The 144,179-nt window shown below is 43.9% G+C and overlaps 1 protein-coding gene across 1 annotated transcript; it reads left to right on the top strand.

Moving 5' to 3' along the window:
- The first annotated feature begins 48,366 nt into the window (after window positions 1-48,366).
- lars2 (leucyl-tRNA synthetase 2, mitochondrial) lies at window positions 48,367-143,780 on the top strand. The gene is made up of 21 exons (XM_041183705.1): window positions 48,367-48,433; window positions 50,431-50,677; window positions 52,141-52,269; window positions 60,523-60,614; window positions 75,389-75,449; window positions 81,881-81,970; window positions 82,964-83,107; window positions 88,218-88,325; window positions 89,561-89,720; window positions 96,374-96,478; window positions 97,645-97,760; window positions 99,736-100,019; window positions 102,155-102,253; window positions 103,556-103,693; window positions 106,217-106,320; window positions 107,852-108,034; window positions 109,826-109,995; window positions 114,443-114,520; window positions 128,439-128,550; window positions 136,918-137,045; window positions 143,105-143,780. Exons 2-21 carry the CDS (start codon window positions 50,444-50,446, stop codon window positions 143,282-143,284), a joined length of 2,715 nt encoding a protein of 904 aa, XP_041039639.1. The 5' UTR covers window positions 48,367-48,433; window positions 50,431-50,443; the 3' UTR covers window positions 143,285-143,780.
- The last annotated feature ends 399 nt before the right edge of the window (window positions 143,781-144,179 follow it).

The raw sequence follows: 144,179 nt of genomic DNA, 5'->3' as shown, positions 1-144,179 counted from the left end.
GGAATGAGCTGAAGTCCTGGGGTTGTGGGGCGGGGGGTGGGGGGTGGGGCAGACGGAGGGGTACATCAGAGGCCAGGTAATAGGGTGCTGGGTGGGAAACAGAGATCTTGGTGGGGGGAGATTGAGGGTGGAAGATCAGGGGCCTAAGAAGGTGACCTGAGGCCTGAGTGGGACTTGGGTTGGGCTGGTGCTTGTGACCAGATGCCTATGGGGTTGGCAGGAGGGGTAGATTGGAGGCCAGCAGTGGGGTGGAGGCTGAACACCTCATGGGGAAAGTCAGGGTGGGGCATGCCAGACCCAGCAGGCAGGTGTAAAAGCCCTGACCTCCAGAACCCGTCACACCCTCGATCATTTGGGTGTAGCTGCCGGTTCCCGAGGTCCAGGTAACTTAGTCAACCATAGTTAAACTTGAAAAGTTGAATAACAATGAGGCTCGCAGCCTTATTATCATATTTAAAGAGGGTAAATCATCCACTCACTTTTCCCCCTTAGTTACTGACTAGAGGAGGGTTCAGGTGAGTATTCTGATTTTTAAGACTTTAACCCTCCCCACCCAACCCAAATCTACCCTTTTTTGTGGTTAGAATTTCCCACCGATTAATGTAAAAAGGCAGTCCAAATGCAAATTTACTTTCTCCACAAGATATTTTCTGTTCCTTCCATCATGTTCCATAATAAAATATTATTATTATGATCTGTTACACATGTTGTGACACATAGCAGCTTGGGGAAAACATAATTTGAACCTCACAATTAAAGAAAGTTTAGGATTAAATTCTTAAAGTGTTTATCTAAGCTTGCTAGTACAGTAAACACCAACCTCCCATCTCCTGGTAGTACAGTTTCATATGTCGATTAACTTTGTTTTCATTCATTCTGTCTAGGCCAATGCTTAATTCCCGTCCCTAATTGCCCTTGAGAAGGTGGCGGTGAGTTGCCTTCTTGAGCCGCTGCAGTCCACGTGGTGTAGGTACACCCGCAGTGCTGTTAGGAAGGGAGTTGCAGGGTTTTGACCCAGCGACAGTGAAGGAACGGCGATACATTTTCAAGTCAGGATGGTGAGTAACCTGGAGGGGAGCTTCCAGGTGGTGGTGTTCCCATTCATCTGCTGGCTTTGGCCAATTGGTAGAATTTGCGGGTTTGAAAGGTGCTGTTCAAGGAGCCTTGGCGAGTTGCTACAGCTAATCTTGTAGCTGCTGCCTCTGTGTGCCAGTGGTGGAGGGAGTGAAGGCTTAATGTGTTGGATGAGATGCCAACCAAGTGGGCTGCTTTGTCCTGGATGATGTTGAAACTTGAAGCCAGGCAACATTTCTGTCCTTAATAATCAATGGAACCACAGCTGATTCGGATTTTAATGTGGTGACTATTTTGTGATTGCTAGGCTCTGAAGGAACTGTAAAAACCCATTGATTCCTGCATACATGTTGATTCAAATGCTCATAAATCCCTTCAAAAGTTCTTGGGATTTAAAACATTAAAGAGCAGTCAACTTTCATAGATCATTTCACCTTAGAGATCAATTTACACCATCCCTTAGAGCTCTCCTGTTCTGCTGCCGATCCACTGAATCATGATTTCATTCACCAGGTATCTCTAAGGATTTAATAGCCAGGCCCCAGAGCCTCGCAAATGCTGAGAGAAATCTATGGCTATGACCTCACAAAGTTGGGTGGGAATTTGGAGGAAACTGAGACAATGAAATAAACTCCAAAAGGAAAAAAAAACTTCTCACTGCTAGCTCTGCTTCTGTCAATGGATAAAAGATTTGACCTTATCATTTGACTTTGTAATGTTTCAGAAAGTTGCTAAATTCTTTCAGGCAATGAGGATGGAATTTTCTGATGGGGACTTAGTTCAGAAAACTGTATTCATTATGATAGTTGAACACCACTCAAAATAACCCTGGAGCATTCCACAAGGTCTATTGATAATAGCTGGCAAGTCGCGCACCAGGTTTACAGTTGATGTTGCTGCATTCTGTGATTAATATTTAATCAGCAGGCATTCTTTTCTTTTAAATCGTGATGGTTGAAGTGGGGCTTAGCCTGCACAGCTGACAGAATTATTGAAGTATTACTAAGCGGATCACTATTATCTGCACTCAGGAAACGACTGCATGACTAAGGCAGGATAAAATCAAATTACTGACAGCGCTTAGTGGAGTAAGCCACAGAAACAATAATGAAGTAATATTGACCAAGGGGTGTTTTATTAATTTGTTCTTGGGATGTGAACATTGCTGGCAAGATCGCCATGCTTTACCCATCCCTACTTGCCCTTGAACATGTGGTAATGAGCCACCTACAACTGAGTGGCTTGCTAGGCATGTCAGCGGGCAGTTATGAGTCAACTACATTCTTTTTGTATTTGTTCACCGGATGGGGGGTGTCACTAGCTAGGCCAGCATTTAATGCCCATCCCTAATTGCCCTTGAACTGAGTGGCTTGCTGTCGGTCAGGAGTCACATGTAGGACAGACCAGGTAAAGCTGTCAGATTTCCTCCCAGGAAGGATATTAATGAACCAAAAGGGTTTTCATGACATTTCTGTAGTTTCACGATCGTTAATAATGAGACGAGCATTTTATTCCAGATTTGTCCATTAATTGAATTTAAATGAATTTCTGGATGAAATTATTGCCTTTCAGTCGGATAAATCTGTCGAAGTCCGTAAGTTTGTGATTGGATTCATGGAGGAGGCGAGTAAGCGGGATAATGAGCTGCTGCCGAAGTTAATCGCCGACCTCAACATGCTGCTAAAGAATGAGAATGTCAACGTTGTGAAGACTAGCATGGTGGGATTTGAACTCAGGTTTCCAGAGCAAATGTCATAGGTTTGGCAAAATATTTTGTAGCAGTCCTCTAAGCTGTGGTGTAACAGTAACATTCGCTCCTATTTTAACTCGGAGGGCAGAATTTTCCCAGATTTGCCCTAAGTGGGTGTGAAAAAAGACGTCTTACCTTCCGGACGCAATGGCGGGTTTTTGCCCTCCCCGCCTCATAAATTATGCAGTCACGGGAAACACATTGTATCGCTGGTGGGCGGCCTCCTGATGTCCTGCCATTGCCACCACCTCACCGCTTCCTCACACCGGGCACCGTATTTAAAATGCAGTCGCATGCACACTTCTCAATGCTTGCAGCCCAGGACAGCTCTGGCAAAGACCCCGCCCCAAAAGCCTGGAAGGTTGCAGCACCACCCCCCCCCTCCCAACTCCTCCGAATCTGTGACCCATTCATGGGACACCTTTTGGACACCGTGGAGGCCCACTGCGCAGGCCTCTACCCCCGCTCTGGCTGCAGGAAGCCCATTAATCTTACCACCCGGCCTTGGCAGGTGGTGGCAGTGGTGGTCAGTGCCAACGCTGCACACAAGAGGTCGGCCATCCAGTGCAGAAAACAGAAGAATGATCTCATCTGTGCCACCAGGGTAATTTCAACCATCTCATCACTCTCAACTCCAAACCCTGCCAGAATTAAAGCCCTGTTAGTATTTCTGTATTTTCTTTCTACGAGCCTTCTTCTTTCTAGCACAGACTTTAATCTTGGTCTCATTTTTGACTTCACTGTTGGCCAGACTTTTCTCAGATGCAAACTCAACTTGTCTGAGTTCAGTGGCTGAGCCTCCCAAAATTTCATTATCCGTCTGCTTCTTGGAAAATTCTGTGGTTTTGCCTCCAAAGCCTCTTTGGCTTCATTTAGTTGATTCTTCAGCTCTTCTGTCTCTTTGTTGAATTTGTTTGTTGCCTCCTGGAAAATTGAACATTGTTGTGTCTTCTCTGCCAACTCATTCTTCAGTTTGTTCAGAGAGTTGCTGAATTCTTTCTGTTTCTTTTCATACTTTTCCAGAGATACAAACTTTGATCTGAGAGAATCTTATAGCGTGTGAAGGTCTTTCAACAGGTTTTCTTTTTCCCTTCGAAGGTTGCTCACCTCATCTCGAATTCTGTCATCAAGCAGGGTCTCTTTGAGTTCCTTCTGCTATTCTACCAGGTTTTGGCTTAAGACAGTCTGCATTTCTTCAGGTTGTTGAGTCCTTACACACCCCTTTTTCATGACAGGAACGCTTCCAGCTTCCTTTTGGAATCTCAGTGGCCAATCAAGGTTGATTTTCCTTAGCCAATTTCATCCTAGAAGGTTTGGTCCTCTGCCTCTCAACACAAACACTGGTAGCTTTGCTGATTGGCTTCCATAATGGACAGTTACTCTGCTTATACCTTTTCTTGAATGTCTTCACTTGTATATGTTTTTAGTTTGGCTGCTGTTTCTTCTAAACTTAATTGATGTTCACCATTATTCAGATATCTGGAGGTATGTTCCCCAATTACTGTAGTGGAAACTTCTGTGTCCACTTCCATTCTAACAGGTTTGCCACTTACTTTCACTGTGACAAATATTGGTTCTGTCTTTCCAAATTTCAGATTAAACGAGTAAATATCTGAATTTGTTGTTTCAGGCTCTTCTACATTGTAGATTTCATTGGGCTTCTTCTTTTGTTTACAAGCCTGCTTGAATCTTTCCTTGCACTGCATCATTATATGTCCTTTTCTATGACAATAGTAGCATTTGATTTTTTAAAACTGCCAATCGCTAAAAGACTGATTGTTTCCACCTCTATTAAAATTATTCTTTGATTTTGCTGCTAAGTTATTTTTCTTTATTCTTCAGCTAGTGGGGGATGTTTCCAGCTTCTCAGCAAAGTCTCGCTTTCTCACACCTCTTTCGGCTGAGGTTTCCTGCCTGATGTGGGTGACGGAGCCATTTTGTGTACCCTGTATGACTTTTGAATCTCTCGCTGTGCTTTCCATGGCCAGCGCTATCTTTAGTGCCTTCTTGAAATCCAGATTCACTTCGGATAATAATCTTTTCTGATTAGAGTCCTCTTTCACGCCAAATACTGAATGATCTCTGAGCATGTCATTCAGAGTTGTACCGAGCTCACAATGTTTTGTTAGCTGCTTCAAATTTGTCATGTAGCATTCAATTGTCTCACCTGGGGCCCTTTTTCATGAATTGAACCTGAACCTCTGCATCATGACTGAAGGCTTGAGTTGAAATTGATCCTTCGTGAAGTCCACCAATTCATCGAAATTCTTCGAATCTGGGGCCATCAAACTTCGAATCAGGATTAGGTTTTGCTCCCACAAGTACTTAAGATGATCGCTCGCCTCTTTTCCTGCACAATCTCGCTTGCTTGAAAAAAGAACATGAGGTGTTCTACGTATTAAGAACAATCATCTGTGACAGGTTCAAAAGGATCAATTCTCCCAAATTGTGGCATTTTGAGAGGGGATAACTTCTTCAATTCTAACAGAGCTTGCTACTTACAATCACTGGGCAAAGTACAGTACTGATTTCTTTTTAACTTGATTTCTTCTGTCCAATCCTGTTTTATCCTCATCACCAGTTTGTTGTAGGGTGGCCAAGTTGTACTACTAAAGATAGAGATGATCTGCAGACATTTCATGGGTGGAAACTTTTAAGTTTATTCACAATATACTCAGCAGCAACTACACATGTGCTTTCAACTCCAACTCTATTTCTACACTGACTGCTGAGGTAGCTCGCACTACTCTCCTATTGGTTACTACAGATCATATGACCTTTCCTAACAAGTATTATTCTTAAAGGTACAGTACACACTAAATAAAACCATAATTTCTACACTAGGAATAGACAATAAATATTGCCAGCAACGCCTATCTCCTGTGAATAAATAAATTTAGAAAGCTGACAATGTTGTCCATTAGAAATGCAGAATGGTGACTTGACATAGTTGGTAACACTGCACCTCTGAGGCAGAAAGTTCTGGGCTCTGGTCTCACTTCAAGAGTTGAGTGTGTAATCGAGATTGACACTGCACGACTGCATGAAGGACATGGTGCTCGAACTAACATAATTACCGTCCCCCCCCAACAAAACCTCAAGCACAATACAGGGCTGTTTATGTAAAGCAGAGAAATTCTGGACCTGGGGAATGCCCATGTGATCTGAAGTTTGGCAATGCTGTGTGCAGGAGGGTATGTGTCACTTGATTTTTTTCTACAAACTAATAATGGTGTGCACCATGAATTCCCTGTTCTCTCTCCAGCAATTTCAGAGCCAGTGCTCCCCACTTACAACAAGTGAATGGGGCACCAAGGAGAGTGCATACTTCCACCATGCTGTGTTAACTCAACACTATGACAGTTACACAGCTTTTCTTTGAGGCTTCTCCCTGCCTGGTTGATGCTCTGCAACTACAAAACTGAAAAAAAGAAATTGTTTTCTTTGGAGATTCCATCTCACTTAGGCAGCTTTAGGCCAATCCACATCCAATAACCTGCTCTGAAAACTCGGCTCATATTTTGACAACTGTGACAAATTTACAGCAGCAGCTGTGACAATCCACAACATTCTAAAATGAACAACAACATTCTGAAAAAAAAAGTCAATTCACCCTATCTCCCAGTGCTAATGGATCCTTTAAAAAAACTTTTAAAGGATCTGGATCCGCATCTTCGACAAAAACTAATTGGTTCTTACTTGGGCCATACCCTATCTGTGTACCACAGTTTGTTGAAGTCCGTCTATTATTTTCTGAGATATCTTGTTTACAGACAACAGACCAACAAACTGGGGTGAAAAGGCTACCTCTGCCAACCTTCAGTGGCAAAGGTAATTAACATTCAGTTTCTTCCTGACTATGATATAACTCCCAGTCTCGGTCATTTTTAGCAAATGGCCATAGGATTGTGAGTGCCAATGAGAATCAGCTCTTTTCCTTATTATTGGGGTTTTGATATATATTTGGTTATAGTTGTGGCTCAGTTGGTAGCCCCCTTCCCCCTGAGTCACAAGGTTCTGAGTTCAAGTCCCACTCGAGGGCTCGAGCACAAAAATCAATGCTGACAATTTGGTGTGGTACTGAGGGAGCACTGCCCTGCCTGAGATGCCATCTCTTGGGTAAGATGTTAAACTCAGGCCCCATCTGTTTGCTCAGGTGGATGTAAAAGAATCCCATGGCACTATATTGAAGACGAGCAGGGGAATTCTCCTTAGTGTCCGAGTCAATGTTTATCTCTCAATCAGCATCACAAAAACAGATTGCCTGGTCGTTACCACACTGATTTTTGTGGGAGCTTGCTGTGCGCAAGCTGATTGCTGCAGTTCCTACATTACAGCAGTGACTACACTTCAAAAAGTACTTCATTGGCTGTAAAATGCTTTGAGATGTTCGGTGGCATATATAAGTGCAAGTCTATCTTTCTAACTCCACCCCGAGACTTCATAATATTGTAGATTTAAAATCATTACCAAGCTGATAATGGACTGGATCTTCTGATTGTCATCGGATTGCTGCACAACTTGAACTTTCTCCCGCTTTGACGATGCTCTGCATTTCTTGACGGGTCCTCTGAGCTTGGCTTTACCAGAAATGTGGGGCACAGTGTTCCTCCGAGATCTCTGTCACATCGCTATAAAGTCGGGGTGGGGAGGGGGGAGACAGGTCATGCCCCCTTTTATGGCACTAGCTGCTGTATGATAAGTTTAAAGGTACAGTGTGAATGTTAGTGAGTGGCTGAATGGATAGGGTAGTAAGGTGGTTAGATGGGTGAGGTAATTGGGCAAGTGAGTGGGGTGAGTGAGGTAAGCAGGTAGGTGGATAAGGTGGTAGGTTGGTAGGCAGGTAGGGTGAGTAGAGAATAGTACTCTCACCTCTGAATCACAAGGTTCTAGGTTCACTTCCCACCCATGGGAATGAGCACTAAAATCAAGGATGCCACTGATGGAGTGCTGCACTGTTGGCGGCGCTGTCTTTCAGACACGACATTGAAACGAGGCCCCATCTGTCTGCTTGGGTGGATGTGAAAGATTCCAAGGCACTATTTTGAAGGAGAGCAGAGGAGTTATCCCTGGTGTCCTGGCCAATATTATCCCTCAATCAACATCACAAAACCAGATTATCCAGTCATTACTCTATTGTTGTCTGTGGGAGCTTGCTGTGTGCAAATTGGTTACTGCATTTCCTCCATTACAACAGTGACTGCACTTCATAAGTACAGAACTTCATTGTTAAATTGTTCCTTTCGAGATTTGTTATTCTTGCAAATCTGTCCTGATCAGTGCACAATGAAAAGTTTTGACAGCAAGTTTCTTTTTCAGATCAATACTTGAAAAGTGCTACATAAATGCAAGTTTTTCTTTTTCACAAATGCAACATTATTTTGGGAATGGGTGCTAGTGAGAGGACTAATCTTAAAAAATAAGTTTAGTGCTGAATTCCTTCCCTCTTTGTGCCTGATGGGCTTTTATGAAGGGTCATTTGGTACAGGCAACTGCTGCTTCAGCTGAAAATAGACAGGAGCCTTGTGAATATATTTGACTCAGGGAACCCTATGATGTATGTTTAGGACTCTGATTCAATCTGTGGTCTTCCCCACAGTGGAGTTTTCAAATGCTTTTATTATGGGGTGTCAGGAGAGAAGCAAATTAAGAGAAAGAACTTACATTTCTATAACACCTTCAGCGCCCTCAGGATGTCCTAAAGGTGGACTCCGGCCAATACATGCTCCACAGCGAAAGGAGTGATGCTCCTCTGGTGCCCTCACAAAGATCGTTTAGCCCACTGCTAGCCCCGCCCCCTGCTATCACCTGTCTCCCCTGCTTCTTAAGGGATCTCTGCCGGCTTGATTGCACAATAGTGACAGTGGAGCTTCAATGGCTCCACGTGCCATCCAGCATCCTGCTCAAGTAGCCTCGACAATGTGTGGCAGCGGGCAATTCAACTACTGTGGGCATCACATCCTGAAATATGCCCATAGGCCCTCCCAGCAGTTATTATTAGGTAGTAATATTAAGCAGAAGCCTGGTTGAGTGCTGGGAGCTTGCAGGTATTATTGTCAGGGGACTAAGACCTCACACCCTATATTTTATAAAAAATATATATATAGATAGCCTCATGGCTAATTTCTAAAATTTTAAAAACTAGACAAGGACCTTTTAAAGTGGCTGAAGCTATGTCTGTCTGCGACCCTTGAACAAAAAGGGAGCTATAGTGGGAGTATCACAGAAGCATGCACCTCATTATCTCTGAAGAGACACTAACAATGCCACGTGGGTTGCACAGACCAAATTCAAGGAGAGCTATACAAAGGCCATCTGTATTTCCTAACCCAGGTTGGCCAACTGAAGTCTATTCGTCTGCTAGGACAAAGGGCCCTGCAATCTTATTTGCAATTATTAATTGTTGGGACATTTAAAAATCTCAGGGGCCCAGACAAAGGGATATGCACCCTTTGTCAAAGACACTGTGAAGAGGTGGGAGTCATGTGACATGGAATCCTCTAGCTTGTGTAACCAGAAATATTGCCTTGCTGTACTGAAAAAACATTGGTCTACCATTTTAATATCTACAAGCAGCAGCACAGAAAAGAAGCTCTGCCCACATTGAATACCTGTCCCCATCTACACTGTTTCTACCGGAACTTCTGTTCCACCGTCTACAAGACTGATTCATTTCTGCATGCCTATCTCCTCGTGTAAATTCAACTCTACAGGAAAAGTGAATTATATAGCATCGGGTTTCAGCCTGCGGGCCTCCATGAACGGATACCTCATTGGACTTTGATTCTGGACTCTGGACTCACGTGAAGCAATAATTCTTTTCTCTGTGGCCTTTGCCCTGTAAACCTTTCTTTTTCTATCCCTCTATCCCTCCTTTTACTGTGTAAGTGAAAAGGAGGCAACATTGCTACCCTCTACCCGTGTGCAAATAGACTAACCCTTTGAGTTCGTCCTATCTCGAGTTTGCTAGGGGTTATCACTAAATATTGGTTCACACCAAAACTGGGGGGTTGGGAAATACGCCACCACTTATAAAGGGGGAAGCAAATCAAACACCTCTCTGTTTGTGGACAGGTGCTGAGAGGAGAAATCAGGGCTGTTTAATTTAACCCTCCTCCTGTCCATGACAGTAATGAGGACTAGTTGACACAATCATTTGTACCTCCAATGCAAATTGCCCTGCCCACTTCCCATCCAATGACCTCCACATCAAAAGTAACCCCCATCCTATATTAACCCCCATCCTATATTAACCCCTGCTGCTTCAAAATGGTTTCCCATTGTATTTTTAGTTAATTTTACAGCTCTGAATGCTTCCAGTAAATCTGGAGCAATATAATGCAAAGCCTGACAATTGCAGCATAATTAGCTAGCTGTTGCTTAGTAACATTTAAGAAGGAATATAAAACAATATATTTATTAAAAAAAACACTTTGATATTTTATGAGGAGAGGAAGCGAATTAATTCCAATAAATCCAAATGATCAGGGGAAAGTACAGGTTTCCTTAATATTGTTAAGGTGATGAGACCAGTAAGACTACTTGCAATAACGATACTGTTATTAAATTATCAGACTGCTTATCTGACATCCAGTACTGGAGGGGAAGAAATTTCCTCCTCTTAAATATTGGGAAGACTGAAGCCATTGCTTTCAGTCCCCCTCCAAATTCCATTCCCTAGCCATCGACTCCATCCCTCTCCCTGGCAACAGTATGAGATTAAGCCAGTCTGTTTGCAACCTTGATGTCACCCTTAACCCCAAGGTGAGCTTCCAACTTCATGTTCATGCCATCACTATTTCCACCTCCGTAACATCTCATGACCTTGCCCCCGCATCAGCTCATCTGCTGCTGAAACCCTCAATCATTCCTTCGTTATCCCTAGGCTTGACTATTCCAACACAGTCCTGGCTGGTGTCCCACACTCTACCCTCCGTAAACTTGAGGTCATCCAAAACCCTGCTGCCCCTGCCTTAACTCATACCGAGTCCCATTCCCCTATCATCCCTGCGCTCGCTGACTTAAATTGGTTCTGGTCAAGAAACGCCTTGATTTTAAAATTTGCATCTTTGTTTTTAAATCCCTTCGTGACCTTGCCCATCATTATCACGGTAATCTTCATCAGCCCTACAACCCTCTGAGATATCTGCATTCCTCTGGATTCTTGAGCACCCTTGATTTTAATTGCTCCACCATTGGTGGCCTTGCCTTCAGTTGCCTAGCGCTAAATTCTAGAACTTTGTCCCTAACCCTCTCTGCCTCTCCACCTCACTTTCCTCTTTTAAGCCAATCCTTAAAACCTACCTCTTTGACCAGGCTTTTGACCATCTGATCTAACATCTCCTTATGCAGCTCAGTGTCGTATTTTGTTTTATAACGCTCCAATGATGCGCCTTGGGATGTCTTATTATGTTAAAGGCGCTATATAAGTATAGTTGTTGTCAATGACATTTAGACTTACAGGCGTGAATACAATATGTTGGGCAATAATGTACAGTGAACACCTAACATTAAATGAGGATTCAATCCTGAAGAACAGGGAAATGGACACTTAGGACATTTATATCAGTTATAAAGAGAGAATGAAGAACCTCATTTGGTGAAATTTATCATCCCTGATTTGAAAGGTAATAGCTTAACTCTGTTTCACTTTCTTCAGCTATTGAAATATATTCGGTAGGTTCAAGATCCTCTGATCATTCTGTTTAGGAACAAGTAACAACAAGTAAATGAGCCGGTTTTTATTCAGTCCAGTGGGAGTTACAGTGAATTATCGCCAACAAAATTGAATTGTGCTGCCATGCCAACTGTTTGACAAATTAAGAACCTGTTTCTTGCTACTTTTCCTTTCTCCTGAACAGGCTGATTCCTCCATGGGCTCCCATTCCATGTGCTTTCCAGCATCTTGCTCAAGCAGCCATTCACATGTGGCAATTGAACTGCATGGGGCATCACAGCCTGAAATACACCCACACATGTTTCCAGCAGTGACAACTTGATAGCGATCAGGAGTGGAAGCCCAGCATGGGCACCAGGCCAAATGACCTCCTTCTGTTCCATACTGACTCTATGGGCTGAATTTGACGGGGTGCCATGACCATGAAACCATTGCCGGTTGTTGTAAAAACCCACCTGGTTCACTAATGTCTTTCAGGGAAGGAAATCTGCCATCCTTACCTGGTCTGGCCTACATGTGACTCCAGCCAGACAGCAACGTGGTTGACTCTTAAATGCCCTCTGAACAAAGGCAATTAGGGATGGGCAATAAATGCTAATCTAGCTAGCATGACTGAATAAAAAGTCCTTAAGGGCCTCAATAGGCCCAAGGGCAAGCAGGCCGTCCAGCGCCTCAGCTGCCAACCATAAAATGGGACACAGGTTGGGGGCGGACGGATAGACGGCGGGCAGGCCATGCCTTGCGTTTTACAAGCACCCCTGCCTTCAAACACGCTGGCAGGGGGTAGGTAAAATCCAGCCCCATGACTTTCCCTCTCAAACTCAGGGCAGAGAGTGGCTAATTCTGCCCCTACAGCCACCTGTCCGAGGCTGGCCACCATACTGCAGACTGAGGATTAAACTTGAGACATTCCTGCTTTGTGTTACTTGGCCACTCACTGCTTAGATTCATTCACTTATCAGAAAACCAAATCAGACATTATTACCTTCCAATTATGTAATTAACAGCAGTAAGTACGAGTCATCGCTTAGATTCAAGGCAATCAGCTAAATGCTATTTTAAAATTCTCACCCCTCCCCACCCACTCTTGTTAGTTGTTTATTTTTTGCTACTGGTTTTGCAATGGATTAATATGCAACGCGGGTCACTTTTAAAGCTCGCGTTATTATTAGGGAGTCTCTCCTCACAGCCTAAGGTATCAGGAGGCAGCAGACACACTCAGAAATGATCTGTGTCCATTCCAATTAATGGATGAATGATGCTGGGTAAACTTATCCACCGTGTACCAGTATGTTTGTCTATCATGTTTTCAAGGTTTCTTTGACCAGTTTTCCACAGAATCGTTTCAGGGGAGTAAAGATGCACATGGTGCATGCACATAAATATTTTTTGTATAAAACAGCCCTGAGACTTTCAGTTAAGATGCTAATGAGTTAGCTTGACGATATTTGCCCATAGACTTTAAATAATAAGCCATCCATTAGTCTGGTTTGACAGTTGAAAAACATCTCATGCCCATTATGTTGGAAAGTTTCTGATCCCTTTCTTGGAGGAAGAGAAAACACAGAAGCCCCATTTTTAACCTGGACTAGGGAGTAAGGCCCAAGTGATTCTACCTTTTACCAGTCCAGATCAGTCCATCAAATATGTTTTTGGCCTCTTTCCTTCACTGACAGGTTTCTCAGAGGCCGGTGAGTCTCTAGAGAGTTGAGCCTACAATCAATGCTGGCACTACCAGTGCAGTATCAAGGGTGGTGGTGGTGGTGGGGGCGGAGGGTGGGGGGGCTGCTGGGGGGAGAGACTGCGCTGTAAGATGTACTGTCTTTCACTTGGGGCATTAAACCGAGGCTCCGTCTTCACTCTCAGAGGAAATCTGATTGATCCCATTGCCCTCTTTCAAAGAAGTACAGGGGAGTTTCCCTTGGTGTCTTGATTAAAATTTATCCCTCAACCCACTGGTAATTATCTCATTGCTTTTCTGTAAAAGCTCACTGTACACTAATTGGCTACCAGGTTTCCTATAGTACAACAGTGACTACACTTCAACAGCATTTGATTGATTGTAAAGCGCTTTGAGACATATTGGAGTTGTGAAAGGCACTACATCGATCTCTTTCTCTTTGGGTGTCTTGTTATATGCCAATACCATGGAGAAGGGGCAGCCCACAATAGAATGAAAGGGAGTTAGGGGGTATTTAGAGAATTCAGCCCACCAGCTATACTTAGGCCCTCCAAATCGAGGACGACTTGCTTTTGCCCTGGTTCAATGGGCTCTGAAATGGTTGATGAGTCCAATGCGTGATCTGCAGACCCTGCCACTGGTGGAGGTGCTTGAAGGGTTGGGTTGATGGGTTCTTTGGAGGTTTGTGCACTCCCTCTGGTGCATCAACTTCACCTCTGCACGTTCTGACGAAACCTCTCCACCTGTTCGGTGCCTTCCTGAATGAACCTCCTCCATTTTGGTCAGTTGCAAGCCAAGGTCTCCCATGAATCGGTGGGGATGTTTGACCTCTTCAGGAATACTTTGAGGACATCCTTAAAGAGTTTCCACTGTCCCCTGGCATCTCCTGCCATGACTGAGCTCGGAGCAGAGCAGTTGTTTCCAGATTCTGGTATCAGGAATATGAATGACATGTCCCACCCAGGGGAGCTGGTTTTGTGTGAAAGTGCCTCGATGCTGGGGAAGTTGGCCTGGGAGTGGACGCTGCTGTGGGACTGCTTTTCTAGCCACCGGATTTGGACGTTCTTGTGAAGGTAGTGCTGGTGATACTTCTCCAGTGCTTAGAGGTGCCTGCTATAGGTTATCAAAGTCTCTGAAGCACATAGGAGCACAGGGATCACTGCTGCCCGGTAAACCATGACCTTAATCTCACGTTCAGATCCTGGTCCTCAGATACTCTTTTCTTCAGTCGGCTGAAGACTGAGCTGGGACATTGGAGGCGATGATGATGAATCCTGTTGTCTATGCCTACCTTCTTCAAGAGGAGGCTCCCTAGATATGGAAAATGGTCCACATTTTCCAGGATTTTGCTGATCTTAATTGACAGGGGGAGGTATTGAGCTGCAGGAACTGGTTGGAAGAGGACATTCGTTTTCTAGCTGTTCAGTGAAAAGGCCCATTTTCTCATATGCTTCAGAGAAGGAGTCGACAATGACCTGGAGCTTAGTTTCTGAGTGAGCGCACACACAAGCGTCAACAGCGTATTGAAGCTTAATGACTGAAGTGGGAGTGATTTTGGTTTCAGACCGAAGGTGGAGTAGATTCAACCGTTTCCCGTCTGTTCTTTAGATCATCTCCACACCTGTGGGGAATTTGCTGGAGCTGAGGTGCTGTAGCACAGCAAGGAAAGTGGAGTAAAGAGTTGGTGCGACGACACAGCCTTGTTTGACCCCAGTCTTCGCTGAATATCAACTGAATGTCAAACAAGCAGCGTGAAAAATCCAAGGCAGTGGAAGAGTTGAGATAGGTGGTGGTGAGGTAGAGCTGGGTCTCGTCAACTTATCCATGGAACCCAATAGTGTTCTTTCAGTAGTGTATTATTGCTTCCTCGGAATGGTATTCACTAGATATTTGCTGCTTCTGTCTGCCCTTTTACTGAAATGCACAGAGAGAAAATCTTGTCCTTTAAGCACCTTTCTTCACCATGGGTTTTACCAGGAATAGGAAGCAATCAACACTGACTATTTACAGCCCAATTCAGTTCAGCATAAACCGTGGCTGAAGTAATAGGTTATTGATGTAATATTCATGAATCTTAGTGCATCTGCTGCACAGTCAAGGACCTGAATTCAAGAGCATTACCTTGACAGAAAATATTTGAAAAAGATTAATCCAGGTATTATTTCACTCTTCAACATACATTTAAAGAGGAAGATTCTTGGCCTTATAACCAGACCGAGTAACAATATTTGAGAATGCTTGATGTCAATTTTTTGCTTTGAAGGTTTCCAATCGCCAGAAATACTTGCTGTCCATGCCTGACTCTTTGATGTCAATGTGGTGATGTACAATGTGTAGGGAGAGGATTGATTTGCATTTAAAAATCTGAAAACGTGCCAACCTTTCTCATTTTTCCTATGACACAAAATACGGCATTTTATAGTGGGGCAGGGTTGTTGGGGTTGTGGGGGTGTTGGGGTGTGGGGGTTGGGCGGGGGGGGGGGCGGTGCGGTGGCGGGTGTTAAAACCGGTGAAATTGTCAGTGTGTCCGGAAGCCTTTGCCAATCGTCTGAGTTCCAGCTTTCACTGCATTGTCGGAGAAGAAAAGAGTTGACGTTTCGAGTCCACATGACCCTTCAACAGAAGACCTGCTGAGTTTTTCCAGGTAATTTTCTGTTTTTGTTTTGGATATCCAGCATCCGCAGTTTTTTTGTTTTTATTTCACTGCATTGTGTTAGGCAGCCTTCGAGGGGTGAGTTACCAATCAACATAAGGTACTCATTCAATTAGAGTTATATGGACATCAATATCAACAAGGGGTCCATGGGTTTCGTGGGCTTCCTGGAACTCACCAGTGAAAGCAAGGTGGGTGAGTATGGGGACTTGGAAGTGAGGGTGGCTGGAAAGGTGTCAATGAATACTCAATACTCCCAGCTGCTTTCTTACCTGCTTGTGGGAAAGGGTTTGCTCACAGTACTTGTGCTGAGAGGCTACCTAACACACATTGGATGTTTTATCTACACTTTGGGGCTGGATTGGTGGTGGGGGGGGGGTGGTGGTTGTTGGGGATGGAGATGACCAGGATGGGTGCCCCTTATACCAACTTAGATTGGATTCAGATGCAGATCAAGATACTTGGCAGCAGCAGCAGAAGCCTGCAGGTCACAACTTGTAGTTCCACATGAAAGAGGTGCAGTTCACAGGACTGCAGTTCACATAGCCAGCTCGCAGAGGGAGCATGCCAGACGCAGAGAGGGTAAGCTTCCACAACATATCTGAACAGCAGGAGGTTCAGAACGTCACACCAGATGTTGGCAGGCGTTTTCTGCCGGCTAGAACAAGACCTGGTGCCAAGTGGGCCTGGTGGACACACTATGGTTGTCAAGGATAGCATTACCTGAAACCTTTTGGCTTCTAGCCCCTTCCACGGCTCTGCCGGAGACATGGCAAGATGTCATATTCAGCGGCACAGAAATGTTTAAGTCAGGTGACTGGTGGTTTGTTTCCCAGAGACGCCAAGCATGTCAACTTTGCCATGACGTCAGTCTGAAGGAGTGGGCACTTGGGTTTTTTTTTAATTATTCTTTCAAGGGATGTGGGCTTCGCTGGCAAGGGCAGCATTTGTTGCCCATCCCTAATTGCCCTTGCAACTAAATGGCTTGCTAGGCCATTTCAGAGCGCAGTTAAGAGTCAGCCACATTGCTGTGGGTCTGGAGTCACATGTAGGCCAGACTGGGTGTAAGGATGGCAGATTTCCTTCCCTAAAGGACATTAGTGACCCAGATGGAGTTTTTACGACAATCAACGATAGTTCCTGGTCACCATTCCTGAGACTAGCTTTTCAATTCCAGATATATTCATTGAATTTGAATTCCACCAGCTGCCAAAGCAGGATTTGAATTCGTGGCCCCAGAGCATTAGCCTGGGCTGTCTGGATTACTCGTCCAGTGATAGTGACACTACCACTGCGGTACCGCCTCCCCGTTCTGTGACTTTGGCTGGCTCCCCACAGGTGCAGGGTGTCGTCGACTGCTCGCATGTGGCAATTGGGGCACCCCTCCCAGATCACCCAGGAATGTCCGCCAACCACAAAGGAGTTCCAGTGCACCAACGTGCAGCGGCTACGCAACCACAAAACAAGACCTGCCTGCGAGCGTGCGCAAGATCTCTGGGAGAAGCTGCCACGACGCTTTTGTCCTGCACCGGTCCACCCTCCCGGTCGTCTTCGAACCTGGAAGTAGAGTTGCCTGCTGTCAGGAGCATTGCAATGAATGCCGTATCACCACCAGGTGTAGCGTTGAACAGTTCCGGTTTCTGCACCTCAGGAAGGGTGTATTGACCTTGGAGGATGTGCAGTGCAGACTCACCAAAATTACTACAGGGCTGAAAGGGTTAAATTATGAGGCCAGGTCAGAAGCATGCAGTTCGGTGAGTATAGAAGATTAAGGGGTGGGTGGGGGTGGGGGCCTAATTGAAGTGTTTAGGACTTAAGAAGGATTTCACAGGATTGATAGAAATGAGATTGTTCCCTCTGGTGGGGAAGGTTCAGAAAGGGGCATAACCTTCAGATTAGAGCTGAGCCATTCAGCAGTGCTTTCAAGAAGCATTCCTTTACACAAAGGGTTGTGGAAATCTGCAACTCTGACCCCAAAAAGTTGTGGAGGACGTGAATTGAACTGAGATTGTTAGATTTTTATAAAGGCAAAATACTGAGGATGCTGGAAATCTGAAACTAAAACAAAAAATGCTGGAAAAACTCAGCAGGTCTAACAGCGTCTGTGGAGAGAACGACAGAGTTAACGCTTCGAGTCCATATGACTCTTCTTCAGAGCAGATTAGATTTTTGTTAGGTTAGGGTTCCTGAGCCAAGGCAGGTGAATGGAGTTCAAATACTAATCAGCCCTGATCTAATTGAACAGTCTGGATTGGCTGAATGGCCTACCCCTATTCTCATAACAATGACTTCCTCCCTGTTAGTTATCTACCGAGAAGATTGTCCTTGTCAATAAATAAAATGGCTCCCAATCCCTACCATATTGGGCTGTGGGTTTAAAGAGGATTTACTAAATGCATGAGCACCGTCTTCAATGATTTCCTGAGGTTAAAAAATTGATTCTGATTGTGTCAGCTATGCTGCTCCACTGACCAGCCCATCTAATTTGCGAGTATATGTCTTCAATGCCCCCAAGCAATGGCTTTTGTTGTGACTTTATGCAAATTGACTTTGTCCCAAACACTTAAAAATGAATCAGTCACAAATTCTTTTTGGTGAAGAGAGCAATTACCAAAAGTCCTTAAAATGTAACATAGCTTTACTGCATCATATGCTATATTTTACTGGCTCCGTGGCAATTATTTAAAGTTGCCGAGGCTGCTCTGCCAGATTGCCCCCTAAGTTTGATGAGAGGCAGGCAGAGCTGCTCAGAGCAAGGCCAGACCAGACCAGACCCAACAAGCCAGGTCCTGCATCGGAATTTCCGCTTGGCTTTGTAGGGAGCGTAGCTGCTCCTTCCAAAGCCCCCTGACATAGAGGGGGCAGGAGCGAAAGCGGTGCTTCGTTGTGCCAGGAGTCCCATATGGGAGAGAGAGTGTGGTGTGAAGGATGCCCAGTCAGATGAAGAATATGAGAAGAGATTCTGGGCAATCCAAGCTCAGAGAAATGGATAGAAACAGTCACTTGGTAGTAAAGAAACTTGAATATTGCCGAAAAGAAAGATATGTTGCCGAAGCTGTTTATTTTGCACAGTAATTCAAAAAAAATGTGTGGTGGTCATACGCAGGAATCCGTTCTCTGCAAACAAAAGGAACATGTGCAAGCCTTGTGCCTTTTTTGAATTACCCAGGAGCTTGCAGAGCCTATAGTTCCCAGTTCCTTTCTCCATGGCAACGTCTCAGCCAATTAGAGTCGACTTGCCAACCAATCAGCACCTTTTATTCCAGTAGTATAAATTGTTGTGAGCGTTTGAAATTTGGCATTCTTGCATTTGTCCTGATGAGTGCAAAACAAAAATCTTCAGCAACATGTCTCTCTTTTCAGCAATATTCAAGGAGCAGATATAACTTTCAGAAGGCAGCAGTGACTAGGCATCTGGTGGGATCTTGGGAGACGCCCTTCCCGATAATTGTTGGATGTTGGAGTTTCTCACTGTCAGGCTGTGACTACCTGAGATATGTCCAGAGTGGCATAGCTAGTGCCCAGCTCCAGATAAATAAGGCACCCTCCCAGTAACCTCAGCAGATAACTGGCAGGCATAAGCCTGGATCGATGCCCGCAGGTTTCTGGCTACATTTGAACTGGCCTTTAAGAATTCCTACTGTTGATCATTGACATATATTTTTAAGCTAGATTTTCCCTTATGTACTAAGAATGGGACAAAAATCCAGCAGTAAAGTTTCAAGTTGTTTGACTGAGAGGCTGTTCCATTGCTATTCCAAGATTTAATCCCTAAATGGCAGGCAGGGGTGTTTGATCAGTCTCATAATGTTTAAACCTTCCTCTATTGTTAAATCTTTCTTTGTGATGTGAATCTGATTCCTGGACCTGAGTGACTTTTTGATGACTAGTCAACATCACACTTGTATGTTTACAAGGTAACGGGGATTGATTCAAGATAGTGACGAACACAATCAACCAAGCAGATAGGGTTCCAACCAACATGTCAAACATAGCAGCTAAAGGTCTAAGAAACCTTTTTTGAAAGGTGGTGAAGTAATTGATTATTACCAACACATCATAAGGGGAAAATGGCTGTGTGCGCTGAGGTAATATGTGGCATTTCCCAGATGTAAGATGTTATAACATTGTTGTTTTGATTTTCTATTCCTCTGTGAGATGTTGCAAATGACACTGAACAGTTGGGAGGTTCCATTAGATTGGAAACAGACTAACCTGCTGTCCATATTCCAAAACGTGACAAAACACACATTGCTAACAACAGACCCATTTTGTGTAAAATATTGAATTCGTCTCAGTCCCTTTTTGTGTAAGATAATGGAATAGATAAATAGGTGTAGACCAGAGGACGATATGACTTGCATTTATATAGCATCTTTCACGGTCTCAAAATCTCAAAGCGCTTTGCAGTCAATGAAGCACTTTTAAAGCTGGAATGTAGGAATCCACAAATGATCCAGATTCAGAAGTTACCTGAAACAAATTTATATTTAGGGGTGGAATTTCACCTGGGCCTTGAATGTGCCTGTATCATTTCAGACTTTGAAGGCTTCCTCTGTCCAGACTTGCACAAGGCAGACAGAGCACATGCTTCCTTCCCTCTGTACCCATAGCTCACATTTCCTGACAAGAGTCATTAGCCTGAAGCTACAGCTTGAGGAGTGCTACTCTGCATCAAGTATGGCTGACCAGGAATCCCTCCCACTCTTACCGCCCACCATTGGTGTGTATTGGAAGGATTTGCAGGTTGATAGTCAACCCATTTGGCTGCATTATGGACATGCCTTCCTCAGTCATCAAGCCCTGAGGTGGGACTGAAATCAGGAGCTTCTGCCTCAGAGACAGGGAAACTACCCATGAGCCACAATCAGTTAATCAACTGATCAATTAATCAAATTAATTCTAGGACTGAACTTAATGAGAAAAGAGAAATGGCATGTGCTGTTGTGTGAGGATGCTTTTTCCTAACCATCAGGCAGTTTGTTGACAGTGAGGTGCATGGGCTGTTTGGTACCAAGCATAATATTACCCTCTTCAACCTGAGGAAGGATCAGGACAGAGGCTGGGTGTGGGGTATTGTGTCTGATGTTTGCTTTGTTGCTGAAGAAAATGCATTGAAAATCTCGACCATTAGTAAGTAAGGATTCCACATGCTGGTAAAGAAATTAGAGGAAGCGAACTTCTGTGTTAAAATGGCTGTGGGGGTGTGGTGGTGGTGCGGGGTGTGGTAAATTGTGGGAGGTGGTGCTCGCTGTTTAGGCCAGCACTTGATTAAGGATGGGAGAATTGGGTCTGTATGGAAGGCTATGTATTTGAGTTGCTGCACTTGGCTAGAAGATCAAATGCACTACACTTCAAGCACACTGAATCCGTGTGAAATTGTTCAATCGACAATCCTATTGAGCGAGATTCTGCCACTTCACAATATTTACCCTTTGCAGTACGCCTGATCTAATTTTTCATAATTTCCCAGAAATTTGTGTTGTGAATAGGGAGACGGCATTGCATTTCAAATTATAAGGAAGCCTCCTTCTTGTTATAGTTATCTCTGAGGACTGCCCTTGTCCCCTTTTCAATTCTCTATACGGCAAAACACAGTCTAGCTTGATTCTTAAATTCTTATCCTCAAATCCGTCCATGGCCTCACCCCTCCATATCTCGGTCACCTCCTACAATGCTAGACACCCTCCGAGAAATCTGTATTCCTCCAACTCCGGCCTCTTGTGTATCCTTCACTCTCTTCGTTTCTTCACTATTGTCCCTGCCTTCAGCCGCTTGGGCCTAAAGCTATGGAATTCCCTCCCCTAAACCTCTCCACCTCACAGATTTAGTGCTGTCTCAGACACCAGTATCTCGAACAAAAATAAAAATAGCTGGAAAAACTCAGCAGGTCTGACAGCATCTGCAGAGAGGAACACAGTTAACGTTTCGAGTCCGTATGACTCTTCAACAGAACATTCTGATGAAGAGTCATACGAACTCGAAACATTAACTGTATTCCTCTCCGCAGATGCTGTCAGACCTGCTGAGTTTTTCCAGCTATTTTTATTTTTGTTTCAGATTTCCAGCATCCGCAGTATTTTGCTTTTATACCAGTATCTCAAACTCCAACTAAACAAGTGCCAGTTTAAAAGTGGTAAAGTTATTATGTTTTCAATCTATAGTCAATTTTTCTTTTTTATCAAAAACAAACCTTGTTGGCTTCATCTCGTCCAGAATAAAACCACATCGTCCTTATTCATTCCCTCTTGTTAGCTGACTCCAATCTCACCTGATTCAAGCATTGAAATGCTGTAAATTAACCTCTCTTCCTGTTAAGAAGCTTGAAATATTATTCAGATACTCAAACAAGTTGTGCAGGTTTGAAACCTGGTTCACTCTTAAATGCCCTCTGAACAAGGGCAAATAGGGATGGGCAATGAATGCTGGCCTAGCCAGTGATGCCCACATCCCATGAACAAATTAAAAAAAAACATGCTTCTAGATGTTTCTACACAACACATGTTGGTAACCTGATTTCACAGGTTTATCTGAGCAGAGACTTTCTTACATTTCACATCCAAATTGCAACATCACCGATATGATAAACTGAGTATAAACAGAAAAGGAAAGCATGGAATGTTGGAAATACCTGAGAAAAGACAGACTATGATAGATCAGATAAAAAGAAAGTCAAAACAAAGAGTCTACTGTTAGATGTGATTCTGTGTTTGGACAGCACTTGCTGAACAATCCTGAGTGTGCTAATAACCACTAACAACCAATTTAAGATAATCAGTCGAGCTCATAACCTGGCTTATTTACCTTCACCAGAAGTGACATACATTCATACACAGGGACCCGTTCACAGCAAACAAAAGGACTGTGTTCAAGTCTTGCGCCGTTTTGGAATTTCCCGTGAGCTTGGGGAGCCTATGGTTCCCAGTTCCTTTCCCCATGGAAACACTTCAGCCAATCAGGGTTGACCTGCCAACCAATCAGCACCCTTTTCTCCTGTAGTATAAAATGTGATCATTTGAAATTTGGCATTCTTGCATTTGTCCGAATGAGTGCAAGGCGAAAAGCTTCAGCAACATTTCTCTCTTTTCATAAATATATAAAGAAAATGTGTCCATTGACAGGTGGGTCAATAACCAAAATGAAGAATTGTCAAAATAATTGGAGAGGGGATGAGGAGAATTGGTTTTACGCAGCTAGTTATTATGATTGAGAATGTGCTGCATGAAAGGGTGGTGGGGGGAACAGATGGTAACATTCAAAAGGGAATTAGATAACTACATGAGCAAGAAAAAGAATGGAGGCCTATAGGGAAAGGGTTTGGGAGTTTGATTAACTGGATAGGTCTTTCAAAGAGCTGGCACAGGAGCTGAGCTGTATGATTCCATTTTATGATATCTTGGATAGAATGAAGCCTGCACACACACACTGCACAATCTGCATTTTTCTCATTGCGACACTGACTGATTTGTTGATAAGGAAGGATATTGCTGCACTTGTTCATTCAGGCATATGATGCAAAAACTGTGCTAACTTCAGGGGGCTGTCAAGGCAGATATTGGCAAAAGCCAGTGCCCTGATTGCTAAGGACTTTACAGTTCTGCAACCATTCATGAGTGCAAAAGTAGCCACCTTAGTGAGCGATAGACTGGAGTATAATCACACAGGCCAGGATATTGTGGTCGGCGAGCGGAGTGGGTGGGGCCCACTCGCTGAAGCGTAAAATGACGCGGGATGATGTCGGGCGGAACTCCCGCCGTCTCCTGGCTTCGTTTCAATTTTCAGGTCGGCGGGGGCGCAGCTGAATCAGCTGTGCGCCCACCGACCTGTCAACGGCCAATTGAGGCCATTTAAAAAGTAATTCAACTAGTTAATGGACCTGCTCGTCCAACCTTAAGGTTGGCGGGCAGGCCGGGAGCCTTGGCGGGATTCAGGAAAAGCATCAAACCTCATCCACGGGCGGGACGAGGTTTCATGTAGGTTTTTAGAAATTGAATGGAAGTTTAATTAAGAGTGATGGACACGTCCCAACTCATGTGACTGTGTCACATGAGGGGACACGTCAGGGAAATTTTATTTCTCTACGTTTACCATTTTTAAATGTGGCGCCGATCACCCTTAGGCAGCGCTTAGCCTCAGGGAGATGAGTGCGCTCTTACACGTGCATGCGTGAAAGAGCGCACTCTCGGCTGAGGGATTCCCTCCCCACCCGCACAGGGGGCACATAGCGCTCACTGGTGGACGTCACACTGGGTGGGCCTTAACTGGGTCGCCCATGTAAAATGGCCACATGCCCCCGATCAGGGGTATCCCTGCTCTTGAACTAACCCCCCCCTCCCCACCCCACAACGGGGGGAAAATTCTGCCCACAGCGATTACTCTCAGCCTGAGCACATTCATTCCATTTTTTCAATTCTTTCATGGGAGCTGGTTATCTCTGGCAAGGCCAGTATTTATTGCCCATCCCTAATTGCCCTTGAACTGAGTAGCTTGCTAGGCCATTTCAGAGGGCAGTTAAGAGTCAACCGCATTGCTATGAGTCTGGGATTACATGTTGGCCAGACCAGCTAAGGACAGCAGATTTCCTCCCCTAAAGGAACAGTCGCAAGCCAGATGGGTTTTCACACCAATCAACGATAGTTTCATGGTCACCATTACTGAGACTAGCTTCCAATTCCAGATTTTTATTAATTGAATTCAAATTCCACTAGCTGCCGTGGTGGGATTTGAACCTGTGCCCCCAGAGCATCAGGCCTGGGCCTCTGGATTGCTGGTCTAGTGACATTACCATCAGGCCCACCATCGCCCATTTGCCAGCGCTCAAACGACAGCAAGTCACCTGCTCACCCTCTCAGCTGGAAAATTGTATCTGGCACGGGAGAAAAAGATGGAAGAGAAAATCAAATACAGTTTGAATAAAAGAAAACGGACGGTGGGGAGAGAAAGAAGAAACAATGTTTTGTGAAAAATTGCAAAGGGAATGAATTATTTCTATAGCTTTCTTTATTCAAACGACTTCATTGGAAACCACATGGGATTCAAGATTCACAGGAAAAGACAGCAGATGAAGAGTAGGAGGATATTTGGCTCAGATCTCAGTTGGCATGTTCTTGCAAAGATAACCTTTTGCCGTTTGCATATCTCTGCATAAGTTGCTATAATTGAGCTATATTTAAAAAAGGTAAGTTCAGCATCCCAGATAGAGCAGTGGAGAAACCGCCGCATATTCCTGGGCCGATTTTCTAAGTTTGTTCTGCCAGTGGGGAAACTTATTGACAAATTATGGACTTGATATCACCATTTTCCACCTTTTTTAAAATGATTTTTTTAGGAGATGTGGGACACCATCAAGGCAGCGCTTATTGCCCACCCTTAAGTAAACTGAGTGGTGTTTGGGGCGAGAGTCACATGTAGGCCAGGGCAGGTAGCATTGGCTGTTTGCTTAACCGAAGTGAATGAGTAAACCAGCTAGGTCTGAGTGCCAGCCATGGCACAGTTGCTAACACTCTTGCCTCTGAGTCAGAAGGTTGTGGGTTTCCCACTCCAGAGACTTGACTACGTAAATCTAGGATGACACTCCAGTGCAGCACTGAGGGAGTGCTGTGCCATCAGAGGCGTTGTCTTTCAGGTGAGATGTTAAACTGAGACCACCTGTCCTCTTAGCTGGATGTAATAGTTTCCCGAGGTACTCTTTTGAAGAAGAGCAGGGAAGTTATTCCTGGTGTCCTGGCCAATAGCTACACCTCCATCAACATCATAAGTGTGTTCATTATTTTGTTGTCCTTCATGAGACCTTCCAATGCGTAAATTGGCTGCTGCATTTCCAACGTTAGCACATTGGCTACGCTTCAAAAGTACTTCATCGGCTTAAAGTGCTTTGAGGGGCCCAGGGGTCATGAAAGGTGCTATATAAATGCAAGTCTTTCTTTTATGGCCGTTTTCTCTGGTGTCAATCCAGGTTTGCAGAATTCAGTTACCCAATTTGCTATGGAGGTGGAGGGGGGAGGGGGGGGTTGGTGGTGGGATTTGAACTCAGAACTTCCAGATTGCCATAACCACTAGGCGACCATACTCATTATGGACGGACAGTTGTGAATAGCAGGTCCTCAGGCCCTGCACAATCAGTCGACCTCCCAGCATTCATCACCCATATTAAATGGTCATTGAAGATTCCCACAGGCACTTGCACAGAGATAGGCTGGAAGTTTTACTTTCACTGAGAAGTGATTGGCCCAAGTGCCTTCAAACCCGTAGCCCTCTCGGCCGAGTTCACTCCCTGAAGGTTTGGTTCATTATTATTGTTCTGCTGATGTACGGTCAACAATTAAGCATGGTTTCCACTAATGTTGTCCAGGAATACCCTTTCTAAAACACTCTGCCTCTGTACCACCCTCTCCTCCTTTAAGACATGCATTAAAAGATCATCTCTTTGACTAATATTATTCGTCAATTGTCCTAATAGCTCCAGACCTGGCTCAGTGTCATATTTTATTTGATGACATTCTTGTGAAGCATCTTGGGATGTTTTACTGCATTAAAGGTGCTATATAAATGCAAATTGCTGTTGTTACGACTATGCAGTGGAGCACGAGAACCTTGAGGAAATCTAACCCATCCCTGCCACCTCCATAGATTGAGAGGATATGCTCTTTTGCAGAACATGAAAAGGAGCTGGAGTGGGCCATTCAGCCCTTCAAGCCTGCTATACCATTCAATAAAATCAAGGCTGGCCTTCTACCTAACTCCGTCTTCGCGTACTATCTTCATATCGCCTGATTCCCTTAGTCCCCAAAATATTTATCAATCTCTGTCTCCAATATACTCAGCTGTCTGATATTGAGAATTCCAGAGACTCACAGCCATCTGATCCTCTCAGTCTGAAATAGCAGTCCTTTTATTTTGAGACTGCAGGCAGAATCGGTACAGATTTGCACCAAGTATGGTAGCAGGCGTGAAAAAAGTTGTTTTACCCGTTGGCCACAATGGCGGATTTTTGTGCTGGGTCATCCACTTCCCTGCGTGTCCCTCCTCATTAATAGTGCATTCACAGGAAACACCTTGGATCTCCCAAACCCGTCACACATCCACAGGGATCTCATACCTCAAAGGCCAACACCACTAGCCCTCACGCACACCCTCTCATCACCATCAGGCTCATACCCTCTGAAGCTTCTGTCCTCACCCCATCCATGGCTCCACTCACCACACAAGCATTCCATATAGCGTCATGTGCCCTGCTCATACTTTCTCCATCTGTTTTCATGCAGGAGAAGCTGGCTCATATCTGTAAAGTGAGGTCCCAGACCAGGGGGTGAAGTGGCCCACATTAGGCCCTTCACTCGCTTTGGGGAGTGTGCCATCGCGCTGACTGGTGAGGACATGGACTGTGCCTGTGGTAACGGTGAGATTGGTGGCGAACACCCATGTAAGGATCCTGCACCAGATCATCCCTCTCTCTGCGCAACTGTGAGTGCTCTCTCTCCTGTTTTTGACTCTGTTGCCATGCACTAATTATCTCTACTTTGGTTCACAGGCAGCTCTGCCAAGCGACCAACACCCTCAGCCAGCCAGTCGCTCAGCTCCATCCAGGACCTCACCTCCAGCCAAGAAGACACTTCCTCCATTGGAGAGCTGGAAATAAGCAGCCTGGAAGACCCATCACAGTGCTTACCCACACCCTGCACCAGCGCAGAGACGCACACCTTCATGTGTCCTAGATCTAGAGCTGGCTCGGGTTCACAAACTGGTGGTCACCACATGGACACATGTCTGCAGCAGCCAGTGGCAGGTTTAGCTGAGCTCCCCGGCACTCGGAGCACTGCTGGGTATTGGGCATCTGTTACTGGGATGCAAATCGTGTTCACGCCGGCCTCCAGCGGGATTGGCGTTCCACCATGGCGGACACCATCGGATTATCCCGCTGTGCTTTCACGCTGGTGTGAAACCGATTTCTGCCCCTTCTGCCAAATTGACACCCCAACCCTGCCCACCATTACATTCACCGCCAACAGGACCAGATGATTCCACCCTGTGACTCCGAGTTCTAGACTCCCCAAACAGAGGAAACTTCATCCCTGCATCGATCCTGTCGAGTCCCTTAAGAATTTTACATCTTACAACAAGATCACCTCTTATCCTCCTAAACTCTAGGGAATGTATTCCTAGCCTACTCAATCTCTCCTCAAAGGAGACAATCCCCTCATCCCAGGAACCTGCCTAGTGAACCTTTGCTACATTCCCTCTAAGCAAGTATGTTCTTCCTTAGGTAAGGAGACCAGAACTGTACACAGTACTCCAGGTGTGGCTGTATCAGGGCCTCGTATACCTCCTGTAATACTTTATTCTTATACACCAATCCATTTGTAATAAAGGCTTTCCTGTTTGCTTGTTGTGCCTGCATGATAAGTTTACCTGATTTGTTTACAAGGATAACCCTGTCCCTCTGAATACCAACATTTGTCACCATTTATATAAAAACAAAATGCTGCAGATACTGGCGATCTGAAATAAAAAACAGAAAGTTCTGGAAAAACTCAGCCAGTGTGGCAACACGTTTGGAGTATTGGACATTTCCATATTGGATTCGGAACATTAACCCTGTTTCCGTCTCCTGTGTTTCAGCGCAAAAGAGGACCCTGCCTCTAGGCACAAAGGGGGAGTAACATCTTAGAGGGGGGTTTCCCTGGTGCACACCGGGTACCCCACCCCGAATGATGTGTCTCCCCTTCTTCCTCACTTTTTCACCAAAGTTGTTAAAAAGCAACCTCCCCACTCTCGCTCGCCTGTTACTGCCCAGTGTACTATGGCAAAAGAGACAAATTGAGGGCCTTAAGTGGTCAATAATTGGCCACTTAAGGACCTCAATGAGCCTAAAGGCGGGTGGGCTAGTGGATGCCTTACCCACCCCCTCATATGGGGACTGGGTTGGGGGTGAGTGTGAAGGCTAGCCAACCAACATATTTTATATGACCCCCCAAACCCAATGAAAAAACGCTGGGGGGTGGGCCTTAAAACCCAGCCCTTAGATACATTACAACAGTCCCCTCTTCTAAACTGTTGATACAGTTTGTAAACAGCTGAGGCCCAAGCACTGCTCTCTCGCTCTGCCCAGTTAGCCGCAGCCTACCAGCTTGAATAAGAACCGTTTTCTGTCATTTACCCAATCCCAATCCATCCTTTGGTGGGCTGCATTGCTGAACCGGTTCAGTTCTGTAGCTTGTGATTATTTAATTTAATTTGGGCTCTGTATCTAAGTTGAATTTGGCAAACATAAAATTGGCAAAAAAGCAAAACTTAAAAAATTGTTAGTGTAAATACGCATACAAGTGAAGAATGAATGATTGTTAGAAATTTGAACAGTACAAATAGAGCAATGAATAATCACAATGCATTATATATACCATGTATAATTCAATAATGTCACACATCATCTATTGTAGTCCTGTTGAGTCACTTGTGCTGATATACTTGCTAATGAAATGTATGATAATTGTCAGTATCAGACACCATAGGAAGAAAGTGAATGTCTTAAAAACTCCTGAATATTTATAACTGGTATCCTGTGGAAATGTAGTGTTCAAGTACCACAACCAGATTCCTGTGTCACCATGGAACCAAATAATTTAGGTATGAAGCTGCTGGCTTTAAATGATTTGCTTTTAGTGAAATTGTGGGGCTTCTGTTGCAGTGCCGTGGCATTTTCAGGCATAAATTCTGAAGCAGATCCCCTTTTCTGCCTCATATTGGCAGCAATGTTATGTTTGACCATATCTGGGACTTGCCAATCATCCAACTGTCAAGCCAAGTGTACATAAGTAAGGAAATGTGGCCAAAAATCAAAGAATTTACATTTGCAATGCACCAGGAATTTTACATTCAACTTGAGGAGTGAGAAACTTGGATCTGAAACTAGTGCCCTAAACTTAATTCAAGGTAATTACAAAGGGCATGAAGAACCTGAAGTGCACTGGGAAAACAGGTTAAAGGGCAAGACAGAAATAAGCAGTGGCAGACATTTAAGGAGATATTTCATAACTCTCAATATGAATATATTCCATTGAGAATGAAGGACTCTATGAGAAGGATGGACTATCCTTGGGTAACTAAAGAAGTTAAGAATGATATCAAATTGAAAGAAAAGCCATACAATGCCGTGAAGATTAGTGGTAGGACAGGAGATTGAGGAAATTTCAGCAGCAAAGGACAACTAAACAAATAATAAAGAGGGAGAAAATAGAGAGTAAACTAGCAAGAAAACAAAAACAGACAGTAACAGTATCTTTCTACAAGTATATTTAAAGGAAGAGAGTAGCTAAAGTAAATGTTGGTTCCTTAAAGGATGAAAGTGGAGAATTAATAATGGGAAACAAGGAAATGGCAGAGACTTTGAATCATAATTTTTTTACCTGTCTTCAATCTAGCACACAAAACACACACTAATGATAAAAAATCAAGAGGCAAAAGGGAGGGATAAACTTAACAGTTATGATCACTAGACAAAAAGTACCAGGAAAGCTAATAGGATTAAATTCTTACAAACCCCTTGGGCCTAATGGCTTGCATCCTAGGATCTTAAAAAACGTGCTTCTAGAGACGGAGGATACATTAGCCATGCCTGTTGGCGTTGGGCATGTTTGGTGGTGTGAACGGACAATATGGTGAGAAGGCCAAAAATAGGTTTCACGATATCGTGAAGCCAGTTTGCGATCGTCTGCTCAGCCCGTTGATGGTGGGCCACATTCCCCGTTTAATACATCAGCGTATCATTGTAAGGCCAGCCTGCTGTACTCATCCCCTCCCACCACCCCCCCCCCCAACCCTGTGGGATCATCCGCCCACATCAGTGAGAAAACACACTGGTGCCGAACATGTCTTGACAACTATGATGTGCAGAAGTCAGGACTTACCACCAGGGCCTTACTCACATCGCGGACACCCAAGAACCAGAAAATGCTGCAGCCCGGCAGCAATGGGGGTGAGGTTGGGGGGGGTGGGGGGGTGGTGGGTGGTTCGGTGGGGAATGAAGGTATCGGGGAGGTGAAGTTGGGGGGGAAGGGGGTACAGGGGGTGGAGGGGGTAGCGGAGAGAAGATGGCAACTGGGGAGCGAGGTGTAATGCGGGGTGGAAGGTGTAAGGGAAGGAGTTTGGTGGGGGGGAAGGAGTGCGGAGAGGGGATGGAGTCCAGTGGGGGGGAAGGTGTGTGGAGAGGGGAGGGAGTAAAGGTGCAGGAAGGAGTCGGGAAGGGGGAAGGAGTAAAGCTAGGGGAAGAAATGATGGTCTCTGAGGGATTCAAGACGGGGGATGGACTGAGCAGGCGGGGAATCCGGGGGTGTGGGAGGAAGGGGCTCCAGGGGGATTTCCAGGTGAATGTGCAAGGGGTGGGGGGGGGAGGGGGGGTTGGTCTGGTGTGTCAATGACTGCTTCCTGGGGAGTGAACTGAGGGTGGGTGTGGGGTGAGGGAATGGTGAGAATGACCGAGGGCAGAGTGAGGTGGCAGGGTGGGACAGAGAGAATTCGACAGTAGTGATAGAAGCGGTGGTGAGTGAGGTCGGTGGGGTCTCGGAGGCAGACACGGACCCTGGGGGTGGGAAGGAGGAGGTTGGGGAGGTGAATGTGGATGGGATTTTTGGGAAGGAAGAGAACGTGCACGTTTGCCTGGACATCCCCAAAGGAAAAGGGTTGTGGCTGGTAGGCGTCAGAGGGGAGGCGCAAGGTGATGCTGGGGGTGTCAACTGTGATGGAGGGAAGGAAATGGGTGACTGGGGGAGGGGAGAAGATGGGGAAGATGACAAAAAAGCGAATCCAGACCATGCTGTCCAAATCGAAAGTGAAATGACAGTCGTGGTGAGCGAGATCAGGTGCTGCAGGGGAGTGAGATCATTGGGTGGGTGAAGATGCAGGTCAGCTCAGGTGGACAACTGAAAGTGAACTCCAGGAGGCAGCATTTAAAATGCTCAGCACATTGCTGTGCTAGGCTAATGGGCCTACAGTTTTCTGCTTTCTCTCTCCCTCCTTTCTTAGATAGGGGTATTACATTCCCAATTTTCCAATCCTTTGGGATCTTTCCTGAATCCAGAAAATTTTAGAAGATTGCAACCAATGGGTGCGATCGTCCCAGAATTTGCACTAATTGCGGGAGGGGACGGGTGAAACAAGGTTTTACCCACCGGCCGCAGTGGGGGCTTTTCACGCTGTATCATCCCAAAGCTGCCGCTTTAATTATGCATTCACGGGAAACACACTGTCTGCATGGTGGGCAGGCTCCCATTTTCTCCCGACGCCATCACCTCACCGCTTCATCATGCCGGGCGCCATCTTTAAGGTCCTGCCATGGGCACACCTCTCAGCACTTCCAGCCCACCACTGCTGCAAGGAAGACATGGCCCTGAAAGGCAAAAAGACTGCAGCCGCCAGGTTCAATGACGTGTGCTTCAAGTGCCTTTCGGATGCAGTGGAGGCCGCCTTGATGTCCTCTACCCCCCTCCCCCCAGCTCTGGCCGCAGCAGTGGTCAGTGCCAATGCCCTGCAAAAGAGGTCAGCTACCCAGTGCCGCTACAGGATGAATGGTCTCATCTGTTCCGCCAGGGTAACTCACTCTTCTCATCACTCTCAGCTCTCACACTCACAAACCCATCACACATCCACAGGGATCTCACACCTCAAGGGACAACACCACCGATTCTCACACACACACCCTCACATCTCCATCTGGATCATACCCTCTGGAGCTCACATACTCATCCTGTCCATTGCTCCACTCACCATGCAAACATTCCACGCAGTGTCCTGTTCACACTCTCTCCATCTGTTTTCATGCAGGAGAAGCTGACTCACAGCAGCAGGGAGAGGTCCCAGACCTGGGGGTGGAGTGGCCCACATTAGGCCCCTCACTCACTTTGAGGAGTGTGTCATCATATTGACTGGTGAGGATGTGGACCATGCCTGCAGTGACGGTGAGGTTGGTGGTGAACACTCTCGTAAGGATCTTACACCGCATCATCCCTCTCTCAACGCAAATGTGAGTGCTCTCTCTCCTGCATTTGATTCTGCTGCCATGCACTACTTATCCCTACTTTAATTCACAGGAGCTCTGCCAAGCAACCAACACCCTCAGCCAGCCAATCCCTCAGCTCTATCCAGGTCCTTACCTCCAGCCAAGTGACACCTCCTCCTTTGAAGAGCTGGAAATAAGCAGCCTGGAAGACCCATCACAGCGTTTACCCACACCCTCCACCAGCACAGAGACACATACCTTGTGGAACCTAGATCTAGAGCAGGCTTGGGTTCACAATCTGAGGATCACCGCACAGGCAAATGGCCGCAGAAGCAGGAGGCAGGTTCATGCGAGCTCCCTGGCACTCGGAGGACTGCTGGGGATCAGGTACCTGTGAGGTCCGCGTCAGATGTTGAGCCTCTAGATTTGGTCTTCCAACTCATCCTGGAGTGTCAGCAGAAGGCGGGGGAACATCATGCAGAGCTGTTGGAAGCTCTCAACAGAGTGGCACATGAGTCAGAGGAGTGTGTCCGCCTGCTCTCTGATGAAGTGGTGCCCACGTGTGCGCGTATGGAGGTCTTCATGGGGAGGATGGTGGACGCCATGGAGACTCTGGCCCTGCAGAACGCAGAGATATGTGCCGACCTGCACTGCATCATGGGAGCCAAGGGTGAGTTCCTGCAGTGGCAACGCGAGAGGGAAACGGGGCATCTCGATGTCCCTCCAGGTGCTCCTTTCCCTCAATGAGTCAGGCCGGGGCCCCTGGTCACCCAAAGGGAGGAAGAGCAGCAGCTGAACACGCCTAGGAATCTCAGAGGCTGTCCTTTCCCTCCAGGTCCCCTTTGCCTGTGAGCCCCTCAATCTCATCCTCTGTCACCACAGAGGGAGCAGTGAGTGATTCTGGAGGGAGGAGTGTGTGTGGCAGGGCCTCCCGGAGCCTCGTGTAAGCCTCTCCTACACACACGGATCCTTCACCTATCACACTCACCGCATTCTGGAATCCATTATTAAGGAAGTAGTAGCAGGGCATTTAGAAAATCAAAATGCAGTCAGGAAGAGTTAACATAAGGCAGCATTTTCCCCCCCATCAGGGGTAATGTGCGGAAGCGGGTGTGGGCAGGCGGATTCCCGATCGGCGCCCCCCCCCCCACCAATCGGGGGGGCGCCGCCATTTTACATAGGCGGGCCAATTAAGGCCTGCCCAGCATGATGTCCGCATGGAAATGTTGTGCATTCCTTGTGTGGGGGGAGGGGGAACTCCCTGAGCTTGGAGTGCGCTCTTTCACACACGCGGGTGGAAGAGCGCCCAGATCTCAAAGGGCAAAGGGCTGCCTCAGGGAGATCGGCTGAACTTTAAAAAATTTATTAAAGGTTAGGAAAGATTTTCTTGACATGTCCCCTCACGTGACAGTGTCACATGAGCTGGGACATGTCCATTACTTTTATTTTAAAATGTTCTGAACATTTTAAATCCCTCATGAAACCTCACCCTGCCCGTGGATGAGGCTTCATGCTTTGTCGGAAGGCCGCCTGGATTCCGGCCTGCCCGACAACCTTAAGGTTGGACGGGCAGGCCCATTAATCATTTTAGTTACTTTTTTAATGGCCTTAATAGGCCATTGACAGGTCAGCGGGCACGCAGCCGACTTGGCTACCCACCTGCCAAACTGGAAATCTAAGTGACGCGGGGTGACGTTGGGTCACATGCCTGACTTAACCCTGTGACATTTCACGTGTCAGCGAGCAGGCCCCATCTCCGCTCTGAACAGAAAATGCTGCCCGTGGTTTTACAAAAGGGAACCTGTGTTTAACAAATTTATTGGAGTTCTTTGAGGACGGAATGAGCAGGGTAGATGAAGAGGGACATGTAGATGTAATGTATTTGGATTTCCAAAAGACATTCGATAAGCTGCCACATAGATAAAAGCTCATGGAGTTGGGGACAATATATTAGCACGGACAGAGGTTTGGCTAACTAACAGGAAACAAACAGTTACAATAAATGATTCATTTCCAGGTTAGCACCAGGAACTTCATGTTCAACTTGAGGGGTGAGAAACTTGGGTCTGAAACTAGAGCCCTAAATTTAAATTGAGGCAATTACAAAGGCACGAAGGGTGAGTTGGCTAAGGTGCACTGAGAAAATAGATTAATAGGTATGAGTATAATGTAGGAAAATGTGAGGTAGTCCACATTGGCAGGAAGAATAGGAAAACAAAATATTACTGGGACAGAATTCTGTGGCACCGAGGGATCTGGGTGTCCTTGGACATCCATCACAAAAAGTTGACAGACAGGTACAGCAAGAAACTAGGAAGGCAAATGGAACATTAGCCTTTATTGCAAGGGGGGATAGAATATAAAAGTAGAGAACTGTTGCTACAACTGTACAGGGCATTGGTGAGACCACACCTGGAGTACTGCGTACTGTTTTGGTCTCCTTATCTAAGGAAGGATATGCTTGTGTTGGCGTCAGTTCAGATAAGATTCACTAGGTTGATTCCTGGGATGGAGGCATTGTCTTCTGAGGATAGTTTGAGCAGGTTGGGCCTATACTCATTGGGGTTTAGAAGAATGAGAGTATGATCTTATTGAAAAACATAAGATTCTGAGGGGGGCTTGACAGAGTAAATGCTGGGAGGATATTTCCCCTCTTGGGGGAATCTAGGACAGGATGCACGGTTTAAAGATAAGGGGTCCCCCATTTAAGACGGAGATGAGGAGGAAGCACTTCTCTTAGATGGTTCTCAGTGTTTGGAATTCACTTCCCCAGAGAGAAGTGAAGGCTGGGCCATTGAATATATTCAAGGCTGAGTTAGTCAGATTTTTGATTGACAAGGGAGTTTAGGGTTATGGGGACAGGCAGGAAAGTGGAGTTAAGGCCACATCAGATCAGACACGATCTTAATGAATGGTGGAGCAGGCACAAAGGGCCAAATGGCCTACTCTTGCTCCTATTTCTTACGATCTTAGCTATCAGTTTTAATGAAGAGAATTGTTGCATGGCTGTGAGGATAGTGGCATAATGGCAATATTACTGGACTAATAATCCACAGGTGGGGTTAGGCCAAATCCCACTATGGCTGCTGGGGGAATTTGCATTTAATGAATTAGTACAAATGCTAGTCTAATGAATAATGAACATGAAACTACCAAATTGTTGTAAAAATCCATCTGGCTCACTAACGTCCTTGAGGGGAGGAAATCTGCTGTCCTTATCTGGTCTGGCCCAGACATGACTCCAGATCCACAGCAATGGGGTTGCCTCTTAACTGCCCTCTGAAATGGCCTAACAAGACATTCAGTTGTTTCAAACCACTACAAAAAAATGTAATGTGCGTGTACCTACAGCACACAGACTGCAGTAGCTCAAGAAGTTGGCTCACCATCACATTCTAGAGGGTAATAGGGATGGACAATAAGTGCTGGCCTTGCGAAAGATGCCTGCATCCCATGAACAAATAAAAAATTATCACAGAGAGCTAACTATGCACAACTGACACTTTGACTATACCAATTGTTAAGGCTTTCCCAGTTTATAAATCTAGTCATCAATTATTTAACCAGAGAATTATTTTGGTAACTTTAAATGATTAATCCTGCATCCTATATAAATGTAGTCCAGCGAATGTCCAATCGAGCCTGAGGCTGGATGTCAGGTTTGTTCAATCCATTATATTTATTCTGTAAAGGATTTGCAGTGATTAGGAAGGCAGAGCGCATTACAGAATCTCAAAGCATTACCGTAGATCGCGGTGTATAAGTCAATCTTGCATATAAGGGTACTCCATTTCTTCAGCGCCAAAATCATATTTAGGCCTATACTTGGTGTGTAAGCCGACCCCCTTTTCTATTAAGAAATGTTCAACTCGCATTAGGAGTCAACCTCAATTTTTCACCTCAGAAATGCATGTTTTACTCACTGGGCAGGGCGGCGCGTGGAATCAAGCAGACGGTACTGGCTGTGTCACCTAGACAATGTGTGGGGGTTTCAGACACGTCCATACACACAGTGTATGGAAGAATGTCCAACTCAGTGGGTATAGAGGAAGATGATTTGCTGAGGAGGGATGATTCTGAAAGCGCAAGTGCCAAATCTGATCCAGAGTGGGACCCATATGATGATGTCATAGCCAAAATGACTCAGAATGAATTCGATGAACTTTTTGAGCCTAATTTTGATTGTGGTTACAGGTATGCTGGTCAAATTAATTCATACAATAAAACCTGTCACATTGACTTAATTTGAGTTACCGATGTTAAGTTCTTTGTTCACATTTCAACATGGTGAACACCTATACCTACCACCTGTTCGCAATTTATACTCAGTGTATAAGCCGACCCCTGTTTTTGGAAGGAATTTTCTAGGCTTCAAAGGCCGAATCTCTGCATCTGGAGATGCACAGAAATTTCATTTCTCTGATAACAGTCACTTAAGTGGATGGTTTATTGCTCGGGCTCATCAGTATAGAACTCACGTGATAGCGACTGTGAAAGAAAGTGAGAGTTAAGGTCAGCACAATGATCAGTAAAATGGTCAGTTGCAACTAGTCAGTACAGTCGCCAGTATAGTCAACAATACGAGTGGTCAGTAAGTAGGTTAGTACAGCGATTGGTACACTGATCAGCACAAGTTGTCAGTACAGTGTCCGGTACAGTGGTCAGTACAGTGTCCAGTACAATGGTCAGTAAACTGTCCAGTACAGTGGACAGTACAGGGGTCAGTACACCATCACTCCTTCATCCCCAACCAGCAATATCGCAGTAATTCATCATCAATTACTGTCATTGCACCAACAGCAGAAATGAGGCATCGAGAGTTTTGTTCTGTGGCAGGTGCAGCTGTTGCATCAGGGTGTAGATCTTCAAAAATACTGCAACATGTCTGCTTTCACAGGCTGCTTTGGAGGCTAAGATACTTTGGGCTATCATAAACCATTCCTTTATTCTATTTGAATCACTGCATTTTACAGCATGTGAGGCTCTTCAGCCTATTGTGCCAGTGCTAGTTCTCTGAAGAGTTATCCACTGACTTCCATTCCACTGTCCTCTTGCATACCCTTTTAATTTTTAAAATTCTTTTCATAGGATGTGGACGTCACTGGCTGGGCCAGCATTTATTGCCCATCCCTAACTGCCCTTGAGAAGGTGGTGGTGAGCTGCCTTCTTGAACCACTGCAATCCATGTGGTGTAGGTACACCCGCAGTGCTGTTAGGCAGGGAGTTCCAGGATTTTGACCCAGTGACAGTGAAGGAACAGCGATATATTTTCAAGTCAGAATGATGTGTGGCTTGGAGGGAAACTTGCAGATGTGGTGTTCCCATGCATCTGCTGCCCTTGTCCCTCCAGGTGGTAGAGGTCATGGGTTTGGAAGGTGCTGTCGAAGGAGGCTTGGTGAATTGCTGCAATGTACCTTATGGATGGTGCACACTGCTGTCACTGTGCGTCGGTGGTGGAGGGAGTGAATGTTTAAGGTGTTGGATGGGGTGGACAGGCTTTGGGGAGTTAGTCACCACAGAATTCCCAGCCGATCCAGTGGACTATTTGTCCTGGGTGGCGTTGAGCTTCTTGAGTGTTGGTGGAGCTGTACTCACCCAGGCAAGTGGAAAGTGTTCCATCACCCTCCTGACTTAAGCCATGTAGATGGTGGACAGGCTTTGGGGAGTTAGTCACCACAGAATTCCCAGCGTTTGACCTTTCTGATTTTTTATTTTTCAAATATTTGTACATACTAATTTTAAAATATCCTCTTGTTACTGACTCATCTGCCTGGTAATTTTGTTTTTCCTGATTTGCTTTATCACTTACCCTCGTAATTATCAACACCTTGATTAGATTCTTAACCTTAGACTCTTAACCTTCTCTGTTTAAATAAAATGTGACCCAGCTTCTCTGACTTCCCCTCATAGATAAAGCCTGTTATTGCAAGCATCATCTTAGTAAATTGCTCAACCTCACTTAAACACAAGGAAATGTTTGCCACTAGCAATGGGATGTATCAAAATACTGTCGTTTCATTTAAAACCAGTGTGTAATACTCAGTCGAAATGATTAACAAAGATAAAACTTGAATCTAGGGCAACAAGGAGATGGAGGAATGTTCTGGGGAAAACAATCCTTATCTGATTTGTAACATGTCATTAAAACATGCAAAGTCCTCTTTCAATTCTACACGCGCCAATTCTACATCTGTTACATCTGGCTTGCTCCTGGAAAGATGTTGCAATAAAGCTCTACAGAAGCTTGAGGAACAGGGCTCATCTTTGGATTCGGCAGTTTACAAGCTTCCAGACTTCACATCAAGTTCAACAAATTCAGACTGTAACTTCTGATTTTACAGACAGCAGTTACTGTTGATGGCTCCCTTTGCCATTTTCACCTCCTCCATAGAAACATAGAAAATAGGAGCAGGAGTAGGTCATTCAGCCCTTTGCTCTACCATTCAACGCCATACTCCTGCTCTCTCCCCATACCCCTTGACACCTTTAGGGTCTAGAAATCTATCTGTTTCCTTCTTAAATATATGCAGTGATTTGGCCTCCACAGCCTTCTGTGGTAGAGAATTCCATAGGTTCTCCACCCTCTGAGTGATGAAATCTCTCCTCACCTCAGTCCTAAATGGCCTACCCTGTATCCTGAGACTGTGACCCCTTGTTCTAGACCCTACCAGCCAGGGGAAACATCATCCCTGCATCCAGTCTGTCCAGCTCTGTCAGAATTCTACATGTTTCAATGAGATCCCCTCTCATTCTCCTAAACTCTAGTGAATATCAGATCTAGTTGACTCAAACGCTCCTCATACGACAATCCTGTCATCCCACAGATCAGTCTGGTGAACCTTCGCTGCACTCCCTCTATGGCAAGTACATCCTTTCTTAGGTGAGGAGACAAAAATTGCACACAATACTCCAGGTGTGGTCTCACCAAGGTCCTGTACAACTGCAATAAGACATTCTTGTTCCTGCACTCAAGTCCTCTCACAATGAAGGCCAACATACCATTTGCCTTCTTAACTGCTTGCTGCACCTGCGTGCTTGCTTTCAGTGATTGGTGTATAAGGACACCCAGGTCCCTTTGTACATCAACATTTCCCAATCTATCAACAATTAAATAATATTGTGCCATTCTGGTTTCCCTTCTGAGGTGGAAAATTTCACACTTATTCATGTTAAACTGCATTTGCTATGTATTTGCCCACTCACTCTACTTTTCTAAATCTACGCGAAGCTTCTTAATGTCCTCCTCACCACTCACGTTCCCATCAAATTTTGTATTGTCAGCAAACTTGGAAATATTGCATTTGGTTCCCTCATCCAAATTATTGATATATATTGTGAATAACTGGGGCCCAAGCACTGATCCTTGTGGTACCCCATTCGTTACCACTTGCCACTCTGAAAAAGATCCATTTATCCCTACTCTCTGTTTCCTGTCTGCTAACCAATTCTCAGTCCATGCTAATATATTACCACCAATCTCATGTTCTTTCATTTTGCACACTAACTTCTTATGTGGGACTTTATCAAAAGCTTCCTGGGAATCTAAATACACCACATCCGTGGTTCTCCCTTATCTATTCTGTTAGTTAATCCTCAAAAAATTCCAGTAGGTTTGCCAAACATCATTTCCCTTTCATAAACCCATGTTGACTCTCTCTAAACCCACTGATATTTTTTAAGTGTCCTGTTATCACATCCTTTATAATAGACTCCAGCATTTTCCCTACCACTGATTCCCTGTTTTCTCCTTCATCCTTTTGGAAATAGTAGGATTACATTTGCCACTTTCCAGTCTGCCTGGACTGTTCCAGAATCTTCTGAATTTTGGAAGATGAAAACCGATGCATGCACTATTTCCATGGCCACCTCCTTTAAGACCCTGGGATGTAGATTATTGGGCCCTGGGGATTTATTGGCTTTCGGTCCCATTTATTTCTCCAGCACTATTGTTTTAATAATACTAATTTCCTTCAATTCCCCCTTCTCACTGGACTCTCAGTTCCTTAGCATTCCTGAGAAGTTATTTGTGTCTTCCTCCATGAAAACAGAACTAAAGTAGTTGTTTAATTGCTCTGCCATTTCTTTGTTCTCTATTACAAATTCCCCTGCTTCCAACTATAAGGGACCTACATTTATTTTCACTAATCTTTTTCATTTACATGCTTATAGAAGCTTTTACAGTCTGCTTTTATGTTCCTTACAAGTTTACTCGCATACTCTATTTCTCCCCTTTTAATAACTCTCTTGGCCCTCCTTTGCTGAATTCTAAACTGCTCCCAATCCTCAAGCTTGCTACTTTTTCTGGTAACTTTATGCGACTCCTCCTTGGATCTAATACTATCCTTAATTTATTTTGTTAGCCATGGTTGGGCCACTTTTCATGTTGTGTCTTTGTGCTAGAAAGGAATGTATAACTGTTGCAATGCATACATTTGTTCCTTAAGTATTAGCCATTGCCTATCCACCGTCATGCCTCTAAATGAAATTTCCCAATCTACTTAGCCAACTCACGCACCATACCTTTGTAGATTCCTTTATTAAGATTTAGGACCCTAGTTTCAGATCAGACTACTTTACTTTCCATCCTAATGAAGAATTCTATCATGTTATGGTCACTGTTCCCTAAAGGACGCCACACAACAAGATTATTAATTAACCCCTTCTCTCTGCACAATACCAAATCTAGTATAACCATCTTGTACACACTCCAAGAATTCATCTGCCACAGTGTTTTGCTAATTTGGTTTGTCCAGCCTACATGTAGATTAAAGTCACCCATGATTATTGTAGCACCCTCGTTACATGCATCTCTAATTTCCTGTTTAATGCCATCCCCGACTTTACTATTACTGCTTGGAGACCTATAGACCACTCCCACTAATGTTTTCCACTGCTTCTTAGCTCCACCCAGACTGATTCTACATCTAGATTTTCTGAGCCAATGTCCTCCCTCACTATTGCACTGATTTTATCCTTAACTAACAATGCCACCCCACTTCCTTTTCCTTTTTGTCTGAGTTTCCTAAATATCAAGCTCCCTTGGATGTTCAATTCCCAGCCTTGGTCACAATGCAGCCATGTCTCCATAATCGCAATCATACCGTACCCGTTTTCACCTTTTTGCCCTGTTAATTCATCCATCTTATTGTAAATGCTCCGTACATTCAAATACAAAGCCTTTAGACTTGTCTTTTTAACAGGCCCAACATTTGTTTATTTACTTGTCCCTTGTCCACTTTTGCTTTGGACCCTTTTGAGATTTAATCCCTCTCCCTTTGACCCTATCATAAACCTTCCCTTCTGTTCTTTCCTCACCGACCCCTTCGATCTCTACATTGGCTTATAAACAACAGCCTGTGGCACAGGAACAGGCCATTTGGCCCCAGTGATCTATGCTGGCATTTATGCTCCATATGAGTTTCCTTGCACCCCTTATTCTAGGGACTCTCAGCATCGCAGAGTCATGAGTGGAACTAAAACTGTGCATATGGTTTAAGCATGGCATGCCTCCAAAACCAAAATTTAAAAAGGGGGCCTGGAAGTAGCTCTCAGGGATCAAAGCTTAGGCATAAACGGTGGCAGCCTTCTGTCTCATAAGACAGCGCGGTGGTCAACTCTGTGCGAAGTATCACCTGGTGTGACTCAGAAGCCCCACACTGGCTTGGCATTCGCCGCAGAGGAAGACAGTGGGGCTGAGAAGGTGCATGATTCGCTGGCCTCTGTTTTCACTGGCCCCTCCTCTCAGCCAGCTGAGCATACGAAATTCCTCCTGAATCCTTCATTTGATCTGTCACTGTCTATCTTATATTTATGACCCCCCCCCCAACCCCCCCCCAACCCCCCACCTCCACCTTGCCCAACTCCTGCCCCCTAGTTCTGGGCTCAACCACAAGTAGAAATAGTTTCTCCAAATCCACCCTATCAAACCACTTCATAATGCTAAAGGCCTCTGTCAGGTATCCTCTCTTTCCCTTTTCTCCGGTTAATTTGTTTCTGTCAATTTTGAAAACCTGTCCATGCAGCAGAGCAGGCTCAAGGAGGGGCAAATGCGGCCTACTCCTGCTCCTATTTCTTATGCTCCAGAGAAAAGAGCCGGAGCCTGCTTAATCTTACCCGATAATTGCATTCTCTGAATTGTCAAAACTCCCTTGCAATTCTTTTCTGCACATTCTCCAATGCCTCCATATCCTTTTTGTAATATTGGAGATCAGGGCTACACACAGTACTCCAAGTGTGACCTGCCTAAGATTTTATATAAATTGCATAGTATTTACAGCATAAAAACTGGCCAGTTCCTGATTTCAATACAAAAACAAAAACAGAATTACCTGGAAAAACTCAGCAGGTCTGGCAGCATCGGCGGAGAAGAAAAGAGTTGACGTTTCCAGTCCTCATGACCTTTCAACAGAACTTGAGTTCGAGTCCATTTCTTGGACTCAAACTCAAGTTCTGTCGAAGGGTCATGAGGACTCGATACGTCAACTCTTTTCTTCTCCGCCGATGCTGCCAGACCTGCTGAGTTTTTCCAGGTAATTCTGTTTTTGTTTTTGTTTTGGATTTCCAGCATCCGCAGTTTTTTGTTTTTATCCCTGATTTCAATAGATTGATTTCAAAAGTTATCCCCTTTACAATATTCTATCTTTCACATTTTTGTCCTACTTAGTGCTGTCCAGTAAAGTAGGGAATGCAGTTGCAGCTAATTGCATTTCTGATTATGAAGTAAATAATGAGCATTAGGTACTATCACTGGGCAGGGCTTGGCCTAAACAGCCAGGTGGTTATGGTACTGGGCTTGCAACCCCAAGATCAAGAGTTCAAATCTCCCAATGGTAAACTATGAAACAATGTGACTTCATCTGAATAGGAACAGATGGAAACATGTTTGTACTCAAAAGAGTTACTGTCACTGGACAGGTGAACTCAATATTCTGTCACATGGTGTGTCAATGTGAACTTTAACTTCTTTCTGCATATGCTGGGAGGAGTAGATTAAGATGACAACAGATCCCGTGTGAACTGCTTTTTGGTGGCTGAGGGGTTTTACTTCCTTGGCTACTGAATCTTGGTGAACAGTTATTCAGTAAATATACACACATGAGGTACATTTCCCTGTGTCAGCATGTGTAAGGATTTTCTACTAAAGTTAGCGCATTTGGGCTAATACGATATTGCTTTAGCTACATCTGTGGTGAGTCAGTGATTTCAATTGGACAACACTGAGCCAAGGAACTGCGTTCTATGATTGTTGTTGAAAATGCTGTGAATTTACCTGCTTGGCTATTCTTCCAAGGGTTCCACTTGTGTCCTTATTTCTGGTATTCCATAACTTAGTTGGATGAAGGTACCTATACCTTGGCAATCAGGGTTTGTCCATGCTGCACTGTCCATGGACAATAACTTTATACTGTGCTTGAGGTGGAGCTGCACTTACATAGTATTATATATTATTTATGTGTTATTTATACATTTATGCTATAGTGGATACAGAGAGAGTCTTTCCTCTTGTGGGGAACAGCATAACCAGAGGCCATCAATATAAGATAGTTACCTAGAAATCCAATGGGGAATCCAGAAGGAACCTCTTTATCCAAAGAGCGATGAGAATGTGGAACTCACTACCACAGGGAGTAAAGATGCATTTAAGGGGAAACTAGATTCGCATACGGGGGAGAAGAGAATAGAGGGTTACAATGGTAGATTTAGAGGAAAGATGGGAGGAGGCTCAAGTGAAGAATAAACACTGGCATGTACTGGTTGGGCTGAATGGTTTCTGTGCCACACAATCCTATGTAACAGAAAGAAAGAAAGACTTGCATTTATATAGCATTTTTCACGACCACCAGGTGTGTCAAAGCATTTTACAGCCAATTAAGTATTTTTTGAAGTACACTGTAATAATGCAGGAAATGCAGGAGCCAATTTGTACACAGGAAACTCCCACAAACAGCAATGTGATAATGACCAGGTAATCTGTTTTTTTCAGTAATGTTGATTAACAGGCAAATATTGGTCAGGACAACAGGGAGAACTCTCCTGCTCTTTAACATAGTGCCATGGGGTCTCTGGCATTCACCAGAGCAGACAGATGGGCTCTCGGCTTAAAGTCCCATCCAAAAGACAGTACCTCTAACAGTGCAGCATTCCCTCAGTACTGCACTGGTCTGTCAGCATGGATTTTTGTACACAATGGGTCTTGAACCCAGAACTGCTCAACTCAGAAGTGAGAGTATTACCAACTGTGCCATGGCTGACCCTTTCACCTCGGACTGTCCCAAAGCCCTTTACATCAATGAAGTATAGTCACTGTTCTAATGCTGTAAATACAGCAGCTAGTTTGCCATTATGATCAGATAATCTGTTTTAGGGATGTTGGTCAATGGATAAGTGTTGGCCAAAACACCAGGAATAATTCCCCAACAGTATCACGGAATCTGTTATATCCATCTGAGAGGGAAAATAGCTACAGCTTAATGTCTTATCCAAATGTCAGCACCTCTAACAATGCAGCACTCCCTCACTACTGCACTGGTGTGGTAGATAGTCCAGACTTTGAGCTCAAGTTTCTAGAGCAAATTGAACCCAAAACCTCCTGACACAGAATCAAGAGCGCTACCCACTGAGCAAGGCCAGGGTGTCAACTGAGATTGTATATGTGCCCACTATTGTAAAGAACTAATTTTGTAGGGTCTGTTGTTCAAGGGATAGTAGGACATTCGTGTGGGCGTAAAGTTTAAAGCTGCATCTGGGCCCAAATAGGTCAAATCCAGGATTATGACAGATGCTTTTGCCTTTGATCTAGCGGGTCTCTCAGGGACTTGAGAGATTTGAGGAACAGGCAGGAAAATGGAGTTGAAGCCCAAGACGAGCCATGATCGTACTGAATGGCAGAGCAGGGACATCGGGCCGACTGTTCCACTCCTGCTGGTGCTTCTTGTATTCAGTCTCCTTGGCAAGCAGTATCTGAGCAGACCTACATCACAGTAGATGATGAGACAACAGCTGAGGCTTCACTTTCCCTAACCTTGTCAAGTCTCCTGTTAAAGAGGCCCTCATGTTTGTTCCAGAGGTTGATGGATGACAGGTCATAAAATCCTGTACCTCCAACTTTTTCCAATTCTGACAGAAGCTCATCGGTCTGAACCATTGGGTGAATTTCTATTTGGAGAAGTGCATGTGCTTTGTGTGCAGCTGGGAAGTTAAATGCAGTAAAGCTCCACATTTAACTTAAGCGCGTTAAGCTAGTTCCGTGCAACCCATGTGGGAGAGTTGGGCTACCTATTAACATATGGCGATCACTCAATTGGAGCAGCATTTCAACATCACATCCACAAACATCCCGGACTTCCTGAAACTCAGCATTGAAGGCAAGGTGACAACACAGGCACAATTGAGAGGCTCATCACACCCACTGTCACGCGATCAATTGTTCTTATTTGTTCTTAGCTTATGAATGTCGCTGGCTCGGCTGCATTGATTGCCCATCCGTAGTTGCCCTTGAGAAGGTGTTGTTGAGCCGCCTGCTTGAACCGCTGCATCATCCTCTGGAACAACAATGTGGTGTAGGTACACCCACAGTGCTGTTAGGGAGGGAGTTCCAGGATTTTGACCCAGCGTTCCCTATTAAGGAACAGCAATATAGTTCCAAGTCAGGATGTCGGATGGCCTATTTCCTTCACGAGATGTGGGCACGCTGGTACATCCAGCATTTGTTGCCCATCCTGAATTGTCCCTTAAATTGTGGCTTGCTGGGCTATTTCAGGGGGCAGTTAAGAGTCAACCACATTGCTGTTGGTCTGGAGTCACATGTAGGCCAGACCAGGTAAGGACAAATTTCCTTCCCTAAAGGACATTGGTGTACCTGGACCAGCTAGGCTTTTATAGCGATTGATGATAGTTTCATGGTCACCATTACTGAGACTAGCTTTCAATTCCACTTTAATTTAATTGAATTTAAATTTTTTCTTTTGTGGGATGTGGGTTTTGCTGGCAAGCAACATGTGTTGCCTATCCCTAATTACTCTTGAACCAAATGGCTTGCCACACCATTTCAGAGGACCATTAAGAGTCAACCACATTGCTGTGGGTCTGAAGTCAGATGTAAGCCAGACCAGGTAAGGATGACAGATTTCCTTCCCTAAAGACATTAGTGAACCAGATGGGTTTTTATAACAATTTCAAGGTCAGTATTATTGAGACTAGCTTTTCAATTCTGGATCATTAATTGAATTTAAATTTCACTAGCTGCCATGGTGGGATTTGAACCCTTGTTCCCAGACCATTAGTCTGGGCTTGCTGGATTACTTGTCTAGTGACATTACCGCTATAGCACCATCTCTCCTTGCTGGGGAATTTGCAAATGATGGTATTCCCATGTAGTTGCTGCCCTTGTTCTTCTAGGCGATAGATGTCACAGATTTGGAAGATGCTGTTGAAGGAGCCTTGGTGAATTGCTGCAGTGCATCTTGTAATGGTACACACTACTGTCACTGTGCACCAGTGGTGGAGGGAGTGAATGCTTATGGTCCTGGATGGAGTGTCAAACAAGCAGCCTGCTTTGTCCTGGATGGTGTCGAGCTTCTTGAGTCTGGGTCCAGAAGTATAATGCATTGGCTTTGTTGAAGTACCGCAGACAGGCTTGCTCACATTTCTTCTAAGTTTCCCATGCAATATGACACCCCACCTGGTCCCCAATCCCGCTCCCAGTACAACTCTGAGTTAAGTTTGGGGCCATTAGCCGGCTTCTCCCTCTCCAGCTGCTGCCTGGTCTGCTGAGTCTATCCAGCATGCTCTAATTTTTATTTTAGATTTCCAGCATCTGCCAATGGGTTATGTTTTTGCTTTGGGTTCAGTTGACAGGCCCTGATTAGGCTTAGAAGGTTTCCAGTGTCTAATGACGCATGAGGCAGACAAAGCAGACAAAACGTTTATTTCTGTTTCCATAGCTCATTTTTCCTTGAACAGGTCTCTGGCCTGAAGCTATAGCTGGAGGGGTACCACTCCACATCAAGCATGGCTGACCAGGAATCTCTCCTGCCCTTAATGCCTGGCATATTGGTGTGTGCTGGAAGGACTTGCCAGTTGACAATCAAGCTGCTCGGCCACGTTATGAACACGCCTTCCTTGGCCATTAGAGTTGTCAATCCTGGTTGGGCATATTCCTGGAGGTTTCACCATGTAACCTCTATCTTCCCAACTCAATGTTGTCACCAATCCTGGAGGTCTGGCAATCCTATAGCTCTGTCACTAAAGAAAAGAAACGTTTAAAAAAAAGAAGAGTTGGCGCATGCCATGTATTCTTGAACATGTTTAAAGCGTAGAAATGATCAGCGTTGGGCCTTTGCATGTTTGCAAACTCTCAGCAGCCACGTGGGAATCCCAGCTCCAGTCACCCACGTGGGCACCAAGTGGTCATGGAATGTTGGCAAAGGTCTCCAGTGTTTCCAGAGCACGTGCTGCCGGCAGCGCGCGTGCGCAGCCTTCCCCCGCTCCCGGCCCCGCCCCCGGCCCCGCCGCCTCTCACTGATGATGTCAATAAAATTGCGCCCGGATGTGGCTGAAATAAAGTTTTGTTGAGAAAGCCGGCAAGATGGCGGCGCCCAGGGAGTGAGGTGAGCTGCTACTGCACTGTCCCTCAGCCCTTTCCCGCAAACACGTTTTTGGGGAGATTTTCAGATGCACCGTGAAGGGGCCTGAGTGATACGGATGTTTTTGTTGGTTTTTTTTTCCAGCTGTTGCTGTGTTGATTTGAGTTTATTTTCGCCATAAAAATCAGTTGCTTCCCTGATCAATGGGGCCGGGCTGGGTTATTTGTGATTCCTTCAGGCTTTCGCCCTTTTCTCTGTATTTCGTTTTCACCCCCCACCCCCACCCCGTGGATTGGCAGATGCCTCTTTTTGCTCCAAGTTAAAATATAGGTCAAAACAAAAACAAAAACAGAATTACCTGGAAAAACTCAGCAGGTCTGGCAGCAACGGCGGAGAAGAAAAGAGTTGACGTTTCGAGTCCTCATGACCCTTCGACAGAACTTGAGTTCGAGTCCAAGAAAGAGTTGAAATATAAGCTGGTTTAAGGTGTGTGTGTGGGGGGCGGAGAGAGAGAGAGAGAGAGAGAGGTGGAGGGGGGCGGGGTGTGGTTGTAGGGATAAACAAGCAGTGATAGAAGCAGATCATCAAAAGATGTCAACAACAATAATACAAAAGAACACATAGGTGTTAAAGTTAAAGTTGGTGATATTATCTAAACGAATGTGCTAATTAAGAATGGATGGTAGGGCACTCAATATAGGTGATGCCCCTGTCAACAACAACTGGCATGGACACGTGTTTAATGTAATAAAGTGCCCCAAGGTGCTTCACTCGAGCGTTATAAAGCAAAGTTTGACATTGAGCCACAACACAAGATGTTAAGGCTAATGACCAAAGGCTTTTAAAGGGAAAACGGAGAGTTTGAGAGTGAATTCCAGAGAGATTAGGGTCCAGGTGGCTGAAGATACGTCCACTAATGATGGAGCAGTTAAAGTCAGGGATGTTCAAGAAGCTAGAATTAGAGGTGCGCAGGCCTCTCTAAGGGTTAAAAGCAAAAGCTCTGAAGAAAAGTCATACAGACTTGAAATGCCATCTCTGTTTCTCCCTCCACAGATGGTTCCAGACCTGCTGAGTTTTGCCAGCATTATCTGTTTTTATGTGTCTCAGGATTATTGAATTGGGGGGGATTAAAGAGGGAGTGGAGCGAGGCCATGGAGAGATTTGAAAACAAGAATGAGAATTTTAAAATTGAGATGTTGCTTGGCCGGGAGCCAATGTAGGTCAGTGAGCACAGGGGTGATAGGGAATGAAATTTGGTGTAAGTTACGATACAGGCAACATGTTTTGGATGACCTCAAGTTTATGGAGGCTAGAATGTGGAATAGTAAGTCTAGAGGTAATGAAGGCATGAATGAGGGTTCTGGCAGTGGATGAACTGAGATGGATGAAGTTGGGCAATGTTAGAGGCCTAAAACAGTGTTACTTGTATATTAATTGGGTATTTAATTGTGTTCAGGTGGTGGACATTAATGGAAACTTGTTTATGCTCACAATGTATTTTGTATCTACATATATTAGATATGATGTATGAAATTAGTGGTGGTTGTTTGGCAATGCACAATATGTTTTTGTGTCCTTGTGAATAAAAGCTTCTAAGTGTACAAAGACTCTGTTCCAGAAATATCCTTCACTGCCTGAACCATGGGGTTTGACTTGATCGTAGAAGTTTCTGCATCTCCAGAGTTGTTTGCCTGGTCCCCCTTTTAAGCTACTCCATGCCTCCAGTTTCAGCAACGGTACCTGATTTCTCATCTTAGGAGAGTGTGTACTGTTCTGGTCTCAACTGTGCAAGCAAAGGGTGACCAACAAATTGTGAATGTTCCCTGCTAACTCCTCCAGCCGATACACTCTTCCTGTCCAACTTCTGGTTTCCTGTGAGGAAATAAAAATCACCCCTAAAGTTGTCATGAGTTTTACTTAAAGCTTTAATTGTGTGCATGAGAAATCTCTTAACCCCACCATAAAAACTGGAAGCTTGTATTTTTACCCTGTTATGACAATTGTCTGTTCAATTTTTAAAGGTGTCTACAAAAGATGATGGCTGTCCTACAGAAGCTGGGGCCTTGCTCTTCCTGCTTGAAAAAAACTTTTTGTGGCTGGACCAGTTCAATCAAGCAGTATGGGAGGCAAGTACTGGGACACAGCAGAAGCATTTCCGGAGAGGCAGGACCTTGGGAAAGGGAGTATAGATCTGAAACGAGGAAACGTGTAGAAGAACACTGGCACACACGACTAAAGGAGCAATTCCAGGTGATCTCTGAAACGGATGTAAGTATTTAAAAATTTTTTTTTTATAAATCTATAGAAAGAGACAACCATGTGTAAAGTTTGGATGTAGGAAGGGGCCTATGGATAGATTATTCCATCTCTCAAGACTCAACACTAGGGATGGGCAGCGATGCCCACATCTTGAAATTTGGCCACTATTCCCTTGTTGCCCTTACGAATGTTTGGGCCATTAGTAATCCTGCATGCTGCCCCACTGCTCACAAGATCTGCACAGAGTAAAAGGGATTGGCCCATTTTGTCAATGGTATGTTAATTGTATTATTAAAGTTAAGCATACATAATTGAAGGGAATTGATTGATCAAGTTGATTTCTGTAGTGTAGTGGTTTTCATGTTCGCATTACAGGCGAAAGGCTTCAGTTTGAAACTGGGCAGAAATATTAAGGTGTCGGCTGCGGCTTGGTGGGTAGCACTCTTCACCTCTCAGTCAGAGGGTTGTGGGTTCAAGTTCCACTTCAGTGTGTTGAACATAAATTCTACCCAGTGCTACACTGGTGACATCTGGTGTCAAAATGGCCATTAACAGGTCCAGGCAGCAGGTGGAGGCCCTCCACAACCAGTGGGCGGCGCAGGAGCTGGAATGTATCATCAGCCCCAGGAGCCATTTGTAGTTTTTGTTATAGTTACATACCCTTTGAAGGGGTTGTTAATTTAGCCAATTGTTTTAGTTTGCTCAAAAGAGTTCAAAGAAAAACCTAAGACCATAAGGAGAGACTGTTGGGACACTGGGCGTTGATAGCTAGGAGGCAGAGATATGTAATGCTGCATAAACCTATTGAAAAAAGGATTTGTCTAGCTTCATACTTCACACCTGACTTGGGATCCATCTAACACGTTTGACAAGAGTTCCTTTTAAAGTTTAAAATACTTAAATGGTGGAGCAGGCACAAGGGACCGAATGGCAAACTCCTCCTAATTTTTATGTTTGAATGGTTGGCTAGGATATAAATGCAACTTCACACATGTTCACACCTGATACATTTCCATGACCCGCAGATCTGTTTGAGTAGAAAACTCGTAAATTGTTGCTCCAGTACTATCTAGAGCGAGGTCCTAAGTTTAAATATTAATGCTGGAAATATTCGTTGGGTCTGTGGATAGAGAAACAGAATTAACGTTTCAGGTCTGTGACTTTTCATCGGAGCCTGAAGTGTTAATTCTGTTTCTGTCTCCACTGATGCTGTCAGACCTGCTGAATATTTATTTTTTTATTTCAGATTTCCAGCACTGGTAATATTTGCTTTTGGTGTGTTGTACTATAAATTAAGAAATACCTAGTGTTACTCTTTATCCTTGCTAACCCCGATCTGTATCGCACTCAGTGTGCAACAGCAAGTTACGAGTTTAGATTGGGAAAATGTTTTGGTGAATGATGAGCTTAAGACTTGGTGACTATTATTTACAATGTTTTTTTTCACAGATTATCTTTATTTTCCCCCTCAGAAATCAAAGCCAAAATATTATGTCCTTTCCATGTTCCCATACCCTTCTGGGAAACTCCACATGGGCCATGTTCGAGTCTACACAATCAGTGACACAATGGCCCACTTCCAGAGAATGCGTGGATTTCAGGTAAATTCATTCAAATGGAAGCTGTCTCTGAATGAAAAATGTGTCTAAACAGTGCTTTGCATCAGTGATTTTTGTGTGCCCCCATATTTCTCCTGTCTGATACAGTAGCGAGGCGATGAAGTGATTCACCACACCAGATCCGCATGGGAGAACGGCAATAAATGCTGACCTTACCAGCAAGGCCCATGTCCAGAGAATAATCAAAGATTTTTGGGGTGGTGGTGGTGCGGGGAGCAGGTGCAGACTTAAATTTTCTTGATTTCTGAAGAATTGAAAGAACAAAACGCTACATTGATTATATTCAATTTGATGGAGTGATAGCTGGGGCTGGTGTGAGTGGGTTAAATCAGCATCTGTTGCTATTTCTATTAGAATGTGGATGTGGGCATTGCTGGCAAGGCCAGCATTTATAGTCCATCCCAGGTTGCCCTGCACACCTGATGGTGAATCTGAAAAATTATTATTCTCTGCTTAAAAACTAGCTGAAATTCTTTATTTAGAAGATAATTGCCCTGGAATAGAGCATTTGCCAAATTCCTTGTACTGTGAAAGACTAGGAAGTTGACATCCGATCTGTACTAGTGAAAAGATGCAACAGCTTCTCCAGCTTATAGAAACATAGAATGGTTACAGCATCAAAGGTGGCCATTTGGCCCTCAGTCCATGCTGGCCTGCTGCAGGAGCGGGTCACCTAGTGCCACTCCCTCAAATTTTCCCTGTAGCCCGGCACATTTTTTTTCTTTCCAGATAATTGCTCAATTCTCTCTTGAATGCCTCAGTTGAACCTGCCTCCACCAGAATCTCAGGCAGTACGTTCCAGATCCTATCTGCTCACTGCATGGGGGAGTTTTTCCTCCTGTTACCATTGCTTCTTTTCCCAATTACCTTTAAATCTGTGCCCTCTGGTCCTTGATCCTTCCACCAATGGGAATAGTTTCTCCCTATCTGCTCTGTCCAAACCCAACATGATTTTGAACACCTCTATCAAATCTGACCTTGACCTCTTCTCCAAGGAGAATAATCCCAGATTCTCCAAACTAGCCACGTAACTGGGTCCCTCACTGGTTGAACCATTCTCTTAAATCTTTTCTGCAATCTCTGATGACATCACATCCTTGCTGGCTCTCTTTGGTAGAGCAAAGCAATTAATCCCAATCATTGCTCTTTCTCCCTAGCCCAGTAGATTTTTTCCCTTCAAGTATTTATCCAATTCTCATTGAATGATTAAAATTGAAACACCCCCACTGTCCTTTCAAGCAGTGCATTTCAGATCCCCACCCCTGCTATGCTTTTTTTAAAAATAAGTTTTTTTTTTTGGTCACTTCTTTTGTCAAACACCTTAAACCTGCATCCTCTGGTAGCCAACTCTTTTGCCACTGGAATTATCTATCAAAACATTAAGAATTTTTGAACACCCCTCTCAAATCTCTTCCACCACTTCTCTGTTCTCTGGAGAATAACCCCAGTTGCTCCAGTCCCTTCACGTAACTGAGCTCCCTCATCATTGGTAGCATTCTGCAATTATACACAGCCTTTCTGAGACCACACCCGGACGACCAGGTACAGGTTTGGTTTCTTTACCTAAGAAACGATAGACTTTCCTTGGAGGGATTGAGAAAGGTTCACTTGTTTTTAAAAAAAAAATAAATAAATTCTTTCATGAGATTTAGGCATTGATGGCTAGGTCAGCATTTATTGCCCATCCCTAATGGTCCCTTGAGAAGGTGGTGGTGGGCTGGTGCCTTGAACCACTGCAGTCACTAGACTGACTCCTGGGATGAGGGAATTGTCCTATGAGGAGAGTTTGAGTAGACTAGGCCTGTATCCTCCAGAGTTTAGAAGAATGAGAAATGAAACACAAGCCTAAGGAGCTGGACAGATAGAGGATGGGAGAGTGTTTTGTTTTTGTTTTTTCCCCTGGCTGGAGAGTCTAGAATGCAAGGTCACAGCCTCCAAATAATGGGTTGGATATTTAGGATTGAGATGAAGAGGGACTTTGCGACTCATCTTGGGCTTGAAGGGCTTACCTTGGTTGAACAGGTTGGGCCTATAACCATATTGAAACACCAGATCCTGAGAGGACTTGACAGGATGGATATTGGGAAGATGGTTCCTCTTGTGGGGGAGATTAGAAGTAGGTCACTGTTTAAAAATAAGGGGTTGTCCATTTGAAACTGAGGTGAATTTTTTTCACTCAGCGGGTTGTGGGTCTTTAGAACACTCATCAAAAGATGGTGGAAGCAGAGTCTTTGAATATTTTTAAGGAAGAGGTGGATAGATTTTTGGTAAGCAAGGGGATGATAGGTTATCAGGGGTAGGCAGAATGCAGATTTCAAGTTACTATCAGATCAGCCTTGATCTTATTAAATGGTGGAGCAGGCTTAAGGGGCTGAATGGCTACTCCTTGTTTATGTTTGTAGAGGATATGGTTTAAGAATAAGAGATCTCCCGTTTAAGATTGAGATGAGGATTTTTTTTTTTCCCCTGAGGATCTTTAGCCTGTTGGAGTTCCCTTCCTCAGAAAGCAGCGGAGGCAGGGTTATTGAATCTACTCAAGGCTGAATTAGATGGACTTTTGATAGTCAGGTGGGTTAGGGGGCCGGTTGTGGGGGCCCGACCGGAAAGTGGGAGTTGCGATATAAACAGATCAGCCACGATCTTATCGTATGGTGGAGCAGATTTGAAGGGCTGAATGGCACACTCCTGTGTTCAGAGTTGTGAATCTTTTGAAATTCACTACCCCAGCAGATTGTGGCTGCTCAGTCAGTGTATTCGAGACAAACCTGATAGATTTTTGGGTACTAAGCAAATTATGGGACATGGCAGTAGTGCAGGAAGGTGGAGTTGAGCTAGAAGCCCAGCTGCTACTATTTCTTGTGTTCTTTTAAAAGTGATGTTACCACAAGTTAAGCAAGTACTGAATCGATCCTAACTTGTTGCTCTCTTTCTCCTTATCTTGTGGTGTTGTCAATCATAGCATTGATTAATGCTATGAATCTTTTTTTTGCTGTTTGTTAATCCACATTATCTTTAAGATCTAGGCGTTTGCAGGCAACATAATAATGGCAATCTTTATTTGCCTAAATACCATCCATCTACCTCCTTATCTGTTTGCAGTTGGTACTCTTCTGATCATTTGTGACTTTTGCCTCTAAGCCTTTTTGCAGCTTTTCTTCTCATTCCTTGCTGGTAAAGACATTCCTTAGCTAACTGTAATAGGCCTCTTCCTTAACTCCAGTTTTATTTCCGCCTTCTGCTTGCAGTCTTGTTCTTACAATTCCAATAACCAGTGTTTTCATCAGCTGCCTTTGCTTCTAATTTATCCCTAATGTGCTTAAAAAAAATTAGAACTAATCATTAAAAAAGATTAACAAGTAACTCTAACTCCTTACCTCTCTCAACTCAACATATTTACATTTTCTTTGCTGTGAAGTATTCCCTTAAGAACATGTCACTGACCTCGATATTGAAAACCAACAGATAATTGTGTAAAAACAAAAAAACTGCGGATGCTGGAAATCCAAAACAAAAACAGAATTACCTGGAAAAATTCAGCAGGTCTGGCAGCATCGGCGGAGAAGAAAAGAGTTGACGTTTCGAGTCCTCATGACCCTTCGACAGAACTTGCGTTCAAGTCCAAGAAAGAGTTGAAATATAAGCTGGTTTAAGGTGTGTGTGTGGGGGGCGGAGAGATAGAGAGACAAAGAGGTGGGGGGGGGGGGGTGTGGTTGTAGGGACAAACAAGCAGTGATAGAAGCAGATCATCAAAAGATGTCAACGACAATAGTACAATAGAACACATAGGTGTTAAAATTAATTTTAACACCTATGTGTTCTATTGTACTATTGTCGTTGACATCTTTTGATGATCTGCTTCTATCACTGCTTGTTTGTCCCTACAACCACACCCCCCCCCACCTCTTTGTCTCTCTATCTCTCCACCCCCCACACACACACCTTAAACCAGCTTATATTTCAACTCTTTCTTGGACTTGAACGCAAGTTCTGTCGAAGGGTCATGAGGACTCGAAACGTCAACTCTTTTCTTCTCCGCCGATGCTGCCAGACCTGCTGAGTTTTTCCAGGTAATTCAGATAATTGTGTATGTGTTTGCATGCACGCTTTTTTTAATTCCTATCAAAATTGAACTGACAGGGTGGCTTAATAATTTAATGTGAGCTTGGTAACTACAGAATTTGTAACTGTTCTCACTGGGGTCTGCTTTTGTGCTGTCTGATGGATAGCAATTAAAATATCTTGGCATGGATTGAAAGAGGAGTTATTAGGTGTCTTCACCAGACAGCTGCCAGTTATTTCATTCAATGACAACTTTTTAACTTTAAGTGATTTAGAGAATTTCAGCTGGGTAGACGTTGCTTACGCCTCAAGTGATCAATGATCCGTGCGTCTTGGCAGGAATTGTTGATCTGTCTTGGCCTATATCACTTAAATGGTGATTTTTCTCTCCCCCCCCCCCCCCCCCCCCCCCCCCCCCCAACTCCACTAGCAACAACAGCTTTCATTTATATAGCGCCTTTACTGTAATAAAATGCCCCAAGGCGTTTCTCAGGAGAGTTATGAAGAGAAATTTGGCACTAAGCCATTTAAGGAGATAATTGTGCCAGATCATCCAAGGCTTAATCAAAGAAGTAGTATTAAGGAGTGCCTGAAAGGAGAAGAGAGGGGCTTAGGGCCTTGGTAACAGAAGGGTCGGCCACCAATGATGGAGCGATTTAAAATTTGAGATACTCAGAGGTCAGAATTGGAAGAGTGCAGGTATCTTGGTGGGTTGTATGGCTGGGTTAGATTAGGTGTAGGGAGTGGTGAGGCCTTGGAAGAATTTGAAAACCAGGATAAGAATTTTAAAATCAAGGTGCTTAACCAGGAATCAATGCAGGTCAGCGAGCACAGGGATGATGGGCAATAGGGACCAGGTGCGAGTTCAGACACTGGCAGCAGAGTTTGGTACGCAGTACATGGGACACTGGCCAGGAGTGCACTGCAGTAGTCAAATCTAGAGGTAACAAAGGCACGTATGAGGGTTTCAGCTGAGGAGTTGAGGCAGGGGTGGAGTAGGGTGATTTATGGATGTGGAAATGGGCAGCTTTGGCAGTGATGTGGATGTATGGCTTGAAGCTTATCCTGGCATCCAAATATGGCACCAAGGTTTGGAACAATCTGGTTCAGCCTCAGATAGTTGCCAGGGTGTGTGGTGGAGTCAGTCTAGGGAATGGATTTTTTTTTAAAATCCGGGATTGAAGGTAATGTTTTGTTTTCCCAGTACTTAATTGGAGGAAATTTGTGTTTGTCCAATACTGCACAGCACAGAATCAGTTTAGAGACACTGGAGCATTCGAGAGAGGAGGTGGTGTTGAAGTAGAGCTGGGTGTTGTCAGCGTATGTGTGAAAACTGATGCTGTGCTTTGGAATGATGTTGTTAAGTGGCGCAGGGAGGTGGGTGGTGACACCAGAGGTAATGATGCAAGGCCTTTCTATTGTCCTGGTTGATGTTTCTTTCTGAAGTAATGCTGTAAGCATTTTAACTGCTCCTTCGATACAGGACAAAGAGAAGGAGAGACACTCGCATTCCTTGCCTCTGACCTCTGCTGTTTGGACCTGGAAAAAGTTGGACCTTATTGGGAGCTGCGTGCATCCTTAAAAGATTTTGCCAGAGAGCACTTCTTTAATTCATAGTTGTATTATTGAGGCAACCTGTACACTTATGTGAACAATCATTGCAGCCTTGTAGCAGCCCTTGGTCAGTGCTGAATAATCCATCTTTGTGGTGCCTCCCTATTGACGTTCCAGGCCAGCGCTCGATGTTGCTCAATAGGATTCCTGATGCAGTAATTCCTGGACTCCCCGGAATTGATGTCAAGAGGCAACAGCTTCCCACTGTGAAACTGAAACCTAAAACAGTGAATCTCCACAGTGCTGAAAATCTGACACAATTAGACATGTTCCCATCTGAAGAACGTTTTATTTTAAAGCCCCTTTTTAGTCTGGTAAACACCAGAGAAATCCTCTGTAGTTAAGGTACTTCTCTCTCCCTAAATGCTCTCTCTCTTAAGCTTGACAATTTTACTTGGCTTTTGCATTCGTGCCCTTTCTATTGGCTTTTAATAGCCCTTCACTGGGTAACATGCTGTGTCAATGTCCGATATAATTGGTGATTAACACAATAGGTTGAAATCATGCTGTGAAAGGATATTGTAGAAAGGCAGAGAGATGGGATTAGTCAGCAGTGGCAGTTTTAAAGCTAGCAGTACATTACAAGGCTCGAGGAGCTTAAATGAAGTCATAAAATTCAGTATTCAGTCAACTCTTCTGAAGGGTTTCCGTGCAATTATTCCAAAGCACAATTTCTCTGCTATAACATCTTCAGCATCGCTGAATCTCTTTTGTTCAATTATTATATTGGAAAATACAAGCTAAGTGCCACAGATGTAGCTAACATCTCAATTTTTGTTTTAATTTCACAGTGTGTTTGGAAGAAAAGGCAATCACAATTTTATATGATGCATTCCAATATTAACTTCAAGATTTCCTTTGAAAAATAAGTACATGCCTGTCTGTTCAGCCCCATCCCGTTCTGGCATGACTCATGCATACCATCGCAACTTTTCTCCCACCACCCCTGATTCTATTGAACTTCTCTACCTTATTTACAGAGGGAGTTTAATCATTTTTGGTACTTGGAAGGCTTCAATCAAATGTTCCCTGAAGTCTACACTTTTTTTCTAAAGTATAAAGTTCTACTTTATAGAGGATTTTTAAACTAAACTGGATATCAATGTACTTGCTCTTCCTAGAACTCTATTTTCCATTATCATGGGACTAAAACCGGACATGATATTCTAGATGTAGTCTGACTTGAGACCCGCATATAGAGACAACATTTGTATTGTCTGAGCAATACATCGTGGGCATCAATGTTCCCTTTAAAATTTTGCTGTTGTGTGCAGCCAGCTTTTTCAGTGGGTGGTACGTTTATTTATTTTTTGGTGCAGCCATTGATGTGCGGCATTTATTGTGGAACAAAGTCTGCGTGCATGCGGCTGCATACATGCGCAACATTTTATTTGGCAGCCTATTGTTTCTGAAATATGCTCATGGCATTGGTTGTTGGTGTTTAACGACATGTGTGCTATGGACCCCAGGATCATCACTGACCCACCATCCCCTGGCCCCAGTCAGCTTTGAGCATGCAGCCCTTGTTGGAGATGTATAGGTTTGGAGTTGGTCCTGTAGGTTTGGACTTGCCCCTAAGCACGTGCTTAATATCTCACTTATTGACATCTGCCACATACAGCTCCATTTCCCTCCTCGCATCTAGAATTTAAAAAAATTATCTAAAGGCTTCAGTAGCTGCATGTGTCTTTATAATCCTCGCACTTGGTCTCCTTGTCCAACTCGTTGATAAGTATGGCGGAGGGCAACTGGGAGAGAATTGGGGGGGGGGGGGGGGGAACCAGATGACTCCTTTGTAAATGGCAACAGATTAACTTTCTCCATAGAAGTTACAGATCACGACGTAGGAATATAAATGTGCTTTTACAATATTACAGAACAATGATTATCAAATACAACTTGTATTTGTATAGTGATTTTTAATGCAATAAAATGGCCCAAGGTGCTCTCAGCATTATAAAGCAAACTTTGACAACGAGCCACATAAGGCAATACAAGGGAAGATGGCCAAAAGCTTGGTCATAGAAGTAGGTTTTAAAGAGCTGCTTCAAGGAGAAAAGTGAGGTGGAGAGATTTTGGAGGGGGGGGGGTGGGGGGGAGTTGCAGAGCTTGGGGCCTAGGCAGCCGAAGGCATAGCTACCAGTGGTGGAGTGATTAAAACCAGGGATGGTCCGGAATTAATTGAGAGCAGATATCGTGGGATTTTTGTTTTTGGGGGGTTGGTGGGAGTTGGATGCTGGAAGCGATTAGAGATGGGGAGGGGTGAGGCCATGGTAGCATTTGAAAACTAGGCTGTTCATATGTTGGATAGATCGTGTGTAATAAGTAAGTACCGTTAAGCCATCGAACAATCTGCAAAAGAAGAACCTATAATGAATGTGAATAACTGACCTGTAACATTTTGTCCCACTGCTTTTTGTGGAGTAAGAGTGGGCAGTTGTACCGGATTGATTAAGCTTCATTAAGCAATGCTGGGATAACACTTGCAATAGTAAGTTTAAAAAAAAAAACTTGTTTCAGGAAGGGGTTTTGTAACTACCATTTTTTTTCTATGAATCGCAGGTCTTGCACCCAATGGGATGGGATGCATTTGGTTTGCCTGCTGAAAATGCTGCAATTGAGCATGGCCTGGATCCAGAAGAATGGACAAAAAGGTAAAAGGGCAGAGTTCTATTCCTGAAGGTCTTCATTAAAATGCACACAGCAGATCTTTACACTTCAGATACTGCAGAAGGCAATATCCAGTACGTAACACCGCTCGGTGATTTCATTCTGATAAAAGTGCCTCTTCTTTCCAAAACAAAGTTTGACGAAACAATTTAAGTTGTGCTTTTTAAGCTGTCTGCAGAATATGTAATGGAAATTTCAGGGAGTCAGCCGCACTTTACACTGGCTCGTGCTGAGCTTCCAGAGCTTATGGCTCTCGCTTTGAATGGTTGACCCAGATTATTTTGATACTCCTAAATTGGGTTGGTGAGATTTGCACTGATTTGAGGTGCGCTATAACCTCTGAGCTCAGTTTTCATCTGTTTAGGTGGCGTTTATTTGTGGACAGGAGAGGGACAGTGTAAACTGCACTGATTTCCTCTTGCTGCCTGTCCATCAGCAGAAGGTGTTTTTAAATTAGCTTTCAAAAGAATAAGTGTTGGCATGTTTTTCCAGACCCTTGGAGTTTGTGATCCGCTTTTAATAATAATCCGCAGCAAACTCTGGTTAGGATTAACTCAGACGGTTAGTTTATTTAATGCATTGGAAACCTGGAAAAAGTGTTCGCCCCTTCCCACTTTGCACATTCACATGGTGAAAGGGGGGGGTGGGGAGGGTCAGAGAAAAGGAGTTTTACAGTATAAGGCCCGCCAGCACACAGGTGCTTGGGCCGCTGGCGCACATCCCTGACATTCCGTTCGAAATTGTCCTGAACAGTTCCAGGTATGATGTGAGTCTGTTAGTATCTCTCTAGGCATCACATTCCAGAAACTGAGAGAAGAATTCTTCTGTCCTTTTACTCTGGGGATAGCTTTCGGACAGAGGGCCAAGCCTGTTATCAGGTGACTTGTAACAGCCATCTTAATTTTCTTTGTTCAGCAGAAAAAGACTATTTTAAAAAATAAATAACGAGAATAAGATTTTTAAATATTTCGCGGCAGGTTTCTTTCCGTATCCTAGGAACCCAACATCTTGTTACCATTTTCTTTCCTATCTTAAAGTGCATGATTTGTTTGCCGTGTTACTACTTGTTATTTTACAGGTGCATTTGAATTGAAAGCATGATGAGATGCTGTGAAGTGTTGCTAATTGGGCTGGATAATGTGCACCTGCTGCTTCAAGCTGTGCAGTAATTGGTGGAAAACATAATTTTTATAACGAGCCCAAATCTCTTTTCAAGGAGCATGTAAAGACCTGGAGCTGTCCCTACTCATTCGGTGATTCTTTTGTTGCCTGCCAGATTTGATTGTGGGCTGAATTCTTGCCCCTTGGATGCTGCACAGAATTGCTTCAAATAGAAGTGCCTCTGTTTCTTTTGGAATCTGTCCCATTTACTTTATCTGGTGGATTTCCGATCTCTAGCCTTTCAATCTCTGCACGTTTCGTGGAGACTCATTGTTGCGTTAAAGTTGAGCATCAGCTTGACCTGTGGCATCTGGATTCACATTCTACCTGGATTGATGGGTGAATGCTTTGCATTTGTTGGGCTTTGACAGTTATACATGAAATGGGTTATGGTAGGCAAAACGGCCCTCAATCAGAGATGCTAAAAGGTGATGTGGAAATGGGTGGGTGTGGGGGTGTAAGATTTTGACCCACAAAAATAGGTGGGTTTGGTTTGAATGAAGTTAAGAAGGTAAAAATCAGAAAGAGGAATTGAACCTGCCCACTTATGGTTTTAATGGAGGCAGGATGAAGGGGTGGGTGGCCAATCTGTTTGCTGCAGGCAGATTGGCCACTTAACTATTTTAAAACCCCGTTGTCTTCATTTTAACTGTATTTTTAACCAGAGTCTGCCAAGTTTTCTTGGATTTGAGGAATGCAGCAGGCGAAGGGAGACAAGAGGGGCTGAATCCTTAAGGGAAGCACCTTTGTAGCACTGCTTGTGGGCCAAGAGGAGTAGGGGTGACCCCCCCCCCCCCCCAAGCCCCATGGACAACCCAGTAAACACTGCACCCCACCCCCCCACAACCTTGCAATCGGTCAGCTTCCCACCACTCCCTGCCTATCAGCCAGTCAGTCTACTTGCGGGCAGGAAACATATATAGGAAAACATGTACAGATGTTGAAACTGCAGAACATTTGGGAAACCTGTACTACTTAATTTCCACACCTCAAAATAGCCTCCTGCTACTGAGCTAACATACAGTCCCCAATGCCTGAAATGGAAAGTGTTCCATTCTCCTGCAGTAACCTACCTCATCTGGATGAACAGAAAATTCATCCTCCCTGCACAGGAGTTGCCATTATGTCACTGTCGCAGGCCTCTACTGTTGAGCACTCTGTCCATTGAAGGCCAGGAAGGAAGGTCATCCCTTGGCAGCAGCCTTTTGCATGCTGGCACCAGCTGTGTTGTAGGGAAAACATCCTTTGGTCGATAGCTTCATGCCATCAATGTGGGTTAGAAGCTTGACATGGCTGGGCCGCTTCACCTATGTTACAATGCTGCAGCTGCTGGGACTGCTGTTGAAAGTTGATTTGTATTCTAATGCCCATGCTGGTGCACAGTTTCAATCATGGGTGGTTTAAAGGGTTATTGAATAAAGTAGTGTATCCCCCACTGACCCTTCCCCATCCCCCACCTTTGCTGCTGCTCATTCTGCATCAAAGGATAAATGGAGGCTCTTTAATTGTAAGTTTTTTTTTACACAGGTTGTGTTTGGGGGAAGGTTTTGTGACATGAAATCCTATTTTTTGGTTTGCTCAATTTTTACAGGAGCCTATCCAAAAGGCCTGATATGCTTTCCTCTGGTAGAGACGTATTGACTGACTGTAAGACTGCTTTCTTGTTCTGTTTGTCATGGCGATGGTGGGATCTGTACAAGGATGGTCTACACCTGGAATAGGGGAATAGGACCAGGACAAATGTCCTTGCAGGGAAATTTGCTAGTAGTGTTGGGGAGGGTTTAAACTAGATTGGCGGTGGGGGGGAGCCTGAGGGCAGATTCAGACTGGGGAGCAGGAGAGAGAAAATTAGTGGGTGACTCTGAAAAGCAGAAAAAGCACAGGTTAAAAGGTTTACAGCACAGGAATTTGGCAGTATTAAGGGTATTTATTTAAATGCAAGGGCTATAGCCAACAAAGCCGATGAGCTGAGGGCACAGACACATAGCAGCATGATATCATTGATATAACAGAAACTTGGCTTAAAGGAGGCAAAAATGGCAGCTCAACATCCGTGGATATTGAGTTTTCAGGCAGGATAGAGACGGGGCTAAAAAAAGGCAGGGAGGTGTAGCATTATTGGTTAAATAATCAATTACGGCTGTGGGGGGTGGTGATAAATGAAGCATCAAATGAGGCCATATGGGTTGAGCTGAGACGTATAGAGGCAGCCACACTGCTAGGAGTGTACTCCCCAAATAGTGGAAGGGAGTTAGAAGCGCAAATATGTAGGCAAATTTCTGATTGCAAAAACAACAGGGCAGCAATAGTTGGGGACTTCACCTAGGCTAATATTGACTGGGATACGAACAGTGTAATAGGCACAGAGGGCGCAAACTTCTTGAACTGCATTCAGCCAACACTTTTTCAGCCAGCCCAGCGAGAGAGGGTGCAGCTCCAGCTTTATTGTTAGGAAATGAAGCTGGGCAAGTGGATGAAGTAGCAGTGGGTGACCACTTTGGAGATAGTGACCGTAATACAGTTATATTTAGCATAATTATGGAAAAGGACGAAAATAGAACAGGAGTAAAAGTTCGAAATTGGGGAAAGGCAAATTTTACAAAGCTAGGAGGTGATCTGGCAAAAGTGGACTGGTTACAGCTACTAGACTGGGCACTGGGGAGATATTCAATAGCAGGGACAGGGTAGACATGCCCCCACAAATGGTAAGGGGCCATACTGCCAAATCCAGAGCCCCCTGGTTACCTAGAAGCATACAGGTTGGATAAAGCAGAAAAAGAAAGCTTCTGACAATCTCAAAACAAAACAACTTCCTCGTTTAGGCTTTCAACAGTATTATAGAAAGTACAGGTGTGAAGTAAAAAAGATAATTAGGAAAGCAAGGAGAGGATATGAAAAATATTGGCAGGTAAAATCCAAAAAAACCCAAAGATGTTTTACCTGTACATTAAGAGCAAGAGAATAATGAAGCAAAGGGTAGGGCCTATCAGAGCTGTACATGGTAACTTGTGCGCTGATGCTGAAGATGTGGGCAGGGTTCTCAGTGAGTACTTTGTCCATGTCTTCATGAAGCAGAGGGATGATGCAGATATTCTAGTTAGAGGAGGGGTGTGAAATATTAGAAGCAATAAGTATAGTGAGAGGATGTACTGGAGGGACTGGCGTCCTTGAAGGTGGATGAATCACCCCAGGGCCGGATGGATTGTATCCCAGGTTGTTAAAAGAAGCCAGGGAGGAAATAGTGGCTGTTATGAGGATCGTTTTCCAATCCTCACTAGATACAGGTGAGGTACCAGAGGATTGGAGGTCTGCGAACATTGTACCATTATTTAAAAAGGGTGCGAGGGACAGACCAAATAATCATAGGCTTGTCAGTGTGACTTTGGTGGTGGGCAAATTATTAATCAATTGAGACAGGATAAACTGTCACTTAGAATGGAATGGATTAATCAGGGTTTTGTTAGAGGAAGATCGTGTCCTACTAATTTAGTCAATTTTTTTTTTGAGTAAGTAACAAGGAGGATTGATGAGGAGTAGTGCAGTGGATGTTGCCTACATGAATTTTAGTAAGGCAAGATCCCACATGGCAGACTGGTCAGAAAAGTAAAAGCCCATGGGATACAGGGCAATGTGGCGAGTGGGATCCAAAGCTGGCTCAGTGACAGGAAACAGGGTAATGGTTGGATGCTTTTGTGAACGGCAAATGGTTTCCAGTGATGTTGCACAGGGCTGAGTTGGGTCACTTGATGTTTGTTGTATATATTAATGATTTGGACTTAAATGTGGGTGGCATGATTGGGAAGTTTGCAGATGACACAAAAATTGGCCACGTAGTTGATGGTGAATAGGGTAGCTGATGTCTCCAGAATGATAGCAATGGTTTGGTTGAGTGGGTGAAAGTGGCAGATGGAATTAAATCCAGAGAAGAGACTGAGAGGTCTAAATAGAATAGACAGGGATGCCCTGTTTTCCCTTAGTGGAGAGGTCAGCTAGCAGAGGGCACAGATTTAAGGTGATTGGTAGAAGGATTAGAGGGGACATGAGGAAAAACATCTTCACCCAGAGGGTGGTGGGTGTTTGAAATTTGCTGCCTGGTTTGATGATGGAGGCAGAAACCCTCATTCATTTAAAAGGCACCTGGATCAGCAACTAAAGTGCTGTAACCTACAAGGCTACAGACCAGGTGCTGGAAGGTGGGATTAGAATGGGCAGCTAGTTTTTTTATTTTTGGCCGGTGCAGTTGCAATTGGCTAAATCGCCTCTTCTTGCGTCATATCTTTTCTATGGTTCATTACTTTAAACATCTGAGCGACTTTAACAAAGCAAACCTTGTTCACAATCCAATATGTGTACTCAGACCTCAACACTTCAATTCAGTATGAATGCAGCATATATGACTTCACTCAACTCTTAAAATTAATTATACCTTTTTGATCTCTATATCCCATGCATGTTACCACTCAATCGTAATTAAGTGACACCAGAACAATTATCTGGAGACAGTAACAAAAACAAAAATACCTGGAAAAACTCAGCAGGTCTGGTAGCATCTGCGGAGAGGAACACAGTTAACGTTTTGAGTCCGAATGACTCTTTAACAGAACTAAGTAAAAATAGAAGAGAGGTGAAATATAAGCTGGTTTAAGGGGGGTGGGACAAGTAGAGCTGGATAGAGGGCCAGTGATAGGTGGAGATAACCAAAAGATGTCACAGACAACAGGACAAAGAGGTGTTGGAGGTTGGGATATTATCTAAGGAATGTGCTAATTGAGGGTAGAAAGCAGGACAAGCAGGGTACAGATAGCCCTAGTGGGGGTGGGGTGGAGTGAAGGAATCGAAATAGGCTAAAAGGTAGAGATAAAACAATGAATGGAAATAGGAGGGAAAGGAAAAATCTATATAAATTATTGGGGAAAAGGGGGGGGGGATCGGAAAGGGGGTGGGGATGGAGGAGACAGTTCATGATCTAAAATTGTTGAACTTAATATTCAGTCCGGAAGGCTGTAAAGTGCCTAGTCAGAAGATGAGGTGCTGTTCCTCCAGTTTGCGTTGAGCTTCACTGGAACAATGCAGCAGGCCAAGGGCGGACATGTGGGCATGAGAGCAGGGTGGTGTGTTGAAAAGGCAAGCGACAGGGAGATCTGGGTAATGCTTGCGGACAGACTGAAGATGTTCTGCAAAGCGGTCACCCAGTCTGCGTTTGGTCTCTCCAATATAGAGGAGACTGCATTGGAAGTAACGAATGCAGTAGACTAAATTGAAGGAAGTGCAAGTGAAATGCTGCTTCACTTGAAAGGAGTGTTTGGGCCCTTGGATAGTGAGGAGAGGGGAAGTAAAGGGGCAGGTGTTGCACCTTCTGTGGTTACATGGGAAGGTGCTGTGGGAGGGGGTTGAGGTGTAGGGGGTGATGGAGGAGTGGACCAGGGTGTCCCAGAGGGAATGATCCCTGCGGAATGTCGCGGGCGGGGGGGGTGGTGGTGGGGGGGTGAAGGGAAGATGTGTTTGGTGGTGGCATCATGCTGGAAATGGCGGAGGATGATCCTTTGAATGCGGAGGCTGGTGGGGTGATGAGTGAGGACAAGGGGGACCCTATCATGTTTCTGGGAGGGAGAGGAAGGTGAGAGGGTGGATGCACGGGAGATGGGCCGGACACGGTTAAGGGCCCTGTCAACCACCATGGGTGGAAAACCTCAGTTAAGTAAGACATTTCAGAGGAACTGTTTTTGAAAGTGGCATCATCAGAACAGATGCGACGGAGGCGAAGGAACTGAGGGAATGGGAAGGAGTCCTTACAGGAAGTAGGGTGTGAGGAGCTGTATCTGGAGACAGTGATGTTTGTGTTCTGTTGAAGAGTCATACGGACTCGAAACGTTAACTGTGTTCCTCTCCGCAGATGCTGTCAGACCTGCTGAGTTTTTCCAGGTACTTTTGTTTTTGTCATGCTTGTGTCATATGCCTGGGACCTTTATGAGGATGATCATTTTAATTTTAAAACAAATACCACGGCACATGAGCAACTTACCTTGACCCAAGGTGGAATATGGGGGCACAGGGGAAGCCGGGTGACTTTGTGTGATTTCTGCACAAAGAACTAACTCCTGTTCCTGGCAGGCCATTAAAATGTAAAAAAAACAGAGGGTGGAGCCCCCTTCCTTGAAAAGGCATTGAATGTGCACAATCACTTATCCAGACAATAGGAGCTGTACATTTGATATTTACTGAAACTCAAATTCAATGGCCACCCCAGACTGTCTGTGAGCTCAGAACTTAGAAAGGTATGAGAAATCTCCCTTATCACAAGCAGGTGTGAATGGCCACCATTCATTCCCCATTGTGTAGCAATGGCTTCTAACCTTGAATCATTTGTGTGAACAATGGAAGAACTGATCATGTGGTCACATGATTGAAACTAATTTCAGACAACACATCTTATCATCCCATGAAGCAGCCTGGGGCAAGCCATTCTAGAAACTAACTAACAGGATGCAAGAGGGACCATTTCCCCCCCCCCCCCCCCCTCCCCTGCAGAATCCTGCCTAACAACCAACCAACCAAGGTTTGGAGAGAGGGGCTAATTTGTCACCACATGCTTTCTATAGAAGCTCGGCTGCAATTTCGGCTGAAAACCTCCAACCCCCCTCACTTCACCTTGAAAGAACCATGAGAGAGGACCTCATCCAGGCCTGCAACAAGTTCGTCTCTAAAGGACTAATTTAACCACATGATTTGCTTTCTCGTTATTCTGTTAATAAACTTAAGTGCATTGTCAGCTGTTAAACTCTCTTGCCTTGTGTGTCTCTGTTTGAGGCAGTGAGTGTTTTGTTGTGTTGTGTGAATGATCACCTTGGTGTTTCGCATCTATTATTAAGTCACAATCCCAAAAGGGGATTAAAACACTCCCTTTAAAAATATACATCTTGTTGCGAACAGCTGAGAAGTGAGGGAAGGGGAGAAGTTATTGCCCTGGGGCAGGACAATAATGTTAAATGCCCCCATCACCTCTCCCCATCCATAAGAACAGCAAAATACAATTGGCTCTTCTCTATATCTTCTAAGCATTCCATTACTATGCTCATATTACCCTCTAAAACTCTCAAACCCTTTCAGTCATTTTATCACTTTAAACGCAAGGGATCAGATTAACATCTTCCAGACTATCTGAAACCTGGATGAGTAAGATTCACACATTCCATCAACCCTTCAGCTCAGAAAGTATTAAATCTGCTTACATAATGCATCCCACACTTTGCAGAAATGTAATTCATTGTGTGCTGTTCCCATGGGCAGCTCAGGGCATCAAGGTACTCGGGTAGTGTGAACTTTCATTCCCACATCTAAGAGCATAGCCAAGACTGTGTAGATTAGTATATAATTCAGCAGGGTTTATAAATTATATCCATTGGATTCCATGTGTAGTTACTGTAAACATTTGGAGGAAAGTTCCGTATCCTGTCAACAGTAGCAAATAGTGTCATTGTTTTTAAGTAGGAAAAACAGAGACAAGATCCTCGCAGGATGGTGAGGAGAAGTTGATGAAAGGTTTGCTTGGGTTTTAAAATGGCGGGGGGAGGGGGGTGGGGAGAAGAGCTAGAGGTTCCCGAATAGGGCCTAAGACTATTTCACTAAAGTTGCACTGGAGCCCAGAGCGCCCAGGAGGGGGCACGAGGCTGGAGAAGGCAGCAGGGTTAGGGGAGACTGAGGCCATGGAGCAAGTTCGTAGATGGGATAAGGATTTGATATTCAATTCACGGGAAAGTTCCATTGTCAAAGCTCCTTTGTCATCCTATCATGTATCTACCAGGTTGGCAGAAAGTGGTGAGTTAGATGAATCTTTTCCGTCTCTCTGTTCCAATGTTGCTATGATGTGGAGCCACTGTAGGACAGTGGAATGGGTGTATGGGACTTGGCATTGGAGAGAACACTGACAATTAAATGGCCACATTTATTGAGGGTGCATGCCAGGAAGCTGAAGTTAGAGTTTTAGAGCAGCTATCTGGAGGTGGGAAAGGCCTTTGGCAGCAAGGTTTTTATTTATTGATTCACAGGATGTGGGCTTCGCTGGCTGGGCCAGCATTTATTGCCCACCCCTAGTTGCCCTTAAGGTGGTAGTTAGCTGCTGCCTTGAACCACTGTAATCCATGTGGTGTAGGTACACCCACAGTGCTGTTAGGAAGGGAGTTCCAGGATTTTGAACCAACAACAGTGAAGGAACGGCTATATATTTCCAAGTCAGGATGGTGAGTGACTTGGAGGGGAACTTCCAGGTGGCGGTGTTCCCATCTATCTGCTGCCCTTGCCCTTCTAGGTGGTAGTGGCCGTGGGTTTGGAAGGTGCTGTCTAAGGAGCCTTGATGAATTCCTGCAGTGCATATTGTAGGTGATGCCCGCTGTGCGACGGTGGTGGAAGGAGTGAATGTTTGTGGATGTGGTGCAAAACAAGCGGACTGTTTTGTCCTGGATGGTGTCCAGCTTCTTCAGTATTGTAGGAGTTGCACATTTCCAGGCAAGTGGAGAGTATTCCATCACACTCCTGACTTGTGCCTTGTAGCTGATGGGTAGGCCTTGGAGTCAGGAGATGACTCATCACACGATTCCTAGCCTCTGACCTGCTTTTGTGGCCACAGTATTTATATTGCTAGTCCAGTTCAGTTTCTGATCAATGGTAAACCCCCCCCCAGGGTGTTGATAATGGGGGATTCAGTAATGGTAATGCCATTGAACATCAAGGGGTGATGGTTGGATGCTCTCTTGTTGGAGGTGGTCATTGCCTGACATGAAGTGCTGATTACCACCTGAAGTGGTGGTAGGATGAGGGTGGAGGCTTTAGTGGTAAATGTTAAGTGATCTTGATTTTAAAATAAGGGATCTGAAGCTCAACTCTGTGTTTAAAAATAATGTTAAAGTTGTGTGCAGACTGAATGAGGAGGTGAAGTTACTGGTGAAAGGTACAGGATGGTGGGCTGAAATCAATGGCTTTGGCCAAAATAATGCTTAATCGGGCGAAGTTGTGGCTCATCCTTGACTTCACATTGGACAGGTAGTCTAAAGCGGGTTTTTGGCGCATTTGGTGGTGTCCCTGCCTCTGAGCCAGAAGCACAGTGGTTCAAGCCCCACTCCAGGACTTGGTGCTCAGGAGGCTGCATTCGTAACGCAGCCAAACAGGTTAATGATCAACCTTTAAATCCTTCCAGTTTGCCCACGGCAGTCGGTAAGAACGGGAGAGAATGCTGATCAGCCAAGCTTAATGTAGAGTGACGCTGGTGACCTGCTCCGGGAAAGTGAGCTAGAAACGGATATAAGGATATAACATGCTTTTTCTGCATCATGCGTGTCTCGATGTGGGAAGTTTCTAATTCTGAGGCTCTCTAAAATGGCTGACTTTAGCTGAGGATGAGACATAGAAATATGAGATAAGACTGGTGGCGCTGCGTTATAGGTATCCATAATGGAAAGATTGCTCAGTAATATTGTGTAGAGTTATTTATTAGTAACTCTCTTGTTGTAATAGGCTTATCAGCAGGTGAGAAAGGGAGACTCCCGGGCATGGACACACAAGTGTAAATAAATAATTAGTGGGGCAAGCTATTGGGCAGTGAGTGGCAATAAATAAATGTTGCTTTGGAAATGCAAAAAAAAAGCTGGCAGCTGAGAGTGCTATCTGTAAAGAGCAAATTAACAAGAACACATTACTCAGCACACTCACCAATTGACTAGGCTCTGTTTTTCTTTGCAGTAACATAGATCTGTTCACTGCTGGTCTTTTTTTTTCATTTACTAAACAGCTCATTAACAAATCATATGTTTGTGAATTGCAAATCAGGTTTAAATCTACAAAACCTAGTAGACTCAGTGGGCAATTGAAAACAAAATGTTGGAAACGCTCAGACATAGCAGTGTCTGGGGGGAGGGAAAAAAGAGAGTTAATGTTTCAGGCCCACGAACTTACATCAGAATTGAGGACCCGATTCAGTGGCAGTTAAGCTGCGCACCTGAACAAGAATAGAAGGAAATTTTGGTTCAACCAAATGCAGCTTTTATAGCAAACCGATGTATTTTGCAGTTTTTGGCTTGTTTGTGTCCCTCACTGAAATGCATTGAACGATTCAGAGCAACTTCTGATAGTGCATCTTCAAAGATCGGGAACAAAAACAGAATTACCTGGAAAAACTCAGCAGGTCTGGCAGCATCGGCGGAGAAGAAAGGAGTTGACGTTTCGAGTCCTCATGACCCTCCGACAGAACTCAAGAGTTCTTGAGTTCTGTCGAAGGGTCATGAGGACTCGAAACGTCAACTCTTTTCTTCTCCGCCGATGCTGCCAGACCTGCTGAGTTTTTCCAGGTAATTCTGTTTTTGTTTTGGATTTCTAGCATCCGCAGTTTTTTTGTTTTTATTTCAAAGATCGGGATTGTGCAGATTGAGAAATCCTCAATGAGATACATATGGTCTAAGCTAGGAAGTGTAATTTAGAATAGTTAATTCCATATAAAATCATGTACAGGAAGCTAACTAAAGAGAGGGGAAGAAAGAAAGGTGGGATTAATCACTTATATTTAAATGGACAGGCTCTAACTTGCTGTGGCATGTTTAGTAGGTAAGTACTGCAAATTCACACCCTTGCATGGATTTCAATGCTGAATTTCTTAGTGAGCTACCAGTGTAACAAAGCTTGAGGAGGAACAGGGAAAATTGTCGGCAGCTTTTGGACTTCCCTGTTTTGCTGTTTGTGTGCAGTCACCAGAAGTTGCTGTCTCCTTTACTCTAGTAATAACAGTGAGCGCTGAAAGCTTCACCATAAGTTCTAGTGCAGAATCCAGGTCAATAATTTTTTTTTGCTAGATTTGTCATCCTTCAGTAAAAGGTGGAGTTGCTCACTAATGTTCAGAGACAAACTCTTTAATAATCTTGCGATGGAAAGAGAGGTAATTGCAGTTGGCAGCAGTAAAGTTCAGACTTCTTCACAACGTGGGTTCCTGTTCCCACCTGTCTGATCCCTTTGCCATTCAGTTAACACTGCATGTTTATAAGAGCTGTTCACACTATTTTATTTATTCTGCTGTGGATTGTGCTCGAGGTGCAGAGAAGCAATTACTGGCTGTGCTCGGGAGCAGGCATGCCCAACGTGCACAGCTTCACAATTTTTGTATGTTCTTGTTTTTGAACAGTGAATGGGGGGTTGATAGCTGTACAATAGCAAGCGGTTTAGCAAGCCACATCAGCTAATGGAGTCTGTGTTGAACATTACTGTTGCAATGATTGACCAGATAATATTTTTAAATATCATATGTTGTTTTTACCTATTTAATGGTAAAAGTAAAATTTATTTTCTGGCAGACAGCTGGGGTACAGAAAGCAATCAGGTCAGGTGTGGCACAATTATACAACTTGGTCCTAATAATGTCACCTTTGCCCAACTTTGCCTCCACTGCAGTTTTGTGCCATTCTTTATTTCTTTGAAAGGGGTTGTCAATTTAATTTAAACAGTGGACGGGGACGGGGGGGGTGGGAGGGAAGAAAGATTCTTTCCCAGTGGACCTCAGGAATAGGCTGCTGGCCTGTGCGGTAGAGGCTGATTCTCTGAATTCCTTCAAGCGCAAACTTCGACCTGTTTCTGGCTTGGGGGAAATTCACCTCTTTTACAAAGTACGGGCACTGCTAGAGAATTCAGGGCCAGAACGCTCTACAGGACTTGATCTGAAAGTCTAGCTGGGTCAGAGAGGAATCTCCCATGTTTTATTCTCCCGAATTGGCTTGATTCTGACACTGCTTTTACATTTCTCACAGGAGATTGTGGGCAATGAAGGAAGACAGGCGACATTGGACCGGCTGTCCATGCGCTCAGTGAAACTAAATATCAGGCACTGTGTTTGTTGTCTGCTCTGATGGCCTGTTTTGTGCCACCACCCAATATGCCTCAGCCCCATGTGTTTTTGAGTGGAGAGGAGTGTGTATATATTGTGTGATACACAAGGTATTCTAAATTGCATGGGAGAAACTGGACGGACCAGAAGACCTTTATCTACCCAAACTCAATTCATACTCGTCCCTTGGAGCCAAACTTTACTCCATCGGCCTGGGCTTGCTTTGAACACACAGGGCACAGATTTGAAGTCATAGACATGAGAACCAGAGGCAACATAAGGGTGGAGGGGGATTTACAAGGCGTATCTGGATCTCTGCCTGAAAGGGTGGAGGAAGCAGATTAAAATGTAATTTTCAAAGACAATTTGTTGAATACTTGAAGGGCAGCAATTCACAGTGCTGTGTGGACAGGGAACGGGGGTTAATTGGGTAGCTCTTTTAATGAGTTGGTACAGGCACGATGGACTGTAATGGGCTCCTGTGCTGGATCATTCTATGATGTGTCAGGTGTAGATCTTCATCAGTGCTGGAGGGGTATCAGTGTGTGGTGATGCTCAGGTTTTTTTTCCACTTTGCATCTGGTGGACCCACTGTTTTCATTCCAGGCCTCCTACGTTTACAGTTTATTCTTGCTTTCATTGCTCTTTCTCTGCCTTACCTTTGTATGAATCTCCCCCATGAGTTCAGCTTAACTTTTTACCCATTCTTTTAATGTATTTCCTATTGCCTCAATCATTCATTGCAGTTTGTGGATCATTACAGACGCTGACTGACCTGTTGTGTGGAACCAGTGCTCTGTTTTGATTCCCAAAGTCAATACTGTCCACAAGTTGCCTGTTAGTTTACTGCAAATTATTTAGCGATGCAGCAGGAGGGATAATGTTACAATTAAATATGCCAGTCTTTTTTTTAATTCATTCTTCAGATGGTGTGAATTGCTGGCGAGGCCAGCATTTATTTGCCTTTCCCTGATTGTCCTTGAAGGTGCGGTGAGCTACCTTTTGGAACTGCTGAAGTCAATGTGCTGAAGGTGCTCCCATCAGCATCGGACAAGGCATTCTGCCATTTTGTTCCAGTGATGAAGGAATGACGGATATGTGTCTCAGTTGGGATGGTGCATGACATAAGAGTGGGTCTTTCTGTGACCCCGTAGCCCTTGCCCTTCTGGGCTTTGGGGCTTATGAGTTGGGAGGAGTTGCTGAGAAAGCTTTGGTGAGTTGCTGCGGTGCATCTTGTAGGTAGAACACACACTGTAGCCGCTATAACTAATAGTGGAGGGTGTGGATCTTTAGGCTGGTAAATGAAGTGCCAATTAAGCGGAATACTGCTTCCTGGATAGTGTTGAGCGTCTTGTGTCATTGCGGCTGCACTCATCCAGGCAAGTGGAGAGTATTCCATCACGCTCCTGACTTGTGCCTTGTAGGTGGAAGGAAGTTTTTGAGGAGTCAGGAGGTAAGTCACTTGGCACAGAATGCAGAATATTGCCCTGCACTGAAATAACACTTGGGATGCCTCTTGATTGATTGGAAATTTTGAAATTTGGTCCACTTCTGGTTACATTTCATGCAGTTTCCTACGACCTGAATGACGGCTACTGGTATGAATGTTTAATTGGCTGCTTGATGAATTTCAAGATTTGGTTTGTAATGTACCTCCATTTTTTCTCTCAATCTATGTAAGTATTTGGAAATACACGGACAAAAAAATGAATAAGTCATTTTCATTCTGTTTCCTTTCAGTAATATTGCACACATGAGAGAACAGCTTCATAGCCTTGGTCTGTGTTTTGACTGGAAGAAAGTGAGTGACCGCAATCAAAAATATTAGTTATTGGTCTCTTGAAATATTATTTGAAAAATGAGTGATGTTTGTTTGACCCAAATAAAAGAAAAATGTTACTTCACAGAATGTTTAACTAAAAGGAGGGGCAGGCGGTGAGATTGTGCGGGGCAGGGGTAGTTACATCGAGACGATGGGAGCGAAGTTAATCTAATGCTTTGAAAACCGAAACACAGTCCTCGTTAGATTATATACTAGTGTCAGCTGTGGGTCAGTGGTTAGCACTTTCATCTCCTTGGGTTAGAATGTTGTCAGTTCAAATCTACTCCAGAGTGCACAATTCCAGCTGGCACTATAGTGCAGCCCTGAGGGAGTGCTGCACTTATGAAGGTATTGTCTTTTCTGATGAGACATTTAAACCAAGGCCCCGGCTGTCCCTTCAAATCAATGTAAAAAATCCCATGGTGCTATTTTTGAAGAAGAGCAGGAGAGTTATCCCAGTGGTCAATCTTTATCCCTCAATCGACATTATTAAAAGCAGATTGTGTGGTCGTTATCATATTGCTGTTTGTGGGAGCTTGCAGTGCGCAAATTGGCTGCCATGTTTCCTACACTACAACAGAGACTACACTTCAAAGTATTCAGTTGGCTGTAAAGCACTTTGAGAAGTCCCAAGGTTGTATAGAAATGCATGTCATGTTTGTATTTCTCATTGGTTATAAGTGCTTATTTTTTATCTTTACTATTTTTTTGGAAAAGTTGCCTTTGGTTGTAAGACTGGAACCAAAAGTGTATACGTCAGAATCGATATTGATTCCACTGCCATGTGTATTAGGATCATTACACAGATGTGGTATCAAACCTGCTACCCTCCTAGACAGTAGCTCAATGCCACACTACATATATCCATTCATCACCATGGCTTTATGGACCTTGAGCTGAATCTGACTTGCAGCACTTGGGGGTAACATTGTTAAGTTATAAACAGGACAAAAGTACCACCCTGCAGTTTTTTTGAGCCTCTTGCATATTTCCAAAAAAATATAATCTGTGATTTGTGAGCCACCAGAATGGCAGATAAACATTTTAGAGACCAGAGATTCCGGGTTTCTGGGGGTCTTCCTGCCTTAATTATATTCTTTGTAGTGATGAAAGACAAGGTGGTGCCCAGGCCATTGGTGCTGAGCTATGAAGTTATTTTCTGGTATCGGCGATAATGGACAAATGGGTCTTGTTGCAGGATAGGATATGAACAACGGGGCAGAATTTTACGGCCCTGTTGTGTGTGTGTGTGGGTGTGGGTGTTGGGGGGGGGGGTGGTGCAGAAAATGCGGCGAGCCATTTAAAAAGCCCGTTGACTTCAGTGGGACCGGAAAATCCCACTGGTGGGAGGGGCTGTAAAATTCCGTCCAGCGTTTTGGATGAGCTTAAGTTTAAGGAAGATTGAAGGCTGGCCCAGAGAGCTGCGGAATAATTGGGTATGGAGGCGACACAAGTATGGGTGAATGTTTCAGCACCAAGTGACATAGGGTAGAGGTAGGTGATGTTACGGTCATGGAAGTAGGCAGTCGTTGTGATGAAGAGGTTAATGGGAGTTGGAAGTTAAATTGGAATGCTGAGTTTGCAGGCGTTCTGATTTTGTCTGATTAAATCGATGGTGAGTATCAGCAAGGCCCTAAGACAATGGCTTGGTATTCCCATCTAATTGGAGGAATGTGATTTAACTCAAGACTGGCTACCTATACAATCGGATAGGTGTAACCAAGCAAGACCAATCCCAATAACCTGGGAAGTGTTAGGTGAAGCGGGTGGAGTTGACCAAGTCGAAGGCTGCAGAAAGATCTGAAATGATGAGGAGCAGCTTGAGGTCACCTGCCACAGGAAATCTCCCCCGTGAAACTTGTTTAGCGCCATTTCAGTGCTGTGAGGAAAGCGGAAATCTGATTTGGGGGAAACTGTGGGAGGGATGTGGGCCAGATCTGGCTGGTTGAAACCCATCTTGAAGGAGGAGAGGAGAGGGAGTTTAGAGATGGGGCAGTTACAGAGGTGTGTTGAAGGTGGGTTTTTGTTGAGGCTGTTTTGAAAGGTGAGGGGGTGATCAGACACTGATCCATTGAACCAACTTGGTTCATTCACAATTTAGACATCCAGATCAAGAAAAATCCAAGTCTTCATTGCTGCTGAATCAGAAGCGATTGAGCTGTTTTCATTTGACACATTCATGAATTTCTAATTATGCATCAGCAACATAATTAATCAGGACTGGCAATTAGTGTAGACCTGGGGGCTACTCATCACTCCTAGTGTGCTTCTGGTTCTACTGGCCTTGCCTTAAAATGATTCATGACTTATTTGTAAGATCTGATGTCTCCCTGAAGTAGTTTAAACTTAAATTTGCAACTATTGCATAGTCCTTGCAGCTTAAGACTCCCTTGTAATCATTTGAAAGCATTTCTAATTTTCTCCCGTTGACTCATTAATTTATACTGCCATTATAAAAAATGGAAAGAGCTTAACAAGATTTCACAGAGTGAAGTGTTGGTGAAATATGAAACCCGTCGAATACATTTTGCCTCCACAACAATCACCGCACTCCAAAGAGTACGTGGGTGGAGCGTATTTCAGTGAAATGGAATGTAAATGAAAGTAATTTTGAAAGAGTAGAAATACTTCAAGGAAATGTTTCCAGAGCCACAGAGAACAGGCAGTATTTCATATTGTTCTGACAACTAGCCTGTGCAGGCAAAGAATAAAGTGCATAATTTTGATTACTTTAATTCTGGTTATGGGAACACAAGACATTTTATAAACGTATGAAGTAAAATGATGTTCAAAATATGGGTGAGGCCGATTGTGAACGAGAAGAGAAACCTTGTGAAGGTGGAGGGCATGACTAAGATACAGAATTGGCACTCTGCATCTGTTTTCACAAAAGAAAAGGATGCGACTAATGTCAAAGGAAAAAGGATTGAGAAATTTGGATTCGATTTTTAAAAAGAAGATAAAAAAAAGAGGTACTTCAAAGGCTGGTAGCACTCAAAATGTAAAAGTCACGTTGTCTAGGATCCATCCCCTTGGATTGCTATGGGAAGGAAGGATGGAAACAATCAGACAGCCTAAAGTTAGTGTTAGGAAATAGAGATAGTTTAAGTAAGTTTATATTTGTGGGTGTTAGGACTGAGTTTTAGCATTAATGTTTAAGTTTGATTTGTATTTCTGTATCTGTTTGTTAAGAAAGGTCAAATTGATTTTTAGTTTCACTTTAAAAGTTGCCTGCATTTCTAATGAGAGTTTTACGACTCTTAGCCGAGTTAAACAAACGAGTGGAGAACTGGGCTGTTGCCTAGCAACAGGGGTCCAGAGAGGCAGGTCCCTCCCACAGATACATAAGAAACTAGAAACAGCAGTTTGATTGGGAAGCTGCTTGAGTTCAGTTGGTTTTGGAAGTAGCTGCCAGGAGAGACTGGAGCAAAGTGGACAGATAGCCAGTCCCAAGCTAAAGAAAATAACCCAAAACCCAGGGGGGTGGAACAGGAAAAAGTCCCAAGCAGACCTTCTAGTCAAAGGAAGGACAAGAGCCTGGAAAATGTCCTGTTAAGTGAAGAGTGAGGGGCAGAGAAAGGCTTCAAGTTTAAAGCTCCAAGCTTAAAGAGATAAAGGCTTGAGAGGGCAGTAGGTCCAAAGAGATGGCTGAGGTCTGTACCTTTTTGCTACGGGCATGTGAAGCAGTCGTGCACTGTTGATGGCTGTGTCAGCGAGAGAGAGTGCTTGGAAGACAGCTTGTGGTGACTCGGGGAGAGGAACATCATCGGAAGAAGAGTTTGAAACCTGGGAGGTGAACCCTTGCACAAGGTGCCTGAGAGAAAGTGTCGGTTTGGGAGAAGATTCCAAAGGGAGTTCTTGGAGAGTGGAGATTGGAAACCCTTGTGTGAAAGACAGAGTTCAGCCAGACTGACTGACTCTGGGGGGAGTTGAGGAGAGATCCATAAGCATCTATGTGGGTGGCATTTGTGACATGGTTTCAGAGTGTGGTGTGCCTGACCACAGGTCGCCATAGGTTCACATGGACTGTGTAGTTACTGTGAACATTAAATTATAAGATATCTTTTGTAACTTGTGTTATCCTTACAAATCTATATATATCTGTAAAGATATAGTTGTGGGTGAAGGAGCATTATAATATAGTTCATATTCCTTGTTTAATAGATATTTTATTATTTTGTTAAAAGTTAATTGCTCACTCCTGTGGCTCAGTTCAGTAGCCCTCTCCACATACCTAAACAAACAAATAATTTAGGATCTATCAAGTTGGATTCCACCCTAGGAAACAGGCTTGTCCAGTGATAACCTCAGCTGGGATCATAACATCAGCAATGGAGAAGCGTCTAGATTCCTTGAATCCAGAAGCAAATTAATATTCATTTGAAGGAACTTGAGCTAATTAAGATAAAAGCAAAATGCTGTGGATGCTGGAAATCTGAAATAACAATAGAAAGTGCTGGAAAAACTCATCGGGTCTGGCAGCATCTGTGGAGAGAGAAACAGAATTAACGTTTTGAGTCTGTATGACTTCTTCAGAGTCATACGGACTCAGAATGTTAACTTTGGGTCTGGCAGCATCTGTGGAGAGAGAAACAGAATTAACGTTTTGAGTCTGTATGACTTCTTCAGAGTCATACGGACTCAGAATGTTAACTTTGGGTCTGGCAGCATCTGTGGAGAGAGAAACAGAATTAACGTTTTGAGTCTGTATGACTTCTTCAGAGTCATACGGACTCAGAATGTTAACTTTGTTTCTCTCTCCACAGATGCTGCCAGACCCAATGAGTTTTTCCAGCATTTTCTGATGTTAGTTGAGCTAATTAATGACTGCTCAGAGGATTTGTGAAAGGCAATTGATGTCTGACAAACTTGATCAAGTTCTTCAATTAAGCAACAGAAGGTTGATGAAGATAGTGCATTTGATGTGTATATGGACTTTTAAATGGCATTGAATAAACACCACATATTATACCTTTCAGCAAAATGGAAATCCATGAAATTAAAGGGGCACTGCTACGAGACAGAAAATAGACAGTGGTAGTGAGCAGTTGTTTACTAGACTGGTGGGAAATATATAGTCATGTTCCCTGGGGTTAGTATTAGGGCCACTATTGTTTTTCATACATATTAATAGAATGAAATACTTGGATTTATATAGCACCTTTCACAACCACCAGACATTCCAAAGCACTTTGCAGTCAATGAAGTGCAGTCATTGTCGTAATGTAAGAAATGTGGCAGCCAATTTGCACATAATTTAAGGACCCACAATAAGCAAGGTGATGATGACCAGATAATCTGTTTTGGTGAGGTTGGTTAAGAGGGAAATCTTATCCTGGACACTAGCTAGAACTTTCCTGCTCTTCCGATTAGTGCCAGGTGATCTGTTTTGTATCTTAGTGGTGTTGCTTCTGGACTTGGATATTGGAGGGTGGTTGTGGCGGTGGTATTTCAAATTTCAAAGCCAGCAGATGAGACATTTCCCTCAATTTGAAGAACCCAAACAAACTTAGTAAAATATGGAGAATAGTAGCCGACTCCATGAGGGAATAGACTGGTGAATTGGGCAGACACATGGTAGATGCAGTGTAATGCAGCAAAGCGCGAAGTAGGGAAGGAGAATGAGGAAAGACAGTATGAACAGGTGCAATTTTAAAGGGTGTGCCAGAACAGAGATACAGGTACTGGGCTCAGGACTGGACATGTGCCGGATATGGGAACGTTCCAGAATTTGGTGGGGGGCGGGGGGAGCATACGTTAAAGCCAGCCTGATTTCTCCGCCAAGCTGCACCCAGTCAAGACGGGGAAGGGATGAGGGGTGGGCCAGGCCAGTCTCTGCCTTTAGTCCCGAACCCAAAGGGCAGGGGATCAGTGCACCGTGACCCGGATATGACGGACAGCAATGACCCTGATGGGGATTGTAGTTTTCAGGTAATGGAGACACCAGAGAAGCTGGGATTGTTCTCCTCTATAGCAGAGGAGGTTAAGGAAAGCTTGAAAAAGGGTGTTCGAAATTAGGAAGGGTTTTAATAGAGGAGAGAGGGCAGGACTGTTTAACTGTTTTGGGGGGGTGGGGGTCAATAACCAGAGAATACAGATTTAAGATAATTGGTGTGAAGAAGCTGCAGGGGGGGGATGCAAAACATTCTTTTACAACGCAAGTAGTTATGCACTGCCTGCAAGGGATTCAACAGTAACATTCAAAAGAAGTTGCGCATAAACTTAAAAAGGAAAAGAATTTGCAGGGCAGGGCAGAAAGAGTGGGAATAATCGTTGGGTATTTCAAGAGCCACAAGCTTCATTGGTCAATCTCCTGCTATGCCGGCCAATGATTTTATCATGATTGACATGTGCATTAAATAATTTAATAGGCAAAATTTGCTTCATTCTGCTCTTCCTTTCCCCTACAGGAGGTGACCACCTGTCAGCCTGATTACTACAAGTGGACCCAATTCCTCTTCCTCAAGTTGCATGCGGCTGGCATGGCGTACCAAAAGGAAGTGAGTTGCAATCAAAGTGTTGAGAGTTTTGAAAACATGGGAATAGCAGGGAGAATTATACAGTGATCTGTCCAGAGATGCAAGCGGTATGCATCACAAGATGGTCAAGCTAACAGTTGCCTTGAATTCATTCGACCTGTGTATCTTATTTCTTTTAATAGTATGTAGCACGTGTTTCATTGTGGTGCTCCTTTTAGCCTGGGGTTATTTGATGTGTTGCTAGTGACTTAGCGCAGGTAATTCTGTGCATCGGTGTGTGGAGCTATCTGTATTAATGGGTTATGATGTTGCATTCAGCTTTACCCCAAAATAATTTGAAGACTATGGCAGACAGAAGTAACATAGCCCATGTACAATATACAAGAAAGATGAGAATCCTATGTCTGCACCTGGGTGATGTTCTAAGTGATGAATGCAATGCTCAAGAAGGCTGTAAATGATATTCAAATCTTGAGGTGGGATTAGTGCCTTGGAATCAGCCCCATGCAGCTTTTATTTTAATAGGTTGCACTATAGAATTAATTAGGAACATTTTGTTCCATTTTGCCTTGCTGTTTTTACAGGGAGGAATTAGTGACTCACTACCTTTTTGTAGAGGATGTTACCCGTATAGTTAACACTTGTTGAAGGATTACAGGTTGATTTAACTTTCAGGTTATCTCTGTAAGTGGTGTTTCTCTGATCAGACTTGCCTTGTGGTCTTTGCGAACTAGGGCTGACTTCAGTAAAGCATGTAGAAAATTAAGGAAAGCTAGTCATGTTTGAGAGAATCCCAGGTTACTCTGCCCGTCATGTCTTTTGTTCTCACCTTCTTGAACCTTCTAAGGAAGCAATCCACTTCCACTTAGCAGCCAATGTCCTGGGAATTCGCCATGGATGAAAGTTTTTGGTTTGCTGGCTATAGTGCGCTGGTTCCAAATGAGTTCTTCAACCTTCTCATCCCATGTTATTTAAACAGTATTTGGCTATAACATATTTCCCATTGCTCTTCAGGGACTGGTGAACTGGGACCCAGTGGATCAGACGGTGCTAGCAGATGAGCAAGTGGATGAGAATGGCTGTTCCTGGCGTTCTGGGGCTAAAGTTGAACAGAGGTACCTCAAGCAGTGGTTTATTAAGACGACAAACTATGCAAAGGTGAGCAGTCGATAAGGTGTGCAAGCAGAAATGAAGATCAGGAACTCTAACCCAACAGTACACCAAGTATTCAACATTGTCAACCTCTAGAGTAACACCTTTCACCTAAGCCAATGCAAGCGATTTTCTTAATTAAGAAATGCTTCTCATAATCTGCACAAAAGTCAATAATTGGATAACATTTTGTCATGTGAGTTGTGCAAATTCAACTTGTATTAATTGATCGGAATTAGATTTAGGCTATATGCCGGAATTGAGGTTCAGTAGTAACATGTACAGAACACCTGCATTAAATAACTGGTTTTGGCTGTTGAGAGTCTTTTTATTGCTACTTTTCCAGTGTCAACCATGACTCAGTGGGCAGTATGCTCACCTCTAGTCAGAAGGTTGTGGGTCTAAGTCCCACTTCAAGTACTTGAACAGAAAGGTCTAGGCTGATGCTCGAGTGCAACACTGATTCGGTGCTGCTGTATTGGCGGTGCAACTTTCGAATGAGACATTAAGCCGGGGCCCTGACTGCCCTTTTGAGTTAGGCATAAGAGACCCTGTGGTACTATTCAAGGAAGAGCAGGGGTATTGTTCCTGGGGTATCCTGGCCAATATTTATCTCTCGGCGTCTTTAGAAACAGATTATCTGGTCGTTACCACATTGCTGTTTGTGGGAGTTTGCTGAGTCCAAATTGGCTCCTGTGTTTCCTACGTCACAACGGTGGCACCATTTCAAAAAGATGTATTAGAGTGAAATGCTTTGGGATGTCCTGTGGGTGTGAAAGCCGCTTTACAAATCCAAATCTTTCTCTAATCTGTTGATTAGGATCAGTCGGGCTGAGGATAATTAACCTCAAACTATTCCCCAGTTACTTTTAATTTGAATCTAGTCTGTGAAATATGTGACGTTTGTTTCTGGGCTGTGGGAGGGATCAGAAAGGGCATTTTGTTTTTGTCAGTATTCAGTTCATGAAGGTGATGTACAGCTACTGAAATCATTCAGATGAAGAGCAGCAAACTGCAAATGCTGGTGACCTGAAACAAAAATAGAAAATGCTGCAAATAAACTGATAGAAAAGACAGGTTGACCTTTCAAGCAGAACCTTCAGAAGGGATAATTGAAAGATATACCAGGTTTCAATGGAATCTGATCTAAAGCAGAGGTAAGGTAATAAGTGGATAACCCCAATCACAGAGGGAAAAACTAACAGTTGAATAATCCACTGTTGGTTTGAAAAATAACCAGGAGATTATTTGGTGAGACCACCTCAGTCCAGAAGAGGTGAAAGAAAGAGGGTAGAAAGAAGGAAGACAGTGAACAAACCAGTCAAAGGAAAATGGGGAGTGTGGGGAGGAATACGACCCTGCGCGTGCAGATGTGAAACGAAAGTTAAAATGCTGGAAACGCTGCATGAGCATTCGTTCTACAAGGAGTGATAAACAGGCTAGCACCCAGTAAACCAACCTGCATCACTCCCAGGACCTGGACATGCCCACCCAGCATCACATGCAATAAGGCAAGTGGGAATATAGCCAAAGTCAGAAGCTACTAAAGCCATTATTCAGCTTCGTGGATTGCAAACTGCCCAACAGATGAGTTAACTTTGCCTGTAGCCCTTGTTAGCCTCGACTGGGACAATGCAACAGGCCAAAGACAAAGAGGTCAAAGTTGGGAATGCGATGGAGGGGTAAAGTAGCGAACTTGTGCAAGAAGACAGGATAGCGTTTGCAAAAACATAACTCAGGAATTCAGCGCAGCTACCACCTAAATCTCCTGAGGTAGAGGACACTGCACTGTAAACACTATTGCAGTAATACTGGACTGAAGGCACAAATGCTGTTTTTCTGATCATATACAACCCGTAAACCTGATGTTATGCATTTTAAATGCTGGATTTGTAAGCTATAATTAAAGTAACATATGGAACGTTAGAATTACAAATGAAGGGACTTTTTTTTTTAAATGCTGTGGTGGTTTTCAACAGGCACAGTATCAGCTTTTAGTGGGTGATGAGCAATTTAGCAACACAAGTTGACAGCTGCTTGGCGTGTAGCTTTGTATGATAATTACTGCACCCACGCTCAAACTGGTACTGATGGATGTCAATGAATTGGTTTAATTTCACTTGTAATCGGCCTCTAAATAAGTGTGACTGGACTACCTACTTCAAGGGGTACTGCATTGTTAAATTAAATGTTGTAATGAATTGAGTGTGTGCTGAAGACTGAGAAGTGGGGGCTCAGCACGCAGTCCCCCCCCCCCATATCATGCTGCATTGCTTGAATAACACCACTTTGAACTTGGAAGCAGAAATATTGTATCTGCCGCGTAGATTTCAATTCGTGCCACTGAGGGAAAGGAAACTATAATTACAGTTACTGCATAAAGTTGCGATTAGTAAGGCAATTTTGATGTGCTGTTACTGGATTTTTTTTAAAGTAACACAGATACCCAGTTGCTGTAGATGTTACATGATGGCCAACACTTGAATTACAATTCAAATTGGCAACTGCAAAGAAGCTCCTGTGCTCCAAAGGGATTGGAAACCTTTAAGCTTCACTTCTAATCAATCTGATGTCTGCCAAGTTACGGTTAATCTTAATTGAGAGTCTTCCCAGGTCTTCTGAAGAGTTCAGGAAACCACAGAGATTGTGGCTTCATAAGAGACATCAGTGTGTTTATTCTGGCCCCTTCGAAATCCTTTCTTCTCTCACATTTTCTACACCACCACCACCACCACCACCACCCTCTCGCTCTTTCTTTTGGTCATTTGCTGCTGTTACAGCTCATTCAATCTCCGGGTCAGAGTCAGATGTTTACTTTGCCTGTTCTGGAATTGTCTACAGTGGGGGTGGGTGGAAGGGGTTGGGGGAGATGAGATTCCTATTAAGGTGAGTTTAGCAGCGTACCAAATTCTAAGTGTTTTCATTGCATGGATGGGAGTTTTACACTTATACTCTTAATGCCTCCTTGGCTGCTTGAAGAACAATGGCAGGGAAGGAGGGAGGTAATTTGCCATGACATCATCAGTCTGTTTATGAATTCCAACTTTTCATCTTTACCATGGCAAATGTTTTATCAGCTTTTAATAAGAATCCCTGTAGGGTTGCAAAGCATACTGGATGGTTAGGTGCCCATAACCAGAATTCATCTAGAAGAATGCAAGTAAAAATTCCCACTCTGTTGACGGTATTACTCCAGCCATCGGTGGTGATGCCATTTTTCCAGGTTGAGATGTGTTTTGCATTTAGTTTTTGATATTTTTGCAGACTTTGAGGGTGTCTTGTGATGGATAGCTGGATCAGGAAATCTGTATTGCTGGATGACCTGCTTTGATAGACCAGGCAGAATCTATGGAGAGTTGTGGGGCGTAGTGGCATTGTGGTAATATCACTGGACAAATAGCCCAGAGGCCCAGGCCCAAGGTAGCTGGCGGAATTTAAATTCAATTAATAAATCTGGAATATAAAGCTTGTCTCAGTAATGGTGACCATAAAACTATCATTGTTGTAAAAACCATCTGGTTCACAAATCCTTTAAGGAAGGAAATCTGCCATCCTTACCTGGTCTGGCCAACATGTGACTCCAGACTCACAGCAATGCGGTGGACTCCTAACTGCCCTCTGAATTGGCCTAACAAGCCGCTCAGTTCAAGGGCCACAAATGATGGACTTGCCAGTGACGCCCACATCCCATGAAAGAATTGGAGAAAAAAACAAAGTTAATGTCTCTGGTCAATGACCTCTCATCGAGGTTTTTGATGAAAGACCATTACTCTGAAATGTTAACTCTGTTCCTCTCTCCATAGATGGAGCCAGATCTGCAGAGTATTTTCCAGCGTTTTCCAGTTTCTTTTATTTCAGATTGGTTGGTATTTCAAACTAATGAGGATTGAAGTTTTTATTTCTGAATTCAGCAAAGATCAAATAATGACTTTTTAGAGTTTTGGCTAAGGTCGCAAAGTAGCACAGTTCTGCTAAATTGGCTTGAAAGCTTGGTTTTACTATACTTCTTTCTTACAATAGGAGTATTATTATTGGATGTTTGTTCCAGGTTAAGTTTAGCTGTCAGCCATCTCCAAGATCAACCTGGTCAAATGATCATAAGTAACCTGTTTCTGCAAATACCAAAAAGATCATTGTGCTATGTCTTTTTTTTTTATTCATTCATGGGATGTGGGTGTCACTGGCTGGGCCAGCATTTATTGCCCATCCCTAATTGCCCTTGAGAAGGTGGTGGTGAGCTGCCTTCTTGAACTGCTGCAGTCCGTGTGGTGTAGGTACTTGACGTATGCTTTCAATAATTGACATTTTGAGTAATTTTTTACTGTGAAATCCAAACATGCCTGGCTGTCAAAAGGCTTATTTTATTACGCACTAGAGGTTTGACATTTAACTGAAGTGCCTGGAACAAGCCAGTTAAAATTTGGCCCTCAGGCAATTTGCTGAGTGAGTCAATACTTTACCGACTCTCATGTTCTTTAGCATCATTCTGTAATGACCTCAGTGGCTGTGGTAAACACACCATTAATTTTAATGGGGGGGCGGAGGTGTGATATGTTCTTGGTACGGAGGCTGTGAGAAGCCCAATATGTTGCGACGCTGTGTACACAACAGCATAAGTCACTCATGCTAGAATTTCCTGGAATTTCTGCAGTGCAATAATAACACACGCCATTGATGCACCATCACTGTGGTATAAGCTTTCTGCAAATTCGGGCCCCCTTGGTCTTTATGGAATAAATACATTCAGGTTTATCCGCATGCTCATTTTAACAGTGGTCGGCCTCTAAAAGAAATTGGATAGGCGAGTTGAAATATTTTAACTGGCTTGATTCAGGTTCTGGCCATTTTTGGATTCTCTTTGCTAGCTTCGAAAACAAATTAAGTGATTTGATTTTATTTGTGCGTGAGTCGGTTGCTGGTTCCTGGCTAGTTGCAATTTCTGCTTGTTTATTGACAATTGACCAAGCAAACCAGCATAGTTACTTATCTAGTCGTTCAGCTCTGAGCATCCTGCCTATGGTGTACACATTTAATGGGTGATTGCTGGATTGAAGACTTGAAGAATTGTCGATGTGCATGTCTTAACTTCTAATTTTACACTATTTATGTTTTGCAGTACTTACTGGATGCCCTGGAAGATCTTCCTGATTGGTGTGGTGTCAAAGAAATGCAAGCAAACTGGATTGGATCTTGCACTGGATGCTACTTTGACTTTGAGCTGAAGGTATAAGTTTTAGGGGATTCAGACCTCACTTCCAACACTTGCCGGCCTGAATCTTTCTGCCCAATGACCTGAATGGATTAAAAAAAAAAAATCACAGATTGCAAAGTGCCAATGTTACAAACCTCAGCCTTGGAACTTAATGCTGTTTGCTAGCCATCCAGGAACAGCAAGATGCTACTGCTGTTTTTGCTTTTTGTTGTTGAACTAGAAGGCAGGAATGATTTAGGTTTCAGGGACACAAGGAGATGGATGTACACTCCCTTGTTAGTGATCGAGATCATGTGAGTCAAGAAGCTACAGGTGACAGTAGTTTGAGGGAGTGGTCATGGATCTAGGCAAGTGAGTTTATATGGAGGCAAGATTTGAGAAGACAGCTGGTGGTGAGCTGAGATGGCAAAGGGGAGAAGTGGTGGAGATTGAAATAGCAGAGAATGAGAAGTCGCTCAGTGCTGGGGGGTCTGAGGGAGGATTTTTCGGGGAGAAATTCAGTAGGTAGGGCCCAGGAGGCCGGTGGATGATGGCTAAGGAGGTGAGGGGATTGGAATATGCTGAGGTGCCCAAAGGAGGAGGAGGTGTCACGGGAGTATGGTAGAGATCATATGATTTGCTGATAGACATATTGCTACTGTGGCAGTTTAGTCGGAATGGCTGGTGGAAAGTGTTGCCAGCTAGAGAACCTTCAGTAAAGAGCAAGGTATCACCACCTGTGAACTTAATGACTCTTATAAAGTGCAGGCGACTTCAGGGCATTCTCTCCTTGCTTGGTTGACTTTTCTTTGTTTTTAAAGATTTCAGCCCATGCGTGGAAATGTAAACTAATGAAATTAAAATTTGTTGTTAAAAGTGTAAACTGTGGTGGTTTTGTTTAAAATTTCCCTCACCTCCACACTTTATCAATCCGTGCAAAAAAAAAAAGCTTACTTTATACCTTTATAATACAGTCCTACCTGCACTGTATCTCGGTTCCATGCCAAACTCTCTCAGATAATGTTGTAGCCTGAGTGGGCAATTGTCATGTGTCAATCTGTGCATTAATCTCCTTTAAAGTACCTTTGCTTTCTTGCCTGTTAATAAGACAGCTGGAAAAAAACTGGTCAGTCACCTATCTAGTCTGCTCCCTTCACAACCCTTTGCCAGTGCATACAGAAGTATTTGCTTACATCATCAATAGCCAGCAACTGTGAAATTCTAGTTATTGTATTATTCAAACAATGTGAACAGCCATTCTACCCTAGGTAAATGGAAAACACGTTGGTGAAAAGCTCCCTGCATATGCCTGCAGCCCAGATGCGGTTTATGGTGCATCCCATCTTTCTATCCTACCCAGCCACAGATTGCTGCATAGCAATGGTCACCTGCAACACATTCTTCAAAAGTGTTTTGTACCTGACATAGGTAAGAAAATGTGGAAAATTTCCAACAGAAAACAAAAATAATTATTTTCTATATGAATGTATATGAGTATTTTTATATATATATAATATATAATAAATATATAGTGTGTGTATGTATGTATTTTATATATATATATATATATATATATATATAAATAAAATATATTTATATTTGCTTGTGTGTGTATATTATGTATATGCGTGTGTGTGTGTGTGTGTCCCTTTCCCTGTGGCAGAGTGGTAAACTTTGGATGAAAATCGGACCAGATTTAGATATAATGCCATCCATGCTTGATGCTAACGGAGGGATTGGTCGCTTTGGCGAAGTCTCTGAGCCAGTGTCCCAGGAGCTGTATCCTAGAGTACCACAGTTTTTATTGCAGGTGGCGGAGGGCCAAGCTTCAGTGAACAAGTTACATCTTAAAGTCTATAGGTCATAAAAACATCTGAAGCATGCGAGTGACGTGTGAATTTTTTTTTGGCTCTTGGCCTCTGTTGAGTTCGGGAACTGGTATAAATCTATTGCTGAAGGAGGTTTCCTTTTCTTTATCTGGTATCTGTATCCTCTTTCTATTGTTCAGGGAAATGTTAAATGTATTCCATTTCCCTTAACTGCTAAATTGGTACAGGGACAATGTGCAGAGGAAGAACACCAGTTAGGTTATACACCTGTTTCTTTTGGCACACTTCTGTCCAAATGCACTGACTAATTCTATGTTAAATGCTTTTGGAGTAGTGTCTCCCAAGAAATGTACTCGTTTTAGCATAAGCTCTTCGCCCTAACTTTGGAGTGACATAACATATCCTTTTCCTAAAGCACTTTCCGTTGTGGCCTTTGAGTTTTTTGATCTTACTAAATGCTAAATTGGGTGTGGGGTGGTGTACTGCTGTGGACCCACTTCCACCAGGAACTGTTTTTAAGCTGAAACAAAAACAAAAATACCTGGAAAAACTCAGCAGGTCTGACAGCGTCCGCCGAGAGGAATACAATTGACGTTTCGAGTCCGTGCGACCCTTCACCAGAACTGAGGAAAAATAGAGAAATGGAGTGAAATATAAGCTGGTAGAGGGGGTGGGGACAGCTAGAGCTGGATAGAGGGCCGGTGATAGGTGAAGGCAAAGAAGAGATTGACAAAGATGTTATAGACAAAAGGGCAAAGGGGTGCTGACGGTGGTGATAAGCTGCTCCTTTGAGCTTGGGGATAAACCAGTCAATGGACAGCAGAAACCACCTTGTATGGGCTGGTCTCAGAGGCAAAACGCCAATTTGTTAACCCACTGTCCCACCCCCTTTGCCCGAAATGAGACTTCAGATTAGCTCACACCTTGTTTATGGATCGCAGGAGCTTTTGATACCTTTAGGATAGTTCCATTTTGCTTTCACTGTAAATTAATTTTAACCTTTAAGGAAAAGGTAACAGTGGTTTTCAGTGTAGAAATAATGTATTGCTTTAATCTTATATGGTTGAAAGCAAAATTGTTCCCATGTTACGTCCCCTCATTTCCCCAGCTAAACCTGTACAAAACCAGTAATGCAAAGGCTTACAGCCCAGGGGGACTAGAAATGTTTACTATTCTCATTTAATTTGTCCTTATCTGTGTGTTAAATGAAATATGCTGTGGGAGACAGGAAAATGGCATTTCCTTGCACTGTTCTATTAGGGCACCTATTTTCCTTTTCCCGTATGCTCCACGTTTTTCACTTCCCCCTCCTCCCTGGAGGTGTTTTCTCCAAGCTGTGTTCAAACCTCCCTATACCTCATCCAGGTGGCCGTCATTTATAAATAAAAAATAGAAAGAGCTGCAAAAATCTCAGTGGCTTTGGCAGCACCTGCGGAGAGAGAAACAGAGTTCATGTTTTGAGTCCGCTCTGACTCTTCGTCGGAACTCGGGTTTATTCCCACGTGTGTGCCCTGATGGTTAGAATCGGCTGGCTGATCCTGTCGACGTCTGTGTGTTGTCCAGCAGAGCTTGCTGGACGGTGATCGGAAATGGGGAACCAGGAGGAATTTCTCCCTCGTTCTCCTCAGGCCAGTCGTAGAAGCGCTGCCACCAGCTGGCTGAGTTAGATATGCTTCACTTGGGTTTGAGATGATGAGACCGTAAGCATAGTTGGCAGATCCTCCAAATAGAGCCACTTCTTTGGCGGCTTAAGGTTATCTTAACTCCTCTTCTCCCCTTTATCAGTCCAGTCCTCACCAAGCACTGGGATGTTTGACCAAGGGGACCGGCAAACCACCACAAATGCCATTCTGACCCAGCGGCCGAAAACCATATGGTGATGATTTCCCAAACAAAAACAAAAGTACCTGGAAAAACTCAGCAAGTCTGGCAGCATCTGCGGCGAGGAATACAGTTAACGTTTCGAGTAGGACTCGAAACGTTAACTGTGTTCCTCTCCGCAGATGCCGCCAGACTTGCTGAGTTTTTCCAGGTATTTTTGTTTTTGTTTTGGATTTCCAGCATCCGCAGTTTTTTGCTTTTATCTTGGTGATGATTTCCCACCTAGTTTTCCCTGACTCTCCGCTTGTACCTCCAGTAGCTAAGCTCGTGGAATGGGCCGAAAGGGAAGGAAGGGTTTTAACCTCTGTGGAACTTTTCTCACTTGGCAGCAGCACAATCGCGATCTTTTCAATTTGCAATCTTGTGGTGTTGCATGAGTTATTAATGCGAACTGGTGAGACTTGCAGGCATAAAGTGGATTGCAGTACTCCGATGACAGGGCTGTTTTTCCTTTAATGTTTATTACTAAAGCTGGTTTTATTTGCTCCCTGCATTATTTTTCTCTCCACTCGTCCTTATCTGTACAGGGCAGGAGGTCACTAACCACGTTGGCGAGAGATTGATATGGAGAGGTTACATGTTATCTAAAGGTATATAATAACAGGTGACTGGTATTTCGGCCCTACTGGACATTCTGTGGTAACAGTACAGAAAAATGTATCCGGTGGTGCATTTGCACTATCATTCCATTGTTCTCTGTTAATTATAGCCTCAATTTTGTGACGTTACTTGGAGTTGAGTCCATATTTACCTGGATATACTGTAGAAATGGTGTTAATACATGAACACATTGCCCACTGGGGAGTCTTGAGAACAAGGACATGTTTGGCATGTGATGGTGTTTGGGCAGGAAATTCCAGTTGCAGCAGTTTTCCTGCAATGAGATTTAATTTCCAAAAAATGTTTTTTTTTTAGTACAGAACTAGAGGAAATTGTTGTCATACGACCTTGTCTCCATCAGGAAGTGCCTGCAAATAGGAATGTCCTTCCTTCTGTCGCCAGAAGGCACAGTGCTGATGGTGTGATTATTCCGCCCCCCCCACCCCGCCCTTGTGACCCAGTTGAGTTTTGTTCATTTTCCAAAGGACCAGCAACAATATACAGACTGAGAAAAGCGATTTTTCAAAAAAAATTTTATTTTTCCCTCCAAACTCTCTCCTTTTGGTCCTGTTGCCTTTTAAAGATCCTCCTGTTGTGATCGAGTTATTTTGAGTGCTCTCTCTGCGTTTCTGTGAACTACCGTTGGTTCACATGGAAATAGTCTGTCAAAACACTTGCCGTTCGAGAAAATGTAACTTGTCTGTGAATATTCTCAGTGGAACTCTTTTTTTCTCGTGCTGTGATCCTGTAAAACACCTTGGCCCCACACACAAACAAGCTAAACTGCTGATATTTCTCACCCCTTCACTCTCCTCGCCAACTACATTCTTCTACCTGATTTATAGTTTGGTTTGTTTTCCTTGCATTGGATTGTAGGATTTTTTTTAAACTCTTATTTGATGGACCTGATTCCTTTCTCTGTGCTTTGCCTGAGAAACTAGTAGCTTTACTTAAAGATATACAAAAGAACTGTTTTGTCTAATCATCACAGCCACTGTGATGGACTAAGTCGAGTTGGATTGTATGAATTTTTTGCTGACGGTTTGTCATATTTCTGCCCTTTTTTTCCCCCAAAAGCCACTGGTGTTATCTGTGGCTATACTTGATGTGCTATAAGCACAAATGAGCTAATGGTTATCTGCTGCTGCTAATAGCCCAAGTCATGATGTTTTCTTTAGAAATACAAACAAGGGCCTTATGAAATAAGAAAATTTCAGTGATTAAATGTGTATCTGGTGCACTGCCATGGTACACAGACTGGATAGGCTCCAGCTTCAATGTTGAGCCTTGCTGAATTTACCAATCCTGCCTGAGGCTGCAGTAGGAGTGGGAAACACTGAGCAGTATTTGCACTTCTGCTTGTTGTCCACCCACTGGATAGGTTTGTGGACAGGATCAGCCCACCATCTAATCACTAAAGTATAGCCGCTTTGAAGCATTGGAGGTTTGGTGCTGGTGTGGCCTGTGGAACTGACATCTTCAGGAGAGAAGGGTTAAGGCAGAAATAATTAGACGCAGTTGGCTCAGTTATAAATCCTCGTTCTCAAGTCCGAATCCCTCTGTGGTCTCAATTTCGGGGTAGGCCATTTAGGACTGAGATGAGGAGAAACTTCTTCACTCAGAGGGTGGTGAACCTGTGGAATTCTGTACCACAAAACGCTGTGGAAGCCAAGTCACTGAATACATTTAAGAAAGAAATAGATTTCCAGACTCCAAAGACGTCAAGTGGTATGGGGAGAGAGCGGGAGTACGACGTTGAGATAGAGGATCAGCCATGATCATATTGAATGGCGGAGCAGGCTTGAAGGGCTGAATAACACACTCCTATTTTTTATGTTTTTCTCTTGGGCTGGAAGAGTTTAAGATTGTCCAAGAGCACTGAGTTTCTCCATCTCTGGCCTCTTGTGCACCTGTTCTCTCATGCGTGCTCACTCTCAGTACTGGATTACACACGCCTCGTGAATGCACATTGTTGAGGGGTTAAAAGTGTGGATAAACTCAACTGAGAAATAACTAGCATTCATGGGAGCCTCCAAGTTAATAACTGGCTGGAAAGCGTTTTAGGCAGGGGCTTTTTTTAAATTTCACCCTGAATCCTATCAAATTTTTCATGCACATTATTAACAATGCAACAAAGTTTAAAAAGTAATTGAAAGTTTCTCTTTGAATTATGAAAATCATTTGAGAGAAGTCCATGGGGGAGGGGAAGGGAGAAAGAGATATTTTGCTATTTGTCAATGAGCAAAGCTGTAAAGACATGAACCATTAAACATTCATACAAGACCAGTGACTACGAGTGATATTAAATTCACTAAATCAACATCTTGAGTGACTGCAGTTAAATCAGATCCCAAGTGCCATAAATTCTCCGAGGTATTCCAATTGCTTCACATGCACTGGATTGTTTCGAAGTGAGCTGTTGTATAGGTGAATGTGAGAGCCATTTTTCACATAGCACATGGGGGAAGATAGTGGCTTGGTGATAATGTCACTGGGCTAGTAATCCATGGGCCCAGGATAATGCTCTGGGGATATGGGTTCAAATCCCATCATGGCAGCTGGTGGAATTTAAAATTCAGTTAATAAAAATCTGGCATTGAAAGCTCATCTCCGTAATGGTGACCATGAAACCATTGTCAATTGTTGTTTAAAAACCCAGCTGGTTCACTAATGTCCTTTGGGGAAGGAAATCTGGCATCCTTACCTGGTCTGGCCTACATGTGACTACAGATCCACAGTATTGTGGTTGACTCTTAACTTCCCCCTGAAATGGCCTGGCCACTCAGTTCAAGGGCAATTAGGGATGAGCAGTGAATGCTGGCCTTGCTGGCGATACATCCCATGAATAAAAGACAAAAACACGATCTACAATGAGTTGTCTTATGAGGGTTTTGGTTGAGGGAAAGGCTGTTGATCAAGGTGCACGATCTCTGTTAGTTGAAAATGCTGTGGGATCTCTGACACCCATCTGATTCCAATGCAACAGAAATGTCGTCCTCCCGGCCATACAGCTGCGCTTCATGCTGCACTCTGTCTCTGCCTGGATTATGTACTCTGATCCAGGAGTTGGACATGTACCCTGTATGGCATTTGTTAAGGTTGCAAATCCAGCGATAATTAGGTGCATGCTCTGGTTGTAAAGGAGAGCAGCTGGTACTAACTGGAGAAAGATCAGGGCATTATTCTTCAGTATGTATAAGAACTGGTTTCCGGGGGGGGCAACTCAATGGAAGTTAAAGGGAGCCTGCACCTATGTCACTATGGTTTTGAGAATAAACCTAAGTTAAACCTAAGTTAACTGGCTCCAGTTTCCTCCTTTGGATGGATGGATGTACTTCAATTTAACAGTGTTCACTCACATTCATCATCTTCCTTTTTTGTTCTTGCTGTTCTGTCTTGTTTCTGTAACTCACTCCTATACCTTTCACCTGCCCTTTCGTTCTTTACTTTGTCCTCTTGCTCCATCTGTGTCTTGCCTGCCTGGTTGTAATTTTTTTTTCTTCTGATCTAAATCATTGTCGTTCAGAAAGTAATTTGTTGTGTGAAGGTGTGTATGATCTTTCATCATGACATTTTCTATATAAATGGAAATATTATCATTATTGTTGTTGGACCTGAATTGTCTCTGAATGTTAGGGCAAAATTCGTAAAAAGCAATTGCACTTGGTGTTTGTGAGCGAAGCACTCCCCATGAGAGAGTGCCTGTACAAATGTTGAAAAGAAACGATCTATTAAGAGCCTCACCGTGATTCATTGTTGCTTCTTTTCAAGACTGCCAGACCCCAGTGACGGGGGTAAACCTTTTAAATGGCCAGGAGATTCCTGTTGTCATTTCAGCCAAGCAAGAGTTTGAAGGCCACTTAGACACAGTCCTAGGTAAGACAGCCATTCCTATTTTTCACTATCCTGTTTGATGGGAGGTGGTAATTGGTGATTGTTTTACATTATTGTGAGGATAGATTCCTCGTGTCTCTAAATGTCTCTGGTGAAATGTGCCAATTTTGCAATTTGCTTTCTCCTCTTCAGTAAACCTTCCTAGTTGATAATTTATGGCATCGGTCAAAAGTAAAATATCTGCCTTTTCTTGTTTTTAAAAATTTTTTTTGTTTATTTATACCTCGCATACTTCCTCTTTGCTCCTCCCCCAAAGGCTAGAGAAGGGATATTGGTGATTTAGCGCAGAGCACTAGGGTCAGGGAGGGGTTAACGGAGTGGACAGGCAAGCCTGAGTGAGGGCTATCTAAACTTTGGAATATCTCACCCCAAACCTTTCTGCCTCTCTCTCTCCTGCTTTTGAGAGCTCCTTAAAACTTGCTTCTTCGGCCAAACTTTTGCTCACCTGTCCTAAGTCTTTTTACGTAGCTTAGGTGTCTAATTTTGTTTGGCTATGCTCCTGTGAAGTACCTTGGGATGTTTTACTGGGTTAAAGGTGCTACATAAATGCTGTTGTTGTTCAGGCAAGACGCTTGCCAAGAACTCCTGTGCTAACTTCCATAGGTTGTGTCAGCTATTTAAACTTCACTATTTTTGGGAGCATTTAGGAGGAGGGTGGATTATTCGACTTAATCAACAGAAATAATTTGCTACCAAATTAACGAATACAGAAGAAGTAGAGGGCACTTGAAGGCAACCAATAAATCAGATGACCTCTTGAATCCGCCCCCCCCAGCCAGCCAGCCCCTCTTGGCCCCCTTTGAAGTTAGCCTGGTGTTACACGTGCGCTTGCAGCAGTAATGCGCACACATGTGCCCAATGTGGCTGGCGACTGATTTCCTGTTGCGTGCAAAGGCAAAACCTCCAATGAGGCCCTTCCCTGGTGCGGGGAGGAGGAGGAGGAGGAAGGCAGAGTCATCTACTACCTCCTCCTGTAGGCTGGCCGACATCAGTATTTGTGGAAGCGCAGCCCCAGTTGTGATGCGGTCCTCGTTTCTATGCTGCAGAGAAAAGGCAGGGGCGTCACACTTTGAAGGCAGGAGGGAGAAGACTCTTTAAATTTGAGCAAAAGTTCGCTTAACGTTGCCCGATCATCCTTCCTTTCTCAGCTATTCCCAGCCTTAGTCCGGAAGATGCAGCAGCTGCAGAAAAGTTGGGTCTGGAATGGCGAGAGGTCTTTGAAACCCTGCCTGACGGCACGGAGCAGTTACAGAATTGTGCTGAGGTTAGTGATGTGTCTGCTGGAGCTGTGAATTGGGCCCTCGGGGTTGTCAATGCTGGAAATGTTAGCCTTGGGTTTCCATCCTTTGCAAGTCGCTCACGGACAAACTCGGCTACACACCCACCCTTGCGTGCTGACCTGTTAATCCAACCAAAACGAAAGGGAAATAGGTCAACCTCTTTAAAAGTATTGGTTGATCTAGCTTGAACAAGTAAGTTGTTCCCGTGTGTTCCATGTTTAATGTTGCACTATTAATATTGATAGCAGTCTGCTGGATTGGTCTATGCATTCCACTGTAGGAACATAGGGTAGGCCATTCGGCCCTTCAAGCATGCTCTGCTATCTAACTAGACTATGGCTGATCTTCTACCTCAACGCCATCTTCCCACACTATCCCCATGTCTTTTGATGGCATTGGTATTTAGAAATCTATCGACCTCTACTTTTGAACATACAGCCTCCACAGCCCTTTCTGATACAGAATTCCAAAGATTTATCACCCTCGGACTGAAGAAATTCCTCCTCATCTCGGCCCTAAATGGCCTACTTCTTATTCTGAGACTGTCTCCTGGTTCTAGTCATCTCTCCCCCCCGCCCCACCCACCCACCCAACCAGCAGAAACATCCTTCCTACATATACCCTGTCGAGCCCCCTAAGAATTTTGTGCTTTTCAATGAGATCACCCCCTCGTCCCTCTAAGCTCTATAGAGCATATAGGCCCAGTCTTTTCAGTCCTTCCTCTTGGACAATCCTGCCATCCCAGGGGTTAGTCTGGTGAACATTGATGAACTATGTGAAATTTGGCTCTTTAGGCTGGGAAGGTTCCTGAGATTGCGTCTGTTTGAGTGATATTTGAGTGACTTAATGAGTAGGTCAACACTGGGCAGACATCTAGATCAGAAATTGAGGTACTAGCCCAGATTTTACATTGAGCCATGGAGCAATGGCGCTTGCCACTGACTTCAAAGACAGCTGCCCTCAAGATCTAGCGATCTCTTTCTCTGGCATAGATTTCCTCTTCCCGTCATCAGTTTGAATCTGGAGCCAAATGAAGGAGATCTTCAAGCGCTCAACAGCAGTGATGTCATGAAGCAGCGTTGGCAGCTAATCACATTGAAGTATTCTCACAGACAGCAAGCCAGGGATTAAAGACCACTAAGTCCCTTCACTTTTAAGTTTTCAATTTTACAGAGAGCGAAATAAGCATACACATACACATGGGATTTAGTCAAAAACTAAAATATCACAAACTTTTAATTTTTTTTTAAATATGCGTGGAATTTCTTTTGGAGAAATGTGACATTCAACAAGTATAAAATTATTCTTTCAGGGCCGGTGAGATTGATTAGTAGTAATTATGAATTTAATACACAATTTAAAAATCCAATTATATCTCATTCAACAAGGTGTAACTTTTTCAAGGGTTTGCACAGCAAGACCCAGAGCGTACGAGTGGAAATTCTCGTCCGTTCACTGCCTTTTTTTCCCCCGTTGATTGCAATCTGAGGGGAACCGCAACAGCGTACCCACTGCAGAAGTGTAGAATCACTGACAGCAACTCCTGGATTCCCACATTTAACTGCACATGTGCGGACTCCGGAAGTTGCTGTCAGTTTCAAAGGAGTTATGGTGGCGAATACGGACGGCCTTACTGTCTTTACTACTGCAACATTGGGGCCAGTAAAACCTTTTGGTAACCTGCGGAGGTTAGGAAACAAAAGGGAGAGATCCACTTTGTGCAGCCACTATTGATTGTCTATAATAAATATCTATACACTCTGAGTGGTGAACTGTTCTAATAGATCACTAATACCTTACAGCAAGAACTGAAACTTCTGGGAAATGGTTTAATGTTTTTATATCAAGACTTTGTCAAACATTAGAAAACAGGTATTTAGTAGAACTTGGTGTACTAATGGCAGATTGTTACTTAAACCGAAGTATTTATAATAAATCTTGGGCTGTTTAACTTTTCAGTTCACAGGACTTGATAGACGGTCTGCAACTCAGGCCATCTTGAAACGTGCAAGAGACCTTGGAATCGGTGGCTACCTCACAAGCCCAAAAATGCGGGACTGGTTGATATCTCGGCAGCGTTACTGGGGCACTCCTATTCCCATCGTCCATTGCCAGACTTGTGGCACCGTACCCGTCCCTTATGAAGACCTGCCTGTGCTTTTACCCAAGATTAAGTCGTTTACAGCTAAAGGGCTTTCCCCATTAACTACAGCCTCCGAGTGGTTCAACTGTACCTGTCCTAAGTAAGTCATTTATTCTTGGGCGCTTAATAAAACTGCTGCAGTCGTTCTTGCGATAAGAACAGAAAATGCTGGAAGTGCGCAGAATCCGTGGAGAGACGCACCAGAATTAATGCGTTAGCTTGAAGTCCTGTTGTAACGAGTTTTTGATGAGAAATGGAAATGGTTTAAAGAGATGAGATGAGCAATTTAAATTGTGAAGTACAATAAATTCCAGTGTGAGAGTTAACCAACCGCTTATGTTGGTTTTTTTCTTCCAGCCAAGCATAGGAAAGTGACTTATTCAGTTTGTAGTGACTTTGCAGTGCAAATGGAACAAATTGGTCAGCTGGTTTTGTGACAGAGAGAACCCCAGTATATTTCAGTGCCGCCAGGATATACCGCAGTAGTTTTGTTGATCCCAGGAGCTCACGGGCTCTCGGCTGTGAAATATGCTCACAATGTTCATTCGTGTCAGCGGGTTTTTACCTGACTTTTATACAAGGCAATCAAAGCAACCAGTTAGCAACAGAATCTGAGGACGATTGTAATCGCCGTGGCCTTTGTAACTTTTAACCATTATATTCTAACAGTACTGCAAACGGACAGGCATCATTGGCGCAAGAATAGACCTTTGATCCGCCAACGGCATAAAATCAGCCTCTGGATTAACCATTTATTTACTTTGAGGATTGGGTGGGAGGTGTGAGAGTGTAGTTGTTAAGTTGCTGTCTAGGAAACCTGCTGGAAATGCCCAGTCGTGACAGTTATGGACGAGGTAAATCAGGAGGTAACTATTTCCACCGCTGGTTGGAGTCAGTAACTAGAGTATATAAATTCACGATCATCACCGAAAGAAAGGAATTAGATTTTTTTTTTTTGAATGCAGTAGCTTGTTAGCACATAGAGTACCCTACCAGAAGCAGTGACAGCTCGTTAAAAGGATTTGCAGGTGAAAAGGACAAATTTAACAGTTATAGGGGAATGGGGATGTGAATAGCACTTTCGGAGAGCCAGCACAGCAATGATGGGCTGAATGGCCTCAGGTGCTGTAAAATTCTACTATTCTAAGCAGAGCTAAATAAGAAGTGATTCAACAGTGAATAGGAGGAGGCGGCTCAGACTAAGATACAGTAATATTTTTCACAAAGTTCCCGTTACAAAATCTAGAGCAATTTGTATCTTAGATTCTTGTGCTAAATTTCATCCATACAGAAAATCCCATTGTTTAAAAAGCAAACCTGAGAGACGTTTCCGTGTGGAGGGACGTGTTCTGGTGACATCAGCCCTGGATTCCTTTTAGAGCATTAATTGGTCTGCTTTCTCTAAATACTTGTTTGGTAAGAACAAAGTTTAAAAATTGGCTCCTGATGTCCCTGTCGCACAAATCGATTTCTTTTCAAGCCGACCATGGCTACGAGTCAGGTGCTTTCTGACTGTTATTGGTGTAGAGCCAGTTCAGTTCTTTATCTAAGTCGAAACGCAAAGAGCTAGATCAGTTTACACTGGGGAAGTGAGCAGCCAACGTCCTAGTTATTAATATTGCAAAGTAGTTACAACACTGAATCGGGCCATTGGTCCATGTCAATGTTTATGCTGCACACAAGCCTCCTCCCAGCCTCCTTCATCTAACCCCATCAACGTAATCCTTTTATTCCTTTCTCCCTCTCATTTATCTAGCTTTCCCTGAGTGCGTCAATGCTAGTCACCTCAACTATTCCTGTGGGAGAGATTTCCAAATTGTAAGCACCCTCTGGGTTGAAGAAGTTTTCTCCTGAATTCCCTGTTGGGTTTATTAGTGCTCACCTCGTAGACGTTGCACTGGTTATCCCTGATGCTTTCTCGGGGATCCATTTGGTCCTGATGGAAGGTCATTGACCTGAAACCTGAACTCTGTTCCTCTCTTCACAGATGCTGCCTGACCTGAGTGTTTCCAGCATTTGCTGCCTTTATTTCAGATTTCCAGCGTCCGCAGTATTTTGCTTTGGACCAGCCCCTTTAGTTGGGCAAAGTTGCTACTTGCTAAAGGTGCTCGGAACAGTGTGACTAGTGATGTTGTGAAATTCGGTCAGCAGTGTTCCAGTTTGTGGTGTGGTTTAACCACTGAACTGTTTAGTACTGGAAGCCACAGAATCTGTAACTTGCCTCTTCCATTACAGATGTAAGGGCCCTGCCCAACGAGAGACTGATACCATGGATACATTTGTGGATTCAGCTTGGTATTACTACAGATACACTGACTCTCATAATAGTGAAAAGTAAGTTTGGAAATGATTGTTGTTACATTTTTCTTGCATGTCTCTTTAATAGCCTTGCCTGACAACAATCTATTACTCTCACTTTTGAAATTTTCAATTAACCCCCCAGTCTTAAAAGCTTTTTTGAAGAGAGTTCCAGATTTTCACTACTTTGTGAAGTGTTTCCTGACGTTGCCTTGAGTGGCCTAGCTTTATGCCCACCAGTATTGGGCTAGCCCTCATAAGAGTGGGGTTGGCGGGTGGGGTGGAGTTCCCTCTGCCTCTGCCTCTCCCCTATCAAACCCATTATTTGTCTTAAATACCTCAAGTAGACCATCCCAAGGGTATACACGCCTCTCTATGCAACCCTCTCATTTAATCCCTTTTAGCTCTTGAGATGCGGTTTCCCCAGAACTAAATCCAGTACTCCAGATGCAGTCTATTTGGAGCTGTATGCAACTGCAGCATAACATCCACCCTTTTGAATTCCAGCCCTCCTGAGATTTCCATCATGTTTCTTTATATTTAACGTTGAGCTTTTTTTTTTACACCCTTGAATTTAACATTTCTTATGAACAATTCAATCTTATTGTGCCGGTAATAATAATGACATTATTACTATTTGAGAAATTACAATTCATTTTGACAAGAGCTGGGATAATTCACTTTGTGTGTTGAAGCTGAGAATTGTGGTGTAATTCATCCTTGCCAGCTGGATCAGGGTAGGATTTTTAGGGATCGGGCTATTTTGCTTGGTTTTTTGGTTTGGGTTAGAGCTGTGAAGTCTTACTAAGGAAGGGAGAGCCACTTACTACTTAAAATCACTTTGCGGTTGAAGGCAAAGTGATAACATACCTTCTTTTATCCATCGGTTGTAACTGAGTCTCCCACATGAAGGCAGTATCAGTATCCTGTAATCCCATGTATTGCTGAAAAAAGAGACATGTCAAAGTTTTTCGTCTTGCACTCATCAGGACATCTGCAAGAATACCAATATAAGGGGGAAAACAACAATTATACTGTTTTCCCTCTTGCATTGATATTCTTGCAAGTGTCCTGATGAGTGCAAGACGAAAAGCTTTGACATGTTTTTTTTTCAGCAATATTTGAGCTCAATACTACCAAACCCATATATGTTGCAAGTCCTCATCTGGTTGCTTGGCAACCAATTATTCCAGAAAGATGGGAGTAGGGAATGTGTATTTTTTTTTAAATTTTCCTTTACCAAATACTGAATATTCTGCATACGCACAGGTAAGCCTAAAAACAATGCCTCTGCTGTGAATATAGTTACTAACTGCGTGTCATTCACTTGTTTTGAAGGCCCTTTGATAAGGCGCCAGCGGACTTCTGGATGCCTGTAGATCTGTACATCGGTGGGAAAGAGCATGCTGTCATGCATCTGTACTATGCAAGATTTATTAGTCATTTCTGCAATGATCAAAACATGGTGAAATACAGGCAAGTATCACCACTCTAAAGAAAGATGTAACTAAAGTGTGTGTTCCTGTGGTTGTGGCGTAAGTTTTCATGGTCTTGTAACCCCGTTGCAAGTTGAGTTGGCTTTTCATGTGTTTTATGTAATGCACGATGTGTGGGAGGCTATTTGTTTTGCTCACGGCTGATGTGATATGCAAGTGTAGACAAAATGCACGACTGCCAACTCAGTCCTGAACCAGCTGCTGTTCTAAGCATCTGCCCCGAGGGGGTGCAAGTGAGCTGTATACATCCTAAAGTGTGCTCCAGTGGGAGAAACTTGTTACTGCGATATCGCAAATTCTATTCAGATGTACTTCAAGATATGACCTGATGGTGAATGTTTCCTCTGAATCAGCTGGCAAAAGAACATGGGGTGGTGCCATAGGAGGGGGTTGAGGAGTAGGGGGTGATGGAGGAGTGGACCAGGGTGTCCCGGAGGGAGCGATCCCTACGGAATGCCGATAAGGGGGGTGAAGGGAAGATGTGTTTGGTGGTGTCATCATGCTGGAGTTGGCGGAAATGGCGGAGGATGATCCTTTGAATGCGGAGGCTGGTGGGGTGATAAGTGAGGACAAGGGGGACCCTATCATGTTTCTGGGAGGGAGGAGAAGGCGTGAGGGCGGATGCGCGGGAGATGGGCCGGACACGGTTGAGGGCCCTGTCAACGACCGTGGGTGGAAAACCTCGATTAAGGAAGAAGGAGGACATGTCAGAGGTAGGGATCGCTCCCTCCAGGACACCCTGGTCCACTCCTCCATCACCCCCTATGCCTCAACCCCCTCCTATGGCACCACCCCATGCCCACGCAAAAGATGCAACACCTGCCCCTTCACTTCCTCGCTCCTCACCATCCAAGGACCCAAACACTCCTTTCAAGTGAAGCAGCATTTCACTTGCATTTCCCCCAACTTAGTCTACTGCATTCGTTGCTCCCAATGTGGTCTCCTCTACATTGGAGAGACCAAACGTAAACTGGGCGACCGCTTTGCAGAACACCTGCGGTTTGTCCGCAAGAATGACCCAGATCTCCCTGTCGCTTGCCATTTTAACACTCCACCCTGCTTTCTTGCCCACATGTCTGTCCTTGGCTTGCTGCATTGTTCCAGTGAAGCCCAACGCAAACTGGAGGAACAACACCTCATCTTCCAACTAGGCACTTTACAGCCATCCGGACTGAATATTGAATTCAACAACTTTAGGTCGTGAGCTCCCTCCCCCATCCCCACCCCCTTTCTGTTTCCCCCTTCCTTTTTTTTCCAATAAATTATAAAGATTTTCCTTTTCCCACCTATTTCCATTATTTAAAAAAAAAACCCCACTAGAGCTATACCTTGAGTGCCCTACCATCCATTCTTAATTAGCACATTCGTTTAGATAATATCACCAACTTTAACTTTAACACCTATGTGTTCTATTGTACTATTGTCGTTGACATCTTTTGATGATCTGCTTCTATCACTGCTTGTTTGTCCCTACAACCACACCCCCCCCTCCACCTCTCTCTCTCTCTCTCCGCCCCCCACACACACACCTTAAACCAGCTTATATTTCAACTCTTTCTTGGACTCGAACTCAAGTTCTGTCGAAGGGTCATGAGGACTCGAAACGTCAACTCTTTTCTTCTCCGCCGATGCTGCCAGACCTGCTGAGTTTTTCCAGGTAATTCTGTTTTTGTTTTGGATTTCCAGCATCTGCAGTTTTTTTTGTTTTTATCAAAATAATTAACCCCTTGCTTTCCTTCTATCCTCATAGGAAAATGCCCAGGCTTCTCCCGGCATGACCAGGACTGGTAGATTGGCATTTGGTGAATGTGGATTTTGATAGCTACATTATAAATAAAGAGTTGGGAGGGGTGGGGGGGCGGGTGGGTGTCGGGTCGGGAGGAAGACCCTTTGCTGTTGGCGCTTTGAAATCATGAGGGCCCTGGGCAGAGTAGGTAGGGAAAAATTGTTCCTAAGGATTGCGAACTAGAGGACACATTTAAAGTGACTGACAAAAGAACCCAGGGGTCGGCATGAGGAACTTTTTTACTCAGCGAGTGATTAGAATCTGGAATGCACTCCCTGGGGGTGCGGTGGAGGCAAGTTCAGTAGAGGCTTTCAAAAAAGAATCGGATAATTATCTGACGAGAAAAAAAAATTGCAGGGCTAGCTACCGAGAAAAGTTATGGGAGTGGGGTTACCCGAATTGCTTTTAACAAAGAGCCAGCACGGACACAACTGGCTAAATGGCCTCCCTTCTGTGCTGTAACCATTTCTACTCTTTTGATTTTACTCGAATTTAATATGTTTTGACGCAGATCCTCTTTTTGCTGTTCCTGTGATGTGGAATTTACCTTCAAATTAATTCCGAAGCCAGCCTTCCCCAGTTAGGAAAATCTGATTCCTTTTGCTTCAGGCGTTGCTGCGACAGTTCGATAAGTGTCATCCGCCTGTTGTGGTTTGATCATTTTAAATTTCCTTTGCATAATCTGTGCTTTTCCCTTTCCTCTGGCCCTGGGTACAGGGAACCTTTCCGCAAGCTCCTGGTGCACGGACTTATAAAGGGGAAAACATTCCGAACCATCTCAAGTGGCCAATATCTGAAGAAAGAGGAAATAAGTTTCGGTGGTAAGTGGCCATTGAGACTAAATAAGTGGATTAGGAAGGATGCCAGGGACAATTAAGTGGATGTAAAAAAAGGAAAATTACTGCTATTTGATTCTGAACCATATGCACGACATCTATGATTACAGATAGGCACCAGATAGGCAGGCTTTCCATGTGCTGTGTTGCTGTCACTGGGGTTGGCTTCACATGGCCGTTTATGTTCCTCAAACGGTTCAGGTTTGTTTCCCATCAACAAAAAGAAATTCAGTACTGGAGATATCCCTCTTACCTCAGCAAACCCCATCCCACCCCCACCCCCCCTATCGTCATCTTTTGCTGCGATGGTTATTAAATGCAGGGTATTGTTTAATGCGCAGCAGGTTAGAGGACGGTAATAGATCGAGTGATTCAGATTATTTTGTCTGAGCTCCCAGCTGTGTATTGTCCTAGCCGTGCACTCTGGTCTCTTGTTCCTCGACCCCACTGTTGGGGTTTATTAGGCCAGTTTTATTTTGCCTGTTTTTGCAGGTGTTAGGTGTCAGGAGGCTGCCTATCCCCAGGGCAAATGACAGACTCTGACCATCGCTCATCTTATTTCAATGGGAGGGGATTAACTTGAACATAATATAAGAAATAGGGACAGGAGTCGTAGAACACAACAGAATAATACAGCACAGAAGGAGACCATTCCGCCCATCATGTTGGCTCTTTAGTTAGGTCTATCCAATTAGCTCCGCTCCACTGTCCTTTCCCGCAGCCCTGCAAACCTTTCCCCTGCAAGTATTTATCCAATTCGAGTGCAATTTCCTTCCATCCTGACTGCCATTGGAACCTCGCCCCCCCTTCCCAAACCACACCCGATGCTCGGCTGGGTTAAAATCGGCCCTATACAAGAAATGAGATTGACCCCTATTCACTGCTGGAACCTCAAAGATAGATTCTAACCCTAACCCTCTTCCTCCCTTCTCTCTTATTTCCCATCCCCATTGTCTGCTTATTCTGAAGAGGAACTAGGCCATTTGGCTCTTCAACCTGTTCCACCATTCAATAAGATCATAGCTGATCTTCTACATCAACTCCTTGTACTACCCCCATACCCCTTGACTCCCTTCGTATCAAACAACCTCGGTCTTCAATATACTTCGACTGAGCATCCACAGCTCTCTGGGGTGGAGAATTCCAAAGATTCGCAACCTTCTGAGTGAAGAAATCCCTCCTCACCTCAGCCCTAAAACAGGCCAACCTGTTATTCTGAGACTGACCTTAGATTCCCCAGCCAGTTGTACTGCATGATTTGGACAGCAGCAATAGCGAGTTTTCAATAAAAGCAAAGTACGTTTTAGTTTTTTTTTAATGTGCCCGTGTTCTGTAAATATTGCAGTTCAGATGATCAGCATTCAGTGTCTGCTGTGTTAATTCTCCAGCCCAATGAATGGACTTGGATCGGTTTGACCTCGATGAAGTTGGCATCGTTTTTGGGTAATGCAAAGTACACATCCAGAAATTAAGTGTGATGCAAGTAATTTTACTGTTTTCTTCTTGCCCCACCCAGGCCCTGACCCACTGCACGCCAGGACCTCCGAGAAACTGCAGATCACCTGGGAAAAAATGAGCAAATCCAAGCACAATGGCATTGACCCAGCAGAAATGATCCAGCAGTATGGGATTGACACTGTTCGCCTGTACATCCTGTATGCCGCCCCTCCTGAGCAGGATATCCTGTGGGACGTTAAAAGTAAGTGGCTGAGCTCCTCCAGTTCAAGCAGCCAGCAGATATGTTGCGCGCGATACCTTCTTTTTGAGACCGTTGGGTGTGATGACTCATCAAAGGAAAGTCTTATGGTCATGGAATCATGACAGCACAGGAGGTCATTTGGCCCTTTAAGCCACACACACCAGAATGGATTACTGAGTTGGGGAAAGGAATGCTTTTCCATTCCTCCCTCCCTTCCCTGCGTAACCTCATTCCTCTTCCCAGCTCTCTTACCCCTGTTCGCAGCCGATTACTAGCCAGGGTGGGCTGGAGGTGACAACGAGCGAACGCTGATCTCGCCGTGGGGGGCGGTTAGGGTTTAAGTCGATATTTTTGACCGGGGGCCTATTCTCGTGCTTACCCCCAAATTCAAAAGTTGAGTTGGTGTCAATGGGAAGATGGTGATCCCCATAAGAGAAGGATGCCTTGCTGGCTGGGGTGACCCTGGCAGAGCCCAACAAACAATAGCGCTATTGCCTGAGAATCACCTATCCTTCCTGAGCAAAGTGAAGGCTGCTGATGTGTCTTTAGGGGAGGAAATGAGGTGGTAGATTTTTAAATTAACTTCCGCCCTATAAAATGCAAGGAAACTGTTGGATTTCATTGGAACCTCACTGAGCATGCTCAGATATAAAAATACTGCTTTTCAAATAAAGACAATAAAACTTATCTTTTTTTTAAATGTGTACACTTAAGGCACCCCCTCCTTTCAAATCTGTCTCCCGAGTAATCGGATGAGAATGTCTCTCATCTGCATGATGCAAGGTTCCTGTGTAGCGTATGTTTACACAGTCACCATTTTTATTCTTTGATGGGATGTGGGTGTCGCTGGCAAAGCCAGCATTTGTTGCCCGTCCCTATTTGCCCTTAAACTGAACGTTTCAGAGGACAGTTGAGTTGACCACGTTGCTGAGAGTCTGGAGCCACATGTAGACCAGACCAGGCAAGGATGGCAGATTTCCTTCCCTAAAGAACATTAGTGAAAGAGTTGGGTTTTTATGACAATCAATGATAGTTGTCACGCTTGCCATTACTGAGACTAGTTTTGTATTCTAGACTTTTTTATTAATTGACTTTAAATTCCTGTTGACAGGGTGAGATTTGAACCCATGTCCCCAAAGCATTAACCTGGGCCTCTGGGTTACTAGTCCAGTGACATTACCACTACGCCACCACCTCCCTTAAGTTGAAAAGTGGCCTGGGATAAAGCACCCAAAAATTAGCACATGATTCCCAAACTCCCTCATGGATGGCTCGTGTTGAAAACTGGGTATGTTACACCGGTGGAGCAGGATGAGGGCATGTTCTTGGTGCACAATAGCAGAAGCTTAGCTCTGCAGATATCCATGCTGTGTCTGAGGGTGGGGGAGCTTTGCCAGGCTGAATTGGGTAAGCATTTTCATTCCAAACCTCTGTTTTAATATCCTTAAGCTTGAACGCATAAATTCACCTCCTCCTCTCTCCCCCCCCCAACTCCAAAAATAAAAAAAAGGGGCAAGGAGAATACCAGCAGCTGTAGAATGTGGAAACATCACAATAAAGCCTGAGGGGAGATGCTGATGTTAATTTGGTTTAACTTAGGGAGAACTTCACCTAACCTGAGATTTCTTAATGTTGACAAAGACATTTTGAGGGCTTGTCGAGTGCTTGTTTTTTTTTTCTCTCTCTGTTCAAGGGCATTTAGGGATGGGCAACAAGTGATGGCTTTGCCAGTGACGCTTGCGTCCCATGAAAGAATTAGTAAAAAAAAAAACGTTTCCTCTTTGAACGCAGCGGATGCCATTCCAGGTGTATTGAGGTGGCAAGTTCGGCTTTGGGCCCTGGTTACCAAGCTGATTGACGCTCGGAACGCTGGAATGATGCCCAGTCCTGACCTGCTGAGCAAAAAGGAGAAAGAAGACGCCAAGAAAATATGGCAGAGCAAAAACTACACAGTATCGCAGGTAATTGCTTGTTGGGTGCAGGAAATGTACCATTTTTGTACAGTTAGTCTAGAATATAGAACAGCGAAGGCGCATTGATGAGTCTCTTTCACAGGAGGACTTCAGTTGCTTTGTTCCATCTCAAATAAAAACACTGGGCCAAATCTTTCGGTCTCCATGTCGTGGAGACAGGACGTACGACTGCAAGTGCATGTCAGGGCCCTGTGGATGTCCGAATGCGTGGACCTATGTGGGAATTGCCTGAGAAGTTTAAACTTCTGATGGGCAAGTTCCTGCACCCCAGGGCCCTCCTTGACTGTCTCCGACTCTGAGTTAGAGTCAGACATTTTGGACAGCTCCCAGTGCTTACCTGGGTAGCTATCCAGGAAATGTTAGGCATTAAAATCTGGGCAAGTACACAATCACCCCCCAGCTCCTGACCACCCGACTACGCGCCCCCCCCCCCCAACCTGACCACCCCTCCCGACCCAACTGCCCACCTGTCCACCCACCTTGACCATCTCGACCGCCTCACTCATCCATTCACCTATTCACTAACATTCACACTGGACTGTTAAATTTACCCGTACGGCAGCTAGTGCCATAAAAGGGGGGCACGTCCTGTCTTCCCCCGACTCTACTCCGTTCCAACAGAGTTCCCCGGGGTCGGAAGGTCCCGGAAGAAAAGCAGGGCAGCTTCGAGTTGGGAGAATTTACGAGCGCAGCGGTAATCTGAACGTCATTGACGCTGTTGGGAAGATCCGAACCATTCTTATTAAAAATTGATACTTCCAATTCTGTTGGCTTGATCAATTCTCTTCATGTTCTGAAAGGAGCAGAAAAGCATTAGCAGGAAGAAGCTGTTAAATTTGATCGAAGATCTCAATCCCCACTATATTCTTCTTCCTCTGCTCCAAGAAAAAAATAATCGGGTCCTTCTTTATGACTAGGAATTTAATGGAATTTGCTACCACTAGCCATGGTTGAGATGGATAGCATGGATATATTCAGGGAGAAACTAGTTAAACATGTTTGGAGAAAGGAATAGAAGGATATGCTGATGGGGCTGGATGAAGAAGGTTGGGAAGAGGCTCATGTGGAGCATTAACAATGTCATAGACCTGTTGGACTGAATGATCAGTTTCTGTGCTGTAGTATGTTTAAGTAGTGTGTGCCTGTAGATGGCAGTGTCAGAATAATGTTCTAAAGTATGTGAGTGTTGAAATCTGGGTGCTGTTCTATATTGTACCTTGGAAACCAGTGGGTACAGTGGTGTAAGTAAGTAAAGGTAAGTTCACGTAGATTCCATGAGGAAGATTAAGGCACAAGAGCAATGGTCCCTTAGATTGTGGGAACAAAGTAGAGGAGTGTAATCCCTCCTTTCCAGGCAGAGTAGAAATAAATGATTACAGCTACCTCTTAACCCTTAGATAGAAATGTCAGACCCCTGCCCCCACCACTGAGCATACAAATTAAGAATAGGAGTGAGGCCACTCGGCCCCTCGAGCCTGCTCTGCCATTCAATACAATCATGGCTGATCTGATTGTAACCTCAACCCCACATTCCTGCCTAACCCCCAATAACCTTTCACCCCCCTTGTTGATCAATAATATATCCACCTCTGCCTTAAAAGATATTCAAAGACTCTGCTTCCAACGCCTTTTGAGGGAGAGAGTTCCAAAGACTCACTACCCTCCGAGAGAAAAGATTTCTCCTCATCTCTGTCTTAAATTGCACACGACAATATCTGCCCCGCACAGCAGAAGTATAGCACCCTGGTTTGCAACCCATTATCTAACAAATGACTCTCCCACACTGACCCATGAAGAAAATCAAACTTGAGACTGACCTCCCTTTCTGGAACCCCACCTCTGCAGTCACCCCTCCCTTTTCTTGACCTTCTCAGCATCCTCTCCCTTTTCTTGAAGTTTTCTCCCCTCCCCCCCCACCCTTCCCTTTTCTCGACCCCGACCCCTTTTGTCTCACTATATTTATGCCCATCCTTCTGATCTGCTTGACCTTGATCACACTTGGTCCTGACTCCTTATGTGCAACACCATGAGAGATCAACCAATATCATCGTAACGGCAATCAGAATATAAGGATTTCAAAACAATAAACCAAATCCCTAAGCACCATTTAGATCTGGGGTTTTTTTTTTGGTGTAAAGAGCAAATTGAGATTCTTGGTTTAAAACGCTGCACATTAGTGAGAAAGGGCTTGCGTTGACCAGCAGCATCCAAGAAACCAGATTAAATTGCAGGAGTTAACAAGCATGGTGATAACAAGTGGTGGCTTTTTTTTAAAACAAAAATACCTTTCTGGGATCAATTACCTGCCCACTTGCTTTAGTTGGGGTGTAGCACATAGCACAACTAGAAATAATGAAAGAGGAGGAATAAAGTCGGAGCTTAAAGAAAAATACATGTTCAAGAGCAAAGGCAGCTTGGAACTGAATATTGTATAAGGCTCTTAGATCGCACCTCTTGCTCGTGCTTGCCTGATAATTAAATTCGAGCAAAAAGTTTGGGGTGTTTTGTGATTGACTGAACCAGAAGCCTCAAATCAACTCTTCTTGGAGAGAGGACAGAGAATTTTTTTTTTTCAAGTTGACATATATCTTTCCGATAATTATGTCTTCTGCTGTTGATCACAGTTGTCAAAAATTCTTGAGGCATCTATAGGCTGCTTCTCCCTGTCCGAGATGGGAAATCTCTTGGCTGAGGATAGATGGCAGTGGGAAAAGGGTGAATGAATAAGAGAACTAAGTAAGCTTTATGTACTGCCTCTAGAATGGGAGGAAGCTTGTACAATTGTAGCAAGCAGCTGAACCAAACAGACCAGGCAGGTGCAGGTGATAACATCAAGCTCCATTCTCTGCTGGAGTTGGTTGATCTCCAGTGTGGAGTTATACTTGGCCACTGGTTTATGGAGGGGAGATTGGCCTAGGATTCCTGCTGGTGATTACTATGGTATGACCTCTACTAGAAATCATAGAATGGTACCACACAAAAGGAAGCCATTCAGCCCATTTGGAAGGACTATCTAACCAAACCCAACCCTGCCCTCAACTCCTCCCCTATTGCCCAGTATTTGTGTTCGACAATCTTGAGTGTGCCAATAGCTACACTAACAACCAATTTGAGATAATCAGTCAAGCTCATAATGTGGCTCATTTACACTTACTAGAAATGACACATTCATACGCAGGGACCTGTTTTTTGGGAAAAAAAAAAAGGACTATGTTCAAGCCTTGTACCTTTCATGAATTACCTGGGAACTTGGCGAGCCTATAGCTCCCTATTTCTTTCTCCCTGCCAGCGCCTCGGCCAATCAGAGACAACTTGCCAACCATTCAACACTTTTCTCCAGTAGTATAAATTGTGATTGTTTGAAATTTGGTATTCTTGCATTTGTCCTGATGAGTACAAGAAGAAAAATTTTGGCAATATGTCTGTCTTTTCAGCAATTTGTTCAAATATTTATCCTGTTCCCTTTTGAAAGTTACTATTGAATTTCCTTCCATTGTCCTTTTAAGCAGCGAATTCCAGATTATCATAACTCATTGCATTGTTTTAAAAATGATCCCATCTTTTGCCACTCACGTTAAATCTGGCTACTGGAAGCAATTTCTCATTTGAGGTTGGGATGTGCTGGGGCACCTCTGCTTACACTTGTCATCCAGACTTGCTTGTGATTAACAGCCACTTGGGTGATTTATTGTGGAGTGTTGGCCCCTTCAGGAAGGCTGGGTAGGGAGAAAATTGGCAACAAAATGAGGGAGGGGGGGAGGAGAATTCAATTTTTAAATTTATTCTCCCATGGGATTCTTTCATGGATGTGAGTGTCACTGACAAAGCCTGCATTTGTTACCCATTCGTAATTGCCCTTGAACTGAACATTTGAGAGGACAGGAGGCATGCATTTTGGCTTTATGTTTGAGATTTATTAATGGAATTTAAATTCCACTCATTGCTGTGGTGGGATTTGAACTCATGTCCCCAGAGCATTAGCCTGGGCTTCTGGATCACTAGTTCAGTGACTTTACCACTACGCCATCACCTTCCCTGGGAGAAATAAGTTACAATGATCTTGCTGTAGCCTTTAATCTATCAGTGAGGATGTTATAAAATGACTCATCTGTTAGATCGGTGTTAAAGACCCAAAACAGAACTTCATATTATCCATAATTTAAAAAGAAACAAGGCTTTAATCTCTGGGTTCAGATGAGCAGTAGTTAATTATTCAGGTTATTTGCATGATTAGCATTATGATTTGAACCTCACCTTCTGCCTTGTAATATTAACCAGGTTATTATTATTTGTAATCTAGTTCAGAGGGTGAAGCTGCACAAAGGTCTGTTCAAATTTTGGAGTGGGGACAAACATCTGCAATTTCCACTATGCTGAGCAAATACAGCCGACAATTGTTTTTCATTTTGTTTCCCTTGCTTTTAAATGTGTTTAGGTAACCAGTAACATGACGGAGGATTTCCTGTTGAATGCTGCAATCGCCCGGCTAATGGGCCTCACAAACACTTTATCAGTAAGTGCAGTTCCTCAAATCTCTGCTAGCAAAGAAGTGGAAAGTTAGATAGTACAACAGACCGTATGTCAGGGAAAGGACACCCCATCTGTTGGACAGCTTTGGCTTTTCTAAGTTGGTATTAAGGAGAAAACCACCAGAATGTCATATCAAGTACAAAGCAAATATCTATGAATTTGTTCCCCTAAACACTTTTTAAAATTGTTTTAGCATAGCGTGTACTGCAACGGTACATAGTGTTGCGATAAACACTTTTATAATTCTCAGATCTGCCCAATTGGATACTTCTGACAGTGTAATTCTGTGAACAATGGCCTCACTGTCGAGTGGAAGCCAGAAACTCCCTACAGGGAGGAAAAGAAGATCTGCAGATAAGACAGTCATGACCATGTTTACAGCAGTGTTCGGGGAGGCATTCGAGCAAGTTGGGTTTTGATTCTCCTCTCTATTGTAGTGTTGTCTGACAGAGGGAAGAAGAGCAGAAAAAAAAACCCAGAATGATCTCATTTTACTCGAGCTGCTTTAAGGAAACCAAGTTGAAATTTGAAACCGAGCAAAAGCCTAGAAGTGGAGGTAGACAGCAAGAAAACAAGTTAAGGGTGAGGGGCTTTGAGTCCCATTATCACTCGCCCTTCATCCTAGGTGGTGGATGGTGTGTTAGAGATGAGATGAGTGATTTTTGGTACAAGGAGAAGAGGCAGTGGAGTTTGCCCAGGAATAGGAATAAATCATCCCGTACCACTATTCAGTTAGATTGTGGCTAATCTGTACCTCAACTCCATTTCAACACCTTGGGAAGAATTTTCAGGTCGGCAAGCAGGGGCTGCTCGCCGATGCGTAATATAACATGGTGATGTCGGCAGGCATCCCGAAGTCACTGCGCGCCATTTCGATTTTCAGTTCGGCAGGCGCACAGCCAAGTCTGCTGCGCGCCCACCGAACTGTCAAAGGCATCTTTAAAAACTAATTGAATTAATAAAGTGAGCTTTCCCCTCCAACCTTAAGACTGGCGGGCAGGCAAATCCACGGGTGGGATGAAGAGTTGAAAAATTCAATAAAATTGTTTTAAAAAATTCAGTGACATGTCCCAGCTCATGTGACACTGTCGCATGAGGGGACATGTTTTAAAAGTTTTGAATTTCTTTACTTAAATGTTTAAACCATAAACTAATCTCCCTGAGGCACCTCCATGCCTTGGAGATTTCTGCACTCTTTCGCTCACGTGCGGTCTGGAAAATTTAATCTGACTCGGCATCTACCTCCCTTTGTTGGGGGGGTAGGGGAGCTCCAGATTTCCACTACCTTGATGTGTGCGTAGGGGGGCGGGAGGGTAAAAGCGTTGCCTGACCTCACTCCTAACTGGGTGGGTAGGTAGTTCAAAGGAGCAGAAGGAGAGGTAGTGTTACGACCAAGTTAGGAGTGAACTTTGTCCCATGCCTGAGTTGGTTATAACAGAGTTTGAATTTAAAAGGGAGGTGATATAGTCAATTCAATATATAATATATATTGAAATTATATAGCTCGGTGCAAGAAATAAGCCAGCCAGCTTCCTTAAGTTAACAAGTGAAGAGTTAGTTTTATTGCTAAAACTCACTCTGGTAAAGGTGCACAAGTATTTAACAAAAGGTTTAAAATGTGTAAATATGTCCAACTATCCACTAATGCAAAAACAGCACATGTACAGAACCACCTCCCCCCCACCCCTCCCCTCTCCACCCGAGCAGGCAAAAAAGAAATAAAACTGCAGAATGTAAGGCCTTAAAATTTAGCCAAGTAACAAGTAAAGTTAGAAAAAAAAAATTTGTGGATTGTCTGGATGCTCATTCGCAGCTGAAGTATCAGTTTCCACAGTAGTTGTGTTTCTCACTGAAGCAGTTTGTCTGCAGTCATAGTTGGTTGATTCTCTTTTCTCTTGGTGGCAGTGATATTGGTTCGGCATTCTCCTTTTAAAAACTCTCTTTGCAGCAATGAAGTCTTCTAGTGGGCTTTCAAAGTACAAGCAGCTTGGCTTTGATGAGAGAGGTTTCAGAAGAAAGGGGGTAAGGCTGTTGCTCCTTCTATCCTTGTGGCAGCCTGTATCTCAGTACTAGTTCAAATCCAGTATATTTCACACTCAAGCTGGGACACGTGACCCATCTCTGGTTTCAATCTGGGCTTATCTTAACCACTGCCACTGAGCTCCGTAGACTTTCTGACTCCATAAAGCAGCTTGCGTTCTTTGCAAATGCAACATAAATAGCTGATGTGGGCCAGTGTTCTTTGTTTAAGTGCTCCTTTCAAAAAGTTCAATATACATGCCCAGCCAATGACTTCATAAAGCAAGATTTTATGTAACACAATTTCAGAACAGTAGTAATCGGATTGAGGTGGTGGGAGGAAGTGGGGGCAACGTTGGAAAGATAATAAGGGGAGCAGGCACAATGAGATTGAGATGGTGGGAGGTGTGATTGGGGTTGGATCGATACTTCTTTGCTACCGCCATTCCCCATGTCAAATACATCTCCAAGGTTCAAGGCCAAAGGAAGAACTGGGCAAGAATATAAATGTAAATATACATTTTTAGAGATAAGAAAAAGAATCAGCATCTTTCCCCTTGCTGTGTTCGGTATTTCTGTTGCAGGTTTAAGCCTTCATCAACGGATGGGACATTAGAAGGCATTACATATTTGCAGCAAGTTTCTTTAAGGTATAAAGCTTGCAAGGCCATTCATGGAACTACAAATTTTACTGCTGTTGAAATTCAAATATTATTGCAATTCCCACAAATTTCAGAATCGTAGACAGTTTACAATTATTTTATCATCTCAGTTCACTTTTGTATCCCTCTTATCCAAGTTTCTACATTGGTATTTCATTTACTTCTATAGGTTTGCCCTCTGGAGATGTTGCTTAGTCCAATTGCGGCTGCCAATTTCAATTTGACTGACTATTTTGATTGACACCCAGTTGTAACCAAATCGAAGAAATGGATCACATAATTATCCAGTGTTAATTAGATCATGAAGAGGATGGTTGCTGAAGAGATTATTTTGACAGCTCTTGCTCCATTTTCTTTCTCAGGGACACAGATGCTGGACTCCTTTCCCTGCACCTCGGCCTGCTCCCTAAATCATCCTGATGGCCTTCCAGTTTTTCTTGAGGTCCCTTGTGGAAATGCACAATAATGCTGGAAGATATCAAGTGTTGGGAAGCTGCTTAAAAAAAAAATTCCCTTAAGCAGTTGCCTAGGCAATTAATTACAACACAAATACTATCCCCAAAACAAGAAAAATGTTGGCATCTTCTGAACTCTATCCTCTCTATCCTTTCCCACTCTTACTTTTCCACACAGATTGAATAAACAAATCTGTGAAAGTATTTATTCCATGAGGTCAATCTGAAAATAGCTTGTCCTGACAAATAAAGACCAGATTTTTCAGCAATACTTAAAGAAACCTTCTTGACCAATCTACAAAGCATGAGGGATTCTGGCCTTAAAGTAACACTAAAGCTGTAGATAATTAACAGCTGATGTCTGTATATGTGTTGCGTCGTATGATGCACGATGATATCTTTAAATGGATGCAGTTAGTCCTAACCTCCCTTGATATGTCTCTAAGTTTTTTCAGGTGGTTTTTATTAGCAAAGCTCCCTGAAGAATACAGTTCATACAAATCTTCCCTAAGGCATAAAGGGTATTCCAAATTTCTCAATTTCTCCAAGTCCCATTTGTTAGGACTGTTCTTGTAACTTTGCTAGAAATCTTTCAAATTCATTTTTAAGTCCAAAACACATTTGTGTGTGGAAGCGCTGTGCCCTGGTGTTAAACGCTTCATTGATTGTGTTAAGATTTCTTTTTTTTAAAAAAATGCAAGGAGTACTCACACGTTGCATTGTGGAATGATGGACGAGGTTTTGTGCCGGCTTTATTCCTCTCTACATTTCCCATACCCCAGCAAGTTGACTTCAAAATTCCCATCACTCCATGGTCTCACCCTGACCTGAAGTCGTGATCTCCCCTCTGCCTTGTATCTCTGCACACACCATTGCTGTAATGTTTGACTTCTCCTTTGTTTCCCAGCTTCACGTTGGTGGCCCTGGTTTTTTTTTTTAAACCTTTCATGGGATGTGGGTGTCGCTGGCTGGGCCAGCATATATTGCCCATCCCTGATTGCCCTTGAGAAGGTGGTGGTGAGCTGCCTTCTTGAACCACTGCACTCCATGTGGCATAGGGACACCCACAGTGTGGTTGGGGAGGGAGTTCCAGGATTTTGACCCAGCGACAGTGGAGGAGCGGCGGTATATTTCCAAGTCAGGATGGTGTGTGGTTTGGAGGGGAACTTGCAGATGGTGGTGTTTCTATGCATCTGCCACCCTTGTTCTTCCGGTGATAGAGAGGGCAAGTTTGAAGGTGCTGTTGAAACCTTGCTGAGTCGCTGCAGAGCGCAGACTGGAACCATGGAGCAGAATTTTACGTGTCGGCGATTGGGGGCGGGGCTCGCTCACCGATGCGTAAAATGACACGGGATGACGTCGGGGGGAACTCCCGATGTCACCGCGCCCCATTTAAATTTTCAGGAAGGCAGGAGCGCAGCAAAATCAGCTGCGCACCCACCAACCTGTCAATGGCCAATTGAGGCCATTGACAGGGTCAATTACGTAATTAGAGGACCTGCCCGTCCAATCTTAAGGCTGACAGGTAGGCCAGGATCCCTGGCGGGAAGTATAAAAAACATTAAACCTCATCCACAAGTAGGATGAGGTTTCATGTAGGCTTTAAAAAATGTTAATCAAGATTTTGTTAAAAATTACAGACATGTCCTAACTCAAGTGACATTGTCATGTGAGGGGACATGTAAGGGAAACCTCTTTTTTTCTATTTTTAATATTTTTGAAAGTAGAGGCGATCTCCTTGAGGCAGCACTTAGCCTCAGGGAGGTGAGTGCGCTCTTTCGTACGTATGTATGGTAGAGCGCACTCTCAATTTTGAGAAGTCCCCCCCAAAGCCCGCACAAGGAGTGCATAGCGCTTTCCTGCGGACGTCACGCTGGGCGGGCCTTAATTGGCCCTCCGATCGGGGGAGCCGGTTGGAAGCACGTCCGCCCATCAACTCCCCCACCCCCCCCCCCCAAAACGGGGAGGAAAATTCAGCCTATGGTGTGGCAGGGTTGAAACATAATGTAAGAAATAAAAGCAGGAGTAGGCCATTTGGCCCCAGGAGCCTACTCCACCAATCAGTAAGAGCATGATTCATCCAATTGTGGCCTTAACTCCACTTTCCTGCCTGCCCACATAACTCTTGACTCCTTTGCAGGTCAAAAATCTGTCTAACTCAGACCTGAACATGTTCAGTGACCCAGCTTCGACTGCTCTCGGAGATAGTGAATTCCAAGATCAGTGATCCTCTGGCGGAGAGATTCCTCCTCATCTCCATCTTAAATGGCAGGCCCTTTATTTTGAACTGTGCCCCCTGGTTCTAGATTTCCCCCATGAGAGGGAACCTCCTCTCAGCACCTCCCTATCAAGCCCCCTCAAAGTCTTTTATATTTCAATAGGATTATCTCCCCTTCTAAACTCTAATGAATATAGACTCAACCTTTTCTCAGAAGACAATCCCTTCATCTTGGGAATCAGCCCAGTGAACTTTTTTCTGAATTGTTCCCAGTGCACGTATGTCCCTCAAATAAGGAGACCAAATTGGATGCAGTGCTGCAAGTGCAGTCTCACCAACATCTTGGACAGGAGCAGGACTTCCCTCCTTTTATACTCCATCCCCCTTGCAATGAAGATCAACATTCCATTTGCATTCCTATTTACATGCTGTGCCTGCTTGCTAGCTTTTTGTGATTCATGTACAAGGACACCCAGATCCCTCTGTTCTACAACATTCTGCAGATCTACCATTTAAATGTTCTACTTTTCTGTTCTTTCCACCAAAATGGAGAACCCCACGTTTTTCCACATAACACTCCATCTGCTAAGTTTTTGTCCACTCACTTAACCTTTCTATGACCCTTTGCAGATGCTGTGTCCTCCTCACAACTTGTTTTCCTACCTATCTTTGTATGGTCAGCAAATTTGGCTACAATGCAGTTGGTCTCTTCATCCAAGTCATTAACATGGATCATAAACAGTTGAGGCCCCCACACTGATCCCTGAGGGGATTCCACTTATTACAGTTTACCAGTCTGAAAATGACCTATTTTTCCCGACTCTGTTTCATGTTAGTTGGCCAATCCTCTATCCATGCTAATATATCACCCCTAACACCATGAGCTCTTATCTTGTGGAGTAGCCTTTAATGTGGCACTTTATTGAAAATCTTGAAAATCCAATACACTGTGTCTACTAGTTTGCCTTTATCCACACTGTGTTGCATCCTCAAAGAACTCTAAACATTCACTTGCTCCACAAATTTATTGAGGTGGTGGATGGGATGCTGATCAAGCAGGTTGCTTTGTCCTGTATGGTGACGAGCTTGTTGAGTGTTGTTGGAGCGGCACTCATCCAGGTAAGTGGGGAGTATTCCATCACATTCCTGACTTGTGCCTTGCAGATGTGGACAGGGTTTGGGGAGTCAGGTGGTGTGAGTTACTCGGTGCAGAATTTTTTTCTTTGCTCTTTTTAACCGTTGTGGGGATGTGGGCCTCGCTGGCTAAGCCAGCATTTATTGCCCATCCTTAATTGCGCCTGAGAAGGTAGTGGTGAGCTGCCTTCTTGAACCACTGCAGTCCACGTGGTCTAGGTGCACCCACAGTGCTGTTAGGGAGGGAGTTCCAGGATTTTGCCCCAGTGACAGTGAAGGAACAGAGATATATTTCCAAGTCAGGATGATGAGTGGCAGGGGAACTTCCAGGTGGTGGTGTTCCCTTGTGTCTGCTGCCCTTGCCCTTCTAGATGGTAGTGGCTGTGTGTTTGGAAGGTGCTGTCAAAGGAGCCTTGGTGAGTTCCTCCAATGCATCTTCTAGATGGTACACACTGCTGCCACTGTGCCTCAGTGGTGGAGGGAATGAATGTTTGTGGATGTGGTGCCAATCAAGTGGGCTGCTTTGACCTGGATGGTGTCAAGCTTCTTGAGTGTTGTTAGAGCAGCACTCATCCAGGTAATAGGGTAATCCAGTTCAGTTTCTGGTCAATGGTAACCCCCCAATTGTTGATGGTGGGGGATTCAGCGATGGTAATGCCATTGAATGTCAAGAGGAAATGGTTGGATTCTCTCTTGTTGGAGATGACCATTACCTGACACTTGTGTGGCACAAATGTTACTTGCCACTTGTCAGCCCAAGCCTGGATATTGTCCAGGTCTTGCTGCATTTGGACATGCACTGCTTCAGTATCTGAGGAGTCGTGAATGGTGCTGAACATTGTGCAATCATCAGCAAACATCCCCACTTCTGACCTTATGATGGAAGGAAGGTCATTGATGAAGCAGCTGAAGATAGTTGGGCCGAGGGCACTACCCTGAGGAACTCCTGCAGTGATGTCCTGGAACCGAGATGACTGACATCCAACAACCACAACCATCTTCCTTTGCTATAGGTATGTCTCTAATCAGTGGAGAGTTTTAGCCTGATTCCCATTGACTCCAGTTTTGCTATACTCAGTAAAATGCTGCCTTGATGTCAACAGCAGTCACACTCGCCTCACCTCTGGAGTTCAGCTTGTTTGTCCATGTTTGAACCAAGGCTGTAATGAGGTCAGGGGCTGAGTGACCTTGGCGGAACCCAAACTGGGCATCAGTGAGCAGATTATTGCTTAGCAAGTGTCACTTGATAGCACTGTTGATGACCCCTTCCATCACTTTACTGATAGGGTAGTTATTGGCTGGGTTGGATTTGTCCTGCTTTCTGTGTACAGAACATGCCTGGGCAGTTTTCCATATTGTCAGGTAGATGCCTGTGTTGTAGCTGTACTGGAACAGCTTGGCTAGGGGCGCAGAAAGTTCTGGAGCATAAGTCTTCAGCACTATTGCTGGAATATTGTCAGGGCCTATAGCCCTGAGGTATCCAGTGCCTTCAGCCATTTCTTCATATCACGTGGAGTGAATTAAATTGGCTGAGGACTGGCATCTGTGATGCTGGGTCCTCCGGAGGAGGTCAAGATGAATCATCCACTCGGCACTTCTGGCTGAAGATTGTAATAAATGCTTCAGCTTTGTCTTTTGCACTGATGAGCTGGGCTCTCCCATCATTGAGGATGGGGAAATTTGTGGACCTCCTCCTCCAGTGAGTTGTTTAATTGTCCACCACCATTCACGACTGGATGTGGCAGGCCTGCAGGGCTTAGATCTTATCCATTGATTGGTTGTGGAATTGTTTAGCTCTGTCTATTGCTTGTGCTGTTTGGCGTGCAAGTAGTTCTTGTGTTGTAGCTTCATCAGGTTGACACCTTATTTTTAGGTATGCCTGTGCTGCTCTTGGTATACCCTCCTGCACTCTTCATTGAACCAGGGTTGATCCCCTGGCTTGATGGTAATGGTGGAGTGGGGGATATGCTGGGCCGTGAGGTTGAGTACAATGCTGCTGCTGATGGCCCACAGCACCTCATGGTTGCCCAGTCTTGAATTGCTAGATCTGTTTGAAATCTATCCCATTTAGCATGGTATTGCTACACAATACGATGGAGGGTATCCTCAGTGTGAAGACAGGACTTTGTCTCCAAAAGGACTGTATGGTGGTCACACCTACTGATGCTATCATGGACAGAATTCCCACCTCCGACCTGTTCTTGTGGACACATTATTTATATGGCTGATCCAGTTCAGTTTCTGATCAATGTTGTGCCCCCCACCCCAAGACATTGATAGTGAGGATGTCAGCGATGGCGATACTTTTGAATATAAAGGGGAGGTGGTTCGACACTCTTATAATGGAGATGGTCATTGCCCAGCACTTGTGTGGCATGAATATTACTGGCCATTTATCAGCCTAAGACTGGATATGGTCCAACCCTTGCATGTAGGCATGCACTGCTTCAGTATATCAAACTCTGTGGAACCCAATGCCCAATTGCCTCTGCCCCCTCTCTGCTTTAAAAAGCCTCCTCAAAACCCAGATTTTCAATTGTGCCTTTTATTGTCTTACCCTCCTATCACTGAACATTTGGAGACGTCTTTCTTCACGTGAAGCGCACTGAAGACCTGAAAATTGTAACATTAGGTTGAAGATTTTGAATTCAATGTTTAGGAGAGAGAGTTAGCCAATGGAAGTTGTCAGAGTTGAGGATAACCAGGCAGTAGCACTTTGTGTGGGGAAGAATGTACACTGTTAAGCTTTTGGGCGTGGGTGAGTTTATATAAAGAGGAGTCAGAGTGCCTGTTACCTTTTTTGATTAAATTCTCATGAACTGACTCAGTGTTTACTTAACAGCAATTAGACTTTTTAGTCTTAATGTTATACACAATGATAATACATTGCGTTTTGCATAGTATGACCCTATCTTTACTGCCTCTGCTGCTTTTCAGTAACCATGGATCTCCTGGTAAATATTATATTAGATTCAGTCTAGGGGCAGTCACTTCATTGAAAACACATTTTCCTCCGATTCTCTTAAAATTGCCGCATTGGGTCTTTTTAGTGTTAAAAGTGTTGCACTGTGACACCTAAATGGATGCTATTTTATAATGAGTATATTACCCAAGATTCTGCAACCTGGCCACAGATATATCCATCTCTCAAAATACCTTCGAGAAGGATTTCAGCTACCATTTTTTTTCTGTTACCAAAGTTTCAAGCATCGAGAATGTCTTATCTTTTGTGGAATGTTTAAAGAAAATATACTCCAGTCGCATGATTTTAAATTAATCCACAATCACGTGATTTAAATTCATCTACTGAATTATCTTCTGTCTTTCCTTCATTAAATGTTTTGCATAAAGGTTGCATCCTTTAGAAACTGAGAACAGGATGTGATATTTTTACCTAGAACCATGACCAACCTAAATTTGGATTATTTAATTTGAGTTTACAAAATACACCTAACACCCTAGAGTGCATCAGTGCTGTTCCGTCACTTGTACTGGAGGAATCTAACACCCTAGAGTGCATCAGTGCTGTTCCGTCACTTGTACTGGAGGAATATTTTTCTTTACCTCCTAGCACTTTCTGTCCAGTAAACTTCTCTTCAAATAATCTGGAAAAACAAGAGGACAAATTTCAGATGCTTAACTGAGGTACTATCCTTTCAGTGACTGCATTTGAGGGAAACTAGTAATGTTCTCAGCACACCTCTGTTGTTGGTGTTCGGTGTGCTATAAAATTTAAATAGTATATTGAACCAAAGGAGCTAGGGGAGGCGGTGGCGTAGTAGTATTGTCACTAGACTGGTAATCCAGAGACCCAGGGGTAATGCTGTGGAGACCTGGGTTCGAATCCCACCGCAGCATATTATGGAATTTGAATCCAATAAAAATCTAATGATGAAACCATTGCTGATGGTTGTCTAATGTCCAATATTTCCAATAGGGTAGGAAATCTGCTGTCCTTACCTGGTCTGGCCTTCATGTGACTCCAGACCCACAGCAATGTAACTCTTTCGAGTACAAACCCATTTCCATCTGTTTCAGATGAAGTTACATTGTTTCATAGTTTGCTATTGTGAGATTTGAACTCTTGATCTTGGGGTTACAAACCCAGTACCATAACCACTTGGCCATTTAGGCCCCCACAGCAATGTAACTCTTTCAAGTAAACATGTTTCCATCTGTTCTTATTCAGATGAAGTTACATTATTTCATAGTTTGCCATTGTGAGACCCACAGCAATGTAGTTGACCCTCTGAAATTCCCTCTGAACAAGGGCAATTGGGTAATAAATACTGGCTGAGCCAGCAACACCTGCATCCCATGAATGAATTAAAAAAAAAGGAAATAGGCTGCGATAAGGACTGGAATCTGAGACAGCAGTGAGAAGTAATATTCACCAGTTGAATTTTGAAGCCAATTAATTATCTTCACCCAAGGTGGAAAGGTCAGTTCTAATCCTGCGCATCTGTGAACTAAGGTCTGGTTTCTAGGGGGAGGGCAAGGCACACACCATAAGAGTAGAAGTAGGCCATTCGGCTGATCTGATAATCCTCAACTCCACTTTCCTGCCATTTCCCATAACCCTTGGTTCCCTTACTGATTAAAAATCTGTCTATTTCAGCCTTGAATATACTTAACCCAGCCTCCACAGCCCTCTGCGGTAAAGAATTCCACAGATTGGCTACCCACTGAGAGAAGAAATTCCTCCTCATCTCTGTTTTAAATGGGTGCCCCCCTTACTCTGAGATTATGCCCTCTGGTCCTAGACTCTCCCACAAGGGGAAACAACCTCTCAGCATCTACCCTGTCAAGCCCTCTCAGAATTTTATATGTTTCAATAAGGTCGCCTCTCATTCTTCTAAACTCCAATGAGTACAGGCCCAATCGACTCAACCTCTCCTCATAAGAAAATCCCTCCATACCCGGGATCAACCTTGTGAACCTTCTCTGGACTGCCTCCAATGCCAGTAAATCTTTTCTTAGATAAAGGGACCAAAATTGTTCACAGTGGTCCAAATTGCTTGTATTGCTTTAGCAAGATTTCCCTATTTTTATGCTCCATTCCCTTTGAAATAAAGGCCAACATTCCATTTGCCTTCCCTGTTAGCTGTTAGCTCCTTGGGATTCAAGCACAAGGACTCCCAAATCCCTCTGTACTGCAGCTTTCTGCAGGCTTTCTTCATTTAAGTAATATTCAGCTCCTCCAATCTTCCTGCTAATGTGTATAACCTCATATTTTCCCACGTTATATGTCATCTGCCAAGTTTTTACCCACTCATTTAACCTGTCTATATCCCCCTGTAGGTTCCCTGTGTCACCCCCACCACTTGCCTTCCCATATGAGGGGAAATGGGTAGCTGGGCAATTTTTTTTCTACTTCTAATTCGATTTCTTTATCCTTTTACAGTAAATTTGAAAATAAGCCTACTTGAGGAAAATCAGTAGGGGTGGAGGGGGAAACAACCTCATTCATAGTGACTGGGCCTCTGCCCCCTTGACATCCATCGTTAGGGATAGTTGGTGTGAATGGGTGAGTGTAAATTGTGGAGATCGGGGAGGTTGGGTAATAAATTAGTGACAGAAAAGGGATGATATAGTTGTTGAGAGGTTGAGGAAGGGATGTTGAGTGATATGGTGTTGGGAAGGGGTAAGGGGAGAGGGGATGTGATGGCAGTAAGGGTGGTGGGGGGCGTTGGTGGTGGTGGATAAAACATATGGACGGAGTTTGGAAATGGTGCCATTGACGGCCACCTTTACCATGTAACCCCCAATTCAATAGTAGCTTCTGTTCTGTTTTGGAAAGCCAGAAAGTTGGTAAAGGATGGTATAGGAGCCAGTCTTTACACAGTCTTGCATTTATTTACAGAGTGAGACATTTCATGCATACTCCTCCTAACTCAGCCACACCGCAGTTTCAGTAAATGCTTCATTTTGTATGCTTGGAATGAAGCTGCAGTTAATGCCCTCCATCTACATATCATACAACAGAACTGATGCACAACTAACAGCTTCTTGGTGTTGGTGGTTTCTGTCCCTGCCATGTTATTGCCATTTTACGCGCTACCCACGATGCAAAAGGGAAGGAAAAGAGAGAAGCAGAAGAAGACAGGTAAAAGGAGTAATGGGGAGAAACTGAGTGAAAAAGCAACATGAAGGTGTGCAAAAAGAATAATCATTCTCTGGCTCACGACGCTCAGGGGTGTGGACGATTGATTATTTTGTAAATAAAAAGTCTTGGTCACATTTCTATTTTTTTTTCAAAAAAAAACAAAACCAGCCACTTTCTGATGAACTGTTTTTGATCTCAGGGTGTGCCTGTTGGATCACTTCTCCACAGGCTGTACCTGAGCTGTGCTTTTAAAGGGACAGGTAAGATTAGTAATGAAAGCGTCATGACCATGTTGCAGGCCACACGCAGTGGCCATCAGTGGCACAGCAGAGCAGATAGAAACTACCCTTAACAGAATACGTTTCAAGCCTCCAATGTGTGCCTGTAGGAGGTTTACCCTGGGCTATGGAAATAACAGACCTTCCCAGTGCTACCGTAATATGTTGGATTTTTTTTTGCGTATCAGTCTAGCTAAACCATACTGTCAACGCCTGAGTTAGAAGGTTGTGGGCCCTCCGATAAATTTCATCATATCATTCAGGCTGACCTTTCAGGCATTGCTACACTTTTTTTTGGAGGTACCATCTTTCAGATGAGGTGCCGTCTCCCTGCTGTAGTGCCCATGAGCTCCATTGAAGATGGCAGGAAGTTATACAGGTGTCCCAGCCGGCATTTCTCCATCAATCGACATTCATTCATTCATTTGCCATTTCTGGATCTTTGCTGGGCCTCCATTTAAAAATGGTGGCACCACTGCAACAAGGGACCCAATGGTTGTAAAACACTTTGGGTTATGTTACATTCACAGTGAGGCTAAACACGGGTTTGTTTCATGCATGGTAACCTTTTCTTGTGTTCTTTCTTGGAGTTTGTGCTCCCAGCAAACATCAAGCATCCAATCTTGAGCCCTGTGCCCTTGCTAATGTTGTCTCCACCATTGCTGCCCTAATGTCTCTTAAGGGTTGGCAAACAATCCCTCCTGGTTAGCATTAACGGTACCATTGGATTGAATTTTTTTGACTCTATTTTTGCGAACAGCAACGTTTCACATCAGATAAGAAAACCGCAGGGTGAAGGTTGGCGGAGAAAATTTCAATAACTTTTTGTTAAAGAATCTTTTGTACTTTAAATAAATAAACACACACAAAAACTCAAAAATGGAAATGTAGCCATGCCCGGGACTTGGTCATGTGTGTTGTTCACAACAGATCATGTGTCAGGTTCTCTGACAGAAATTGACTCTGGCTTTCTGCAGTTATTAAAGATTGTATTGTTACTCTCTTCTTTTTGCCCCCCCTTTCCTTCAGCAAAGTTCTTCTCAAGTGATACTGCACAGCACTGAGTATGAAGATGCCCTGGCTACCTTGTGTATTATGACTGCTCCCATGGCTCCATACCTAGCATCAGAGTTGTGGAAAGGTAAACATTAAAAGTTTTTATTACATTTTTAAAAAAATTTAAATGGAATCGCACTGGCAAAGAGGAATTTGTGGTCCCGATTCTTGAATGCAACATTAAATTCATTACTGAGTACGCTGCCTTTATTAAACATTTTTAAACCTTAAACTCGAGGGCAGTTCGGGATAGGTGATAAATGCTGGTCTAGTGGCAACACCTGCATCCCATGAACGAATAAAAAAAATTTGTTTTAAAATGTGCAGTTGACAGCAAACATGAGGCGCTCATGCCATCGGCCGTGGAGACTCAAATTATTTCATGAATCTTGAGTCCTACTGGGCTTGCTGTGTTCACACCTGCCCAATACTTGACGATAGTCACTGCTGTTTGTTAATGGGAAATGCAGCACGAGTGGGACTGTAGAGCACTGCTCTCCTTTACTGGCGTTGCAATGTAAAATTGCCCCCCCAGTGCCTAAATGAACCTAGAAAACACTCAGGTTATGATATGAAGTTCTGCTTGCCTAATTCTAGACTGTTGGGCTTCAGGCCCTTTGCTTGTTACCACATATTGCAGCAAGATAATGACATGTTTGATGAGGCAACATAGGAAAAGCTCTGAAAAAGTCATACGGACTTGAAACGTTAACTCTGTTTCTCTGCTGCCAGACCTGAGTTTTTGCAGCATTTTCTGCTTTCACCCCAGATTTCCAGCATTCGCAATATTTTGGTTTTAACAAAGTAAAACATAGCTGATGGAATAAGGACTAGGGAACACTGAGGACACAGATTTATGGTTTTGGGCAAGAGATGCGGGTGGGATGTGAGGAATTACCCGGAACTCGCTGCCAATGAAGGTGGCGGAAGCAGAGACTAGAATAGGTTTGGAAGGAAATTTGGTAGGCACTTGATGTAAAATAAACTTGCAGGGCTATGGGGATAGGGTGGGGGAATAGGACTAACTGGATTGCACAACAAGAGAGCCAGCATGGACCTGATGGCCTCCTTTGGTGCTGTAATGACTAATGGCTCAACGTACGTTTACAGATTCATCAAGATAAAAGCAAAATACTGCGGATGCTGGAAATCTGAAACAAAAGCAGAAAGTGCTGGAAAAACTCAGCATCTGTGGAGAGAGAGACAGAGTTAACGTTTCGAGTTCGTATGACTTCAGAGTTTTTTTTAATTCAATTAAAATCTGGAATGTAAAGCTACTCTCAGTAATTGTGACCATGAAACTATCATCGATTGTCATAAAAACCCGTCTGGCTCACTAATGCCCTTCAGGGAAGCAAACCTGCTGTCCTTAGCTGGTCTGGCCTATATGTGGCTCCAGATCCACAGCAATGTGGTTGACTCTTAACTGCCCTCTGAAATGGCTTAGCGAGCTATTCAGTTGAGGGGCAATTCGGGATGGACAACAAATGCTGGCCTTGCCAGTGACACATCCCACGAAAGAATAAATAAAAAAAAGAAACATAAGAGTTGTTCAGTCATAGTCTGTCGTCTCTCCAGATGTGCAAATGACTTCCAGGTGGTGGTTATGGAACAATAACAGTAATCCTGGTGCGTGTGATTTTTATTTTATTACATTCTCCCAACTGGAGGCCAGTTGCATTGTTGGTTTAACTCAACAACTCGCTTTAACCCAAGCACAGAAGAGTACTCCTTGCTGGATTCATACATTTTCACGTTCCTGTTTTCTGTAACAGCCATCCTAAGGCAGTGCTTCCCAAGATTTTTGCCTATCTGACCCCATTTTAATGTCTCTGACTTTGTAGAACCCGAGAGTGAAAATCTGGGGAGATGTAGGGACTTGTTGAGTGAAGGGGAGGGTGGAGTTGGGGGGTGGGAGGGGATTAAAACTGCTAGGCTTGCCCTGAAAAATGCAAAGACCCACCATTTTGGAGGACCCTGTTGCAGCAGTGATCGAGCCTCAGAACAGATGATTAAGTGACGCTCACCAATGGGGGGGTGAAAGAACCCAAACATTTAAAGGAGCCTTGCAGCTGTCAATTGCAGAGCCATTGCTGCCTTGGAGCTCGCGAGTGGCATTGCAACCCGCAGTTTGGGAACCCCGCCTCTAAGATGTTGCCATGGTTCAGTTAGTTACACTCGTTCCTTGTGTCAGAAGGTTGTGGGTTCAAGTCCCACTCCAGAGACTTGAGCACAAAACAAAATCTAGGCTGATACTTCGGTGCACTACTGAAGGACTGCTGGTGTCACAGGGATTGAATCCAAAGCATCGCCACCACTAGGGTAAAAAATAGTTATTGGTTGGAATATCCCCTATAATCCAGTCCCTTCACAATGAGCAAACACCCAGCCAAATAATTCACGTGTTTATCATTAAAAATATTCAAATAATTCAGACCGACAGATGTAAAACCAACAGCTACCAAGCAAATTCAAATTGCCCAAGTCATTTCTTCGTGCTGTTCATGGCCACTTTATTCCTCCTGCATTCTGGTTAACGAATAGAGCTTGGAAATCAAATTTATAATGTAACATAGATGCATATTAAAATGTACCAGAAGAGAGAGTCAACAAATATACACCAGGAAGTTCTGCAGCCATAAACTGAGTTCCAGTAATAAGAAGTGCTGATCACAATACCATGGCTGATCTACTGATGTAAATTAATTGAAGTGTTTCTTTTGTCATGCATTCTTTCCAGGATGTTTGGTGAACGACTGTAATTGGACCCCATCTTGAAATGCTTGCCTTTGCTTACTGATTGGGGCAAAGAATGAATTACAGCAAAACAGAATTACCTGGAAAAACTCAGCAAGTCTGTTAAAGTTGCAATCCTGGTTGCAGTGAAGTGCATGCTTTAGTTGTGAGCAAGCGCAACAGTTACTAATCGGGGAAAGGTTAGGGCTTTATTCCCTAAGAACCAGTTTCTACCTACGTGGGGGGGGGGGGGAAGAAAAGGGAGTCTGTGCTTTTTGTTCTCGGGGGTTTTGCGAATGGACCTATGTTAAGGAAAGACTGGCTCCACATTCCACCTTTACTCAGTGAATGAGCTGCAAGTTATAACAAAGTCATCCTCCCTTTCACAATTACTGCCTTGTCATTTCCCTCCTTTATTTCTAAAGAGAGAAGTTTCATTGATCAGATGTTTCCAAAACCACCCATGCTGTCAGGTTATTTTCTTGAAACCAATTTAGCACAAGCGGAAACATTGAATACTGCATGACTGAAATTTCCACAGGCACAGACAGACAGACCCTCCTGTGCTGCTACATATCCCCAAAGGAGCAGCACGCACAACCGATGTCACTAAAACTGCTTATTTTCTGTACAAATAATAACTTTAACAATGATAAAAACAAAAAAGCTGCGGATGCTGGAAATCCAAAACAAAAACAGAATTACCTGGAAAAACTCAGCAGGTCTGGCAGCGTCGGCGGAGAAGAAAAGAGTTGACGTTTCGAGTCCTCGTGACCCTTCGACATTTTTGTCGAAGGGTCACGAGGACTCGAAACGTCAACTCTTTTCTTCTCCGCCGATGCTGCCAGACCTGCTGAGTTTTTCCAGGTAATTCTGTTTTTGTTTTAACTTTAACAATGAGTCTTAAGTGCTAAGGTTTATCGAGACAATTTTTTGTTAACCCGGCCTTCTCTTCTGAAGGTTGTCATTTTAGCGTCAGCTGTGACTCAGTCGGTGACACGCTCACCTCTGAGTCAGAAGGTTACGGGTTCAAACCTCGCTCGGACCTGAGCGCACAAATCCAGGCTGACGCTGCAGTGCAGTACTGAGGGAGGTGCTGTCTTTCAGATAAGACGTAAGCGCCCCCCTCAGGTGGACATAAAAGACCCTATGGCACTGTGTCGAAGAAGAGCAGGGGGGTTATTCTCAGCATCCTGGCCAATGTTTATCCGTCAGTCAACGCCATGAAGGAAAATCGATTATCCGGTCTTAACACGTTGCTATGCGTGGGAGTTTGCTGAGCGCATATTGGCTGCTACATTTCCTGCGTTACAAAGAGACTATTGAATACTCAGCCTGCTTGGAGTATCTTCCCCATGATAACTCTATGTGCTGTATGAGGAATTGAAACTATTCTGCTCTCCTGCAGCCATTGTCTAATGCAGCACAGAACTCATGGTTTTGCAGCTTATGTTTGCATTTCTATTTGCAGCTCATGAGTGAATTACTCAGCAGAGCTCTGTGGTTACAAACTTTAGTCTTTTTAACCTTCTGCCATCGTTTAGTCCCTTGTACAATCACGACATAACTTCTGAAGGAGAAGATAAAGCTCAGAAATTATCTTGAGTTTAAGCATTGTATCCAAAGACAATAATGTATTTGGCTTTAAGAGAATGATTTTTAGAAACAGAAGCAGGCATGTTTCATCCAACAGGCTTGCCTTTTCGACCTTGTTCTACTTATTTCCACACCTAATTGTTTCTTTCTTGAGGAATGCATCTGATGGCAGCAGAGTGGTATTGTCTGGTAACCCTTGAGACCTGGAGCAAAGCTCTGGTGACATGAGTTCAAATCCCACCACGACAGCAGGGGTAATTCAAATTCAATTAATCTGGGACAAAATATTAGTCTCTCTATTAATAATAATGAAACTACTGGGTCGTCATTTAAAAAAAAAACCCACCTGGTTCAGTCATGACCTTTGGAAGGTTATTCTGGGGTGGAAATCTACGGTCCTTACGTGACTCCAGATCCACAGAAATGTGGATGACTCTTGACTACCCTCTGAAATGGCCTAACCCAGTTGTATCAAATCGCTTCAGGAAAAGAAACACTGGGTGTACCTACACCGTGTGGATCGCAGCGGTTCACGAAGGCGGCTCACCACCGCTTTCTCGAGAGCAGTTAAGGATGAACAATAAATGCTGGCCTAGCCAGTGCTGCCTGCATCCCAAGAGTGAATTCAATTAAAAATTCTCTTCGCTGGCCTGCTTTGGAAACTTTGGGAGTTTCTATCACCACAGCACCAGGGCACCCGATGACTCCTGAACTTTGTAGAATTAATTCTACAATGTTGCAAGAATTCCTGAAATGATCCCAACTGTAAGGACTATTGGATCACTGTAAAAATCCGAATGGCTCATTAGTGTTCGAATGGGGTGGACCTGTCTCCTCCACCTATTCTGTTCGGCTTGGCTCAAACCTGCACTAAGTGGTTGACCCTTAACACCCTCACAGCAAAAAATTGTCACCTTGCCCTCATCCTGTGACCAAATTTTTAAAATAGGGAATCTGCCACTTGCGCACCACTTCTCCATTTCTTGCTGTAATGTTAAGAACTGCACTTGGTGCTGGACGTGGGTTAGAAATTCTTGTTTGAATGATTCAAGTCGCCTTCCATCAATTCACCCCCATCCCCGCCTCCTAAATGTTGCTGAAGCCTGGAATGCAGATTCATGCCCATGTTTTCCTCAGATATAAAAACATAACCCTTGGATTAGTAAATGTTTATATATCTCTGTCATCACTGTACTTGTGCACTTGTGCACCTGGTTTTGGCACATCAAGACAATGTTATCAAAGTTTAACCTTTGGTTGTTGTTTGGTGCAGATTTGGAATTTGACTAACGTTAACAGGATAAGGAAACGCACTGTTCCTTCCTGAAGTGAAGGGTCTGACATGTTACAGCGATTTCTGTCTTTAACATTCACGTCACAATGTTAAACAACAGTCGTTAACTTTTTTCCCCACTCTTTTGGTTTCTGAGATTAGCTTTTGATACCAGATTTATTCATTGAGTTTACGTTCCACCAACTACCGTGGACTCACAAAGCTCAGCACCTAACCGGTGTGCTGGGCAGCTGCTTTGCTCTTTGCAAACCCAGTTTGCAAGAGCTCTGGAGCACCTTTTTGTTCCCCTTTTATTCTTGCATGGGATGTGGGTGTTACTGGCAAGACCAGCATTTGTTGCCTATGCCTATTTGCCCTTGAACTGAGTGGCTTGCATGTTGCATGTAAGCCAGACCAGGTAAAGATGGCATATTTCTTTCTGAAACTAGAGATGGTAGTTGTTATAGTCACCATTACTGAGACTAGCTTTCAATAACAAACTTATTAATTGAATTTACATTCCACCAGCTGTCGTGGTGGGATTTGAGCCCATGTCCCCAGAGCATTAACCTGAGCTTCTGGATTACTACACAGAGATAAAAACAAAAAAACTGCGGATGCTGGAAATCCAAAACAAAAACAGAATTACCTGGAAAAACTCAGCAGGTCTGGCAGCATCGGCGGAGAAGAGAAGAGTTGACGTTTCGAGTCCTCATGACCCTTCGACAGAACTTGAGTTCGAGTCCAAGAAAGAGTTGAAATAAGAAAAATTATTTCAACTCTTTCTTGGACTCGAACTCAAGTTCTGTCGAAGGGTCATGAGGACTCGAAACGTCAACTCTTTTCCTCTCCGCCGATGCTGCCAGACCTGCTGAGTTTTTCCAGGTAATTCTGTTTTTCTTCTGGATTATTAGTCCAGTGACACTACCTCTACACCACCAGCTCTCCCAAAGATTTAGACCTCCAATTCTAAATATGCGAACGTGCAACTTTATGTAGTGTGCAAGATCAGCCATGATAACTCGGATTGAATTTCCCGAAAATACCGGGGTCAGTCCTAATTGCCCTTGAGAAGGTGCTGGTGAGCCTTGGACTGCTGCAGTCTGTAGTGTAGGTGCAGCTGCAGTGCTTTTTCCTGTAGCAGTTTGATACAACTGAGTGGCTTGCTAGGCCATTTTAGAGGGCACTTAAGTGTCAAACACATGACTGTGGGCCTGGAGTCACATAAGATGAGCACATTTCCTCTCCTGAAGATCATTAGTGAGTCAGATGGGTTGTCACTTCAACCTGGTAGTTTCACAATCATTGTCAATGAGACTACCATTTGTTCCAGATTAATTAAAGTTGAATTTAACCTCCCTCAGCTGCCATGACTGTCATTTCTGCTTCTCTCATATTATTCGGCCTGAGAATTTTTTAAGAAATTCTTTCATGGGATATGGCTGGGCCAGCATTTGTTGTCCAACCCTAATTGCCCTTGAGAAGGTGGTGATGAGCTGTCGTCTTCAGCTGCTGCAGTCGATGTGGTGTAGGTACACCCACAGCAAAGGATCTGCTGGGGTGGGGGACGGGGCGGGGGGTGGTTTGTGGGGGTGGAGAATGGAAATATAAGACCAAAAAGGGTCAAAAAATTAAAGCATCAGCAAGAGTGAAGTATGATTTTTGTGGATGTGGAGGGGGAGGTCTTTGATTTTTTTTTAAATGTGAAAGCTTTGCCAGCCCAGGAGCTAATATCCAAACATCTAACTCAAAATGCACGTGACTGTTGTATTTGGTAACTTGTGTCAGAGGCAAGTTTTGTTTGTTTGAATGCCAACAGCAACACACCAGTTCTTCCAGTGACTCAATAAGTTATTTCAATGACGAGTCCTCGTTGACTTCGTTTAGAATTTAAAGGAATTTATGCAAACATTGCTGTTCTTAAAAGCAAAAGTCAATAGCCCAGATATTTCAGTCTCCAGATTGTTTAAGATGGGACATATAGCAACCACCCCCCCGCCAAAGAAGCATTACAAGACCCCTCTGAAGCCCCAACTCTGAAGCCCCGACTCTGAAGGAATTGTCTGGGAAGTTTGAACCCAGCATCCAGAACCGTCCAAGAAAGTCTTCAACTCTTGAGTTTGAGTTAGAGTCAGAGACTTTGGACAGTTCCGACTTACCTGAATAGTTACACAGGAAATGTTAGACAGAAAAATCCTAGTCCAACCCCTGGGTCACTACACAACTGACTCCCCCTCAACAACCACCCCCACCCGACCTGACTGAATACACCCCCACCACCCACTCCCCCTGACCTCACCTCACTACCCTTCCCCTTACCTCACCCGCCCTACAATGCTCATTCACCAACAGACTGAAAAGCTGTTTGTGTCCCAAAGCTTTTCAGTGTGTTAGTGAACACTTATTACACTAGCTGCCTCATTCTAGTAAAAAGGGGCGCGGCTTCCGCACGGATTCCCTTCCCTAATGTTCTGAGGCTTCCTGTCCTGTTCCTGCAGGATCCTCCATTGGAAGATTAGTCAGAAAAATTGGAGGAAGGGGTCCTAAGCCTGCTCGGAAGTTTTGGGCCATTATTGCAGCCATGCCGCTCCAGACGCTGCAGATTTGTTTTTCTGCAATTTGAGAGAGTTGTTCTGTGAAACTTCACTGGCGTATAGCATGGAAATCCAGTCTTGTGTTCACAAAGTGGCCTGTGCTTTTCCAACCATGTGCACAATTAGATGTGAAGTGCTCCTCCCTTGTGACAAATAAACATTATTTCCTTCGAGACGCCACCAGCTGCAAGTCTCTGGGAAACCACTTTTTAATCTTCTCATTGATGTACAAAATGATTCCTGTCTGTTACAGGTCTCTCCAGTGTCCAGAATAAGCTTACCGTTCACTATCAGTGGGGTACAGATGTGCTGTTTCAACAGTGGCCAAGCGTGGACCCAGTGTATCTACAGCAGCCAGACATTGTGCAGATGATTGTCAGGGTAAGAACAGAAATGGGAAACAAAGGATAAATCACAGAAGTGGGGAAACAAATCTTAAGTATAACCTCTTGCTTCGTAAAGCGTTTCTTCTGTTATACCTTTTCCATCATCCTATGTTCTTTACTATTTTCATTAAGCCAGGTTAACACATTTCAATTTACTTCATTCCCAAGTAGTCTTTCCTTTCTGTGTCTCCAAGGTAGGTGGCACTGGATTCCACTCTACTAGACACCTGACCACAACTCAATATGTGACCCCAGATGCAGAGCAACGTGGCTCACCTTTAACTGCCCTCTGAAATATAAGGCATAACAAACCACTGAGTCGTATAGGGTTGAGAAATAAATGCTGACCTTGCCTACGACAACCATATCCTCTGAACGAGCTAAAACAAAAATCTTGATACGTGGACGAGTCAAGCTCCAGTCGTATGGCCCTAGGGGAGTCATGACCAGGTTGCAGTATTTGGGTCGTGCTGCAGTATTAGAAGACGGAGCAGGGGAGGCGTATGGTGGGCATTGGGGGTGGTGATTCATTCGACCCAGGATTGAATTGGGCAGAGAAGGGCAATGAGGAGAAGATAAAGATAAATGGGGGGGAGAGAGAAAGTTGTAGGTGGGCTCTCTGAAAAACAGGGAAAGTACCTCAGTTGTGCTGCCAGGAGGTAGAAACTGAGTTATCAATGGGGCGGATGTCTTCTCTCCATGTGGTCCTGATTCCATGGGAAGGTAGGTAGCTGGACTCTATTCCTTTCCCCTCCCACCCTTACCATTTTGTCTTCAAGGGGTGGATACCTGCTAGCCTATCCTTGGCTGTCCTATGCCTGAATCATCATCTCAACTGGGGAGATATGGAAGAATACAGCAAGATGCCATTCCCTTTCTCAGCCCGTAACTTCCTAACATAGTGGCGAGGGAATGTGGTTTGCTGCTCCAGCCCTGGATTGTACTCCAGGGAAGAGGGACATTGTGGGGCTGTCAGTACCCCTGCTGTTCCTCTTGGCTGTTGGCAGCTTTGTTCTCTTAGTGCAGGAGGATCAGACACCACTTAGTTTGGTTGGCACATGGTGCAGCATAGTCAGCAGAAGCCTCTGATGCCAAAACCAACTGGGAGAGGCACCAGTCAAGGCTGCTGCCTGTGTTAATTTGTAAGTATCCCTACCCCTCTTTATAAGCATTGAAGCAATATTTCACTCTATTTCCCATGAACTTTTCTGAGTATTGCTGAAAAAAGAGATATATTGCAGCTTTTTGTCTTGCACTCATCAGGACACTTCGCAAGAATTAGGGGAAAACAACAATTTATACTATGAGAAGAGAGTGCTGTTTGTTGACAAGTAGACTCTGGTAGAGGTGTTGCTATGGACAATGCACCAATTGGTGGTGACTGGCAGTTAATTGTCAGTCACCACCAACTGGTGCACTCTCCATGGCAATGCCTCTACCAATCAGATAATCCGTTGGAGCCATGGAGCGAGAGACCCAAGGTTACTTGAAATTAATTTACTACATAACATAAGAGCATAATAAATCGGAGCAGTAGGCCATTTGACACCTCAAGCCTACTCCGCCGTTCAATAAGATGATGGCTGATCTGATTGTGGCCTTAACTCTACTTTTTTTACCTGTCCCCCATAACCCTTGACTCCCTTGTCAATCAAAAATCTGTCTAACTCAGCCTTGCATATATTCAATGTCACAGTCTCCACTGCTCTCTGCGGAAGAGAATTCAAAAGACTAATGAGCCTCAGAAGAAATTCCTCTTCCCCCCCCCCATTTGAAATGGGAGGTGCCTTATTTTTAAACTGTGCCCCCTAGTTCTAGATTCCCCCATGAGGGTAAACATCCTTTCAGCATCTACCCTGTAAAACCCCTTCACAATCTGATGTTTCAATAAGGTCACCTCTCATTCTTTTAAACTCCAATGAGTATTAGCCCAACCTGCTCAACCTTTCCTCACGAGATAATCCCTTCATCCCAGGAGTCAGCAGAGTGAACCTCCTCTGTTTAATGCTAAGTATTTTAGATGTCTCGAGACCGATATATAACAAAAGAGGCTTGGAGAATGGGTTTGGGGTTGGTGAGTGGGGTGCAGGTTTTAAGAAAATGTAGAAGAGATGGCATAAATGTTTAAAAGAAGCCATTCATGAAATTGAAAAAGTAAATATATTTGTTGCATTACCCAGACCTCCCTGTCGCTTGCTATTTCAACCCTCCACCCTGCTCTCATGCCCACATGTCCGTCCTTGGCCTGCTGCAATGTTCCAGTGAAGCTCAACGCAAACTAGAGGAACAGCACCTCATCTTCCGACTAGGCACTTTACAGCCTTCCAGACTGAATATTGAGTTCAACAGCTTCAGATCATGAACTCTCTCCTCCATCCTCACCCCTTTTTGATCCTCTTCTTGCAAATATTTATTTTTTAATTTTTATATATATATATTTTTCCCGCCTACTTCTATTATTATTTTTATAATTTATTTCCATTCAGTGTTTTATCCCCACCTTATAGCCTATTTTGACCTTTTCTCTCACACTGGCCCCTCCCACCACCCCACTCCCATGAGGGCCATCTGTCACTTGCTCATTCTGCTTTCTGCTCTTAATGTCACCATTAGCACCTCCTTTAGCCAGTATCACCACCATCAACACCCCTTTGACCTTTTGTTTATGACATCTTCTGCAATCTCTCCTTTGCCTCCACCTATCATTGGCCTTCAGTCCAGCTTCATCAGTCCCACCCCCTTTAAACAGTATATATTTCACCACATTTTTACTTTTCTTTAGTTCTGAAGAAGAGTCATACGGACTCGAAACGTTAACTCTGTCTTTCTCTCCACAGATGCTGTCAGACCTGCTGAGTTTTTCCAGCAATTTTTGTTTTTGTTTCAGATTTCCAGCATTGCAAAATTTTGCTTTTATCTTATATATTTTTTAACTATTTCCTCCCACTAGTTCATTACACCTTCCTGTATGTCCCACAAGATTAGGTGAATCTGTTGACAGTCAAGATGTGATACCCATGTAGGTGAAGACTCCTCTTGCAGTACCACTGTTAGAAGTGGCTGACACTGGAGGCAGTATATTAGGTTGGATCATGGAGACAAAGTTCCCTCAAAAGACTTTAATGGAACATGTGACTTGTACAAAATTCCATATAGCTAATGGTTATTTCTTCACAAAATTAATAAAATGAAAGGCCATGAGCATCCAGTGAGAAATTAATATTGATTCATCTCACTCAGCTGTAGTTTCAATATTCAGATTAGGCCACATTGTAATGGAGTAGATAAAGAGTGGGAGTGATTAATGCTAACACTGCATATGAAAATTGGAAACTGGAAACTTTTCATTCCCCATCACAAAGGCAAACGGCCATAATAATTTGCCTCTCAAAATGATCAATTGTCATCATGAAAGACCTTTATGTCCAATTCTAGAACAGTATTCCTCACATTTAATGTACTTCAAAGCTGTGGCATTCTTTTACCAAAGTTTGACTTTCCAGTTAATTCGGTCAAATCTGTGTCTTCGTTCATACAAGTCCAGGAAGTCTCGGGTGCTTTTATTGTGGTAAGATATTACTCTGTGCATAGAGTCGTGATTGCATAACATCACAATAGAGTCACTGCCTCCAATCAAACAGGAATTTGTAGCTTTATGCAGGTGGGTGGCACTTGTTTGTTTGAACTTTTGACTGTGCAACGGACTGTGTTCGTTACAAATCTGCTTTTCCGCGCTGCATTGAGATTTTGGGACAAGGTACCCATATTCCAGTTTGAATGTTTCAAAGACTTCTCTCAAGCTAAAAACAATCATCCCGTCCCTTTTTTTAAAAAATCTGTATCTGGTCCCAATCCTGTTTGCTTCTAGAGGGTTGCGGCTAAGCGGGTGCATTCTGGTGGAGCTGTGTGTGACTATTATCTATGCATGTTCCAACTTGTTAGAGGATTTCTACTTTCCATTGGGAACTATCAAGAGTATTAAAGGGTGAAAATGTTGTTGCCCATTTTGAACATTCCATGGTATGGGTGTGATCTCTGTAAATGACACGAATTCTACCCCATGTAAATGACACGAATTCTACCCCAGGCTAGTAACTATTTATTTATTCGTGGCGTGTGGGTGTCACTGGCAAGGGCAGCATTTGTTGCCCATCCCTATTCGCCCTTGTATTAAGTGGCTTGCTAGGCCATTTCAGGGGGCAGTTAAGAGTCATCCACATTGCTGTGGGTCTGGAGTCACGTGTTGGCCAGACCAAGTAAGGATGGCAGATTTCCTTCCCTAAAGGGCATTACTGAGCCAGATGAGTTTTTTTTTGATGAAAATCAATAATAGTTTCATGGTCACCGTTCCTCAGAGTAACTTTCGACTCCAGATTTTTATTAACTAATTGCACTTAACTTCCACCAGCTGCTGTGGTGGGATTTGAATCCATGCTCCAGGGCGTTAGTCTCAGCCTCTGCGTTACTAGGTCCAGTGACATTGCACTTGGGGAGGTGGTGGCACAGCAGTAAAGTATAATCAACTCCTCGCCACCCCTTCCACGTTCAAATTTCACCCTTGAGTGAGTTAGGCATTTATAGGATCTCCAAGAAAAGTCGAGGGTTATGGGGGCAGGCAGGGAAGTGGAGTTAAGGCTGCAGTCAGATCATCCATGATATCATTGGTGGAGCAGGTTTGAAGGGCTGAATGGTCTACTGCCGTTTCGTACATTCTTATCAGAAATAGATCCAACTCCAGATTTAAATATGTAATGCGTACTGTCACCTCAGCTGCTTCATGTCCACAGCCACATATTTCGATGTTTGAGAAATGTCATTGTTGAGCACAAATCGCCCTCAACTTGCTGCCATAATGCCATTACTGTGGCCTTGTCACTCACTCCCCTTGTTTGCTCTGTAACTCTGGCCCTGGAAGATCTAAATTTTAAACTTCAACCCACAATGAATCATCTGGTCATTGGCGGGGCAGTAGAGAAGTGGGGTGGGAGGGGGGGCGCTGGTGGTGGGAAGGTGGCAGTCAACAATTACATCAATTCTCTGGATTTAGGGAGGTTTGCAACAGCCAGATATCCTCACTCATGCAGTCATCCCTGCTGCAAAGAGTGTGCATGGGGTGGATTAGATGAGGACAGATGTGGTTGCGATTCTCTGTATAGTTGAATAATCCAACATTTACAATCTAATTACACAAACGTCAGGCTATCAGAAGTTGGTACTGTCTCCCAGTGTGAAGGTAGCATTGGAGGGGGAGTAGGTGTGAGAGGAGGCACAGGAAGAGGATCTGAATTTATAAACTGTATCTTGTGTATCCCTGTCTCTGCCACACGATCAGTGGTCAAGCTTTAAGCTGCCTGGGCCCTAAGCCTTGGAATTCTCTCCCTTAACCTCTGCCTCTCTCCTCCTTTAAGATGCTCCTTAAGGTCATTGGTCGCCTGCTCTAATATCTGTTTGATTACTCTCCTGTGTAGTGTCTTGACATATTATAACACATCAAAGGTGTTCTATAACTGCAAGTTGTTGTTTCTTCTCAACTGCAAGGTCTAAATGTGGTGGGGGAGCTGGATTTTCTGTGGTATTATTACAATCTGCACATGGTTTTAATAATAGAATGTGCAGCTGCACTGGAAGAATAATTCAAAGCCAAGTGATAGTATGGCCTTGGGGGTTTCATGGTTGCTGATTAACTTAAATTTCGTGTAGCTGTCAACCTCTGCTCGTATGAATGATGTCATGAAGCTTCTGGCCACTTGCCAATGTTCCAGCTTGATGTAGGCTGAGCAGGTCAGTGGCCAAGAAAACCAGGAACGACACGGGAAGAAAGCGCAAGCGACTTCAGGGGGTTGTAGAGAAACCTCATTGTAAACAAGTACAACACCAAAGGACATCTCTGGGAATCTGAGTTCAATTACCTCTGCATATGAACCTAGAAATGATGATGAGATGCAAGGCATGTTGATAACATGTTGCCCTGTCCAGTTGTTCTATAGCTCAGCTGTTTCTCCTCTCCCTCTCTCCCTCTCTCTCTCTCTCTTCTCTCCCCCCCACCTCCAACAGATTAACAACAAGGTCTGTGGCTCAGTAAACTTGCCGCAACAAGTGGTCAAGAATGCAGAGAGTGTGCAGGAGCTGATTCTTCAAAGTGAACTGGGGATCAGACAGCTCCGGGGACGAGCCATCAAGAAAGCCATCCTGTCTCCCAGGACCGCACTCATCAATTTCCTCGTGGAGGAATAACAGAGCTGCTTACGTTTTTAAAACATTGTGTGCCTTGGACTTATGTTTCCTTCAAAGCGAAGCCCATCAATTCTCACCGTAAACTCATTATTTGAAGCAACGAATGGAGCCCAAAAGCTGTGCCCTGGAACTCAGGGGATGATCAAAGCCATGGCTCAGATTTCGCAGTTATTTTTTCCGGCTCTTTCCTCTAGCTTGTGAACCTACAGTCAGGGTTTGGCTGTGACAGTGCAGTGAAACTCTCTCGTGATGAAATGCTATTGACAATGGCATTGATCGGTCAATCCTTTAGGCTAGAGTGAAGCACAAGTGATGGAGAATGGCCAACAGCAATGAACAAGAGACTAAAAAAGCTATTGAGTCAAGAAATCAAAGCATTTTGGCTCCATCTTTATAGTGCAAAATTGGTGATTGTTTCCAGGCCCACATTCTGCAAATTTGATGTTCCAATCACACTCAACTATTTTGTAAATTTAATAAATCTCATTAAATGTAATAAAATACTAGGAGTTTTGTTTTGATACCAAAGCAGTGGAATAATAAGTTAGGGAATTTTAAAATGTAATTCTGCTAAAAATGCAATGTAATGCAATGATTGTTTATGCAGAAGTCTGAAAGAAAGCAAAATGAGTTTGTTTAAAGGGGAAAAAATCACTTACCCCAACTGTAACTCCAAATTAGAACGAGACAGAACTGCGGTGACCATCTCTTCGATCTGTTAAGTGAGAAAAGTTCTAATAGTTCAACATGAACAACAGTGTTTGTTTTTTTTCTCCCCCTTCCCACTGTGTTTTATTCCAGCAGGTTGTGCCTTGCTTGGACACAGTAGCCGATTGGATAAGTGGGTGAGGCTCACAATGTTTGGATAATGCTGTATGAGTTTTTTTTTTTTACA

The sequence above is a fragment of the Carcharodon carcharias genome, chromosome 3 (assembly GCF_017639515.1).
Source record: "Carcharodon carcharias isolate sCarCar2 chromosome 3, sCarCar2.pri, whole genome shotgun sequence".
NCBI classification, from domain to species: domain Eukaryota; kingdom Metazoa; phylum Chordata; class Chondrichthyes; order Lamniformes; family Lamnidae; genus Carcharodon; species Carcharodon carcharias.
This window is presented reverse-complemented; position numbering and strand designations above follow the sequence as displayed.

Excerpts from the sequence above, each read along its gene's own strand:
- lars2 (XM_041183705.1), top strand. The coding sequence starts at position 50,444 with ATGATGGCTGTCCTACAGAAGCTGGGGCCTTGCTCTTCCTGCTTGAAA. Across the intron at positions 52,270-60,522 it reads AGAGAATGCGTGGATTTCAG|GTCTTGCACCCAATGGGATG; the intron begins GTAAATTCATTC and ends TATGAATCGCAG. Across the intron at positions 89,721-96,373 it reads GTGTTTTGTACCTGACATAG|ACTGCCAGACCCCAGTGACG; the intron begins GTAAGAAAATGT and ends CTTCTTTTCAAG.